At 43.1% G+C, this 118,461-nt stretch overlaps 6 protein-coding genes across 6 annotated transcripts; 3 read left to right on the plus strand and 3 right to left on the minus strand.

Moving 5' to 3' along the window:
- Positions 1-11,293: 11,293 nt before the first annotated feature.
- On the minus strand, positions 11,294-34,600 carry LOC129590735 (uncharacterized). Its single transcript, XM_055486087.1, has 13 exons — positions 34,283-34,600; positions 33,761-34,171; positions 32,503-32,743; positions 31,586-32,425; positions 31,306-31,455; positions 30,621-30,929; positions 29,524-30,241; positions 29,304-29,466; positions 28,476-29,214; positions 28,157-28,414; positions 26,076-26,300; positions 11,508-13,054; positions 11,294-11,443 (listed from the first exon to the last, which is right to left on the minus strand). Exons 1-4 carry the CDS (start codon positions 34,448-34,450, stop codon positions 31,944-31,946), a joined length of 1,302 nt encoding a protein of 433 aa, XP_055342062.1. The 5' UTR covers positions 34,451-34,600; the 3' UTR covers positions 11,294-11,443; positions 11,508-13,054; positions 26,076-26,300; positions 28,157-28,414; positions 28,476-29,214; positions 29,304-29,466; positions 29,524-30,241; positions 30,621-30,929; positions 31,306-31,455; positions 31,586-31,943.
- A 266-nt stretch (positions 34,601-34,866) lies between these two features.
- On the plus strand, positions 34,867-37,148 carry LOC129590736 (required for meiotic nuclear division protein 1 homolog). The gene is given in 6 exon segments (XM_055486088.1): positions 34,867-35,247; positions 35,631-35,851; positions 36,077-36,292; positions 36,441-36,505; positions 36,699-36,719; positions 36,721-37,148. Coding segments are annotated over 6 exon segments (939 nt in total). The 5' UTR covers positions 34,867-35,194; the 3' UTR covers positions 37,084-37,148.
- Positions 37,149-39,884: 2,736 nt separating this feature from the next.
- On the minus strand, positions 39,885-54,514 carry LOC129590734 (glycogen debranching enzyme-like). The gene is given in 26 exon segments (XM_055486086.1): positions 39,885-40,467; positions 41,403-41,490; positions 41,554-41,651; positions 41,911-42,122; positions 42,188-42,300; positions 42,855-43,102; positions 43,378-43,403; positions 43,406-43,602; positions 43,925-44,179; positions 45,353-45,516; positions 45,572-45,705; positions 45,910-46,127; positions 46,724-47,115; positions 47,786-47,935; positions 48,233-48,334; positions 48,398-48,561; positions 49,261-49,384; positions 49,764-50,091; positions 50,542-50,763; positions 50,826-50,943; positions 51,065-51,182; positions 51,544-51,814; positions 52,573-52,836; positions 53,261-53,492; positions 53,929-54,064; positions 54,179-54,514. Coding segments are annotated over 25 exon segments (4,581 nt in total). The 5' UTR covers positions 54,005-54,064; positions 54,179-54,514; the 3' UTR covers positions 39,885-40,200.
- A 1,253-nt stretch (positions 54,515-55,767) lies between these two features.
- LOC129590855 (transcription activator BRG1-like) lies at positions 55,768-69,654 on the plus strand. The gene is made up of 12 exons (XM_055486283.1): positions 55,768-56,581; positions 59,164-59,662; positions 60,526-60,859; positions 60,928-61,069; positions 61,360-61,524; positions 61,598-61,771; positions 62,182-62,892; positions 64,021-64,507; positions 65,265-65,799; positions 66,563-66,947; positions 67,474-67,874; positions 68,826-69,654. The coding sequence occupies exons 1-12, from the start codon at positions 56,387-56,389 to the stop codon at positions 69,376-69,378; spliced, it is 4,581 nt and encodes a 1,526-aa protein (XP_055342258.1). The 5' UTR covers positions 55,768-56,386; the 3' UTR covers positions 69,379-69,654.
- Positions 69,655-78,694: 9,040 nt separating this feature from the next.
- LOC129590847 (uncharacterized) lies at positions 78,695-81,209 on the minus strand. The gene is made up of 3 exons (XM_055486274.1): positions 80,134-81,209; positions 79,346-79,436; positions 78,695-79,144 (listed from the first exon to the last, which is right to left on the minus strand). Exons 1-3 carry the CDS (start codon positions 80,960-80,962, stop codon positions 78,820-78,822), a joined length of 1,245 nt encoding a protein of 414 aa, XP_055342249.1. The 5' UTR covers positions 80,963-81,209; the 3' UTR covers positions 78,695-78,819.
- A 2,572-nt stretch (positions 81,210-83,781) lies between these two features.
- LOC129590845 (protein mono-ADP-ribosyltransferase PARP3-like) lies at positions 83,782-85,069 on the plus strand. Its single transcript, XM_055486272.1, has 4 exons — positions 83,782-84,148; positions 84,210-84,380; positions 84,503-84,618; positions 84,777-85,069. The coding sequence occupies exons 1-4, from the start codon at positions 83,963-83,965 to the stop codon at positions 84,913-84,915; spliced, it is 612 nt and encodes a 203-aa protein (XP_055342247.1). The 5' UTR covers positions 83,782-83,962; the 3' UTR covers positions 84,916-85,069.
- The last annotated feature ends 33,392 nt before the right edge of the window (positions 85,070-118,461 follow it).

Here is a 118,461-nt window from a genome sequence, read left to right on the forward strand (position 1 = left end):
CACTCCACGCTTCCTTCGATGCTCCGGGGTCGGAGAGAAGGAGCGGGGTGGAAAGCGTCCATTTGTGCCGACCGGAAGGCGATTTGAAGTATGGCCACGTAGGCCGAGTGATCCGCGGGGTTGTGCCGGGTGATGGGCATCGTGTCGCTATCCATTTGATCCGCGAAGACCTTTATAATGCACCAACTGTCGGGCAATACGATAGAACATTAATGCAAAATTCAGTATAATTATCTGTATTAACTGGAAAAATTTCTAGTTACATTCAGTACTGCAAGTGAGAAAATAAAATAAAATAACGATCTCAATCATCCACTATTTTTATCGTCATTACTTCAGTATTCTCGTTGCATGCCTATTCTGGTGAAACACTCGCAGCCACTTAACTACAGTACTTTCATGTAATAAAACTGCCAAAAGCATATGAAGCACAGTCAATCGTCTTTAAAAAGTGTAGCTTACGCGTTAGATAATCGACGTCGGGTACAGAAAAATTTAAGGTAAATTATTTTAGGTGACTGCTATGCGCCCCGACAAACCGGGCGCATATAGAATTTAGCTATGCGCCCCGGTGTACAGAGTACGGGCGCACAGAATTTGGCTTTGCGCCCCGAATTTCCGGGCGCAAAGCTGTCTGATGATGTAATATACCAGAATGCATCCAGACTTTAGGTAACATGCGCTTTCCAAAAAATTTTGGAGAAGCAGTGGGAAAGTTGCTTACTTTATTGTGCGCAGGAGAAGAGGGCAGCTTGTGCCTCAATCTGTGAATTTATTTGCGATTACTATGGTTTTGTGGCTAGTAATGGAGTAGACTTCCGTGTCGTCCTAGATGGCCGATAACCGTTGTTACGCACAAAACTGGTAAACCAGTGTTGCTTTTTTGTTTACTGTAAAACTGCTGAAAATCAAGATCTGTCAGACTGATTGTGTAATGTTTTGGATATCTATCCAATAAAGCAGCCGATGAAAAGAGATTAACCAAACGTAAATGTACCTATCAAGTGTCCTCAATTTCTGAAGTCCTCTCTTAACTTCTTCTCTTATGCAACCTTAGTGGTTAATCGAACAAAAAGAAGTTAAGGACAAAAACAATAAACTGCCGGGGAAACATGAAAATTTTGATATTTTTCTGTGCCGGGCATTCGGGGCGTAAAGCCAAATTCTGTGCGCCCGAACATCCGGGGCGCATAGCTTAATTCTATGCGCCCGGTTTGTCGGGGCGTAAGCCATTTCGATTATTTTAAGGTAAAACGCGAAGACAGAAACCAAGATCATCACAAGGTAAAGTTAAGAACGTCCAAAAGAAATATGATGAAAATATTTCAACATTTTCTGGTTTCCATTTCGTATTCTTATAAAAACTGCCAGAAACTTTACCCTAAACGGCACCAGCTCATCAGATCCCCGCTTACTTCCGGCCATACTGACCGCGGCCGTCGACGGCAGCGCATCGGCCAGTTGTGCTACTGGATGTTAAACTCCAAAATGGCCAACCCCTTTATTTTGATTGTGTACAAGCAAAACAAACAGACAAAGAACAGCAGATGCGCGGCGGGAAGAGCGCCTATTTCACATGGCCTCCTGCCCAGTTCTTATTCTTCCTTTGGTTTTGTTGTGAGAATTTGACTTATAAGCTGATGCTTCGAAATTCATGAGCGAATTTTTTCAAAGCTATCCATTTCTGGTACTTTTGGTTGTCAGGAAATTCAACACCCGGTGACCAAAATATGAAACCGTATACTTAAAGTAACCGAAATATGAGACAAATCCAAGTACTTGTAATTACTGTAGTTGCCTGCGAAGGTAAAAATAAACGATAATAATAGTGTCTGACTAATTATTCAGGCAGTACAAGCAGTACAAGATCAACAGCGATCGAAATACGGCGCAGATGCTATGTTTTACAGTACACTTTGGCAAAACAAAGCAGTATTGACCGGCATTCCTCGCCAACATTAAGCGGTGGTGAGTTAACTTCAGTTTTAGTAAAACTAACGTTCATAAAATCTTTCTAACCGTGCAAGACATTGCAAGATTACATATGATTAAATCTGAAGCGTCAAAAAAGTACTTCCAGTACCGCAGTAAAAAGTTAAAAGCTGTCCTGTTGTTAATAGTTGTTTTCGAGATTTTGCATAATCAGGATTTATTCAGTTTGAGCCTTGAGGCGCGAATACCGCACCGAAATCGCAGCTCAACAGAAATGTGACCTTTCCATCCGCAAACTAGAACCCAGCCGAATTTATTAATCACTTGACTAAAGCGACGATAACAAAACTGTGAAAATTGCAAACTTTGAAATGACAAGATGCACACAACAGTAACAGATAAATGACCGACAATATAATTTAATCCCAGCACAGTAAATCGAAGAAATCTCCAGTTTATCGAGAAAGCATGCGAGTATCGCATGAACATGGAGCAGCAACACGGGGGATGAATCACACAGAAAAGCATTTTATTTCTCATTTTGCAGCGCATACAACGCTTGCAGGATGCTGGCCACTCCAGGCCTGGGTGCGGCAGCTGTGGGAACAATACACTCCTCCGGCGTTTGTTAACTCCGGCAGACCGCGCCAGTCGGAGCTCCGCACATGTAACCAATGCCGGCCCAGCACCGACGTCTCCACAAACGACTGAGTTTCGCTGGAAATCTCTGCGTTCTGCTGTTTGCCGGCGAAAATTCATTTAGCGGGCAGGAAGTATCCCATCAGCCACACCCACTCCTGAAAAAGGAACGCTGATCATCGGAAATTTAAGAAATAAAAAGTTGCAGTTGATTTCAGAACAGCATTAAAAACAAATTAATATGCAAGCATGTTACTCATGCAGAGTGCCAATTTTAGGTTTTGGAGATCCACTGAATATCGCCCATACACTACACCGACTGTACTTCTACGGATTATACTGCGTTGTCATTATTTTGGGTTTACTGTTTTCACGATTTCGCGATTAACCAGTAACTAAAATTTATTCCAGTAAGATTCAAACATGACGTAGTTTCGATAAATATATACTTAACTCGTAATAATGATGTACATTAATTTTTACATTAATTTTTGCTTTAACAGACGTTATCTTTCACATTCGTGTTCACTGCCGTACCTACAATAATTCTCGTTAACTAAACAGAAAAGCAATTTATTAAAATACTTAACACAGTTACAAAAGTTTTTTGAGGCAAGTTGCCTGGTACATGGTACCAAATTCGTGTTCTTGCACAAAAACTTTCATTTTCGCGCATTCCCAAACACTTCTTTCCTTTGCTTTATGATAAGCGTATGAGTTGCACCATTTTTCTGCAAGTTTTAAAATGATTTTTAAAAATGTTAAAATTTATGTTAAAATTTGAAAGAAGTGATAGAACCGTGCCGTAGTTCGACGGGTTAAAACGATCTTAATATGCGATATGTGCGTTTATGTTCAAAATTTGGAGGTGATCGTTTTTCTTACAGCCATAGGTCCGAACTGGATGTTGCGCGCATAAACGGGTTTTCACGCCTGTGTATGCATAGTAGCGCTTTTCCGTTACGATATCCAGCTGAAATACTACAAAACATTTTATAATTAAATATACGAGCGTAATAAAAACATGCCAAAATCCTATAACACGATAAAAAAGTTTACGATCAAAATCCTTTACGTCTGTTTTTGGTTAGTACTTATTGTTTCAGCGGTACAAGACTACTACAAATAGCCAAAATCAGGATGTGGCAGCTTTTTTTTGAAACTCCATTTTACTACGAATACTCGCATTCTGTTTTAGGATAATAGGTACAGTATAATCTTCGCTGTTCGCATACGCATCACGGCTTTACAATATCTCAAATACGTTAATCACACACAGTTTTTATTAAACAGAAAATATTAAACTAAGAAAAGTAATTTTTAAAAAACGATAAATTAGAAGAACTAATCAAAAACAGTAACTCGTAGTTGTACTACAGTTCCTCACCGGTATGAACTCAAGCCATCACACTAACGTTAACGTTTTTGTTCTTACTTACTTACAAGTGCAGTTGCATGTACTGGTGTGGTGTCTGGCGCATTGGACACAAACAAGTGGAGAAAACAAATGTTAACAGCACGGCAGCCGACAAATTCTTACCTCGGATTAACGAGAACAAACCCAGCCGGTTGACGAAAACATTGTCTCGTCCTTGACTTCCGGTAAACAAGTTCCGCGATGACGTAGAGATTAGTTTTGGCCGCTCGGGCCGCGTCTAACATGAACTGCCAAGAAACAACCACGTAAAACTAACGTATTTCGACGAACAAAAATATAACAATCAAAAAATGAATCCTGATTAAGCAAAACCACGTAAAAAAATACAGAACCAATTTATCGGAATCAATAAACCATGATTTCAAGGTCACGTAAACAATTTTCATTGTTTTAGACATCGTTATAAAATTGATGAGATGATTGTGAATAACTTTGCTCGGCGACACTTCGCGATAGATAAAATGGAAGTTTCATACAGCGGAGAAATGATAAAACCTTGCTGTCAGCGAAATCAATGAAAAATTTTTAAGATGCAAAAATACCCTATAAAAAAAAAGAAAAATTCGAAGAAACAGCGCCGCATGGATTTACAAACCTCGGCCACATGGAGCGGTGTTGAGTGCGCATTATCCAGCCGGACACCATGGAAGGTGGAGGCCATCTCCACGGCGTAATCGCGCATGCGCTGCCACAAATACGGACAGTCGTCCGGTTTATCGCCGGTTTATCGCCGGTTTATCGCCGTACAGTGAGCAGCGATCTGGACCTTGCCAGTGTAAAAGCAAACATAAAAAATCGAATGGTAAAATTCAAAAAAATACATATTACTGATATTAGTGCCTATTGCTTACATTGTTACTTATCAAGGTTTGCCTTTAGAACACTCTTAGTCTTGGGCAGACGGCGACAAAACAGCCACTACACTACGTCATTAGGCAGAAACACGTGCCTTTATAATTCGCGGATACCGAGCGGAACTCGTTCACCAGCTTATCCACATCCGCCAAGTAATACTCGTGTAGTTTTCCTCGTGGAAAGATATCATGCCACAACGCATGTTTGATTTTCTACAGAATTAAAATGATTAAGAGTTACCTTTTTCCATACAATAAAATTTTTGCAATTAACAAATACATTTCTATGCAACCAGGAGATTCAATTTCTGTACAATTTAAATATCGATGACACGTTCAACGGTCTGTGTACTGGAAACCGAATATATAAAATTCATACAACACTGCAAAAAACAAAATAAGCGCAATCATGAATGCAGTTAATCCAAAATTAATGCTACAACAAATTAGCGTAATCTTCAGTCATGATACATACAGAGTACATCAATATGGTGGCCTTCCGTAATCGTCGCCGGGATGCCGCGATCCGCCCACTGTCCAGCGGCCAGTTCGGAGAACAGTTTCAAGAGTTGATCGAGAAGGAACGCCGGCTCCAGGTTATATGTCACTTCGGGATGATCTTTCAGCCAGGGACTGGAGTTGGCGGTGTGGTACAGCACGATATCCACGATGGACAAGACGATGGCTTCTCATACAGGGTAGCGATCACTTTGGCAACATCCTCCAGTTTCCTGTAAATTTTCACGCAAACTGATATTCAGCAAAAAGCTGAAGAGTTGATGTTATTGTCTGGCGAGAAATCAATTACCATTTTCTACCAACAGCATCAAAGCGCACCAAAATTATTTTCCAAAGTGAACCAAAACTGCATTTTAAAAAAGCAATAGCCGGGAAACCGACAACGTAAAAGATGAGCAAATATTCAGTACAAGAGATAAAATGTGCAACCTTTCTCTGAACGGCATAATTACACATCTTAACTAACAAAAACAAATTTTGAAACCGCGATATACATTATCTTAATTTTTTTTTTCACACAACCTGATATTTTATTGGGTACATTTAGCTTATACACAACAGTTAACATCACAACGCAGTACACTCAATCAGCAGAAAACAGCCTCGGGAGGTCTAAGAACAGAGAACAACTGATCTAAATTTGCTCCCGGTGGAGCTGTTCCCTGAACGGAGGCCGCGTTCCCGCGCTGGATTTCTATGCTGATACGCTGGCGCAGGTATTCCGGTGCTCTTGCCTCGCCAGTTTCTTGCCGTACCCGTCTACCCACTTCCGTCAGCAGACGGGAAGCTTCCGGTCCGTTTGGTCCTAGCGTTTCAAAGCCCAGAGCGCTGAACAGGTAGTCCGGGGTGATGTTCTGGTACTTGGTTACCTTATCCTGTTCAGCCTTTGCCGCCGCTGCACCAGCTCGCTCGGATGTTGCCACGATATGCGATAATGCCACCGTACAGACGCAGGTGACATCCCACGTCAGCATTCTTCCTCTTTCCCACGGTGCTAACGTAACGCCATCCGGGCGTTGGCCATTCGTTCGACATAAGCCCACTGGTTTAAGCTCTGTTTCAATTCCGGCTGATGCGAATGCTCGTTTACAGACAGCATTCAAGCTGCTGTGTCTGGGCTTTCTGCCTCGACTTTTCTTGCAGCTGAGGCCATGGTAGCCTCGGGCGTCCACCCAGTCCCCGCAGATGCAACGGTGCGGAGTGACGATAGCAGCTCCAAGGCGTAGCCCAACAGCGATTCTCAGGGCAGAATCTGTCAGCAGGTTTCCAAGTGATGCTGCCGGTAACGCCTCTAGCCAAGCCCCATTCTCTTTTGTTCTCACGCCGCGCAGCCGAGCTTGACTGGATAGGTCATCCTGGGCTTCAACCCGCAACATTCCCACAGCTTCCGCGATTAGAGGTTCATCCCACACTTTCTGTAGGTTGCGAATATTGACATCCGGCGCATCCCTTTTTGTAATTGTCTGCCATTGCTCTACTGCCGCGCTGCAGTACTCATCAGGGTGAAAGTCCGCAGTCTCGGATGCCAGCGTCGCGATTGAGTAAGCCGAGACCAAAAAGGCCGGAAGGGCTAGCTTCTCAATGCTGCGAATTCCAAGACCGCCCTCGGAGATCGGCAGGGATGCCTGCGTCCACATTTGGTCCGTGATGGCAACGTTTGTAATCGTGCAAAGGCTTTCCCGGATTACCGCGTCGAATGCTTGCAAAAGGCCGCTATGCATGTAGCATCGACCCGTACGTAGTTTATACGTCACCCTGACTGGTCCCATGCTGCATCTTAAGAGGTACAACGCCTGGTGTGCTGGTATCATTTGCAAGCGTTGCGTCATTTTTTCTGCAACCTCTGTTGCATTAACAATAGCTCCCGCCGTAGCATCGTCGTGTAGCGGTGCGCCCAGATAGTGTAGCTCGTGTAATTTGGGACACTGTAGATCAGGAAACACATCAAGTAATGCAGCTGTCACCTTTTCTTTGTCTTCTTCCGAACCTCCCAGAACGATTAGTTCGCATTTACTGATGTTCAGCAGCAGTGCACAGTCCCGCAATGCATCCTTTAGCGAACACAAATCATCAAAAACATCGTCCGGGTCGCCACCGAGTACATCATCATCAAGGAAACTGGATTTCAACTTAGACTTCAGATTCTTGTGTGGTTTTACCGTAGACAGGCAGTACAGTAGCGGGCCGAGCGGGTCTCCTTGCTGGATGCCCGCCCTGGAAAGGATTTGGTGGGATCCGTGCAACAACACTGATGGGGTTCCATAGCACTGCCACACGAAGTGGTAATACGCCGGCATATGTTCTTCCGCAGCTTTTAAAATGCAATTTCGATCGAGGGAGTTAAATGCGTTTTTCACATCCAGCTTTAGAAAGACTTGTGGGGATTCCATTTGAAGAGCGTGCTCGATAAAATACCGTGCACCGTGGACTGCTGCTTCAACGCCGCCTTTTGTCGCAAATCCTAACTGCACGGGCCGTAGCACGTCATTCAAGTGGGTACATCTGTATGACACGATGCGGCACACTATTCGCCGAAGACAAAATCCGACAGCTATAGGCCTGATGCCGCTGTCCTTTTTCTTGAAGGCAAAGAGGCTGGCACCATAGAAGACATCTGCAGTTTCCTGGGGAACTTTTCCCTTTAGCATGATGTTCGCAACGGCAGCTATTAAATCAGCAAGCTTTTTGGATTGTTCGTTGTGCTTCATACCGATTAACTCTTTAAGGTATTTTTTTTATTAGCGAATAACTCAAGGCAGTGGAATGTGCCTCTGCTCTACGACGTCGTATGAATTTCCAACGGTATGAAGAATGAAGAATTTGTGAATTTCCATCGTCTTATTATTACGTAGGATTAACCAAAAACTACAAATCTAATTTATTTACTAAATTTAATTAAATGTCCACTTGTAAAAAAAAACCGAAATATTCATACGAAGCCAACCAAACGATGCTCTGCTAACAAATACCCCGTTACAATCTGAAATCGGCTGCATTCAAACAGTATTAAGTAAATATTGTCCAGTTAAAACTGGGCAGCCAAAATAAAATACAAATGCATTTCAAACACAAATAAATCGTGAGCATCCTTTAATAAGTATAACATGAGAGTACAAACTATGTACTAAAAAACGGACAGGTTTGATGAAGCGTAAATAAATAAATTACAAATAAGTGTCTATCAGCGCTGGCATATTGTTATGCGTTGCGCTTTTGCCGAATAAAGCACAGATGCCCGTATTATTGCAGCGGAAGAAAGGAACAGCTTTTATTATTAAAACAGCTTTTATTTTTAATTACACGTTTCAGCTAATAAAAATGCAATTTTAAAGTGAGACATACTGCTTTTCAATTTTTAATCACTGCAAAAGGTTGTAGAACGCCCAATGTGCCGCTACTCTACGAAATCATACAGTGATCGCCTTTTTCATTCAAGGATAGCTTGCAAAAAAAACGAGCATCGTCATGACTCAAACAAAATTAAACACTGCTTAGCCGGAACAGCATTAAAATGCCGGTATGCTGCAGTGGAAGAAGAAAAGACCGATACTGCTTTGGCTGGAGACGAATACAGACGCCACTCAACCCTGGATGGTGGGCACCATCTTCAGTTGGCCGTTGAGGGCGTAGGCGGGCGGAGTGGCTGTCGCCCAGCTGCTGGATGGGCGTGAAGTGCAGTGAAGGGTTACTGAGTTTTTGGACCCCTTACTTACTTTTACTGTTGCATACTTTTGCGAAATTAAACAACAAAATCAAAAAATGGCTGTTATGGTCCAATCATGAACAACTTCACCTTGATGACGCTGGGATTAGCGTGCTTCTGCATGATCGTATAGCAGCGCATGCGCCACCGATGGGCGCATCTTGGCGGATGTCAGCGGGAGGAAAGCGTCCACCGGCTCCCCGTCATACCGGTGTACTTGCCGGCTCAGATCCTGCGAGTCCACCGCGCTTTCCGCTTCTAAAATCAATAGCCGAAACAAAATGCAAAAAAATGCACTGTCTAACGACATAACTACGAACAACAGTTTTTTTAAGAATCACAGCACTCGGGGCCTGCGGCACAAAAACCAAAAATTTAACGGAAATTTACATAATTATTTGTTGCAAATGCGTAAAGAAAAGCCCGGTCGCCCACGAACCCTCGTCCTCTCAAGCCATCGCACTAATTACAATATTCGGTTCCTACTGTACTGGAAGCGCAGACTGCTTAGGCGGCTGGCACACTAGACACGATTCACATGAAGTCATATGAACCAGTGAGCGAAACAAACAGCACGGCATCTCACAAACTCAAATCGCGGATTAACGAGCTCAAGCACAGCCGATTGACGAAAACTTGATTGTACTGATATATATATACACTTTGCAGTCATATTTAAATCATCGTACTAAAATAAAAAGACCTCGATTTCATTCATGCTAATTGCTACTGATACGAGTACCGTAATTAGGATGGCAACTGGAAGCCATGAAGTTTATAAGTGAACCGCCCATACGCTACGTTAACTGTTGTGAACCGTGTGGAAGCAATGCAGTGCACCTCACTTCACTTTTCAGTAAAATGGATAATCGAATAGGATAACGTTTCAGCTAGGAAAAACTTTTGTACCAGCGTTCAGGATAGTAAGTTGATTAGTAACTCATATGGAAGCTGATTTTACATTTCGTATAATCTTTCTTGCCACGAAAGACACTTTAGGATATAGCAAAATTATCAAAGCGTAAAAAAGCGCAGCAGTGAAAACTGTCCTGTTGATGATCGTTTTTCCGTGATTTAGCATAATCAGGATTTATTCCGCTATCTGTGACGCGAACACCGCGTCGAAATCGCAGCACAACAGACAGTGACCTTTCCATCCGCAAACCTTGAGTTCATAACCCGCCCGGATTCACCCACGCACATTTTGACTAAAGCGCCATAATAAACTTTGAAAATTGCAAAGTGTGAAAAGACAAAAAGCCGAAACCAATAACAGATAAATAACCGACAAATAAATTAAACCCAGGCACCGTTAAATCAAAAGAAATCTCCAGTTTATCGAGAAAGCATGCGAGTATCGCCTGAACAGGTAGCAACACGGGGGATAAATCACACATTAAGCATTTGTTATTTCTCATTCTGCAGCGCATACAACGTCTCAAGGATATTGGCCATGCTCCAGGCCGGGGTGTGGCAGCTGTGGGGGCAATAAGCCCCTCCGGCGTTGGTCTGTTCAGGCAGACCGCGCCAGCCGGAGCTCCGCACTTTCAGCCAGTGCCGGCCCAGCACCCTGTCCACGAACGACTGAGTTTTGCTGATAACCTCCGTATTCTGCTGTTTACCCGCGAAGATTAATTTCGCGCGCAAGAAGTAGCCCATCAGCCACACCCACTCCTGTAAAGGGACGCCGATTACGGGAAATTTCAGAGAAAAATATGTCTTTGAACACAACTAGACCAAATATGGGTATGCTACTCAAGGTGGCGACTTTAGTTTGTTTAGCACCTTGCGCAATACTGCCCAACTAAAACGGATGTTTTATTTGTGCAAAGAAAGGAACTTGTCAATCGCAAAGAAATTTTAATGCGCGCCATGCGTTAAACGAGTATGTACAGAGAGGCGTTATTCGATGAAAAATTTGACGAGAAACTTTCAGCAGAAAGGTGAAGCTTGTGCATTTTATCGTTAGAAATAATAAAACTTGAGAGATTTAAAAAAATATGAATTAAGCGTAAGCGAAAAGCCCAAAGCTAAAACATGGCCGAATGCTCCTTTGAAAAATGCTCCTTCAATAATAAAAAAGCTGTTCTTGTTAAAAATTTCATCGATAGTTTGTTTTGAACTGTTTCATTTACCACTGCCATGGCGACGCATAAGTTAGGCCGCAGCTGATAATCCGCCCAGAAATGAAATGGAGCCATAGGTGTCCAGCCGTGTCCTTGTAGATCGGCGCAATGTTCACCAAATCCCGGCGAATAAATTCGCCCGCTTGATCCACACCGACGAAGAATCGCTCTTCAAAGTGATTGTTAATCATCTGGCGCCAGTCGAGAAAACTCAGTGTTTTCACTTGTCCGACTGCAACGAAAACGCGGAAACTCATTGAGCAATGGTAACACAAGCAAAGCGTTTGGAAGGTCACCTTTGGTTTGCATTTTAACGTCGTCGTATGGCTATTTCCCGCTGGTGCTCATCTCCGCCAACCAATCCACCGTGGAGTAGCATAAAGCCACTAATTCGATAGCAGATCCAGTGATAGAAATCGGCGACATGGGGTGTTTATAAAAAAAACAAATTATTTTTCAAATGCAGAGATAGCACTCAAGTTTCGTACGAGTAAATCAGCCAATCAGTCATCTGTGCCAGACGCGCACCCGGATAATTGGGAGTGTGACATTTCGCCGCACTCCGGTACATAGCATCAAAAATGGGATACATACTCTACAACTTTCGCTTTCGCGCGCTCCGAATCACTTTTTTATAATATTTCATGTTATTCTGAAGCTAACTGATTTGTATACATTGTTCTGAAAACCGTCTGCGCGCGCAACATCCGGTTGCCGAGATATGCTGTACTAAGTGGCTGAAAAGTTAAATGCATCGTTGTGTACCAAAAGTCTGGTTACTACCCGATCTTTTCGAAACTTTACTACTGTATAGGGCCATAAAGTCTAAAGTGAACCAATATCAGATCCATAGCATTTTCCCAAAATTATAGTAAAGTTTCAATAAGACCGGGTAATAACCAGACTTTTGGTACACAAAGATGCATTTAAACTTTTCAGCCATTCGAGTACGGCATATCTCGGCAACCGGATGTTGCGCGCGCAAACATGCAGTTTTCAGAATAATGTATACAAATCGTTTAGCTTTAGAATAACATAAAATATTACAAAAAAGTGATTGGGAGTGCGCGAAAGCGAAAGTTTTAGTGTATATATCAAAACTTTGACACCATGTACCGGGCCATTTCTCTTATAATGATAAAATACAAAAAGCACAACGTCGAAAGAGTACTCGTATTGAAAATTGTTGTGAAGATCATTACAAAATCACAGCTAACTCACTGCCAAGGTTGTTAGACTGAAATGCAGTTTCCGAACTGCCACACCCAGAAATCAGCCACTTTTCTACTATATCAACCTAGCAAACTGAGCAATACAGTACGATCAAACCACCATACAGAATAAAATTCGAAAATAGGGAGAAAAAACTCAGGCCACGTAGGCATGTACATAGAAGGTTACATAGTTATCTTACATGTACTTCTGAAGTATCCCAAATATACAGGAAAAGAGTCAGAATAGCACAAATCAATAACCGAAAACATAAAAAAGCCCCAGAAAACCAGATTAATCAAAAACTTTGGCAAATTGCAAGAATTTCGTGTCAAAAAACGTACGAGTACAACATGTTCCAGTACAACCGAATGGTAAAAAATGCCTCAAATTCTGTACCTGGGCGTTGCAGGTTTGCCGCGCGTCCCGGCCTGTTCGGAACTGCCCATTTTATCCATCCACGTGCCGCAGTTGTGCGGCACGAAGCCCGTCTGCAAGTCCACCCCGATGCCGTTGTTAAAGCCCTCCTAGCACATGTCCCGGTCCAGATTCCACCGCTCCGCTCGCGGAAGCTGAGGCCTTGCATGTACTTGCTCAGAGCTTCCTGCATCACCTCCGCCAAAGGCTGATCCTGCACGTAGAACAGCACCATCATGGCATCGTCCAGTTATTGTTGTACAACGCATCTAAATTTTAATTCAAAAATTTTTAGTTAAGTTGTTTTAATTTAATTTACTTCCTTAATTTAGCTCACTTTGGTTTATATTATTTCCTTAACACCAGTTTAATGCAAATTAATTTCTTAATCCAATGCAATTATTTCGCTGAATTAAATTTGGTGTAATGCAATCTAATTTCTTCGTTACAGTTAGCTTACAGACAAACGACTTCAAGATTATGCGGAAAGAGGCACAATTACCGCCAGCAGCATTGGCGTCCCGCGGCGCGCTCTGCAATTTGTCACGTCCAGATTGCAGCTTATGACGTCACTAATATAACGTAAAATATCACTGCGTTTATCGAAACTAATTGCTTCAGTTTACACACTAATTAGTTACACTAATTAATTAATTAATTAAGGATTTAGTCCAGTTTACAAGTACCTACCAGAAATGAACTTGTTATAGCTAGTTTTGCTCAGAAAAAAATTCTGAGTTTAGTAATATTTGAACCATGTGAATTTGGAGTCACGTGACCAAGTTATGAATTTTTAAGTTACTTTGTTGAACTTCAGCAGTATTACTTTATTTGCTAATAGCGTCAAAATGTGTGGTACATGACTATTTAACCCCATAAATATAAATGTAAAAATTTCATTACAATTATCACATCTAGACACCAGTTCGTATTATAAATTGCATAGATTAGGGAATTGTCGTGATGTACACGTACATACTAAAGTAGCTTGCGTGCACGCAATAAGCCTCAGTACTGGAAACAACTGTCACATTTATAGCACAATAAAAGTACAATTATGAAAGTGAACAGTTCATAGTACAGCCATACCTGTATGGCTATAAATAAGTAAGTATAATCCTCAAATTGTAGAAATTATAATGAAGTTTTTAACTGAATGGAATTCAACGCGCCAGTAGCGTAATTAGGTTCTCCACCATGCCACAAATAATGTAAACACAAGATCATGCCGAACAGCAATAAACAGTACGCTGTGCTTCATGTGCTTTACGTATGCTTAAATGAACAACATTTTTTATAGAAGTTAATGTAATTAGACTGCTTTGCAGCTATGCATATGTATTGTGCATGAGTACCATAGTGCTAAATAGTTTTACCAATCGAGACGAAGTGATCGCTCTAATGTTTGAGGGTTTTTCTCCACGTCGCGAAAGAATGTAAACAACTTGATGTGAAAAAGTGGGCTCATATTAACATGATTTTAATACGATGAGTTATGTATACAGTAATGTACACCATGAACAGTATTTTGCACAAGCAGTATATAATTGTCAGCTTAACATCTACTACACTGCAACTCACAAGCAGTAATTTAATAAGAATATATTCCTTAAATACGTGAAACATACTATTCTATATAGAAAAATTGGTTATACAAAGTACTATTTTTCAAAACGTGGTAAGTACTCGCATTATTATTCTTTTAATGATTAGGTAGACAGTATTGCAAAGCGTTCCGTGACGTGTACACGCGCACATAATACATTCCGCCCATCGATGATTCTAAGATTCGGATCTTTGCTCAATCATGAGTGCTATCCTGCTTTCACCGCAGCTACGTTAGCGACTGGGAAAATTTTGTTTTCTCGTTTTGTATCCAAATAGCGCGCTGAATGATTTTTTTACTTTTATGTGGATTTGAAGTGAAGCATGATGAAGTAATAATTTTGTGAGCTTGTAAAACCAAAACCGAAAATTATGCTGGAGCAAAATGTGTGCACTATACAACCGGTCACAATGAATAAGGCATTGATCTGCCAAACGGATATGATGAGCGCGTATACGTGTAACAGAATGCTTTGTAATAGTAAGTTTACATAATTATTAATACAAAAGAATGATAATACTTACTGTTGAAAAAAAAGTGACTTGCATAGCCGATTTTTTTGTTAGAATAGTATGCTCCAAGTATTTTCAGAAATGCAATGTTATTAGATTACTGCTTTTCAGTTACAAACGAAATGTCAGAATATGAGTTGCGTAAAGGTACAGGTAGATTGCAATGAGCGCGGTGTTGGCGCTTGTCGTCATAGCCACTGCACTATGTACGAGTATAATCGTTGTCAAAATGTCAGATTTACTAATGGAGAAAGCTGCACACACCCTGTTTTATCACCAAAGTCTCCACACACCACCTTTCACCTCCACCAGGCTCCGCATACAACTGTTCGCACCACGTTTTGTCTCCGGCCAGCATTTTTGCGCCACCACTATATATTTCAAAAAAAATCTCGGCAGTTTCTGGACACCGTATTACACTTGTAGTTGCAAAGATATACGGTGGTCGGTCGTACATACGATTTATAATGGCTATCTTGTAAGTTTTGAGTGAGTACAGGAAGTAGCACTTCACTTAAAATACGTTGTATCTATGTTACAATTTTTGGTTTTTGTCAATATAGCGCAAGGGTAAAACCGAAAAAATCGCTGCCTGTAACGGAAGCGCAGGTTAACGAGTGATATCAAAAAAAGAGGAGCCAGACCGCGAGACGAAAGAGCCGTCTTTTTTCCGCCTGTGATAACAATTAATGGAATCTTTCAAAATAATGGTGTGTAGAGGCTATGGTGGTGTGCATTTTTCTCTTGGTAGTGTTAGGAGATGTAGGTGATCTTTTTAAAAAAAATCAAAAATGATAAAAATTGGTATGCGGAGACTTTGGTGGTTAACCATGGTGTGCGGAGCCTTCTCGTTTGTTAATTCCAGTACTACAAATAAATTACAAAATTATGAATCAACAAAATAATGATTAAATGAATATAACTGCAATATTTAGCATGCGCTAGCTTTGTCCAGTGTTAGAAACGCTAAGATAGTGTGGCGTACGCCATCCTAATGAACTCAGTGTAATTTTAATTTGTAACGCTTACTGTTTCGTTAGGCAAACCGTTTCAATCTGGCTTGTCCTTTTTTCAGTTTTTGCCTAAACAAAAAATCAGTTCCGGCAAGGCAACCAAAAATGCCCTTGCAAATTTAACCGCCAAATCAATGTTTCAGTCAGTACTAATTTCACAGTACGTGTTGCCATACAAATGTTAAACGCCTGTCATGCAAAATAGACGTTAATATTTTGTACATAGTGCATGGTGCACTTGAAGCGCATGCGATCACAGTTGACTGAACGATTGTACACAAAAGACTAACTAATACCTGAGTTTGTCCAATAATTAAAAAATTATTAAAATTACAAACAGCTAGCTACTCTAACTGTGGAAAAAACAGAAAAATGAAAGCGTGAATACATTTTTTCTTTGCCGGACCAAGTATTGAGATCCAATTTATTATTGGTGCTAGCTTTCATTTCTGTTCCACAAGACGAACGCTAACGAATGTTGACTACTACAGCAAACCGTTTTTGCGAGTGTTGTTGGCAACAAGCATATGTTTTTTGCAAGCTGAGCCGTTCACAGATTTCTTTGCGAGAACGTACGCATTTTGAACTTAACTTTATAGATACCATCAATAGGTAAAAAACAAGACTTTTCTTTAAATTAAGATTGTAAGACTAAACAACTTTTTACATAAACTTTCGAAAGTTGCCAAAATTAGGGATTACACACATCATGCATAAAAAAAAACGGGTAGTCGCGTGTTCAAAAACATCTCGAGTATAACGCCAACACATTAGCATTTTCCGTACGATAGAAGAGTGCTTTACCGTCGTGCTTTACTGCTAAGGCGACACGAATCACTTCGGAAATTCTATACTGTATGGTGAAGTGTCTGCTCTGGTATAATATTTTAGCAGTATGTTTTTGAGCCTTTGTTAGCAGATAAGTTGGTGCAGTAAAAGATCATTGGTAGTTCACAGTTAAATGAAAGTCATTAAAAACAAATTTCACAAATTCGACAATAAGAAAACATTTTAACATCGCAAGAAAGGGCAGTCTTGCAGCAAAAGCCGAAATGCAAAAGGCTTAGCTGGCACACGATTATACTTCGAAGATTGCTAAAAATTCTGTTATTAGCATATTATAATCAAGATTTTAGTGCACTATTCGGAGCATTGTTTAGTAACATTTGACAATAAACTGCTACCTTTGCGTAAATCACAAATCTGACGGTCGACTCCACTGTAGAAATTGTCAAAAATTCAACACAAATTGTAAATTTCTTAATTTTTTGTAAAATTCGTTAAAATTTGTTTGAAATACTTTTTCCATCCTTTTTATGAAGTGAAACTTTGGAAAACACCAGCCAGGTGTATGGTTAATGGTGATGTGACTCGCTAAAATTTGCTGCATGAAAATTCAGTACTTTTCGGCACGTTTGCGTCGAACGCATCAGGTTGTAATTAAGAGCCTAAACGGCCTACTGCCTCAACCGCTTCGAATGTTTTAAAACGGATTGCACCTTCTCTTGTTAGTTTTTTTATACTCTCCATGCTCGTTACCGATTTGATAAAAAATTTTGATTTTTGTGTACGTCAAATTATGAATATGAGCGAGGCTTAGACAAGTCGTAGCAGCAGTCGGAGTAAGTGCAACTGCAGGGCGCAGACAGACTGTCGCAAACGCACTGCTTGCCTGGCATCTATGTAATCATGCCAGATTCAAGCCACACTTCTACTACTTTACTCGACTTAGATGTTTTTTGGAATCCTGAAAAATAAGTCGCAGATTCACAATCAGCGTAAAATTTTACTATGGCTTTCTGTCTTGGAAAAGTTTGTAGCCTTAAGGGATCGTCCGTAAATCACTGCCATACGTTTACAACTTGATGGCCGTTTCGACCATTGTATTCCTTTTGTTTTTCGAGAAATATTAACGATGTGCGACGGCAAGAAAGTACTGTAGCGGCGGTTTCAAGTTAGACCACAGAGTGTTTACCAGAAAAATGTTCACTGGGTATACCCACGCTGCAGTATGCAAAATTCACGATATTTTACCAGCAAATCAAAACGGAGTTCCTCGAGCTGCTGAGCAACGTTCGTGATCTAACAATTCATTTAACTAATTAATAATATCTTAAAGTGAAAAATAGCTAGAATTTGTATTACAGAATGCTGAAAAGTAATGCATACAAATCAGAGCTTTGGTGACCATGTTGGTTTGTTGTGGTTATTGGGGTGCCCCTGCATGGGATGGATGGTGAATAAGTTTACAGGATGGGCTCGGAAAGGCGATTATTTTCAAAGCTCTGATGATAAAAAAACTTGGGTGAAAAAGTAGTTTTACGTGGGAATTCGCTATCTTAAATAAGAAAATGTGAAATGAGATTAGGGTCGTGAATTTTGCCCGTGCAGCGCGGTAAAATCTAGTGCGCATTTTTCGATAAACACACTTTGTGGTCTAACTTGAAACCACCGCTTCAGTACTAAATTCTTCAACTTTGGTATTCATCACCAGGGTTTATCCCTTATACATCTTGACACCAGTAATACATACGTGCTCTACTCATAGGGTCGTTTAACTGGCTGTAGTATGTGAATGGGTGGCGGTCGTTCAAAGTGATCATACCGTATTGCTGCTCTACAAACCGATTTCCTTCCGCTTTTTCCTTTGCCCAATTTAGCTTAGCGTACTGCATACCCAGTACCTATTTTTTAAAAATCTGGAACTGTTTTCTTGCTATTAAGTCGTTAAAAAACAGTGATGAAATACAAGGCATGCCATCCGATATACTGCATTAGACCAATATTACCACCACATATGCGCGGCTGCGCAAAATAATGCTGATTCACTTAAAGTTATTTGAATCTGTCTATTTATTCATCATAAATTGTTCCGTAAGTTGATTTACTTTCATTGTGAACATTTGACGCTTGCACAGCGACAACGCAGCAGCACCTGTATGGCGGTGACTGCAGCTTTTATGGTGTAGTTTGGCGACTCATGTAGCGTGGCAAAGTGTTACTTTCTCAATGCTTTCTTGACGATGTATTTGAAAAAACGGTTGAAATTGTTTTAATAATTTGAGGGGCTAGCCTTGCGCCCTCGGTTATGTGCTGCATTTAGATCTCACAACCCAGTTGAGCGATAGTATTAACATTATTTATCTATGCCATTGAGCCAGCTGGCAAAATTTTTGTTCTCGAAAAGGTTGTTTGTGCTTGCGTGGTAAGGTCTTTGCACTTAAGACAATTATGTATTTCGAAGTTGATGACTTCAGGGAAATATGCTCCAGAAGCTGCTGCTTTTCCACTCATTTTTGATGTAAAATGTCCGTTTCGCTAAGCGTTCTCCAGACTTTACTAAGAAATTCTGAATTGGTGCAAGAATGTGCACTGTGCCACAGAAGCCCTTAGACCAGTGCCATCCTTAATTATTCACACACTGCCATTTTGTTTAATACACCCTTTTGATCCAGCCATAAACATGTTAATATCCACAACAACCTTGTGCTTGCAATTTATCATTTTTTAGTCTTATTTTTAAAATGGCTGTCCTAGAAAGAAATCATTGGTTTTGCAAGAAGTCGGGTGGCAAAATTGCAAAAGTGAATTGTCGGTCAGTGATTTGTCGAGTAGGAAGTTGTGATAACTACCATACGTTGGTCAGGAAATTGTCAATAAATAAAAAAAAATTAGTAAATTGAAGTGCTTCCATAAAACATGGAAGACGTTCACAATTTTTACGTCTTTAAAAGTTTCAGAACTTTGTTTTTACAACAACTATTGTATGGTAGCTCGCGGACCCTTAATTCGTTGGCACGATAACTACTGCTATATGCGCTCTTCGAGATTACATTTACTTATTGATAATTTTGACCAAACCTTTTGAATAATACAGGATGTAGTGCTCGATGCCACACAAGGCTAGCGTTCACATCTTCGTGGCTTGGCACATAAAAGTTAGCCTTTGGCCTGGGTAAGGTTGGACGAGGTTTAGGGAATGCCACTTGCAGTCATGCCTCTTTCTGCCCGTAATAAACTGCTTTTTATATTTCATCTTTTAATTACAGAAAGAAAAGTGCACAAACACATGTAGACAGGAAAAATGTCATCGAAATAGTCCAACATGGATGTGTGCATAAGTATATATACACCATTCCACAAATGTAACTGCAACAGTTTTCAGTGCAACAATTTTGTTACACCGCATTTTTCTCAGCAGGAAAAAATTTGGCGTCATATTTTCTTGCAAGCTGTAAAAACCAAGATTATTGTTCTGTATGGTCTTGTTTACTACAACCGTTGAACTGTTTCTGTCAAGTTAACATTTGCGTCGTTTGTTTTGTTCCTACTAATTGGCTTTTGACTTCTAGTACTGTACAGTTGTTGATGAATGTTGGAACTTTGTAACTTGTTTGGAAAAGTGTTTTGAACATTTGTTTTGAACATAGAATGAAATTTTATTTTGGCAGAATTTTAAGGGTTGCTTAAACTTCATCTTGAGACTGCTTAAGACGATACTGAATAATGAAGTTGGCTGATGTTTCAATAATAACAATAAACGCTTAACGAAAAACAAGATGCGTTGGCAACTAGCAGACTACAATAAAAACAACGTAAGCAGCATGGTAGCAAAGCTGAGAGCTATTTCTTGTTCACTCTAGTTTTTGATACTGTTAATCATTTAGGGAAACAACACAGACTGGGCAGCATTTATAGAAAAAACAATTACGCAAAATTCTGAATACAAACTGACTAATGCTAAACCTCTAAAAGGATCACTTTTCATTTTCTTGCGATATATACGCTCTAGTCGCTATTTCTTTTTGGTTACTACGAGTAGTCAGCATGCGAGTCTGCCTATCAAGCTACTAAATTAATTGGTAATCTCTTTAAACCTTTTTGTCTGTGCTCTTTTTGAAGGCGTAAGAGGAGATAAACCATAATTAAATACAGCATTTCCGTTGACATTTTGTTGCCCGAAGACAACTGAAAACTGTATTAGCAACCTAGCTCACTCACACACACCAAAGCTGTTAAACGAAACGAGTAAAGTCTTAAGAATTCCTCTGGTGAAAGCTACCATAATAGTGAATGTAGTGATAAAGCACGATAAGGAGTATCCATAACGTACGGTTAATGTAGTCGGTTAATTGAAAGATTCGATTCTAATTCAAGGAGCACGCAGCATATGGTTCGAAATTGGCATTTGTTCTGTTAATGTTACAAATCTTTTTAGCAGGCAGTCGGTTGGCGTAGTAGCACTGGTCTGAAAGTTTTATATCGAAGTCCTTACTGTGCAAAATTAAACTTTCATGATGGATTGTTCTGCTATCGTCTATGAACAGCAATGAAAACAATATAGTTTGACTGGAAAAAGCTTTTGCGCTTGCATCAGTTCGAAAGTGAAATACTAATGTTTCTAGCTTTCTACCAATACAACAACAGCACAGAATAAAAGGGCATAATAAGAGAAATAATCATGACTGACAGCTGCAAAGCGGGGATTGGTTCCATAAATTGATAATAGTTATGGTTCTTGTTGTGGTAGCGGTGCTGGTAGTGATAAATATGTGGTACTACGGATTTTGTAGTTTTCTTGAATTGTCAGCTTTCGTGAATTTATGTATTTTTTCATTTTTCAAACCTTTGATTACGTGCATACTGCATGGTAAACATATAGTAAAGCCATAGTAAAATTTTACGCTGATTGTGAATCTGCGACTTATTTTTCAGGATTCAAAAAAACATCTAAGTCGAGTAAAGTAGTAGAAGTGTGGCTTGAATCTGGCATGATTACATAGATGCCAGGCAAGCAGTGCGTTTGCGACAGTCTGTCTGCGCCCTGCAGTTGCACTTACTCCGACTGCTGCTACGACTTGTCTAAGCCTCGCTCATATTCATAATTTGACGTACACAAAATCAAAATTTTTTAACAAATCGGTAACGAGCATGGAGAGTATAAAAAACTAACAAGAGAAGGTGCAATCCGTTTTAAAACATTCGAAGCGGTTGAGGCAGTAGGCCGTTTAGGCTCTTAATTACAACCTGATGCGTTCGACGCAAACGTGCCGAAAAGTACTGAATTTTCATGCAGCAAATTTTAGCGAGTCACATCACCATTAACCATACACCTGGCTGGTGTTTTCCAAAGTTTCACTTCATAAAAAGGATGGAAAAAGTATTTCAAACAAATTTTAACGAATTTTACAAAAAATTAAGAAATTTACAATTTGTGTTGAATTTTTGACAATTTCTACAGTGGAGTCGACCGTCAGATTTGTGATTTACGCAAAGGTAGCAGTTTATTGTCAAATGTTACTAAACAATGTCTGAATAGTGCACTAAAATCTTGATTATAATATGCTAATAACAGAATTTTTAGCAATCTTCGAAGTATAATCGTGTGCCAGCTAAGCCTTTTGCATTTCGGCTTTTGCTGCAAGACTGCCCTTTCTTGCGATGTTAAAATGTTTTCTTATTGTCGAATTTGTGAAATTTGTTTTTAATGACTTTCATTTAACTGTGAACTACCAATGATCTTTTACTGCACCAACTTATCTGCTAACAAAGGCTCAAAAACATACTGCTAAAATATTATACCAGAGCAGACACTTCACCATACAGTATAGAATTTCCGAAGTGATTCGTGTCGCCTTAGCAGTAAAGCACGACGGTAAAGCACTCTTCATCGTACGGAAAATGCTAATGTGTTGGCGTTATACTCGAGATGTTTTGAACACGCGACTACCCGTTTTTTTTATGCATGATGTGTGTAATCCCTAATTTTGGCAACTTTCGAAAGTTTATGTAAAAGTTGTTTAGTCTTACAATCTTAATTTAAAGAAAAGTCTTGTTTTTTACCTATTGATGGTATCTATAAAGTTAAGTTCAAAATGCGTACGTTCTCGCAAAGAAATCTGTGAACGTCTCAGCTTGCAAAAAACATATGCTTGTTGCCAACAACACTCGCAAAAAACGGTTTGCTGTAGTAGTCAACATTCGTTAGCGTTCGTCTTGTGGAACAGAAATGAAAGCTAGCACCAATAATAAATTGATCTCAATACTTGGTCCGGCAAAGAAAAATGTATTCACGCTTTCATTTTTCTGTTTTTTCCACAGTTAGAGTAGCTAGCTGTTTGTAATTTTAATAATTTTTTAATTATTGACAAACTCAGGTATTAGTTAGTCTTTGTGTACAATCGTTCAGTCAACTGTGATCGCATGCGCTTCAAGTGCACCATGCACTATGTACAAAATATTAACGTCTATTTTGCATGACAGGCGTTTAACATTTGTATGGCAACACGTACTGTGAAATTAGTACTGACTGAAACATTGATTTGGCGGTTAAATTTGCAAGGGCATTTTTGGTTGCCTTGCCGGAACTGATTTTTTGTTTAGGCAAAAACTGAAAAAAGGACAAGCCAGATTGAAACGGTTTGCCTAACGAAACAGTAAGCGTTACAAATTAAAATTACACTGAGTTCATTAGGATGGCGTGCACGCCACACTATCTTAGCGTTTCTAACACTGGACAAAGCTAGCGCATGCTAAATATTGCAGTTATATTCATTTAATCATTATTTTGTTGATTCATAATTTTGTAATTTATTTGTAGTACTGGAATTAACAAACGAGAAGGCTCCGCACACCATGGTTAACCACCAAAGTCTCCGCATACCAATTTTTATCATTTTTGATTTTTTTTAAAAAGATCACCTACATCTCCTAACACTACCAAGAGAAAAATGCACACCACCATAGCCTCTACACACCATTATTTTGAAAGATTCCATTAATTGTTATCACAGGCGGAAAAAAGACGGCTCTTTCGTCTCGCGGTCTGGCTCCTCTTTTTTTGATATCACTCGTTAACCTGCGCTTCCGTTACAGGCAGCGATTTTTTCGGTTTTACCCTTGCGCTATATTGACAAAAACCAAAAATTGTAACATAGATACAACGTATTTTAAGTGAAGTGCTACTTCCTGTACTCACTCAAAACTTACAAGATAGCCATTATAAATCGTATGTAATGACCGACCACCGTATATCTTTGCAACTACAAGTGTAATACGGTGTCCAGAAACTGCCGAGATTTTTTTTGAAATATATAGTGGTGGCGCAAAATGCTGGCCGGAGACAAAACGTGGTGCGAACAGTTGTATGCGGAGCCTGGTGGAGGTGAAAGGTGGTGTGTGGAGACTTTGGTGATAAAACAGGGTGTGCAGCTTTCTCCATTAGTAAATCTGACATTTTGACAACGATTATACTCGTACATAGTGCAGTGGTTATGACGACAAGCGCCAACACCGCGCTCATTGCAATCTACCTGTACCTTTACGCAACTCATATTCTGACATTTCGTTTGTAACTGAAAAGCAGTAATCTAATAACATTGCATTTCTGAAAATACTTGAGCATACTATTCTAACAAAAAATCGGCTATGCAAGTCACTTTTTTTTCAACAGTAAGTATTATCATTCTTTTGTATTAATAATTATGTAAACTTACTATTACAAAGCATTCTGTTACACGTATACGCGCTCATCATATCCGTTTGGCAGATCAATGCCTTATTCATTGTGACCGGTTGTATAGTGCACACATTTTGCTCCAGCATAATTTTCGGTTTTGGTTTTACAAGCTCACAAAATTATTACTTCATCATGCTTCACTTCAAATCCACATAAAAGTAAAAAAAATCATTCAGCGCGCTATTTGGATACAAAACGAGAAAACAAAATTTTCCCAGTCGCTAACGTAGCTGCGGTGAAAGCAGGATAGCACTCATGATTGAGCAAAGATCCGAATCTTAGAATCATCGATGGGCGGAATGTATTATGTGCGCGTGTACACGTCACGGAACGCTTTGCAATACTGTCTACCTAATCATTAAAAGAATAATAATGCGAGTACTTACCACGTTTTGAAAAATAGTACTTTGTATAACCAATTTTTCTATATAGAATAGTATGTTTCACGTATTTAAGGAATATATTCTTATTAAATTACTGCTTGTGAGTTGCAGTGTAGTAGATGTTAAGCTGACAATTATATACTGCTTGTGCAAAATACTGTTCATGGTGTACATTACTGTATACATAACTCATCGTATTAAAATCATGTTAATATGAGCCCACTTTTTCACATCAAGTTGTTTACATTCTTTCGCGACGTGGAGAAAAACCCTCAAACATTAGAGCGATCACTTCGTCAATAATGCCATGTAGCCCCAGCGGCTCGATTGGTAAAACTATTTAGCACTATGGTACTCATGCACAATACATATGCATAGCTGCAAAGCAGTCTAATTACATTAACTTCTATAAAAAATGTTGTTCATTTAAGCATACGTAAAGCACATGAAGCACAGCGTACTGTTTATTGCTGTTCGGCATGATCTTGTGTTTACATTATTTGTGGCATGGTGGAGAACCTAATTACGCTACTGGCGCGTTGAATTCCATTCAGTTAAAAACTTCATTATAATTTCTACAATTTGAGGATTATACTTACTTATTTATAGCCATACAGGTATGGCTGTACTATGAACTGTTCACTTTCATAATTGTACTTTTATTGTGCTATAAATGTGACAGTTGTTTCCAGTACTGAGGCTTATTGCGTGCACGCAAGCTACTTTAGTATGTACGTGTACATCACGACAATTCCCTAATCTATGCAATTTATAATACAAACTGGTGTCTAGATGTGATAATTGTAATGAAATTTTTACATTTGTATTTATGGGGTTAAATAGTCATGTACCACACATTTTTGACGCTATTAGCAAATAAAGTAATACTGCTGAAGTTCAACAAAGTAACTTAAAAATTCATAACTTGGTCACGTGACTCCGAATTCACATGGTTCAAATAATACTAAACTCAGAATTTTTTTCTGAGCAAAACTAGCTATAAGAAGTTCATTTCTGGTAGGTACTTGTAAACTGGACTAAATCCTTAATTAATTAATTAATTAGTGTAACTAATTAGTGTGTACACTAAAGCAATTAGTTTCGATAAACGCAGTGATATTTTACGTTATATTAGTGACGTCATAAGCTGCAATCTGGACGTGACAAATTGCAGAGCGCGCCGCGGGACGCCAATGCTGCTACCGCCTGTCCAGGGTGAGTGGGCTGTCGCCCTGCGGATACATCCGCGAGACGACATCCTTGAGGATGGCCTCGCCGTTGGGCGCCAACCGCACGTACTGCTGGATGGAATACAGCCACCACCAGACGGCATCGCGGGCGTTGTAGCGGGCGCCGGTGCCCTCCGATAAAAGATTGGGGATCAGCCCGTGCCGGAGACAGGCCGCGTAGGCCAAGATGATGTATCTACTGTGACAGGCAAGCACAGAGAGCTCACAGATGCCTTTATTGTACAAATAAAGTGGAGCAAATACCGCGTGATTGCGGGAGAAAACACAACAAGGCCAATAGTCCATTACATCAAGACACCTTCCCAGTTGTTACCGATTCAGTTGTAAAGATCGAAGTCCATCGAAAGCAAGTGACGCATAAAAAAACAGCCATTAGCGTGATAACAGATGAACTGGCAGGAAGACAGCAATGAACGCTACATCAAAACACCGCCATATGTTTTGGCGCGAAGAGAAGTGCAGTGCACTTGTATCTTTTGCATGCATATTTTCCAGAGAAAATCCAGTGTGCATTCTGCACAGTTTGGACTTTTTGCGATAACCGTGTCTGTAATATTATTAATATGGCCCCGCGCAAAAGTAAAAGAAAATTAGCAATAGAACTTGTTGAAAAGCTAATTTTATTAAATTCCTCGCGTACTTATTCATCACTGCGATTTTTATTGGATGAACAAGAGTTACTGCTGCATTTGTCTGCACGTAGACAGGAAGAAGATGAGTCTCTTCTTTTAATGATTCGAGGTTACCTGCACGTTACTCGTTATTTAAATCCCCGTTTAACGGTGCCGAAAAGTACTAATTTTCTTCGACTTATTTTGTCCCGCCTGGACGATGACAGATTCCGACAAGAATGCCTGATGGCATTATAGTTCGCACCGTTGGATTAATTGTTTTGGCCATCAACAGTATTACAGTATATGACAAAATCAAATTTTGTAAAAACGAGGGTCAGTTAATTTCTTTGTCAATAGTATTCCACAGTTTATTAAACTGGTCTATTTTAAAACCAACACACCATGAAGTTAATCTGCTTGCGCTCATTCATGTAAAGCGTGCAGACACTGATGCGAGAGTGCAATGCCGAAATGAAAAGCAGCTCGGGACCTGCTTTTCATTTCGGCATAACGTTTTGGAAGTTGTATGTGTGTCATACTCCATATCGCCAATCCCAGCTGCTGCGCTTATCTCAATGGACTTTGATCTTTACAGCCAATTCGGTAACAAGTGGGAAGGTGTCTTGATGTAATGGACTAATGTCTGGCAGAAATCAGCAAGTCAAGTTGCTGCGAGCGAGTTCTAACGCGTAATGAAATGTAGAGAATAGAATGTGCTGGCGGCAACGGCGTCACGCTGTCCAGACACATGGAATGTGAGTGCGCAGACTGGACTCGTATCCAACGCGAGCGTATAAGCGCCGAGTCATACAGCGAGAGAGGAGCGAGAGAGCAAGTATGCTCAGTGAGTGCGCCCGCGGTGTATCCGCTAGGCGGAGAGTGCAGTGCAGCCACTCACGTACGTACAAGAGAGGGCGAATCAGCATGTGTGCAGTGATGCGCATACGCAAAGTGGCGTATCTATCACGCAGGCTGTCGTGCCTCTAACACTTACGAAGAGTACAGAGTAAGCGCAGCATAAAAAATTCCATTGGCGTCTATGGACGTGTTGCGCCGAGCAGAACGCTGCCAGATCACATTATATTTTTTCGAATACCATAGTGATTTAGATTCAAGACGGACGTGAAGCTACTAAGTTGCAGGAAAAATATTTTTTTTAAATGTTTACGCCGATTTCATTCGACGCAGTAGAGACAACGGTAAATGTAACTGCTTTATGCAGATCCGTCCTTACTGCCACCGTACTACATCTTTCACCTCCACCAATGACTGTGTGCACTGTGCATCACTGATTAAAAATAGTCGAAGGTCGTACTTAAAGGGAAAAACATACATCACAAATAAATACTTTTCAAAACGATTTTTGATGTGTAGCGAAATTCGACATTCCTTTAAGAAGATATGGGGATAGCGGGCTTACCTCGCTTCTTGAAACTGTTCGGTCAATAAGAGTAGTTAGTCCTCGCAACGCGATGAAGGTGTCGCGGCCCCAGTTGCGCGCCCAACCGACGGCGAAATGCGGCAGACCGGCCGCCAGACTCACCGCCCCATCCACATCCAGCCCGTTCGCCGGGTTCTTGATTTTCGCCGGCGCCGGTGGGGACAGTGAAGGAGAAAGGACCGGCAGCTTGCTGGCCATGACGATGCCGCACATCTGGTACGTCCCAATGCCATCAACCTGCAAATAAACATTCGATCACCAGTGCAAATGCGGAAGCGGCGTTGCTGCAGACGGTCACCATGAATAGAGCTGCAAAATTTCCGCGAGAAGACGGCCCAGACACGTACGACTGCATCGATGACATCTTGCGACGGGCTCTAGGTTCAGCAGGCATACACGCAAGAACTGGAACTAGTGGTATTTACCATGAAAACGAAGCACTTCCCGATGGCATCACCACTTGGTCCCAAGGGAACTGTGTTTGGCGGGAGATGTTGCTGGTGTTGATACCAGTATTACCGTCGTATTTGGATCAGACCAGTGTTAAGGCCGGAGCGGCAGCAGACCATGTCGAAGCCGAGAAAGCAAGAAAATACAGCTTTCTGTCGGGGCGATACGAGTTTACGGCTGTCGGCTTTGAAACATTCGGTAGTTTTGGTACATCGGCGAAGCGATTTGTTAACGAGATTGGGAAGAGGATTTCGCTACAAACCGGCGAGATTCGTGGTCCCGAGTTTTTGAAACAGAAAATCTCTTTTGCAGTTCAACGTGGTAAAGCTGCTTCAGTAATCGGTACCGTTGGGCGTTGAAATGTTGTTTTGTTTAGCCGTAAATAGATTCTGATATTGTTATCGTGTTATTGAATTAAATAGAACCATGATTTTTTTTAAGGGATTAAAACGTTTGTTTTTAAACACTTGGTAGAAACTTGTTTGTAAATTTCGTGGCATACTACCAAACTTTGATCCTCAATGGGATTCCTGAAGTTTGTGCCAGTCCACTACCCTTGCTCCGTTAACTTTACAGCGAATGAATATCTACAAAGGAAACTGTTACATTACTGGTGCACTAATAACACTACACGAAAAAAAAACCACTTCAACCATTCCCATTCCGCACTGCTTACCTCGTAAATTCGGATCCACTGGAAACGAGTTTCCCCATCCGATTCAGTGCCACATCGACGATCTGCCGGTACGCTTGAGTGACGACCAGATCGAAGTACTGCGGGACCGAGTAGGCGGCAGTCCTTTGATGTGTTCGAAAACCGCGCCGAACCAGTCGGCCAGCTGGAAACAACGAACTTCAAAATCCACCGACAAACAACATTAGTTTACCATACATACCGGAGTAGTCGACTCGTAACTGCGCAGCCGATCGGTGATGTAATCCATCATCCAATTCCCGGAGCGTAGACTGGAGCAGAACGGATGACCGCAGAACGGTAACGAATGCGGAAACAATTATTGGAAATTATGAAATGAATCGGAATTAAATAAGTACCAGAATTTAAATCCGATTTAATATACTGCGTTTTCATAGAATTTTTTAATTCAGTTGTTTCTGCTATCCTCTTCCGTTCCTAACACAAGTCAGGTCTTCTTCAGCATTTTGCACAAGTAGTGCAGAAGTTTTTTTCAATGTAGAACCACCACCTCCCCGGGCGGGAAATGCATAAAGCGCACATCCCGCTTGGCCTGGTTCTTCCGCATCTCGGGATCCCTCTCCATGCAGATAGTGGCTCTTCTCAAACCCAATACTCTCCTGCATGTACACTTGATAACCTTCCTTCAACCCGGTAATACTTCCTCGAACATCAGCATCATCCTCGAACTTGTTTTCCCCGGTGTATTCCAGTCCGGCTTCCAAGATAATACTCTCCACAACTCCTTCGATGCTCAGGGGTAGGAGAGCCGGAGCGTGGTGGAAAGCGTCCATGTGGGGCGAGCGGAAGGCGTTGCGCAGCACGGCCACGTAGGCCGAGTGATCGGTGTGGTTGAGCCGGGTGATGGCCGTCGTGTCGCTGTCCATTTGATCCACGAAGACCATTATAAATCAGACCAACTGCCGAACGATACGGGAGAAAATCAACGAAAAAAACGTCAACGAAAATAATCTAACCGGGAAAATTAATGATAATACCAATTACCAAATACCAACAATAAGTGAACTGAAATTTATATACGACAGATAAGATACGACCGTACGAGTATAAGAATTCATATGTAGGTGTAAAACGAATGCATATGAGTGATACAAAAATAATGCCATTAAGTAAAATATGTAATTTATAGCACCTATTGTATTAATGTGAATGCATACAAATATTTTAAAAATACTGAAATTAAGCACATAAAATGTATAACATGCAGCATAAGAGTATCAAGATGCAAAACGAATGCATCTAATATTTTCATAATATTGGAATTTCTTTAGTACATACATGATACGACAGGAGACTTTGGTAATGTTGGGCCAGTCGCTATGGCAGCCTACGAGTATGGCAGCCAGCGACAGTCCCGCTTCCGGTGTGCTGACTCACACCGAGTCGCACTCGCTGTCGAGCGCCAGATCGGCCTCGACTCAGGCAGCTTTCCGCCCAGACTTACGTCTCGGCCAATCACCGGCCTCGATGTAGGCGGAGCCACACCACTTCCACATCTCGGCCTATCAGCGTTCGATTCGCTCGTGTTGGATCTGCCCAGTGCCGCATCAGGCTTTTTCCATGCTTTGGCTCGATGTGCCGTACATTCTGTTTCAATAGCATATCATTCACTGTACTTTCACGATACTGCTCGCACCTCGAGCCTTTGTGTTTGGTTCCTCACTTTATTGCTATCACAATAAAGCCTTCTCTAACTATCGTGAGCCTTTGTTCGCCAGCTGTCACAGTAACAAGCAGCTAACAGAGCCTCAATGGAAAGACGTGCCGCTGTTCTACAGCACCGACAATTAACCTACAATGGTACTACACTTTTTGTCGGACTAAGATGAGTAAGATCGCTGACGCTAACAAGAAAGCCAAAGACCATTACTTGCCATACTTTTGAAAACGCTGCGCAACAAAGAGAATTCTACTGCATAATTCTTATGGCGGATGTAGCAACGCGTACCAGCTGCGTAGTTACCTAGTGGTAGCCTTTCTGGGCCATTTCCGGCTGGAGTTGGCTCAATCGGCGCCGGACGGCCAATACACCGTTGGAGAGACTCACTTGACTGTCATCCGTCGCTTTGTCGGTTAATGAGCGATAGTAGCGCTACTCCGTTACAATATCCAGCTAAAATACCGCAACACATTTTATATTAGGTAAATATACGAGCATAACAAAACGATTGCTCTTTTAAACGCCACTTTACTACACATATCCGTACATCTATTTGTATACTAAATACTAATTACTACCGTACCGTCCGTGACGTAGACGTCGATCTTGCCGGCTTCCAGCATACATCTTACAGTGGCGTGCTTATCCGTAGAGCAGTCCGCTACACCACATACCGTCCAGTCGACAGTATACTGTCCTTCACCCGGGTTCGCCAACTGCGTACAGAGCCAAAACACAAACGCCGGCTGCACAAGCCGCACGCGGATGCCTTTAATCGGCTGACCAAATCGCAGACACTCCAACGGGACACGAGCGACAACCGGTTGGAACTGCTCCAGACTGATACCCTCTGGACCAATGGGAATAATATCAGATCCTTCGTAAAATTTTGGGTCAATGTAGTCTGGCCATACAGACGGCATGGTCCCGACTGGCGGAAGTTACCCGCCATGTTCCGCCTCCATCGTTTTCAGGTACGCGATCATCCGGCGACCAGTATAGTGGCTCTCTATTCCATGTGATCGTGCTTTTCGATGTCGTTTGACGTCTTTCTCGGCCTTCCTGGTGTCATCTAAATCATGCGGGCACTGCTCATAAATGCCGGTAAACAACACCATCTTCGGCACCATATGAATATCGGCGAAGTTTATCGCCATGCAAACATTGCCACCCGCTTGGAATACATAATGTACAACATTTGAAGAAACCATCATAATCTCTCCAGGCCCCTGGCTAGCCCAGAGTAACGCAATATCCTGATCTAGTAGTTTATCGGGATCGGTAGGGATAGCCATCCGATGATAATGGCCAGTAATAAGTTGGTTACAAGGTACGTCATCATCTTTCGGCTGATCATCTTTCGATTGTCGACTGTCAGTTTTCGACTTAGAGGCTGAAGAAATTAGCCCCTTAACGTACCAGCCTATTAAATAGAAACAATTTCGAAACATTATTAGTATAATATATAAATCTATAGACGTTGTACGATATGTGCCTCACCGGAAACAACCTTTTCCACTTTGGATTGATCGTGAGCGTACATGGCGATCCACCACTTGGGTTCATCTGCCTGCAATACAATGTTGTAGGATCCAAATCTGAAATCCTCCGTATGGCAACCGGTAGCGCTGCGCGCTGTACTGTGGTACACTCCCCAGGTAGTGATCCCATCCATATCCTCATCATAACCGTCCACTCTACTTGATTCCTTGAAAATACACGGGATAGGAAACGGTTTTACCTGCAATTAATATGTGAAATAAACAGGCATGTACATATTATTCTGATTACGACTGCAGAAATTTCAATAGATTTAACTTAACCAAAATGTGGTCAGACAAAACAGTTACGTGCGACTAGATTGTCATTTGCGTGAGCGTTTACGTTAACAGCGTTGGCTACTGGTAATTGAAGCGCGACCGACAGCCTATTGGACATAGTAAGACAGCACATCTATCGGCAGTTGAATATTAGATTAAATGGTATACCGGTTACAAGATGCACATTCCGTGCGTACGCTGTGTTTATGCACGAATTTGTTCGCATGTCCCGCTAAAATTTGAAATTAAACCTTATAGAAGAACCGGCAATGGTATACTGCTCCAGCGAGGGTGCTATTGTGAATGTTTCACAGATTACCAACAATCCCTGCATCACTTGCAAATGCGAGGTAAGTGAACTGGCATAACTGGCATAATTAATACTGAAGGATTTCACTGTAGATGGTACATATTCCGATTACATATCCCTAGTAAAAACGTAAATTTTTTATTACAGACTGCACATATGTACTTACGCAAATGCTCCCTGCTACCAAAATTTATTTGTATAAGATCTAGCAGAAGAACTTTAAAAATTTTTCATATTCAACGGCAGTTGGCTAACTTGGCTGAAATATTTTCTACTATAAATAAACACGGTTTAATTTAGCTACTGATACGATGAAAGTATTAACGTTAATGCAATAAAGACAAATGAGTGGACTTTGGCCTGCGTAAAACTTGTAAGTAGCTAAACAAACAGGACAAATGCAGTCGGGCGACGCACTGATCCGTAATCAAATTATTGCCGTAATTAAATTATTACGAAACTGTAATAACTCATTTCTAAATAATTGGTAACGATTATGTCGAAATCGAAGGAAGCAAGTAGTGTAATTTCCTCTGTCAGCGATACTAAACAGTCAGCTTGGAGGTTGTCAATTAAACCGTAGAGCAAATGGAGCTTATAAATGTTAAGGGACAACACGTATCCTTACCATGGGAATGGAATCGACGCCGTTGTGCCCGTAAATAAAGGGCAAATCCCCTTTCTCCGCAACACGCATCAGATCCAGACATTGGACCATCTCAGCCGGCGCACTAGCCCGAAAGGCCGAGTTTTCCCTGCTCTCCGCATCAGCCTTCCTCTCCGTATGAGAACCAGTCTTCAGTTTAGCGTACAGATCGTCCTGACTCTTCACAACATCTGCCCAAGGTTTGTTCGGGTCCAGCCTCTTGATCTTGGAATTCAACATTACTCTTAATCCGTTCGGCTCTTTTTTGTCTTTTAGCACACGTTCACTATACACAAATTTGCCACTTTGTTGGTATTTTATAAAGGCAGGATCACTGTAGATCTCCTCGTGGGTGAACCGCAGTTTGGGACCGTCGTCACCCACAATAACAACCTGTTTGGATTGAATACGGTAAAACAACTGAACAGAGTCCGACAGCGTAAACCTTATTCTGTGTTACAGTCACACAAACAGGTAAATCAAATTACTCGTAATTAAACATACCTTGGTGAAAACTGAGTCGATCCCCGCTCTCTGGTGCAGCTGCCACTCATCGTAGAAGATTTGCATGAGTGAGCGCCCGGGGTCCGCAGAATCTAGTTTCCGGTGAATAACACGACATTCCCGAACTCCCGAATGGTACGCTAATCCGTCTGGTTCTCCTGAATCCATAATCGTTATCAATCAAGAACGCAGATAAACCGTCACGGCACGTAACGAACTAACGGCGAAACCAACTGCAAGTACAACTTTTATTAATCATCACGCCGTTGCAGAGAGTAATGGTGATTTCCAATAATTTAAACGAAAATAACAGTACAGTTTACTTAGTCAAACGTCTACGACGGAGAAATCTATAGTATATGAAACTGCGTGTAAAACGGGCAACGGCAACATTCGTGTCGATTTCTAATTCTGTCCACGTAACTGTCCACATGGCGCATGTACCTTGTGTCACACAATTAAAAGCTGCTTTTAAGCGCGGCAGCCACCATATACGGCAGCGACAGCAGTCCATGCCTGTAATTCGCAAGTTACACTTTAGGATATTTGAGTCGCTACGTACTCGTTAGACGTCAGGAGTCGAATCCACTGGATGGATCTCGCTAGAAACTTTTACATTACCGAAGACGATGTGAGGAGCGACTGCGATTGGACGCATGCCTTAGTAAAGTACGGAACTGAAGCCCGGCGTAACGGTGGAGATCTTCAAGCATGATTTGTCGCAGGATACCGTTGAAGACCTACTAAAGCACTTCAGCTGTGTGATCGCCACTGAGACTCCCTTATCGCTGTGGATCGCTATCAATGAATCACTACGTGTGAACGGGAGTAAACACATCCCGTTTATTAGTGTGGGTGCGTGTGGCATTTTCGCCGGAGTGTCCTGTGATTTCGGTGAGGAATTCAAGGTGTATGATCCGCAAACCGAAGAAGGCAGGGACTTACTCATTTCTTCGTTTACACCAGTAAGTCTGGCAGGAAATGCTTAATAAATAGTCTTTACATCTTTTAAGCTGCCAGAATTGTTTATAATTTATCGGTGTTATTTTATCAGTTACTCATAAATTGAGCCGTCAATAAAATATGGGTGCATTTTTTATGGCACTTCTGCATTCATGAAAAAATGCTATTTCCCAGTTAATTTTGCTTTTGGGTAAAGTCGCAGAAATGCCAGTACAGTACAGTAATAATTAACGTGTTTTTCCATTTGACGTGCTGCGATTTTCGCATTCTATGAATAATCAGCATTCTATACTACTTGCTTCTCTAGAGTTTGTACTTCCGGTGCTATCATACGGGCATTGCTTAGCAACAATTGCGGGATATCAATAGGGTCCATTTTTTGCAGGTATCAGCTGGCTGATTCGTTTCTAACCGTAAAGCTATCCGAAGATGCAGTCCACTACAAACTCTACGAGCAGTCGAAGCCGCCTTCCGGACGGACTCCCACTAATGAGGGCGATGTGTTTATCTTCAGCGAAGGATCCGTGGTCTTCTGGAATGTGAAGAAGGACGATGCGGCCTCTTTTTTAAAAGTGCTCCAGCAGTACGCCGTTAAACCGTATTCACGTATGTTAAACAGCGACAGCCGATAAGGCGATTGCTTTATCTTATCGTGTTGAATATTATGCCAACCTTACTATGGAAATTCAAGGGAATTCCGTATTAACGGCTCTCGCTCGCCGTTAATAACGTATTTTATGTTTTTTTTTCGCTTTTGTGAAGTGTTTATCTGTTTTTTTTTATCTGTTTACATTATCTGTTTTTTTATCTTTGTTTTTTATCTGTTTACAGAGTCTATTGTCCAGGATGAAGCGGAATTTCTGGACTACTGTTTTACGGATGGCCCTGGTGACGAGTACCGTGGTCGACCAGGAGTCCCGTCGGCAGCAGACGCTGCCAAACTGTCATCCGACGGCCATATTCTGCTGCGGAAATCCATGGAGGTTGCCCATCCCCAGTTGCTCAGTCTGATCAAATACGCCTTTTCCGACGCCACTGTGCTTTCTGGTGCGTAGCGTAAGTGTTATTTATTGTGTTCGCAGTTATTTGGTAAAGCGTTCACAATTCTTTATGTTTATCGTTCTCACGACTACCATTTTCGATTTCTCAGTTGAAAATGTTTTTAAACTATTAAATTATTTAATTTTTTTTGCAGTTAAGTTGGCTGTTTATGAGGCTATGCTGCAAGAATACGTGGGATCCATCGAAAACGTCGCTGAGGTGAGCACAATAATAGATTCAAAATTATTGTACTTTCTGTATTCCATTCATAATTATCGCGGCTATTACTGCACACTACTGCCACTACTGCTTCAAAATAGAATCGTAATTACTGCTTCGTAATAAATTTGTGCATTGTAGAAATTAGTATGATTCTCATATTGTTGTGACTTGTACGTGGTCACGTCAACAGGACATCAAAACAAACGGACGTGATTAGCTTGTCGAAAGATCAAGTGCTGCGTAAAACAGGGGAGCTGTTCTTCCTCCGGCACTCCATTAATCTGGGCTCGAATATGCTGGATCCACCTGATTTCTACTGGGATCGTGAAGATTTGGAAGCTGAAGATTTGGAAGCACTGTACCGTGCCATGTGCACGTATCTTAACATCGGTCGGCGTACACGCATTTTCAACGAAAAACTTAACCACTGTTATTCTTTGGTAGAGCTGTTGCGTGACCATCTGAACAACCAGCACCATGTTCGATTAGAGCTGATGATTATTGCGCTCATTTGCGTGGAAGTGTTCTTTGAATTCTTGCATTATGCCGAGAAGTACATGAGCACGGCTCCGTGATTTTGTATATTTTTTACGAGTCAGTGTTTTCTTAGTTTTTTATCGTTTTATTGTGATCTTGAATAAAGCAGACTTGACAGATTAAAATCAGGGAATGTATTTACCACATCCAACAGTTGAACTAAGGTCAATAAAAATGGAAAACATTGGGCTGTCACCGAGGTACGCGCAATACAAAGCGGCGTCTGGGCTCCGTTAAGAGAATAATATTATATAAAATCAAGGAGTATCACGACAACACACTGGTTCGCACTGCGCACGGATCGATCGAAAATAATTACATAAAACACAAAAAAACTTCAATATTTAGGTTTCACATTATTCGAATTTCAAAGGTCGCTTAAATATTATCGTCCCGTGAAAGGGTGTGCTGCACTTAACCGCCCTGCTTCAGCTGCAATCGGTCATCTGCCACCGCCGCATACGGTGAGTACAAAGCAGTCCGTCTGCCAAAGCCTCTGAATCCGAAGGACCCCATGGTGGTCATCGCGAAAAAGCTGACCATTCTTTGCGAGCACCTTGTATTGCGGAACCGCTTTGAAGAACTCTTTATCCACCCGTCGATCCGTGATCTACCGCATGCGATCGCCCAGAAATTGATTCAGCTCCAGATCAAGAACGGACTGACCTTCCTGGAAAAGGCCATGACCGCATGGGCGATCATGTACCGTAACACCCACTGTACCTAGGTCATCCACTGTTTTTTCTGTTTTAACTTTACTTCATTGATGTGCACACCGATCTGAACGCACTGTGATGATCCTCTTTAGTTTGTTAATTATATGAATTATGATAGCGCTTCTATTCACGTGTGTATGCATGCGGTATGCATACTTCTATTATTAGTGTCGTTATTGTGCAGTTTGTAATGACCGATAACCGAAACTGAGTGTAACGCTTTTTTTGGATGAAAACCTAGTATTTTGCACAGTAACTCCGAACACTGTTGTGATGTTACTAAAAAGGAAATACACAAGAAACCGAAAGTATACAATTATACAGTGCGACCTGTGTCTTTAAATTATGTGAATACGGAACACACATTTTTATTATTCAACAGGCAGCATTCACGCAATTGCATTATGTCACATGCAACTGGCATCTAGTCGAACACGAACGGCTGAATTTCACATGGCTACAGTACCATACGGACTGGTGCATGGTGCACTCAATTGCGTGTTTTTTTAGTGTCCAACACCAAAAAATTCTGGTGTCCAACACCAAAAAATTAAGAAACAAAAAACCAAAAAAATATGCAATTGAAAACACCAAAAAATTCTGGTGTCCAACACCAAAAAATTAAGAAACACAAGCACCAAAAAATTCTGGTGTCCAACACCAAAAAATTTTGGTGTCCAACACCAAAAAATTCTGGTGTCCGACACCAAAAAATTCTGGTGTCCAACACCAAAAAATTAAGAAACACAAACACCAAAAAAGTCTGGTGTCCAACACCAAAAAATCTGCAATTGAAAACACCAAAAAATTTTGGTGTCCAACACCAAAAAATGTTGGTGTCCGACACCAAAAAATTCTGTTAAGAAACGTAAAACATACAACCAAAGCAATACAAACAATACTTTACGAAACATGAAAATTGAAAAAGGGACACAGTGGGAGAAACAGTGGGAGAAACAATGGGAGAAACAATAAAAGAAACAATGGAAGAAACAATAAAAGAAACAATGGAAGAAACACAGCAGTCATAATCAGTAGAAACATAGGAATAACCGCCACAACGGGACCGTTTGTATAGTCGGCGCCGATCGTCAGCGCTGTCGGATCTCTCGTCCTCGGACAACGATCGTGAATTAGCCAATACTGGCAACTGGTATTTAGACAAACGTTCAGACTTCAATCGGCGCTTCCCAATGAGGGATACTTTCCGTTCCGGACCAAGGAGGCGACCGCAGAGAGTTAAGGCAGCGGAGGAAGAGCAGTTTGAGCCGGGTTATGGACCGGTGTCTCGCTTGAGGCAGTGGCTGTACGAGACCTCCAAATTGGCTGGTAGTTCTCATGGTAGCGGTAATACAACAGTGGCTGGAAGCGATACCGCAGCCAGTAGTGAACACAAACGCGAAAGTATGTCTGCACATACGCGTCGCATATTGGCTTTAGTATTTGCAATCAGGCAATACATTCATATACAATTTTTTAAAGAAAAATGAATAGAAGACAAATGTAATGCCACGTACAGGTCAGAAAAACACAAACCCAGTAAAAAACCATACTGACCGCGGCCGCCGACGGCAACACATCGGCCAGTACGAGTGCTTCTAAATGACTGCAACAAAATTAAATTCAGCTAAAACTGGCCGGTCAGAATAAATTCAAAACTCCTGTAAAGATAGATTTCCGAAAATCTAAATTTCGTTGCTCCAAATCATGAATGGAGCAACGTAAAATACCTCGTACTTCCGTAAAGTGGCTGGCAACATCGTTTAATACGTAATAAGATTATCGCCCTGGTTTCAAATAATAATACAGCACATAAATCCAAAGTTATACGTTAGAAATGTGATAAAACAATTTTTTTTGGCAGTGAGGCACAAATTTAGAAACAATCGGTGTACTAGAACCATTTGGTAAAACGAAGCAACATTGACCGACATGCCTCCCCAACATTAAGCAGCGGTGAGTTAACTTCAGTTTCAGTGAAATGTAACTCATATGGAAGGTGCTTGCAGTTTTCGTAAAATCTTTATACCCAAGACATTGTAAGATTATAATATCTGAAGCGTAAAATAAATACTTCATTTACAGCAGTAAAAACTGTTGTGTTTTTGATAGTTTTTTCGACACTTAGCATAATCAGAATTTATTCCGCAGTTTGTGGCGCGAACACCTCGCCGAAATCGCAGCACAACAAACAAGTGACCTTCCCATACGCAAACCAGTATCCACCACAAAGTTATCAATCACTTGATTAAAGCGACGATAACAAACTTTGAAAATTGCAAACCTTGAAAAGACAAGAAGCACAAATTCATAACACACGAATAAATTAAACCCAAGCACCGTTAAATCGAAGAAATCTCTAGTTTATCGAGAAAGCATGCGAGTATCGCCTGAACAGGGAGCAGCAACACGGGGGATAAATCACACGAATAAAACATTTTATTTCTCGTTTTGCAGCGCATGCAACGCTTCCAAGATGCTGGCCATGCTCCAGGCCTGGGTGTGGCAGCTGTGGGGACAATAGGCTCCCCCGGCGTTGGTTAACTCCGGCAGACCGCGCCAGTCGGAGGTGCGCACATGTAACCAATGCCGGCCCAGCACCGTCTCCACAAACGCCCTGGTTTTGCTTAAAATCTCCGCGTTCTGCTGTTTGCCGGCGAAGATTAATTTAGCGCGCAGGAAGTATCCCATCAGCCATACCCACTCCTGAAAAAGTAACGGTGATCATTGAAGATTTTGGAGATAAAAAGCTGCAATTGATTTGAGTAACTGCACTGAAAACAAATATGCAAACATGCTGCTCAGAGTGGCAGTTTCAGCCTTTTTGATGATGCGGTAATACATACTGCCCATACACTACACCGACTTACATACTGCCCATACACTACACCGACTACAGTTTAAGACGAAACGGTCGCATACCCAACATCTCCAGATTTTCAGTACGCATGCAGCGCAGTGCACTGTACGACTGAGTTCAAAATATCCGTTTCGTACAAGTGCACTGCACCGCTTGCGTACAGAATGCTGGGTATGGGGCTATGCGACCATTTAGTCCTACATATACAATATTGTATATGTTCTTCTAAGGGTTCTACTGCCTTGTCATCATTTCGGGTGTTACTGATTTACGACTTCGCGATTAACCAATAACTGAAATTCATACCAGGAAGATTTTAACAATGTCATGTCGTGGTTTCAACAAAATATATACTGTACTACTTAACAAAATTACGAAAATTTTATTAAGGGAAGTGGCCCGGTACATGGTACCAAATTCGTGTACATGCACGAAACACTTCTGCTTTTTTGTGACATTCTGCAGCCTACACAGGCGTGACAACCCGTTTGTGCGCGCAACATCTGGTTCGAGAGTTATGGCTGTACGAATATTCCAAAAAGTTTTCACGCCTGTGTATACAATTAACCTGCGTACAGCATGTCATAAAACAAAGCATAAAGGTGTCTGGAAGTGCACGAAAGTGAAGATTTTCGTACATGTACTCTGTACACAAACTTGGTACCATATACCGGTCCACTACAAAAAGTTTAATTATTCGTGAAACATGAGGGCGTATAACAGAGATCCTGATAAAAACATTAGTTTAAATCGGCGAAAGTCGATGAGCAAGGAAACTTACCGGTCCTTGGTGGTAGTTGAAGCCGTGCGCCCGTTTCGCATTACTGCTGTGATCGTCATTGTCATAATCGCCATCGTACGCCCAATCCCTGAGTGCGATAGAAAGTAACCGTGTAAAATCGCTCTAAACAACTCAAAATCCGCGCGCTTACTTCGGTGTGAGAGTTTTCAAACCTAGCGGACCCAGAAGATGCTCTTCCACGATGTCTAACACTTGCCACGCGTGACCCGCATCGAACATCTCCGGCGCCTACAAATAACAATATCCCAACTAAACCAAAGATTTGGATTTTGCAAAAAAAAGGAATTTGTGATTCCCAAAACAAACCAAAAATTTCAGTGAGAGCCGCGGGTTAAACGAGTACACAGTAAGTAACAACAAATTTGTTTTAAGTAACAACAAGCAAAAACGCGGTCAACTTTTGCAGGCTATTATGTTTTAAATACTGAAAAAGTTCCTTCTTAATTAAATTTTAAAACCGTAATTTATTTTTAATATTTTTACTTACCACCGCCATGGCGACGCATAAATTGGGCCGCAGCTGATAGTCCGCCCAGAAATGGAAGGATCCATACGTGTCCTTATAAATCGGCGCGATATTCACCAAATCCCGGCGAATAAATTCTCCCGCTCGATCCGCACCGACGAAAAATCTCTCTTCAAAATGATTCTTAATCATTTGGCGCCAGTCGAGGAAACTCAACGTCTTCGCTTGTCCGCCTGCAACAGAGTCATTAAAAATTCACTGAGCACTGGTAAAAACAAGCAAAGCATCGAAAAGTCACCTTTGGTTTGCATTTTCACGCCGTCGTGCGGATATTTCCCGTTGGTGCTCATCTCCGCCAACCAATCCACCGTGGAGTAACATAAAGCCACCAATTCAATCGCCGATCCATCTCTGCGAAGAATGCAACAGTGTTATTTAGTTACTGAATGTAGTCAAAATTGAATGTACCTATTAGGCACTGAACGTAGTATTTAGTTATTGAATGTTTACAAAGAGATTACAGAAAGTTTTTTCAAATCGAACCAATTGCCACTCGAGTTCACTAAACCATCCACTTACGAATAGTGAATTGTTTAAAAAGGATTTTTACAATATTTTACAGTGAATTACCACGCAGAGTTTAATTGTCGCGTTTGACAGGCTGCCTGTATTTTGCTAGGAGGATAAGAAGGAGGAGGAGCTAGCCAATACTCTACGATATGAAACTAATAAACTAATCAAGAAAAGGCCCTGCAGTCATACCACCCTACGAAGACAATTCGAATTAAAGGACGACAAATTCAGGCCACGTAAAGAAGATTATAAAATATCTTATATTCTGAATATTCAAGTAAATTTAAAAAAAAACAAAAACCACTGAAACTATGCGAAACTCACTCGTGCTAGAAAACCTACAACACGATATTTGACAAACCGAATGGTAAAAAAAGCCTGAAGTTCTGTACCTGGGCGTGGCCGGTTTGCCGCGCGTGCCGGCCTGTTCGGAACTGCCCATTTTATCCATCCACGTGCCGCAGTTGTGGGGATTACCCCCGTGGACGAAGCCCGTCTGCAGGTCCACCCCGATGCCGTTGTTGAAGCCCTCCGAGCACATGTCCCGGTCCAGATTCCACCCGGCGTTCCGCTCGCGGAAATTCACGCCTTGCACATGTTTCGTCAAAGCTTCCTGCATCACCTCCGCTAACGGCTGATCCTGCACATAACCATACAGCCGTCATCCATTTATTTTTAGTACAATGTATGTTGATTTGGTTTTATTTCAGTCAAGTTATTTTTTTTTTGAAATTTATTCTCTTATTGTTTAGTTCAATTTATTGTGATTTGATGTATATCATTTCTTAATTTAGTGCAGATATTTTGATTTACATTCTTAATTTATTTCAATTGTTAAGTTTAATTACAACTTTATTCAAGAGCAGACAAAACAGGCTGCAGTGGCACAGGTGATATCAAAAGAGGCACGATTACCGCCTGTCCAGGTTGGGTGGGAGGCTGTCGTCCTGCGGGTACATCCGGGAGACTACATCCTTCAGAATCGCCTCGCCGTTGGGCGCCAACCGCACGTATTGCTGGATGGAGTACAGCCACCACCAGACGGCATCGCGGGCGTTGTAGCGGGCCCCGGTGCCTTCCGACAGGAGATTGGGGATCAGACCGTGCCGGAGACAGGCCGCGTAGGCCAAGATGATGTATCTATGAAGAAGTCGGAGGTTTAGTCGCAGGAAAAATATATTTTAAATTTTTCAAATGTCTACGCGGATTTCATTCGACACAGTTTTAGACAACCGTAAATGTACAGTAACTGCTTTATACAGACCGTTCCTACCGCCACCGTACTACGTAATTCGCCTCACATACTTGGCTGTGTGCATCTGATTAAAACTTGTCGAAGGTCGCACTTAAGGGACAAACATCAAACATGCACCACAGACAAAAAACTTTTCAACGCGAAAATGGTTCAGTGTTTAGGGGAATTCGGCATTCCTTTAAGGAGACAAGAGGATGGAGAGCTTACCTCGCTTCCTGAAACTGTTCCGTCAGCATGAGTAATCCTCGCAGCGCGATAAACGTGTCGCGGCCCCAGTTGCGCGCCCATCCGACGGCGAAATGCGGCAGACCGGCCGCCAGGCTCACCGCCCCATCCACATCCTGACCGTTCGCCGGATTCTTGATTTTCTTAGGCGCCGGTGGGGACAGTGATGGCGAGAGGGCCGGCAGCTTGCTGGCCATAACAATTCCGCACATCTGGTACGTTCCCAGCGCCATTAATCTGAAAATAAATAACCGGATACACAGATTAGGTTTAGTTGAAATTTTAACGTCCGCACACATTCAGGGCAGAGCCCAATTCGAAGTAGCAGACACTCTCACATTCACAATAATAACAACAATTCTACAATATAGTGAGCGTACAAAGCATTTCAGATCAAGCTTTAAACAAGAATACAGCAGTGTATACAAATACAAACACCAGATATATACTAGTATTATCCAGCATTACTGTTCCTTACAAATGCATGACTTATGCACTACTCAAATTACTGATGCATGACTTATGCACTACTCAAATTACTGAGCATTAGTCAAATTACTGAGCGCAAAAACCTGGAGAAATTATAACGCAGTTTACTGCCGTTGTCATTTACTAAATTCTGCACGGAGATGATAAATATTAATGGAACGGTAAAATCTGAAAGCAGTACTTTGCGTTCATAGTGAGAAAATGCGCGATAAACACTTCAATCAGAGCCCAATGTGATTGAAGTAATACTTTTAATAAGTATCACGGAACAAGTACCCAACTTAAGTAGTAAAAAAAATTTATAACAGAAGCACTTCCACAACGCTATCCTGACCGGGAATTGTACCCAGTACACAAATCGCATTCCCTCCTTGTATCTAGATTGAGAGTCGCTTTTTAAAACAAAACTGTTGCGCACGTTTCTGGCCTGTAGTGTTGGCGATACCGCTTCCAATCTATTATTCTCTGCAGATTCAGTAATCATTCTCTGCAGGTTCCACTAACAAAAAAAAACATTAACTAGATCATTTCCCAATAACAGAGAAATTTTGATGCAGCTAACATCTACTGAAAAAATTCAGCAGATCATTACCGAAATGTAATCCATCATGGATTCGCATTTCGCACCACTACGTACTTTTACGGTTAGGGATCGTTAAAAGCAAGAAAATTCGCGTTATTTAACCGCCAGCACGCCAGTCTTCTACGTCGATCTGCGGCAACGGAGCAACGCTGCTAATTAGCCTGCCCACCTTGAACAATTCCTTTAAAAGCTGAAACTTTTCATAACAACTCAAATTATTCTGATTGACTGACACGGTAACATTACACGATAATCGACAGGTTATAATTCCCAATACGCACAACAGTTTAGCGTAAATTAGGACAAAAACCGCTTAAAACATCCGCATTATCTTGTACCTCGTGAATTCGGATCCGTTGGAGACGAATTTTCCCATCCGATTCAGTGCCACATCGACGATCTGTCGGTACGCTTTGGTGACGACCAGGTCGAAGTACTGCGGGACCAAATAGCGCGGGAGTCCTTTGACGTGCTCGAAAACGGCGCCAAACCAATCGGCCAGCTGGAAACAACCAACTTCAAAATTCATATACACAACATTAGTTTACCAAACATACCGGAATAGTCGACTCATAATTGCGCAGCCGATCGGTGATGTAATCCATCATCCAATTCCCGGCGCGCAGATTGGAGCAGAAGGGATGACCGAGGTCTTGGTGCGCGCGTAGACGCTCCAGAACGGTGACGAATGCTGAAACATAATTTAAATTACGAAATAAATAAAAATGAAATTTCAAATTTCGATCCGATCGAATTTAGCGCGGTTTAACTGGAGATTCGTTGCTTCTACCATTCTCTGTTCCCTTTTACGAGCAAGTCACAAACAGAAATGTCCTTCCGGCGTTTAGCAGAAGTAGTATAGAAGGTTTTATTTTCAAAGGAAAAGGTTTTACACCTTGAAGTCCGCAGTATGGGAGCGCTCCAAACTGTGCGATATAATACGCTCCGCCGTTTTTCCCATCGTCCGCCTCTTCGTCGTTCGTGCGGAAGAGGACGCGGTTAAAATCTGCCACGGTAAGGTTCTGACAAATCTCTTGCAATTTCACAGAGTGTGCGTCAGACACCGCGTTTTTAATTTGTGTGATGGCTTCGGTCGGAGATCCCACGGATAACCTACGACGAGAATTTTAACCAAGCACGAACATGGACCTACAGAGTCTACTATGTACAAACGCTGAGTCCACGCCTTGTGGGCACTACCGCGTAAAAATAAGACATAACGCTGTAAAAATTTCGCTCAGTTTTATTCTACAATATCTTGCTAGAAGCAGTAACAGCCTAAAGGTAATAATCGTTGCCTTGTAAAATTGTTCATGTCGTCAATAAGCTAACAATTTTAACAGACTCCGTTTATCCTTCAAATAAAAATCAAATTAAGAAAAAGATCGTAAAAGCAAAGAATAAAACAAAAATAAATTGTAAGTATTACAGAAAATCTATAATCTGTTACATAAATATAAGAAACGAGCAAATAATTCCAACTTCGTCCACTCCCGCCGCTTTTCTACAAAACTTCCAAACTAACGGATACGAAAATGCCAACAAGAAGTAAATATTTAGCGTTATATCTCACAAATGTCGAACGCTGACACGATCAACAAGCAACTACTTGAAAATTAGGTCCATATTCGGTCAATTTACTTCATAAGGTCTTCAGTCTCTTCACTATCCACTCACACGATACTGACATAATATCGGAGCGCACTCACTTGAAAACCACCACCGCGCCCGGCGGGAAATGCACAAAGCGCACATCCCGCTTGGCCTGGCTCTTCTGCATTTCGGGATCTCTCTCCAGATAGCGGCTCTTCTCAAACCCAATGTTTTCCTGCATATACACTTGATAACCTTCCTTCAGCCCGGTGATGTATTTGGCATCATCCTCGAACTTGTTTTCCCCGGTGTATTCCAGTCCGGCCTCCAGGATGATACTTTCCACGCTTCCTTCGATGCTCAGGGGTCGCAGTGCCGGAGCGTGGTGGAAAGCGTCCATGTGGGGTGAGCGAAAGGCGTTGCGCAGCACGGCCACGTAGGCCGAGTGATCGGTAGGGTTGTGCCGTGTGATGGCCATCGTGTCGCCGTCCATTTGATCCACGAAGACCTTTGTAATCAACCAAAACTCTCCAGCCATACCGCAGAATATAAAGAAAAAATCAAATTATAAATTATATAACCTGGAAAATTAATAATAATAATTATCAAGAGATTATATTGAAAAGAATGATCTACCCTGAAAAAATTACAGGAATAATTAGTAAATAATTATTGACATCAAATTAATACAAGTACAAAATAAGCACCAAAACGGATAAAGGATCACAGGCAGAAGATTATGGACATTAATTATCCACTCATTAATTAACTGGAAACGCATAAACTATCCGCCTTGGGAAATTTTAATTAACAGGAATAATTACTACATATTTACTGACACTAAGTGAAGAAAAGTTTTAAAAGATAAGAAAAAGTAATATGTTTTTTATGAATATTGACATTTTTTCGTCCAACGGAAAACCTTAATATTCTGCAACTGACGCGGTCATCAGAGCGAAATTCTGCCACTGCTCTACAACACCTACCATTCTATTACAGTTTTACTTTTGTACTCGTACCGACTGTCTGTATAAATCGCTAACGCTAAACCAGATTGCCAAAAACGCTGCACCAGATTACTACAAGCTGGCCATTTGTGAAAATGATGCGAAATATAGAGAATTCTACTACGATTCTTATGGCCGATTTGGCAGACGGGCGGCCAGCTTCGCACTTACCTGGTGGTAGCCTTTCTGGGCCATTTCCAGATGGAGATGATTCAATCGGCGCCGGACGGCCAACAAACCGCTGGAGAGATCCACTTGGCTGTGATCAGTGGCTTTGTCGGTCAAGGAGCGATAGTAGCGCTTCTCCGTAACAATGTCCAGCTAAAATACCGCAGAACATTTTGTAATAAAATATACGAGCATACAGAAATAGTGTTGGAATCCTATAACCGGTTCAAAAAAATATTACGATCAGAATCGTTTAAGTCTGTGTGTGTACGTACTTTTGCACTTGTATTGTTTTCAATGGTAAAACTACTCTGTACACAGGTACATAGCCAGAATTTTTACGGCTTCCTTAAGCGCCACTGAACTACAGATATTTTATAATTTTCAAAGACAAATGGACACAAACCTAGTAAGAAACCTATAGGACGTAAAAAACAACCGACACTTTACCGCAAACGGCACCAGCTCGTCGTATCCGCGCGTACTCCCGGCAGCGGCATCGGCCATGCTGACCGCCGCCGCCGACGGCAGCACATCGGCCAGCGAGTGTTTCTGCAAATAAAACACCAAAAATAAAACGGTGCTAATGATAATTGTGTAAAAAAACTGGACTACCTTGATCATGCTGGGATTATCGTGCGTCTGATCGTACAGGAGCGCGTGCGCCACCGATGGGCTCATTTTGGCCGAGGTCAGCGGGAGGAAGGCGCCCACCGGCTCCCCACCGTACCGGTGCACCTGCCGGCCCAGATCGTGCGAGTCCACCGCGCTCTCCGCTTCTAAATAGCAAACAAAACTGAAAGAAATGGGGAAAAAGGCACTGTTTAACGAAATAACCAGGAAAATCGCGGCGTCTGACTGAAGCGTTACGCTTTTGTTACATGGGTAGGGGGTGGAAGGCCGGCATGTTACGTTACATATTTGAGCACCATATAAATTATAAGATAAAGCCAAAACATTTCATTCCATTATTTCAGGAGCGCACAAATCACGCAAATTTAGCAAATGTTTTCTCCCTGACGTTTTCTCCACATTATAGCAATATTCACCTATTGTATAAGTAGCGGGCTGCGGGCCTACTGAACTGTATTAGAAGGGAAAACCGGGCCTTGAGAAGTAGAAACCGGGCAATATAATATGGCTTGCTACGACGATGAATTTTTGCAGCGTGATTGGTTTTATAAAAATTTTTAAATAAAATTAATAGAAAATCTTTTTGTGATCTAAGGGGGGGGGGCGGTACCGATGCCGTTACGTACGGCTGCAGGGGATGCAAAAATTTGTTACGCGTTGTTACAAGGGGTAGGGGGTGGTGAAAAAAACGGGAAATTTGCGTTACGTAATATTTGAACGGCGCCTAAACGCCCCAGTAAAGCCAGCACACTACGAAAACCAGCTAAAACGACAGAAGTCGTCGTCTGATGCTGCCAATTTGAGCAAAACAAGCATCAACAACTCTCAAGCCGACAAATTCTTACCTCGGATTAACGAGCTCAAACCCAGCCGATTGACGAAAACATTATCCCGCCCCTCACTCCCGGTAAACAGTTCCGCGATGACGTAGAGATTGGGGTTGACCGCTCGCGCCGCGTCTAACATGAACTGTCAAAACACAGTCACATTGAAAACTAAATAAAACAAAAGAAAAAATAACAGGTAAAAATAACCGAACTATGACACAGTTCATTAAACAACTGAAAGATCGCCGTAAAATCATAAGAAATTCCGTTAATCTGCCTTTCCAAACCACCGCGGCTGTTTTTTTCAGTGCACAGTATCCTTCAAGCGGACTTTGAGCAGCGTAAAATAGGCCTTTAAAATTGCTAACAAAATCATTAATGAGATTATTATGAATGCTTTCGAATAATAATATTGTACATAATCCCGAACTCATACAGAAAACATAATGCCAAAGATTTGACAATCAGAAACAAATAGAAAAAATCGGTGACTGGAAAAATCTGGAAACAAAGCAGCATACCTCGGCGACGTTGAGCGGTGTCGAATGCGCATTGTCCAGCCGAACACCGTGGAAGGTGGAGGCCATCTCCACGGCGTAATCGCGCATGCGCTGCCACAAGTACGGACAGTCGTCCGGTTTATCGCCGTAGCGCAGTTTGCAGTTATCCGTCCACGGGATCAGTTCCCGGCGCAGGTACACGTTACAGTCTTCCGCCGCGAAATTCTTCAAGGGGTCAAAGGTCATCACCCAACCGTTGTGGGCCATAATGAACCTGCAGCGGCTGGGATCGACAGACGCGGCTTCTGCGTCTTCGAAACTCTTAAAATCCTCAAAAACGTGGAAATACCTGCCAGTGGCAAATCACAACGCTAGATAACACTGTAAAAGCGGTAACTGTTGTATAAAATCATACCGAAAACAAATTAAGCAAAAGAATAATGGATATATTACAAATAAAATAAACCTAATCAAACAAAATACAAGAGAAAAGTGAACAACAAGCTATTAGTCTATTACCCGAATTATACAGATAAAAAATAACATATGACTTGTATTTCAAAATATTGCCGAGCTTTGCTAACGTACAAAAGTACTCAACCCTAATTCATAATAAAAATGAGCGTTGCGTGCTACGACAATTTAAGGAAAAAAATAGTGAGTATGTTAAAAATATGAACTCCAAGAAATAAAAAATAAAAATGCAACAAAAATATTACTGAAGAAAAAAGCAAACTATTTCAATTATATAGAAAACAAAATACATATTTCACAATTATGCCGAATTCAATCGACCTACTTGGGCACCAGTGGCCATTGTTTTGTAAACGCTCCCAAATGCGGTCCATCGCCCTGCAGGCGCTCGTAAGAAAGAGTTCCGGAAATCCCGTTGATAGCGGCCGCGAGATGACTCTGGAAGGTCTCGTAACGCCGGCCGTTCTCGTGGTTCAACCAATTGCGGAAGAAATCTGCGGCGCCGTTGATGCGCCAGTCATTGTTCGGATCACCGCCTTCAGAACTCCTGTAATTACGTGATCATGCAATCAACGGGTTGTCAACAAGAAAAATGAGGAAGGATCATACGTGGGCGCTTTGAAATAGACGCGGGCTTCCTCCAGATTGACAGCGGCGCCAAATCGACGGTACGCTGGTCCGGAATGCATTCGCAGCTCGCGAACACCCGCCGCTTGATCATCGTAGGCTACAAAAAATTTTAACGTTATTATGGCAACTGTAGCTTTTTTCAAAGCAGTGCTTAGCATTACTGTTCCGTTGTCCGAGCTGCAGTCCACTGCGCTACGACAATACTCTGTACCACATACCTTTATAATTCGCCGATACGGAACGAAACTCGTTCACCAGCTTATCCACATCCGCCAAGTAATATTCGTGCAGTTTTCCTCGTGGGAAAATATCGTGCCACAACGCGTGTTTGATTTTCTAGAAAATCAACGAATTAAAAGATGAGATTCTTATATTTAAATTTTTAGACAATTAAACTTAAACATGCAGATAATTCAAATACATGCTACTTATATCACATACAAGTTTTATTTAGCACGGTCATGTAGTTATACATTTTAAATTATCCATATAATTTTTAAATTAAATTTTTTTGTTTAATGAGAAAATTTAATTTCTATGCCTTCGAATCGTAATAATACGCGCAACACAATGCAGCACGTCTAAAATGTGCTCAAGTGGAAGCGGAAGACATAATACGAGTAATTAATGCAATAACTGACGCATCGAAAATCAATGCCACGATAAATTAATGTAACTTTTTATTCCTGATACATACATCAATATGATGGCCTTCGGTGATAGTCGCCGGGATACCGCGATCCGCCCACTGTCCGGCGGCCAGCTCGTCGGAGAAGAGTTTTAGGAGTTGATCGAGAAGGAACGCCGGTCGCAGATGCGGACTGTTCTCCAGGTTATATGTCACTTCCGGATGGTCCTTCAGCCAGGGACTGGAGTGGGCGGTGTGGTTCAGGACGATATCCACGATGGACAGGACATTGTGCTTCTCGTACAGTGTGGCGATCACTTTCGCAACGTACTCCAACTTCCTGCAAATATTTACGAATATATATCAGCGCGGACATACGTATTCTTCTGAACTGCATTCAAAACGTATTTTACACCGATGTTCCTAACCCACAAACGTTATCAAGCAAAGGCTAAAGCGTAAATTATTTATCTGACAACAGAACGAATTGCCGTCAACAGCATCAAACCGCACCAGAATTGAATTCTTCACGCCGTGGACCAAAATTGTATTTGAAAAATCAATGGACGCGAAACCAACAAAGTATAAGAAGGGGCAATTTTAATTAGAAAAACGTAAATATGCAACTCTGCACAATATCACATACAACTCATTGTACATGTGATGTTATTCGCTGCCCTGATCGGTAAAATTACGCATGTTATTTGAACAAAAACAAATACTCAAAACCGCGATAAACCCTATCTTCGTTTTTTCGCTTATCGTATGGTCGTATCGATTATCGTTTTGTGCACGACGATGACGTTGTCGTTTTGTGCCTCTGCTCTACGACTTTGTATGCTGCTCATCATGTAGGCACAGATTAAACTTATGAGCAATGCCTTTTTATATCAAGGAATAACCAAAAAATTTAATTTGAAGTACAAACTTAACTTAATAAATTAATTTAACTGAATGCTCATCTTCCGACATTAATTCTTGATATTTAGCCAGGTTGAAAATCCCATGCTAGACTGTCAACCTAGCCGGAAATGGGCTACCGGCTTTGATTGCAATTAAATTAAATAAGCTAAATTAAAGAAGACAGTCGGCACTGACCCCTGGATGGTGGGCGCCATCTTCAGCTGGTCGTTGAGGGCGTAGGCGGAGTGGCTGTCGCCCAGTTCCTGGATGGGCGTGAAGTGCAGCATATTGTAGCCGGTCGCCACAGCCACCTGCAGACGCGGCAGCCATTCGCTGAGCGGCCCCAGCTGCTTGACAACCACCGTCTGCAGCACCACGCCGTCCAACGACAGCGGTTCACCGTTGTGGAATTGCAAATCAGGATCCACGTGAAAGTATCCGCTGCCCAACACCGCATGCCTAAACAACGCACAAACTGCTGAGCAAAAAAATTAAGCAAACCCTTATACGATCATGAATAAAAACAACAGTCGATTGTATTGAATTCTACAACAGTCGAACTGAATAAAAAAACAGTCGAATTGAATATGGGACTCTATGTGCTAAACGAAACCACGTTTATGCACTTATAGCTCAAAACCCGAAGCCGAAAGCATGGAAAGACGTAGAATAATGAGTATTTTGTTTTGGCAAACCCAACTGTACTCATATCAAATGCACTCACAACGTGAATTCAAAATTTTAATTTTTATCATTAACCGAATTATCTGAATATTACGATAATATTAACAGATTATTAACCTATTCGCTGTTAAAAAAAACACGCTATTTGTCGGAAAATTTCGCGTAAATTACGGAGCTGTACTGTGCTCCACAATCTTACGTTTCAGCGTCTTCATAGCGATACTGGAACGCCCCGGCGATTTTTAAAGATAATCGCGCGATGTAGCCGGTAGGATCGGACGACGACTGGTCGTTTTTATCGCAACGCTCCCATGGTACCAACTGGAACTCCGTGCGCCGGTACCCGGTTCCCTCGTTCAAGGGATGGTTGGTTAACACGTTCAGACGCACCCCGAACAGCGACGCACCGCTGCGGAATTCCAGGGTCCACCCTGAAAACCACGTCGCTTAATTTAATAGCTTTAATACCGTTTTTATTTCATTAATTTCACGCTAATTTCTTGATTCTAGTCAGCAACCGTTCAGTCCGTTCCCGAAAAGAGCAGCAAAAATTATAAAACATACATACCTATTTTTGCATTTTAAAAAAACACTTTGTGAAGAAATAGTTTGAAATAATAGTTCTTAAATAGTTAAAATTACTATAATTTCAATTTTTTAAACAGAATTCCTTGGGTTCGGTTTTTCATCGTTAAAAATTTTGTTGCGAAACTTTGAAAACAATTAGTAATTGCATTTAAAAGTAAGTAATAGTATGTCAAATAAATTTCCATCATGTGAATTAGTAGCTCCAGCATCAAGCCACAACACTACGAAACATAGTACACTCATGATCTGGCGCATAATCGGATAATCACACATTTTTACCTTTTCGTAGCCTGTACAAAATCTCTGTCTGGTGATCATCCTTCTCCAATTCCAAATACCGAGAGATGTTAGCCATAATTTACTTCGATGGGCGATTACGATATTGCAAAAACTCAGGGAAATAATCCGTCAAATACTATAAAAAAATTTAAATCAAAATTCGTTTATTTATTTAGTAACTTTAGTTCAATAATATTCCAACAGACAACACTAAAACATTTCCACTAAACACGCAAAACTACGAACTTACCACCGATAACGGAAATTTCTACAAACGCCGGAAGATTCACAAACAATGCGCCGTTTATGTTGTAATTCCCGCAGGCAGGAAAACAAGTCCCTTTAGGCGTACGTTGGATCTCGAGATGAGCGATCGAAGCCAGATGACAAATCTTCCAAATCGCTTTCGTGGTTTTGGCAAGACGGTCCTGTAGGACAGCTCACAACAGGCTTGCAACCTTATTGATTAATCTTTCGGTTAGTAAAGGTACCTAGCTCTTACCGTCGGCAAAAACTAGGTAAACAATAAACAACACGTAAACAACGACGACGAGAAAAACACAATTATGAAAAAACGAAAACTGCGCTCGAAGGCTCGCCTTTCATGAAGAGGCAAAATGTGACCACCTGGCTGCCGTCCTGGTAGCGGGCGCTGTTTGAACACCGCCGGTGTGTCGCCATTGCAACCTTCCAATACTCCGTTGCTAAATTTTTAATTTAATGGTTTTGCATTAATCGAAAAGTGTCTGATTGCGTCTCTAAAAGCGTCCAGAAGTATTTCAAACGGTAAAAATTTTTTAATCAATATTTTTTATCTTCCTAAAACTTGGCTTTTACTTTGTAATTAATAAACGTCCGTGATTCGCAATAAACATTTCAGTAATTAATATCGGCTTGACGCTTGTTGAATTGTCGAAACTGGAAAATGAAAATTTTCTCAGAAAAATGATCAGTTTCCGTTGCTTCCGATAAATACTGTGTCTTTGCATTTCCTGGGAATTTTTTCAGTTTTCTAAAACTGGATTAACGAATCTCTACTTTTTGCATAAAGGTGGACTGCAATATTGGCCCTATATGTTTTGATTATTTTCCACAATTTCCACGTCGATGTTGTCCTGTGTCAAATATTTGAATTCAGCCGGCTGTGTGTACTCACTGTACTGGATGGATGTGTAATGGATTTTCGTGTGCAGCACATAACGGCGATGACGCCCGCGCCGTTCCCTGCAGGAAGAGATCCGCTCGCTCACGCCGACCTCGCTGGCGTCGGCACTTTGCCGTACAAGTAGTGCAGAAAGCACTCTACGGCCGATATAAACCAGCAAGGAAATATTTCCACCAAGCTGGTTTGGCTCTGCTCTGCTGCCGAATAAATGAGCCCGTGAGCTTGAGCTGCTGCGACTATTGCCCACACACCGAAGTGACAGCTGGAGAAATATTTTACCGTGCAGCGGTTAAAAATAAGCCCATTCATGCTAAAGTGGGTGCGGCCTACCGGTCCGACCACGGACCGACCGATTTAGCAACACTTTCGGCAGCTGTTATTACGACTTCTCGTGACTCTTCTGTTCTTCATTCCACGAAAAAAAATTAAACACGATTTTATTGAAATTCTACATGGTCAGATTAAAGCAAGTGCAGTGCGGTGTTGATGGTGGCATAAAATAGATGAACTGGACGCCCGTACACACGTACACGGACCGAAGACCGCTTGAATATCGATAAGCACGTACGCGCTGCGCTGCTCGGCGCTTTATCGTGTGTGCTCGTTGAGGCGATATCGGGTCGCGTTTGGCACTGGCCACAATGAAGAAAATTTCAGAGTCTAGCAGCGCAGTTCATCCGCTACGTGCCAGTAATATAGAGGTTGTTTTGTCTGCCTGATATACCACCAGCCAACCGTTTGTGTATATGTGCTATATGCTGCGACTGGTTTTGTCGACCAGTGTTTTCTCATGGAATTGACCGAATGAATCACACGGTAGATCGGTGTGTGTCTGTGTTGCGTTTTTCTACACACGAGTCAGCCGCGGCCGCATAATCATTCCATCTCCACTTGAATGGGCCTTCGCTTTGATTAAAGCCCCAGCGAACAACGTGCGCTGATTGCAACGATTGCACCGCGTGGCGTGGCGTCACGAAGCCCCTGCATCCGGACCCTTGCCGCGTGTACACACACCGCACCCCCCTAAACGCCAACCTCACTACACCACGCCACAATTTTTTGCTGATTTTGTCGCGGTGGATATATTTGGCAGCCTAGTTCGATTTACCCGTGTATGTGGGCTGCTTTGCCGCTCATTTCTTTAGTTCATTAGCCAACCGGCTGTAGGAATGATTCAGCGATAATTAGATATCGAGTTGGTGTTGCTGATTGTTGCGTCACCGTTGCGGCGCCGTGCGGGCGCCATGGGAAGCCGTGGCTGCTGGTGTTGTTGATTCTGTGCGCTGGTTTACCATGTTCGCGTCCAATCCTAGTCCCTCCAGTCAAGTTCCTTCGCCGATGCACCAGTCCCACTATGCGCCCCACCAAGGGGCCCCTCCGCGCTACGCACCCCCGCCCTCTCCCGGTTATTATCAGCAGAATCCCGGCGGGAATGGTCCGGAGGCGACGGGACAGTATGCAATGCAGGTGCAGCAGAATTCTCCCAAGGTTTGTCGATTCTTTTTTCTCTGTCTTGCGTCTGTATGAATTATGTGGCCTAGACTCCAACTCTGACTCTGACTCTGATTCTGACCACTCAAACTCTGACTCTGACTACTCAAAGTCTGACTCTGACCGCTCAAAGTCTGACTCTGACTCTGAAGGTTTCTTAGGTTTCATAGGTTTCTTAGGTTTCTTAGGTTTCTTAGGTTTCTTAGGTTTCATAGGTTTCATAGGTTTCTTAGGTTTCTTAGGTTTCTTAGGTTTCTTAGGTTTCATAGGTTTCTTAGGTTTCATAGGTTTCTTAGGTTTCTTAGGTTTCTTAGGTTTCTTAGGTTTCTTAGGTTTCATAGGTTTCTTAGGTTTCTTAGGTTTCTTAAGTTTTTTAAGTTATTCTTAGGTTATTCAGTCAGAGTCAGAGTTTGGACAGTCAGAGTCAGACTTTGAGTAGTCAGAGTCAGAGTTTGAGCGGTCAGAGTCAGAGTCTGAGTCAGAGCTTGAGCGCGGGCCGAATTATGTTGCTCCGTCCGATTTCATCGCAGAATAGACGCACAAATTTATAAATATTTTTTCAAAGAAAAAGTTAAAATCGTTTGATTTTATTTTTATATACGCGAACTGGTCCTGGTTTTCGAAGATTATTTTGTACTGTCTTTTCGATTTTGCAATAATATTTATCGATCGGGTTAAGCATTTTCGCAGGCATTTTGTTTTCTCGTAATTTTTTTAATAATTTGCTTAAGAAAAATTAAAATTGTTTAACGTTTGTTTTTATTACTTTTATTCGCAAACAGGTTCTGGTTCATCAGAGATTATTTTTATATTTTTGAAATTTGTTAGAATTTATCGATCGGATTAGCCAGTTCCACAAGCATTTAACCTCCACCACGCTTTTCCGGATTTTTGAGAAAATTTATGTAGATCAGGGTTTCGGGGACGGGAAGACCAGGAAGACCGGCTGTATGTCGTGTTTGCGCTGTGTGTATCGTTTCTTTTGTAGCTCTTGAAAAATAGCGGCTGTATCTTTATATTCATCCCCCTTGTAATAAGTTTAAGCGGGGATGAATAGAGTAACACGATGGCGGCGGTGTGGGCAGCACACTGGCAGCCAGCATCTCCCGCGAGTACATCCGGTGCAGTCCTGTTGATTAGCAGCCGCCGCAGCAATTGTGCGCGTCCCGCCAATCGATGCGGGATGCGGAGCTGCAGTTGCACACACTCGTGATGGAATGCGCCGGGCGCCATTGGGTTCGGTTCTATGTGCGTGTGGTGGAGTGTATCGATTTTCGCTGTTCTGAAATCCCGCGTTTCTAGGGCGGTATGCTATACGGGAAACGGTGGGAATCGTGGGCGAAATAGTCAGGAAAATTTGTCACATTTTATGGGATTTATTTTTCAAAAATTCCAGTTCCACACCGGAAATAATTTAAAAAATAAGCCGCATTTGTTTTAAAATGCCGAGTTTGCGTGCGTTAGGATGTTTTACGAAGCACGAAACTAAAGTATTTAATTTGTCATATTTTTGTGGGATTTTCTTTTTTTAAATTACAGTTGCACACCGGAAATAATTTAAAAAAATCATCAACCGAGTTTGTTGTAAAATGCTGAAATATGGTGTAATTTGCGTATCAACACGGTACGTTAGAAAATTTTAACGGATATCGAATTAATAAGTTTAAATTTATGGGATTTGATTTTTTATAGTATTTCAATCCCACACCGGAAATAATTAAAATTTATCAACTGAGTTTTTTATGAAAATGTTTGGTATATTGCATATCAGCGCGATGCGTTCGGAAAATTTCACGAATGTCGAACCAAAAAATTTGTTATAATTTGAGGTTAGCGGCAATTAATTTTTAAAATAATTAGCGGAAATGGACGTGGTTAGAGTAGTTCCCGGCATAAAACCGTTTTCTGTATAAGAGCCACAAGTGTATATTTTCCCAAAATGACTGTCAATTACGGAACGAGATATGACGTTTTCCGCGCCGGTCTTTCGAGCAAATAACAAAATATGTGCGCCATAAAAATGGGCTTGATTATTATCATCACGGATACAGGTTGCTGGCAGCGTATGACGAAAGCCGTCTCTGTACAGTAGTCCGTACGGCACTGCGCCGCGCACAGCGGCACAGCGAAAACCAACCATTCCGGTTCGCTTTTCGCCGATTGCCACGAACGGCTGCAGTCGTGATATACGGCTGCACCGCTGTGACTAATCCCCACACATATACAGCTATACACAGCAGCCGTACCGAAAAACATGCGCTACGGTGAATGGCACAATTTTCTCCGTTCTGCACAACACACACACAGCACACAGTCGCTGCAACAGCCCAGTGTTTTTCATGCCAACACACAGCGCATAACAGGCTTAACGCGAAATCTTATGACTGGCACGAACGTGTGCATTCGAAGGCTTTTTGCGACACAGTGCTCTTGTATTGGATAATAACAGCGAGACCATGTAATGTAGCGTGTTGGCGACGTTAGCGTTGTGTTGACCAATGGAGCAGCAGGAGAATCCCGCGCCCCCGCGGGACTACAACACCATGTCCCCGAATGAACTCTTGCCGATCTTATTGCAGGCCATCGGACAGATGGAGGAGAAGGGGATGCACGCCGATCCGCGCTACTCCTCCCTGGTCAATATGGCCAACCGGGTCAAAGCCCAGATCCAGCCCCCGGCCGCCCCCTACCCCTCCGCCCCCGCGGGCGGGTACTATCAGCCCCCGGAGCAGGCGCCGCGGGGGGCGGGGTACCCGGATGGCCAGCCGGAGCGTCCGCCGTCCAATCAGAGCGGGGGAGGGGGGTACCAGGCTTACGGGCAGAATTTCAACGGGATGGAGTACCCCACGCCGCCGCCCCCGCCGGGGGGTAGTCAGAATAGCCCGCCGTTGTGGGGTAATGGACCCGTGAAGCCGGCGGGGATGGGGCTGACGCCGCTGCAGAGGCAGATTCTCCAGACGCAGATCGCGGCGTTTAAGCATTTCTCTAAGCGGGAGATCCTCCCGGAGGCGGTGTACTTTGCCGTGCTGAATCGGCGGCCGCTGGTGGCCAGCAATCAGGGGAATGCCGGAGGAAATTGTAAGTAATTTTTGCGGGTAAAAATAGAATAATGGCGGTGATTGGTATGAATTTTGCTGAATTATTCCAGTAAAATGAACGAAAAATTACCGGTATGAATTTTTCTGTGAATTTGAAGGTACTGATGGCTATAATCTGCTACGAATTTTGCTGCTGAATCTGATAAATACAGAGGTAGCTGCCAACAAAATGAACGATAAATAACCGATACAGATTTTTCTATGGATTTTGCAGACTGAGATGGCTTTAATTTCCTGCGAATTTTGCTACTGAATTTGATGAATAGTTTTAACAAAATGAGCGAAAAATAACCGGTACACAGTTTTTCGTGAATTTGGAGATTTGGATAGGCTCTGATTTCTCCGAATTTTGCTAAATAATTTTCATAAAATGAACGAAAAAATAACCGGTATGGAAGTTTTCTGCTAAATTTTGCTGCTAAATTTGTTGTTAAAACTGCGTGAAATGAACGAAAAATAACCGTACGAATTTTTCTGAAGCTTTGAAGATTCTCAGGGCAGTGAATTATGATGGCTACGGCTTCCGCTGCTATATCTGTAAATAATTTTAACAAAAGCGAAAAATAACCGATAGTACAGATTTTGCCGAGATTTCGGATATTCAGATGGTTGCGTTCTAGTTTTAAAAAACTTTTCATTGGAAGTAAGGAAAGCACTGATGAAAAAGCAGAATACATGTATGAAACTTGAAAATGCAGTCTGTAAATCAGGCCGCTGATCTACTTTACGGACAACCTCAGCAGATATTATTAAATTTTAATAAATAATTAAATTAATATTAAAAGCGGCAACACATGACTGCACCGTATACGCTATTGAAATATGCATGATTTACGTATACAGCCTCGCGCACCGCGTCGCCCGTCTCCAGCCAGGAATCCACCGGCTCCGGCGGCTCCCTCAACCAGTCACCCGCCTCGCAGACGCCGACACCGGTGCCGATGGCGCTACAGAACGGCGACAGCGGGATGCTGCAGCCGGCGCCCAACGGTCTGCCGTTTCCGCTGCAGCCGCCGCCCGCCCTCGTCCCCCAGCCGCTGCCGCCACCGCCGGATTACACGGCACAGCTGCGCCCGGAAGCGCTGGCTCTGCTGCATCAGGAGCGCCAGTGCCGCTCCACCGGGATTAAGACCAGCGGGATTGATCTGGAGGCGCTGGCGGAGGAGCGCGAACGACGGTACGGTTGATGTGGTATATATTGCGGCAGAGGATAGGGTTTAATTGGGCGGTGATGGATTGTGGTAGGATTATCCATGGCATGAATTGTCGGAAAAATCAGCTGGAGAAGATGCTGCAGCAGGAGTTGCCGGAGGAGGAGAGGAGGAAGGCCACGATCGAGCTGAAGTCGTTGAGTTTGATCCAGATGCAGCGACAAATCCGACAAGAGGTAATTTTAATTTCAATTGATTTTGGTTTAAATTAGAATTATTTTTGATATAAATTAAAATTAATTTTGATTTAATTTAGAATTAATTTAGATTTAAATTGAAGACAGTAATTGGTAAACTGTGTTAACGATTCACACAGTATCATTTCTTTTTTGGTTATTTATGGCTGATGCATTCTGCTGTTGACTTTTACGTAAAAAATTACGCGGATTTTTGAGGCCTTCATTTGTTTTTGCGATATTTCTGATATATCTGCAGTTGGTTTCGTTAACGGTAGTTTTGTTGACAGATTAACGAAATCTTCACGAAAGACACGTTTCTCGAATCGGGATTTTGTCCGAATTTATACAAACGGTTAAAAACGCAAACTATGCACCGCGACTCGCGCGCCACGGAGCGTCTCGAAAAACAGAAGCGGACCGAACTGGAAAAGAAGCGGAAGAAGGAGCGACAGGTAGGGATTTTTTCATCTGAAATTTTAATTATGTAATCGTTTGCATTTGATATGTTGGTCCATTTTTTTGCAGCAATTCTTAGCTGCCGTTCTGCAGCATGCCAAGGACTTTCGTGATGGACACAAAGCCGATCAGGCGAAGGTGATCCGACTGAATAAAGCCGTCATGACGTACCATGCCAATACCGAACGGGAGCAGAAGAAGGAGCAGGAGCGGATTGAACGCGAGCGTATGCGCCGGCTCATGGTACGAACATTTGTTTTTCGTTCTGTTTTCTTTCAAAATGTAGCTGGTTAACCAGTTATTTTTTTAAATAAAAAACATGTCGATACTGCACTTTTATTACATTGAATACACTCCTTTGTAGTAGCTTTGACAAGTGTCAGATAAGTCGGTTGTTTAAAGCCGGTACACTACAATTCACTTGGCTTCCTTACAAGTTATGAACGTTTTGCTGTGTTTAAAACGCCTGTTTATTATTATGCGTAGACACTCCAGTTTCTTGTTCTGTTGTTGATTTATACGTATAATCCGATATTCTTAATTTATTCTTGTTTGAGAATTGCTATTTGTTGTATAATAATTGTATTGAGTCAAAAATGGGTTATTTTAAAATATGTAATAAAAATTCCTGCGTTAAAATGGGACATGTTTAGGCTGAAGACGAAGAAGGCTACCGGAAGTTGATTGACCAGAAGAAAGACCGCCGCCTCGCCCACCTCCTCAAACAAACCGACGAGTACGTCGCCAACCTCACCGACATGGTCAAGGAGCACAAGAAAGCCGTCCGCAAGAAACTGCAGAAGGAGCTGCGCGAGAAGCGCAAAGAACAGGAAGCCAAACGCCGCGCCATCCTCGGCGTGGACGAATCCTCCCAAAACAGCGCCGACGAGTCGTCCCAGTCCAGCGACCAGGCCGTCCACGTCATCGAGGTGGCCACCGGGAAGATTTTGCGCGGCGACGACGCCCCGCGCGCCTCCCACCTCGAGCAGTGGCTGGAGCAGCATCCCGAGTACGAGGTGGCCCCGCGGGATGAGAGTGAGGACGAGGAGGGCTCGGAGAACGAGGAGGAGGCCAAGCGGAAGAACGTGGAGACCGGGAAGGCCGATGAGGAGGTGCAGGAGCTGTTGAGGACGGCCAAGGCGGAGGACGATGAGTATGGGCAGTCGGAGGTGGATGCGGCCAATCAGAATTATTATCAGATGGCGCACGCCATCCGGGAGGTGGTGACGGTGCAGCCGAGTATTATGGTCGGGGGACAGTTGAAGGCGTACCAGCTGAAGGGGCTGGAGTGGCTGGTGTCGCTGTATAATAATAGTTTGAACGGGATCCTGGCCGATGAAATGGGTCTGGGCAAAACCATACAGGTGCGGTACGAATAACGGTATTTTAACTATTTTTCCAATCCAAAGTTGATTTATAGATTGATCGATTCCACAGTCGATTTATAGTTTTCTTATTAATTTAATTACATGATTTAATTTCTTATTAATTTAATTAATTTCTTATTTTTTTGCGTTTCCTAGTTTTCGGTTTCGTTAGCAGTTTTCAGCCGAAAAGATGAGTTTTGTTTGCATAAAACGGAGTACAAATCACTAATTTGACTTAATTTACGTTGTAAATTTGCCCTGGACTCGGCCACTGCGTTTGATTCTTTCTTACTGTTGAACTGTTCGTGTACAGTTATATGAATAAGAAAGAGTTTTACGCTAAATAAAAAAAGAAACAACTAATTAGGTTAAAAAGTTATAGTGAGAAAATTGTCTGCGCAATATTACAATTCGAACTGCAAAACTGGGACTGCTAACAGTAACAGAGCCTTTAGTCTACGTTTTATTATGCTTTGACACCATCTGTCTGATATCGCCGTTTTTTCAGATGTCCGGCGGTTTATGGAATGTTTTATTTTTTAATTCTGACTTACGGATTCTTAGTGCTTTTCGGTGTTTAACGTGTTTTTCTTTAGTTAAAATTTTTAGACAGAAATCCGGATTTTGTTTGCAGGGAACCGGATCACTATTCACTTACACAAATCACTTGTTTGCCCTGTAAATCTGGTCTACCATATTCAGTTGTAATTTTTTAATTAATTTATTTGATAATTATTTTTTATTGAATTTGGTCATTCAGCGTCGTGAACTTTTCTCAAATTTTGATTAGTGATATTGACTGGCTGAGCTCGTAGCCAGAATGCCAGATCAATGCAATTTCCAGTTGAAAGTGTTGTTTTTATTTTTGTGCATACTTCAAGTATAGAACTTGGTCGGTAGGCTACAGCAGCGACAGTTTCTTCTACCAACCCGTTTCCGATAGTATTTTCTCATCCTGAAAAAATGTGCTGCTCATAAAAATAAAAAGGTAACAGAAATCATTTTCTGAATTTGTTTTAAGTCGGTGATAGAATATTGAAATTTGGACTATAGCTCTATTGGAATGTGCGTTGAGGCTGTCAGAGCCGATGTTCTACAATTTCTAACAGTTGTACCGGTTTGCAGACCATCAGTCTGGTGACGTACCTGATCGAAGCGAAGAAGAACCCCGGTCCCTACCTGATCATCGTCCCGCTGTCCACCCTGTCCAACTGGCAGCTGGAATTCCAGAAATGGGCGCCCTCCGTCATCACCATCGCCTACAAGGGCACACCCACCGTCCGCCGTGCCTACAACACGCAGATCCGCCACGGGAAGCTCAACGTCCTGCTGACGACGTACGAGTACATCATGAAGGACAAGGCCAGTCTCAGTAAGGTCCGCTGGAAGTACATGATTATTGACGAGGGCCACCGCATGAAGAACCACCACTGCAAGCTGACGCAGATCCTGAATACGTACTACACGGCGCCGCACCGGCTGCTGCTGACCGGCACACCGCTGCAGAATAAACTGCCGGAGTTGTGGGCGCTCCTGAATTTCCTGCTGCCCAGTATCTTCAAGTCGGTGACCACGTTCGAGCAGTGGTTTAATGCGCCTTTTGCTACAACTGGTAAGCACTATGCAGATTTAAAAGTGAAATTTAAAATGATGAAAATATACTTAATTGGCCTTTCGCTTCGACAACGGCAAAAATACGTTGTACGTACATTAATGAAGTCTTCGGACTGCGATTTTGGTTTAAGTTGATGTATTTAATTGTTCTGTAGCTTTACTTCACTTTTGTAATGGTTCCTACTAGACAATGTTACATGCATTCAAAATTTAAATAAGTTTATTTCAAGTTATTTAATTTCTGCCGTTGAGCATTGGATTGGCAGTTATGATTATTTTTACGGGACATATTTTTGGCTGCGGCCGAGTAATTTATTTAAAGCGCAGATTATAATATTTCAGTAACAGTTTGAACTGAATTAAAATTCAACACACAGTTTGGTATAGAATAATGATATTTTAAGTTTCTAACATAGCAAAACTGGGCGTCATTTCTGCTTCGTACTAAGTTTTCATACAGATATGTTGCGTAGTTCCGTTTTGTTAGCCGATATGGTAGAACGGTGGCGCCAATTCACCTAACATTCACCGTCGATCTCCCGCCAAATAAGTAATTGGCCTTGAAATTGACATACCGTAAATGTACTGTAATTATGAAACTTCCCCACGATATTTTGACTTAACCGATTTTTTAAAATTTATATAAAGTAATTAATGAATTGATTTGAAGTAGATTAGCTGTTGGTTTTTGTCTGCGGTATCTCTGCAGAAGTAAAATCTCACCAAGTTTTTGAGTAACTTTTATCTGGCTGCAGGTGAAAAAGTGGAGCTGAACGAAGAAGAAACCATCCTGATCATCCGGCGTCTGCACAAAGTACTCCGGCCGTTTTTACTGCGCCGTCTGAAGAAGGAAGTGGAATCTCAGCTGCCGGACAAAGTGGAGTACCTGATCAAATGCGACATGTCGGCGCTGCAGAAACTCCTGTACCGGCACATGCAGCACAAGGGCGTGCTGCTGACCGACGGCTCCGAGTCGAACAAGAAGGGCCGCGGCGGCGCCAAGACGCTGATGAACACAATCATGCAGCTGCGCAAGATCTGCAACCATCCCTTCGTCTTCGAGCACATCGAGGAGGCCTTCGCCGAGAAGCACGCCGGCGAGAAGCACGACAAGCAGCCGGCCGTCACCGGGCCGGTGCTCTTCCGGGCGTCGGGGAAGTTTGAGCTGCTGGATCGGATATTGCCCAAGCTGAAGGCGACCAATCATCGGGTACTGATTTTCTGCCAGATGACGGCGCTGATGACCATTATGGAGGATTATCTCAACTGGCGACATCTGAAATATCTAAGGTGGGATCACTGACATTCCAATGGCGGTATTACTTTGATTATAATATAATTCTTAATAATAAAAGTAATTTTTAATAATAAGATTTAGTACTAACAATAATAATAAATAACAAAATAAAATGATAATTTTATGAAATAATTCTAATAATAATTGTTATGGAAACTCAGTTATTGTACTGCAGGGATACGAAACAACCCTAAAACAGTGAAGATTTTCTTATCAATTTTGCCTCTCTCTTTTTGAAGTGTTGTTTGCGGAATTGTTTGCGGAATTGATTCTTTTGTTGTTTGCGGTTGTTGTTTGCGGAATTGTTGTTTGCTGTTTGTTTGCGGAATTGATTCTTTTAGATTAGGCGGTTGTCGCAGTCCAGGGAATAAACTAGCTTAATATTAAAATTGTAAAAAAACGTTGTGAAGGCTCGAAGTTATTCGGTGTCAAACTTTAGCACGGATTTTATTTTGGCGGTGACTTTTCCCGACCGTAACCACCAAGCACGGCCATTGTTCTACACTCAGGGTGTTGAAACTTGACAATTTGTCATACATCACTCTTTGTGAACGCAATTAAATAAATATGTCTTAACAGAAGGATGGAATGCTATAAGGCTGCTGTATTACCCACAGTAATAAACTTGTTTCGATCAGATTTTTTTTACTTTGATATTACGGTATCCAGATAGGATTTTACGTAAGAAAAATTCGCTTTATAGACGAATGTACGAGATTGTTCGTATGCCGCGTGTGCATGTGTGCCGTTTTGCAGACTGGATGGCACGACCAAGTCGGAAGACCGCGGGAAACTCCTGCAGGATTTCAACCGGAAAGACTCGGAGTACTTCATCTTCCTGCTGAGCACGCGCGCCGGCGGGCTGGGGCTGAATCTGCAGACGGCGGACACGGTGATCATCTTCGACTCGGACTGGAACCCGCACCAGGACATGCAGGCGCAGGACCGCGCCCACCGCATCGGCCAGCAGAACGAGGTGCGCGTGCTGCGCCTGATGACCGTCAACTCCGTGGAGGAGCGCATCCAGGCCGCCGCCAAGTACAAGCTCAACCTCGACGAGAAGGTCATCCAGGCCGGCATGTTCGATCAGAAGTCTACGCTCACCGAGCGGCAGCAGTTTTTGCAGGCTGTACTCACACAGGTTGGTTATTAATTTTAACAGAATAATGTATATAATTCTTTGGGGAAGATGATACAGTTAATTTGTTAATATTGGTATTGTTTTTGTTAAATTTTTGGCGTTATTATATTGGTTAATTTTTTTCGTGTGAATAAGTCAGTGTTAATTTGTCGGCAGTCTTTTGCGTGGTTGACACTTTACAGCATGTTTTCCGGCTGCGTTTGTAGCCTTTGAGAATATTCAGCGCATCTATAATTAGCAGATTGATATTCGTACATATTGCGGTGTTTATGTGGCTCTATGCTGCTTGGGATGTGTGTTAGCAATATGTCGCGCGATACAACAATTACCTACGCTGCATAACTCTTCATTATGCCGGTATCGTAGATTGGTGGCTTACTGTGGAGGGGTAATTACGCGAACAGTTGCTTATTGTCAGTCAGTCTTTAATGAAAATTGTGAAAACTTAAACTTTTTCGAGAAGAACATGTAAATTAAAGTGGAAGTGTTTTTTTTTTATTTTTTAAATCGATGTTTTTGCTGTCAGGAGGATGAAGGGGAGGAAGATGAGAAGGAAATCCCCGACGACGAGACCATCAACCAGATGCTGGCGCGCAGCGAGGACGAATTCGAGACCCTGCAGAAGATCGACAACGCCCGCATCCTGGAGGAAGCTCGGACGCCCGGCGGTCCCAAACCGCGGCTGATGGAGGAAGACGAACTGCCCAGTTGGCTGTGTAAGGACGAGAAGGAGATCGAGCGATTGACGGCGGATTCCGATGAGGATCGCATCTTCGGCCGGGGATCGCGGCAGCGCAAGGAGGTGGACTACTCGGAGGATCTGCTGGAGAAACAGTTTCTGGAGAGTCTGGAGGTGGTCGAGGAGGACGAGGAAGATTCCCCGGAACCGGCCAAACCGCCGCCCGGGCGCAAACGGGGCCGTGCACGGTGAGAAAAGGAATTGGTTAGACGCGGAGATCAATTATTTTAAAGCGAAAAACTTGTGCTGTGTAGGATCGGTGCTGAAAACTAATTTAAAATATTGCGGTTTACTTATATTGCTGATTTTTATATTGCTGATTTAGATTAATGGTATAAGTTGTTGTAAAGCAATCAAAAGGTAATAATTGTAAGTACATTAGACTGCTTCACACTGTAAAATGGTTTCGGTTTTTTGGGAAATTAATAACGATGTATTGAATTCGAATGAATTTCATTGAAGGTGAATTTTTACTGTTTGGTATTACGGCAGTGTGTTTACGGAGTATAAGGTAAAGAAAAGGGACGAATTACAACGTCGGGAATACGCTAATTACCGTAATTGCCGAAGTCGTAGAATAGTGGTCGCGAGCAGTCCACTGATAATGGGGCTCTTTGTGAACTCCTGGTTACACGTGTTGGTTGTGGATTCGGTAATTATAATTCCATGTTTACTTTTTTCCCTTTCAACAAATAGGAGGAAGAAATCATACGAGAATGCAAATTGAAATTAATAGCTGTCACAATATATAATGCGGTTTATGGAACGCTGAATTAAAGAATGACGAAACCGTTATGTAGCCAATATAGCACGTGTTCTGTGCGCTTTTTTGGGGAATTGTTAGGACTTTATCGGTGTAACACAGTTAAAATTGACTGATGGTGATTTTTATTTTTGCCCTGTTTGTCTAATTTTATAGTGAAAAATAGTGTTCTGTTTATTGTGCCTGTCTATATGCAACCACGGAATATGGACAAAGTGAGAGAAGAGTAACACGTCGACAATACCGTGCTGTCTTATGGCCGAAGTTGTAGAGCAGTGGTCATGGAAAACCGTGCTAAACGGTCCTATCACCAGTTGGCAATTCGCTATAGTATATAAGATTCGGATTATAAGTAGATGCTTTTTTCCATCAACAGGTACGAGGAAGAATCGGACGAAAGCGAGGAAGTCGGGCCGACGACGAGCAGTCGCAGCCGGCGGAAGATCGTGGCCAAACCGGACCTGGCGGCCAAGACCCGCGACGACATCCAGAAGATGTTCGACATCCTGGTCAGCTACCAGGACACGGACGGACGCGTCCTCTCCGGGCCCTTCATGAAACTGCCCACCCGCCGCGAACTCCCCGACTACTACCAGGTCATCCGCAAACCCCTGGACCTCAACAAGATCGAGCGCGGCATGCAGGAAGGGAAGTACAAGACCGTCGAATCCTTCGAGCACGACATCCTCCTCATGTGCAAGAACGCGCAGGAGTATAATGTGGAAGGGAGTTTGATTTATCAGGATAGTGAGGTGCTGGAGATGGTGCTGAAGGAGTGCAAGAAGCAGCTGGTGGCCGGCGAGAAGGAGATCTGCATTGAGCCGGGCAGTTTCAGTATGGGCCCGCCCACGTACCTGCCGCCCGCGGAGTACGACGAGGAGGAGGACGGGAAGAGCGGCGGCAGTCAGAGTGAGGAGGAGTCGGCGTAGTTGGAGGGGGTCACGTGATGCATGTGCATGCGGTGGGCGGGGGATCTTTTGGTGGTGTTTAGACGATGATGGGCGCGTCTTTTTTGGGGGTGGGTGGGGGTGGTGCGGCTTAGATTAGCGTTTGTTTAAGAAGAAGGTTAGAAATATTTTATAGTTGTTGGTTTTCTTTTACTGATGCATGTGGTAGAGCGCGACTTCTATTTATATTTGGCCATTAATTTGGAACCCGAAATTGCAAAACATATCCGTTCTAATGTATTTCAAATAAAACGATGGATTTTGGTCAGGATTTTGCGGTATTTATCGGTTATTGACTGCCACACATGCGGTAAACATGCGATGCGTGTAACAGAACGTGGCCCGGTACACAGTAGTACCAATTTCGCATACGTGATACGGTATCCGTACATCCACTAAACCTATCGCTATAAAATCAAATGGATAAAATTGGATTTTTGGTGTATTAAATGAAATTAAAATGGACAAAAAGGGTTTTAATGCATTGTAGTGAGCAAAAGTCAGGATATTATCCGATCTTCTTAAAACTTTACTGCAAATTAATCACTCAGGACTGACAGGAGCACATGACTATAAAGTTCAAAATTTTCAACTCATTCGAAATTTCAAGAAGCAACATGAACTTGATATTGGTTCAGATTTAGATATTAATGTAGAGTCCATGAATATATCGTAGTATGATGGCTGAGACCCGGATGCAACTGGAAAAAGAAACAAAGGTCATGGATGACCACGTTTACAAAATTAGGAAATGAATTCATAAATGGAAATGGCTATTGTCACCCCCTTGCACCCCCTTTCGACTATTGTCACCCCCTTTTTTTAAATAAATTAAACACCCCCTTTGACTATTGTCACTCCCTATAACACGGCCTTTAGGCTATTGCCACCACCATTAAATTTATTTTATAATTTCGCCACCAGCGGGTCTTTTTCAATTCTGTTTCTGCCACCACCGGCAGGGAAAGGCGCCAAGCGAAGCTTATTAACACTTAATGCATCGCTTAGATGCGGTCTCATTTTTTTGACATTAAATTTCGCATCTTCAGGATTTTTTTTACTAATGAGTTCCGCAGCAAAAGCGATAGCAAAAAGCCCGCAGTTATGTCCGTCTCTCTGCTGCTGCGCGCGTGGAAAAAAAATTTCGGCGTCTCGGTTAAGTTTGTACAATAGCCAAAAAGGGGGTGACAATAGCCAAAAGGGGGGTGACAATAGCCAAAAGGGGGGTGACAATAGCCAAAAGGGGGTGCAGGGGGGTGACAATAGCCAAAAGGGGGTGCAGGGGGGTGACAATAGTCAAAAGGGGGTGAGGGGGGGTGACAATAGTCGCACCCTTCATAAATTGCACATTTTTTTATTTTTTGCTTGTGTATCATTATCGATGGATCTCCACGGCAGAACGGTCTCAATTATTTAGACATCCTTCTCAATTTGTATGGGTTTTCTAACTCTCCATGATAAGGTTCGATCCCGCAAAGAGCCATTATAACACGACGTAATCACATAACGTAGAAGATTAACTTCAGCTACGCAGTGCTTAATGTTTTAATTGCAGCCGGTGTTGTGTTCACTTTACCAGCTAGCCGATCGCACGATTTGTAATTACTACGAGTAGTACTTGTAAAACGATGCCAAGCCGTACGTACCAGATTGCAGTGATGTGTACTTGTTAACTGTATTGCAGTACTTCCGGTGCCGATAAGATATCGCCATTCCACGAGTTTAAGTTACGAGAACGGACGATAAGCAAATAATGTGACGATGGTTTACCGTTTATGGACGACTGGTTTATGTAGGTTCACCAATTACCCATATTATCGCACCCATGCTGTTTGAATACGAGAAATACTTGTCAATAGGGAACACAGTGTACTTGCAACTGTTTCTGTTCACCGCAAGTACTTGCTCACGATGCGTATCGCGCTTTACTTGCGAGCAGGCTTGCGATTTACCGTATTGTAGCTTGATAATATTTCGAGGAACTGAGCAGTCGAAAATTTGCATAATTTTGTTTGGTGTGCGACATGCAGCATTTCAAAACGGGAATGAATCGAGTTCGCAATACGGTCAGCGGCAATACGGCAATACGGTCAGCCCTATTGCTACAGACTGGCGTTTTATCCTTGATAAAAGATATGACGAACAGCGCTGCTTCCTGTCCGATATCATCCTACGGCTGCTGTATGACAAGTACCATCCCCTAACGGGCGGCCCACCAGTCCCCAATAGACGGAAATCTTTAGTTGGACGAGTGTCCACTGCACAAATTAAGCGCGGTAATCGTACTACGCAAACCGTTGAATCCACGCCATCCGTGCTTTCGCAGTACCGGCTACGCACTGGGTGTACAAGGTATCACATTCGCTGACCATCTTTGGAAAAATTATGGTTGTGGTCTTCCCACCATGCAAAATTTCTGGAGTTTTTTGCACTTGATGTGACACCAAGTCGAGCAGTTTTTTTTTAAAAGGCAAATAACGCTGCTTCCATGCCCTTTATTTCCTGCCACACAGAAAACTATCGCCCTGGCATGGAGGTTTCACTTTGCATTAATGCATGAACTGGGAGTGCGGCATCCCGGTTTAGTTGTCTTTCAGTTGTACAATAACGATCTCCTGCAAAACGCATTCGAATCCTGGAGCAATAGCAACATCAGCTGTATGATTCGACCGCGCTTTATGGATGTAAGACGCCCGGGATCGAAGCACGTTGCGCGGTTCAATAATGCTAGCGAAGTTGAAGGTTACGTCATTGAGACACTAATTGCATTTAGCCGGTTCAGAAGAAGTATCGGAGCTATGCGGTTGGAATGCCGAGAAACAGAAGATAGGCTAAAGTTGCCTGTGTCTCTCACATTTGCCAATCTCGAGACGTTTGATGCCGAAAAACTTCTGCTGGCTGTGTTGGAGCGCACGACATTGCGACAAATCGAGCAGATTACGACAGTCGCACCGACCTATGTGCGATTCTTGAGGGTTTTCTAGACTTTTTCAACGCTGCGTGCCTTCAGTTTAAAAAGGTCACAATTGCTTGGTGGTCGCTTGGGTGTTGTGTCACTTGTGTGTGACAATGTACATTGGCGGCTCGATGGCAAATCATCTTCAAACTGTGTTTAATTTACAGTTGAATTAATTTTGCGTTTGCGGACTTGTGTCACTGGGTTAGCCATTTATTATTAGCAAGCCATTTATTTTTTATGACTTCAGTAATGTAAAATAGATCTGCGCACTGTCTTGAACAACTTGCCTAGGGGTCAGGTGGACGCGGCCTTGAAGGCGGGTAGAATGATGATGTTATCAATCGGTTAGATATTTATTCTCTATCCCACTTAATTACTAAACCAGTGTCTTGTTCAGGCAACTTTTCAAGGAAAGTCAGAACTGCAGTTGATGACTACGAAATACATCGTCGAGACGGTCAAACACGACGCATTTCGTGGGAAACATTTTTATCGTCGATGCAACTTAAAATACACTCGTACCGCAAGCGAGCAAGACTAAGAACATAATCTTCTTTTTATGGATGCAAGCGATTAAGAATTCAAAGGAGCGCAAAGCCTGAGAAGAGAGAATTTTGGCATCTTATAAAATAAAAAACTAACCGCACTCTCTGAACTCAGTAGGATTTTACTGTATTGCCAAGACAATAATATTAAGGTCAGCATTTGTTTGTAGTATTTTGAAGTTATCGCTGAAAAGCTGCATTTTTTGCCAGGGCGAAATAGTAACAGTTTAAAAACCATTAACGTCAATTTTCCAACACTTCCTTGTTCCAAACTATACTTTCCACAACGGACCATGAAACAGCTCTAGTAACTCAACCTACACAATTAGTAACTCAACCTACACACTGCTTAATTACTGTAGCGGCTCCACCAAGTTATACCACAGAGTTTGTGTACGGGAAGACACTACCCAGAGTGTGTGTATTATTTGTGCACGCGATGCATGGGCATACACACGCTGCGCGGGTGCAATTTTCCCGTATACAAACTCTGTGGTATAACTTGGTCGAGCCGCTACAGTATATAATTCAGTTTGTGTTGCGTTCACGTTTCTTTGCCTATCGCATAATTCTTTGCGAACTGTTACTGCGCGATTTTATACGACTTAATACGACAAATCTTTCAAAAGATGGTCTACCAGAAGATTCACAGAAACTTCTCCACGAGATTGCGAGGCTGTGTTAGCCGGGAAGTGCTCATAACCGTACATCACCCGGCAGTCACATTCTGCACTTGTATACCGCCGAATTGACCTTTACGGACAGGATGGAATGTCGGCCAGAGACAGCACCTCACCGCTGTCCAAGAACCACAATTTGGTATATAAGTGAACGAAAGTGTATAGCAGAAGTCCGGGTATCCACCGGTCAGTGGTCGGGCTGGATGCCAGGACCACGGTTCGCTAGTTCGACGAGTATACGGTTGCTACCTTGCTGTTATTACTAACCATGGTGAATCACTCACTTTCTTAACACTTGCCGTATGCTGATATACGTATTTGTATTTGTATTTTATGGTAAAATACGTCTACTAGGTACAGAGTAGAAGTGCTGATTAGATATCGGCATTCCGCGAGCATATAAGCATTACTTGCACGTGGACATAACCATGAACGGACGATAATCAAATAATCTAACGATGGTCAACGGACACAGAGCTGATGTAACGTTTACGATTACCGCATCGATGGTGTTAAGTGCCTCCTACCTATTATTACGGAATAGGTTTACAGCCAGAGTATATTTACAGCTAGGGCCGTTTACAGCTATTTTGTTTAACTTATAGCCAGGTTCACGGTGCGTATCATGCTTAACGTGTGACCAGGCTGGTGCTTTACTTTAATGAAAGAAAAAAGAATATTAGAATTCGAATGTTATTATCATTTTATTCGGTGTGTACTATGGCGCAGCATTTCACAAAGGAATGGATCCAATCCGTAATTAGCCGTATCGATACAGACTGGCGTTTTATCCTTGAATTAAAATATGACGAACAGCACCACTATCTGTCCGATATCATCTTACCTCTGCTCTACGACAAATACTATCCCCTCAGTGACGGCAACTGGACCGTTCCCACCAGTCCCAAATGGACGGAAATGTTTAACTGGACGAACTGTCCACTGGACAAACTGAGCGCAGTGGTCATACTACGCGAACCACTTCAACCACGACATGCGTGTTTTCACAGTACCGGCTACGCATTAGGTGTTCAAGGTATCACGCTCGCTTCTAATATCTGGAGTGACTATGGGTATGGTGTTCCAACGGTTCAAAATTTCTTGAAAATACTACACTTGCTGTGGCACCAAGTGGAGCATTTTATGAACGAAACACACCACGATCCTTCCATGCCACTGGTTTCCTGCAGCGCTGAATATCATCGCACGGGCATGGAGATGTTCTGGAGCAATGGTTTCGATCCGGGAGATCTTTCGCAGCACGGAATCCTGTGTCTGAATATGGCGTTAACAAAACCGACAGTTACGAATTAGTGTGGGATGGCTTCACGCTTCAGCTGCTTCGCGAATTAAGAATTCGGTATCCGGGTTTGGTTGTCTTTCAACTATACAATAACGAGCCCTTGCAGACACTGTTCGAATTCTGGAATAACAGCAATATGTACTGTGTTATTCGACCGCGCTTTATGGATTTGGGATGCCCAGGATCGAAGCACGTTTCTTGGTTTAAGGAGGTTGAGATTAGAGATTATGTGATGGAGATTCTAAATAAATTTAGGGGACTCAGTAGGAGGATTGAAGCTATGCGGCAAGAACATCGAGAAAGAGAAGACCGGCTCCAGATGCCGGTGCCTTTCACATTGTCAAATCTTGAAGCGTTTCATGCCGAAAAAATGCAGTTGGCTATATCCGAACGCATGACAACACAACACATCGAGTGGATAACAAAAGCCGAGCTTAATTATGTGCGATCCTTAATGGTTTTATTAGCTTTCTTTCAGCGTTGTATGCCTGTAGCCTGAAAAGGTCACAGTTCCTTGATTGCTTCATTGGTGGTTTTAATTCTGGTTGTGGGTTACCGATATCATGCGATATGCAAACAAGTTCTAACTTTACTGGAAACTATTTGCAGAAATCCGCATCGGGGTAATTCGTAACCTGGAAATAAAAATAGCAAACAAAAGCGGTAAACGCTATACACAGATTGACTATTAAGCGATGCTCAAGCGACACTCATTGAGCTTAAACATGTGATAAATCAGGAAAAGCTTCGTTAGCATAAAAGGTTTCGGTGCAAGTGGTGGCTGCATAGATATTGACAGTCTAGATTTGCTGGTAAATATGTAGCTACTGTAATTAACTAATTGGCCACAACCGATAATCAGACTAAAAGGGAAATTCAAATTAAATTGTACAAGGTTTTAAAATGTTCTTACGCAATTGTTCAGTGTGAACACTGTATATTCTAGGCACCACAACGGCAAATAACATAGATTATTAGGATATTCAACTTCTCTTAAAGTTGAATTAATTTTGCGGCTGACTGGAGTCGTTGGGTTGAGAGGCAATTTAAGGAAGCGACCCGGTACATGGTACCAAACTGGTGTACATGCACGAACGCCCACTCCCTTACACTTTTTTGCACTGCTATAAGACATTCTCTAGCCAAAGAGTTGCGTGAAACCGTTTGTGCGCGCATCAGTTATCGTTGCGGTTTTCGCGACAGAAGTGAAAGTCTCACCACGAATTCTTTTTTGTCTTCTGGCTGCAGATGAAAAGTTACAAGCTAATCAGGTACAAACTCAATCGCGGCAAAAGTTCATCTGGCCGGCTCTTCGATCTGCCGATTATCAAAACATACAGTTATGAAATTACATTGGCAAATGTCGCGAACAGTTTCTCGTCTGGATCTTTTGCGTGGTTTCATCGTGCCATGTATGTGCTGAAATGATGTAATGCGTGATGTTGTGCTCCATCAACGTTCATGTGAATATAATTAAGGAAAAGACGTTTTTGTGACCTTTGATATTAATTAGTAGCTTCTACACTTCCGCTAAGTTATAATATACGGTACATGTGATATATTATAAATATTATAAATAAAATAAAATTTTTTAAGTGCCAGTGAGCCAAAAACCGTTCAGATGGCGTTTTTTCTGTCTGATTTTCAAAGAATCCGTTTCCCCGCAGTTTTTTACATCGGAAAACGGTTTTTGCGTAATTTTAAAAATTATGCTTCATAGTGATAAAATTGGCGGGTTTGGAAAAATTGGCGGGTTCGAAATGATACATACATACTTCAAGTACATGTTCTGACAGATTATGCCGTAAATAAGTAGAGCCATAACATTCGTCTTAAAATTAACAAACTTATTAATGAAATTATAAAATAAGCTCATTGTATAATTTTTAATTTACTTCGAAAAACATCCGCGCCGCATCAAAATTGACACTGCACGTAATTAAGTAAAACGGTTACACGTACTTAAGACAAAATGCGCAACAAGTAGTTGTATCGAAAAATTCTTAAAGATATCGGAACTGCGCACCCACCGCATTGAAAGTAATGGCTTTCTCGCCACTAAACTTAACCAGAACACTAATGCCCAGTGAATGCTGAAGCTCCTTATTAACCGTCCAGGTGTTGGTGCTGCCGGCGGGAGTGGTCTGCGAATGGTACTGCTTCAGATTCAGGTAATCGTGCGAAGCTATCTTCGTGCGCCCATCCCAGACATGGACGCTCATTATAGTGCCCCCGTGCAGCTGGTACAAGAGGGTGATTTTATCTATGAAGGCATCTTTGCCATCGCGTTGCAGCGGCACAGGAATCGGCGCGTGGAACCAGCGTTCTTGCAGATTCGAACTGGTCAAGCGAAAGCGTGTACCCCATCCGTACACGACGGTTTCGAAGAAGCTGGCAATGTCTGGTACAAAACTGGTGCCGTGTAGATAATGGGCATTGGTGGCCTACAAAGCGTGACAGTCGAATTAGCAATATTTGGGCACTGCTGCAAGGTGGAATAGTGTGCTGTACCAACACAAATATAAAATCTGAGAGTAAATATGTGACCTTTCCCTCTACAGTAAAATATGTGACCTTTCCGTTTACATGACCGTACTGTGACTAACGCACGAACGTAATTAATAGCATACGTATAATACAGTCCTACCGCTTCTCCGTTCCCTGCACAAGCTAAAACAGTTAGCGCTAACAGAATCGGGTATATTATTGAAATGTATCCAACACAGTTTAATATGGAGGAAGTAACTACAAAGCAGCGAGGCTAAGTACAGAAGTACAAAAATAAATTCCAGAGGCTAAATTGCAATGGAAAACAGAAATACAGCTTCCTTAAATACTTGCCTTGCGCGTACGAGGTATTTCCCATGGCGTATTGCAGTTATTGCTTTTTCTCTTCCATATCTGTCAACGATATCTATCTATCCGGTTGCGATAAGGTGCTTTCAAGCTGGGAAAGAGTGGAATGATTGTAACAGACTGCACTGCTGAAAGTTGATTACGATTTTGCCAAAACCTAGCTATCGTTTTTTGTAATCATATTACCCAGTTTTTGGCTGATTACATGGTGGCGTGATGGCGCACCATGTTTCGCCGATCATTCGGGCTAGCAGATACATATCACTTATCACTGTAGGCCTGCAGCAAACCCATGCAGAAAAACAGGAAGTTTGCCATTTATCCTTGATAGGAAGTCTCTGTCGATAACAACGCACGCGTCTTATCATGATCATGACGCTAATTGTCGAAAATGCCGTTATGTGTACGTTATAACTGCATTTTATAAGCACGTTTAACCAGGTTTGGAACTCGTAAAAGTATTAGGTATACTTACTCTGCAGTAGATTTGCAAACTGATATTTATTTGATCCAAGGAATGCGGTACACTGTCAAATTACTTCACTATTATCCGAACAAAAAATCGAAGCTCACGGACAACACGCACAATATAATAGAAATTTCACGGAACCGCGGAAGAGTACCCAAATACTGTAACTTCATGCCAGGACCGCGTTAACTACAATGCCGGCCTGTTGCAACCCGGTTTAAAATAATTTGAATTTTGCTGTTGACGATGCATACGTTGGTATTTCTAGATTGAATTTCAAATTACGCACCATTCGATTCTACCAACAGAAAGCCCTGCTCAAACCGTTCGAAGATATGATCCATGAATGTCTGACTACCATCATTAATGTCAACGTCACCGAAAACATTTGGATAGACTTTTGTTCGGTGCGCTTTTGACTTCCAGCTACCCGGACATTAGAAAAGCCCCCGTCAGTAAAACGGGGGCTTTTCATATGACTGGTAATATCGTGGACCATATAATTCCTCAGAACCAGACGCCGACAAATGGGAATGAGTCGGGTTAAACTGTCACACTTCCAAGCGCGATCCACAGCATAATATGGATGCGGTTCCGGCAAGTCGTGCACGTCAGGGCAGTTGGTACTTGGTAATACCACCGTATGAGCGACCATCTCCGATCAGGATATAGTCCAGCTGAATCCCTTTGACCGACAGAACCGTTGCTAATACTTTTGTGACGGCAGGCACGTTTGAGGACAGCAGACAATCGATCAGAGTAAGGCTTCTGGTGTCGGTGGTTACGGCCTGATATACGGCCCAGCTGAAGTCATAAACGTTGTGGCAGGAAAGCCAGGAGTTGGATAAATTCGTCGGCTTCAATATCGAGCTATCGATGGCAATGTGTCGGCTGGTGTGGTGATCGGATAAAATCTGATGCCACAATGCACAGACCCTAAAGAGGACACCATGCGATGTTGCCCGTGTGAGTATGAGTTTGAAAATGCAACTGAATTTTAAATCTTATTGAGCATATTAAGAAAATTTCAGGGAAATCCGTTTTGTACTATGGCCTGCCATTTGTTTTACAGCCGTCAAGTACTCGTACACATACGAGGGTTGGTAGTTATGTTCTGTCGTTCGTATATTACCTTACCTTTTTGCTTTAGCTTGAGTGTGTAGGTCCAGGCAGAAGAGAACATCAACCATAACCGAAGACACCACATCACCGATCCATCCGTCATGATCTACAATTCAACAGAGCACTTATCTAACAGAAAGTTGTACAGATATTAGCAGCATGGCTGTGACTTGTGGACCGTGGATTTTTCTCATTCTACGAATTCGATAGCGAGCCATTTGGAGTGACCCACAAGCAGACTACAGCCGTAAAACATGGATGGTGGTGATTCGCTAACGGTATGGTGTCCCAGCGTATCTAGCCTTGCGCTATTTTGCAGCCGCGTGGGTGGCAGAATAGCCATGGTTTATATTTTACCGCACCATTCATTCATTCATTCATTCATTCATTCATTCATGTATCAGGAGCAGACAACCCGGTAAACGGGACTTCAAAGTCCGGTCGGTAAAGAAAACAGCTAACTATTACCAAGGAGATTATTAAAACAGATCAACAGTTTTCCAGTACCATACGTTACCAGACCTAAGAACTTTAGAAATATTCGTAATCTCTGTTTTTCTCATTTCAATAAGAAAATGAAGAGAAGTTAAGAATAACCTAAGAATAATCTAGAAAACCTAAAATAAATTAGAAAAGTTAAAGAGTTGAGAAAAAAATTAAGCTAAGAAAACTAAAATCCTCGAAAATCAGACTGCGGCAAATAAGGCTATTTTGGCGCGCAGTGTGTGGCTAAATAGTAAAAGGCTGTTTTGCCGACCATAGTGCGGTAAAATAGCTACTCGATTAAATTAATGTCAGCTTACCGAGAACTAGTCCTTGCTGTGCGAAATTCCTCATAAAATCATAAAACTGTGGCGCATCCGAAGGAGGGTAGAACCTGGCAAAGGCCTGTGTAAGAGCATGGACATCCCATTCGGCCCGCATGGTATCTTGACGGTCATGGAGCTGGGCGCAAATAAAACTGAGGCAATCCCCAGTAACATTAACGTAGATTCGGTATGCGACACACATGTTACAACAGACAGATCCTCCGGGTTTACTCGCCGACGGGGCTTGTCCGGCTTTATATAAGCAGTCACGCAAGGCCAACGCATCCAGCTTCCTAATCTTGCTAGCATTCCCATACGGCACGGTGAATTTGCGAAAGTACAGTCCGGTGGTTTGGTTGTGCAGCGGTGGCGCATCGAAGGCGGGAGCAACAGCGACGGCAATCTGAAACAGGTGGACCGGAAAAGGCTGTCGCGCATTACCGTCATCGAGCTGAACGAAGAACAAACCCATTTGATTCGTAGATGTAACGAGTCGAGCCGGACGAAAAACGTGTGGTCCATTCTGTGAATTGCGTAGTGCCACTTGCACGGCAAAACTGCCTTTTGTTGCGACGTATTTGTCCAATGAGTCCCGCAGATTATCACTTAAAAATCGTTGAGCGCGGACGTAGCGTGATTGTATCCAGTCGGCGGGAGCCGTTGTGGAAGCGAAATTCACAAGCATGAGGTCCTCATCGATATCCTGCACGTATCCGAGCCACCGTTCCCCGTTCTCGCGTTGAACCATCACCGTATTCCCGAAATTTATTTCGCGCAGCCCGCATGCAAGACTCCGAAAATGATACGGTGTAACGGTGTCCATGGCGGCGAAAGTTTTCAAGTCAATAAGAAACCCGACAGGCAGCAGTGATGAGGTGTTGATCAGGCGCGTTGGTCTTTCACTCTTTCTTTCGGCTTGAAATTCAAGCCTCAGGGCGCAGATATCTTGTAAATGAATCAAATATTGCCTTACTTAAAAGTTAAAATGGACTCGAAAGAGCTACTTCCTATCCCCATATGCCGCGATACGAAAGACAAGGATCTAAATGGGACGACATAAATCACTTGTGCGAAAGATTTCCAGACCAACAATATGCATTTCGTACTGAGTGCTATCCATACAAGTAATCCAGATGATTCTGCACTTTCACTTGCTAGTGGCTAGTGGCTACACAAAACACAGGTAACTTTCATCACAGAGCGCATGCCTTCACGAACACGAACGAACCTAAACGACGAGTAAACGTAAGCTCTTGTGTGACGCATAGTCATGTATAGACTATAGAGTGTTGCTCGTTGGGCCGTTGGCGTAAATAGGTGTTTATGCAGTGTAGAATTTTAATCTCTCAATATGTATACAGCGAGCTTCGCTCAATGATACGTACCAATCAAATGAAGAATTTGTCCCATTTTACATGAGAAGGGACTGTGCACAACACACTCATAGCATTACCACGCATAATCTCTAAGCTTAAACCATGAAACAAAAAACAAGTGGAGCGACTCTCGCCCGTCCTCATGAACAATTTTTTCCCAATCTCCTTTAACGAAACAATGCCGGCCTCACACCAAGTGCCAAATGCAGTTGTTGTGAGCTATCTTCACGCAGCTATCTGTGTCTAAAGACGTCCGTTTCTCTGCTTATTTCTCAGTGGTATTCTGAACGAAGTTGTGATTGAGCGATTTCATTAAGCATCGTGTGCGGCTGTAGTAAAGATCACTGATGGGATCATGGGATCCGACGGCTTTCTCTGTTGTGTATGGGATACATGTTATAAGTACTGTATTGTACGTCATACAATACACATGTCTTGCGGTATTTACAAGTAAACCAATAAAGCGGTATCAATTATTACTTATTAGGATCCAGACATCACAGAAATAATGTCTACCGTAGGGTTCGCATTGTTTCCGTTTTCTTTCCTTTCCATTATGATGCTTAAAACATAAGAAAACCGTTCCTGATCGGCAGACAAACCAGCTTGTTGTAGTGGTCTAAGCGCGAGGGTACGTTTTTCAGCTGCAGTACTGGATTGCCGATTGCGATTATTGTGCTTCATTCGGCAAATCTCGTGCTTTTAAAAGCTAATGTTTGAAGCTAATGTTTGCTAACTTGCTTACTTACTAGAATTCGTACTACGGAGACCGCATTCGAGGGCTGAGTGGTGAGCCTACTTATTAGGTTTCGTGACCTTAGTGACCTCACTTAATTTGGTTTCATCAGACTGGTAGCTCTTTCAAAGCGCACCAATTTACATTATCCTGAAACCGTTAGTAAATTCAAGATCGTAAATAATTTTGACTATGGCCATGGCTAACGAACACAGACGTTGCAAAAGTTCAATATTACCTGGTATTTACTGTTGACAACCCGAATACCGATGGTTGTGGAATATATTGTGGTGCACACTACACAAACCTTAGCACTATTAAATCGTCGGGTATCAAACCTTGTGGTTACGAAATTAAATTTATAAATGTCGCGAACAATCTGTTGTCTGGATCTTTAGCATGGTTTCATCGTGCCGTGTACGGGCTGAAGTAATGCAATGCATACTGATTCTGTGCTTCGCCAACATTCATACGAATATAATTAAAGGATACGACGTTCTGTGACCTTTGATATTAATTAATATCAAGATCAAGATCGAATCCAGACGCTGGTAATTAATGACGCCTGAATTTGTTCCTGATCTTGGCGCAATGCCGCACCGTGTTTCGCACCATCATTCGGGCTAGCATATATATAAGTACTGTACATGTACCCACTTACCACTATATCAAATCCATGCAGAAAAGCAGGAAGTCCGCTATTTGTCCTTGTCGAAAAATCTTCATCGAAATCAGCAGACGTATATTTATCATGATCGTGACGTAGCTGCCGAACTCCAGATACGAGTACGGTATATCTGAAACATGTTACAAATGCATTTTGGAAGCAGGTGTATTGTACACATACTCGCATGTAGGTTGTAAACTGACTTTTAATCAATTAGAAGAGAAATGGTACAACGTCTGATTACTTTATTATCTTGCAAGAACTATGTGAATCGCAAAGGAATATACAAATGGCAGCTCACTTCGGGAACAGTGAAAATAAAACAGCCGGCTTATCTAGCTGTAAAGCCATGGTTTCAAATAACGGATATTTTTCATATATACGAGTACGTTATACGCACATCGCTGATTTTTCCAAAGATTTTCTTCCGTAAGTTTTACAAAGGCTTTATTTTCATAAAATTATGGAAAAGAACGAGCACGTGTCAGTCATGTTTGCAGTATGCTAATACAGATGCGAAAATATCTATCGAAGCGAATTCTCATTATTTGCATGACTAGATAGATGTGGTGGTTTTAAAACTGAGCATAACCTTTAATTGTAATCTCTGGACTGCGGCTGTAATGATAAGACCGTAGGACGGACATGGACATAATTTGATTGTAAAGCGGCAATCTTCGGAAATTCGGCATAATGGTACTGAGCTTAAACTAGGGATGAGTCATTCTACGCTTCGTCAGTAGTTTTGGCAAAAGTGGTGGTTGCCTAGATTTCTGCAATCTTGATTGCTGGTAAGCGGCTTATGACTCAAAAACGTAACAACTACAGTAGCAACCGATTCTCTCCGCGGTCTGTACTGTGCCTGTCCGCTCCCGAAATGACTCACGTCAAGTTCTACGTTCAACCAACATTGCGATACTATTAAAACAGCGTCCGCAAGGTTCAAGTTTCCACAAATAGTCTCACGTAAATAGCAGTCGGCCGAAGAGTATAAAGGTACCGCACATCAATAGCAAGTTTGTTTATAATTCTCAGTGTCTCACTATGCCGCCACGGATTGATGCCACAGCAATCAATGAGAAACCTGGAGTGTACACCGCGGTCTACAAAGATTACGCTTTCGTCTTGAACCAGACCAACATTACCGACAACAACAACAAGTTTTATATCGGACAGATTCTCCGCCGCAACGACAAGAGCTACGATGTCTTTACAAAATGGGGCCGCGTGGTAGGTTGACTACTTGACTAACAGAAAGCAGTGATCTTTAATTCAAACGATCTGGCTGCAGGGCGAAGAAGGGCGGTCACAGTTAGTATGCGACGGAGTGGATGCTGACACCGCGGTGGCCGAGTTCAAAGAGAAATTTCGTGATAAATCAGGAACCACCTGGGAAAAACGCGATTATGAACCAAAGTCGGGGAAACTGTACACGCTGTTAGAGATGGCCAGTGCCGGCGATGTGAGTTTGTTTTTGTTATTCCGCGTAGTCTAGTTGCTTGGTGTATTGTGACCTATAGAAACTACAAAGGACACTAGATATTTACAAAATAATTAGAACTGAAAACAGATGATTTTTGTTAGCATCTGGACAAAGCGTTGCAAAATCTGAATCTGGATGCCACAAATTTACCGCTAGGCGCAATCTGCGCTAATCAGATTGTACGAGGACGCGAAATTCTGGACAAAGTCGAAGAAGCGTAAGTACTTGATACGAAGTTAATGTCACTCCACAGAACACCTTTTTTGAATGGGAACGATATTGTGATAGTTTCAAGAGAATTTTGCTCTTTGTCAAGCCCAACTTTTCAGTTACTCACGGCCTGCTTAACCTAAGTAGTGATCATATGCGTTGCAGATTGGATACACTGATTGACTTATCAGATCAGTATTACTCACTCATTCCCCATGCTTTCAACCGATCAACAACTCCTCCCGTAATCAACACGATCCAATCTGTCCGCACCGAGCGCGACATGTTGCATAAGCTAAACTAAGTTTCACGGTATTTTTATTTGGCGTTGTATGGATTGGTCAACCCTCTTGAACTTGTAAAAAAATAAAAAAGCAGTGTCATGGGACACTGCACTGACCGTGTCCAGATAACGAACTATTTAACTGCTGACTCGATGAACCTCGTTGGAAAAACAAAAAGACAAGAACATATTTTATCTGTGATACAGTTCCCTGTCTAGTTCTTGTTTTTTTTTCGAGAAATGAGGCTAGAAAGGTCGGTTATGTAACCTGCAGTCTATGACCGTAATTGTCTAAAGTGCATTTGGCATTGAAGAGAGAAGAGCTGCCGATTTAAGCGGCTCCCGCGTCCGCTGCGCTTAGTCGTTCGAAAAGCGAGGAAAACACTTGTTTTCGCACGTGTTGCATTGCACCTGACGGACTTCCTGCAAAGCAATTTAATCGACTTGCCCTAGTTGACAGTTTGGCGGTGACCGGTACGGTTGGCAATAGCAGACGATGCAAAAATCGGGGATCGGCGTGCACATTGAATAACAGACAGTATGCGGAAGTGTTTTGCTCAATAATTTCTAGTACAGTAAGCAGCAGCAGCTTCCTGCCAGATCTAGACCTTGCGGAAGTAAATCATGTGGCAACAAAATAAGGGGAACGGAAAACGGGAACGGAAACGCATATGGGTATGTCGAGCTTTTCGCGTCATACCACTGGAATTGATCATCTATGAAAGGCCTATGAATTGATTATCTATGAATTGATTATCTATCTATGATTATCTATGAAGTTATCGAACCACTATTACTTCGACATTTCAAGCGCTTCGACCTTTAGAGCTTGAAGACACATAATCTTAATATTTTAATGTCTACCGTTATAAAATAAGGTATGTACGGGTCAAAACTGCGTACAACATTTGGTCTGCAATAAAAAATTGACATTGTAATATAATGTGTGGAAAGAAATTACGTACTTAACTGTAAAAATGATTTTTATGAAAGTGCTGTTTAAGGTAGTGCGTGGACGGATTTGACACAGCATCGTGGCTTTCTCAAAGTACAACTCGCCGTAATGAGGAAGTATGTTGAATACAATTGCACTCATCCATTAATTGGTACAAGGAAGAACAGGGATGTCCGGTGGGGACTTTTGTCCCCAACGGAAATAAAGTATTCCAAAAAATAAAAGACGGAAAGTGTTTCACGGGATACGCATATTGAGGCCAAATCGCATTGGACCAATGGTACTTCTAACAAATTTTGCTCTTCAAAGCGTATTTTACAAGTGCGAAATTTATTACAGCAAAAATAATTATTTATTGTCAATTATCGAAATACAGATATTCCTTGAACTGTAATTACGGTCATTATTATATTTTCTGTCATTTCGGATCGGGAATTGCAACCTATTCTAAAACTTTGGGAGGTTGGTTGCAAAGCAAGAACGACTGCTTTTCTAACTTGCTCAAATTGGAATAATACATACATACATACATTAAATGTACCTGTACAATTAATGTATGGTGAAGTGTTACGTTTTTGATGCTGCAGTATAACATCATACCAACGTTAAAGACAATTAATGTGATGCCAATAATTCTTGTTGTGCGAAGCTGGGAATCAGTACAGATATACTGTTCATTGTAATAAGATGTAAATTGTTTTCACTTATGCGCACTACATACAGTATTTGCGATTATATTTAGGGTGCAGCTACTGCCACTGCGGCTTGACCTCACTACCTCGCGGCTTGACCTCGCGGCTTGACCTCACTACGTTTTCAAAATGAATTTTATCACCGCTTTTTGACTGTTGTCCATCGCCTTCGCATACGATCTGTTGGCTGTTCTGGACGTTGCTGGCGAGGAGAACGATCATGTAGATGTCGAATGGTGTGGGTCGTCCTTTCAACAGTAGGCACAACACAAAACCGTTCAGCAGCACTACAGCGACAATGGTAGCTATCGCATCGTGGGATGGACCTTCCACGGAGGTTGTATTGGTTGACTGCTGGAATCGCAGTGTTCCGTTTGCCGTAGCGTTCAAGATATGAATTTGCTGACACCATGGCGAGCGCATCGGACGACTGAAGCCGAGATTTCAAGCCAACTAAAGCTGCATCTGAACGTGTAACGCTGTGTTTTTTATACAAACAGCATTCGCTGCATGGCAGTTTGGCAAAGAATATGGAGCATCTGGGATCGACGCTGTATCCTGAACAGCTGACACGGAAGCGCGTATCATTTCTAGTCAATAGCAAGAACAGCATCCTGCAAGATCTTGACCTTGCGGAAGTTTAAGTCCCGGCAGCGAATTATGAAAAGGAGGAACGGAAGCAAACTGTACGATAAAGTTTCGCGAAATACCACTCGATTTAAATTATGTACATCGGGTTATCTGGTACTGTAAGTATGTGTACGAGTATAGACAGCCAGTCGAAAAATCCCCCGTATTAAGCACGATCCACTACAAAGCGCCAGGCGCGACATGTTTGATAAATATTGAAATTGGAATAAATGCAAGATCTAATATTAATTAACTCGAGTGGTATGTCGCGAAAAGTTTATCGTACCAGTTTGTTTTCGTTCCTGCTTTTTCCATATCCCGCTGGCAAGACATATACTTCCGCAAAGCGTAGATCCCGCAGGAAACGACTGTTGTTACTGATAAAAACGATTGGACAACCTACTTCCGGAAAGTATCAGCTATCCAATGTTCATCTCCATTCCGTGCAGGCAAGACAATAATCGCGGCTTTTGCTACAGCGCAGGGGATCTACCTGCGAACAGCCGTTTGGAGATACTAATTGTATTCGCACGTGTTGTACTGTACCTGTAGCCTTCCTGAAAAACAATTTACTCGTAATAGGCCTGTTCTTGTTTGCAGCTTGGCATGCGGTTTCGATTATGAACTGAGGACACCAACAAAGCTGTTGTGACGACAATTATTGGAACTGCAGTAGCAGTCTAGCATAAGAATCAACGAGATATGACTTGTTGCAATGAACGTGTGAACTTTGACATCCTGACTTAAGGAACAACTGCCTAGCTTCGTGTTTTTATCAGTTTACTGTCTGCCATAACCAGGACAACCCTGCACGAGGTGATAGACTACCACAGAAGAATGTGTTTTCAAACCAACGAAACACCACGTTTACGTTATGATATGTGTACTAAATTAAACCCTTCTTCCATAAGGCGCAAATGAGAATGGCTTTGTACCTGTACGTACAGATACTGTACTGCAGATATTCCCATCCTACCATTTGCTGCATTAAAACTCCAAAACAGCGAGCAATAATGTATCTATAATTTTTTATCCAAAGGGTTTTTAAAACGCATTAAGGGAAGTGGGCCGGTGCATGGTACCAAATTCGTGTACTTGCACGAGAACTTTCACTATCGCGCACTCCCAAACACATTTTTGTTTCGGTTTATCACGTTCCGTACCCAGAAGATTCAAATACACAAGTGTTCGCAAATCCAAAAGTTTAAATGCATTCAGGTGTACCAAAAGTCTGATTATGGACCGATCTCTCTCAAATTTTGCATGTAAATGCACATGGCCATGAAGATTGTTTTTACACCGATCCAGACTTCCACGATTGTTTTCAGATTTTAAAATGAATTTAAAAATTTTTGAAATTCATTTTAAAATTTGAAAAACATGCTCGAACAGTGGATCGGTGTACAAACGTTCTTCGTGGTTGTATGCATTTATATGCAAAATTCGAGATCGCTCCATAATCAGACTTTTGGTACACCTGAATGCATTTAAACTTTTTGGAATTTTCTAACAGCCATAACTCCCGAACCGGATGTTGCGCGCACAAACGGTTTTCGCGCCAGTGTATACAACTCTTCTGGCTACAGAATGTCATAAACCGAAACAAAACTGTATTTGGGAGTGCGCGAAAGTTAAAGTTTTCGTGCATGCACACGAATTTGGTACCATTTACCGGCCCACTTCCCTTAAGAAACCAGAATATGTCAATAGTGATAATAATTATGTGGCAGCGCTTGTTACGAGATGACCTTCATGTGATTACGGGGACGCTTTCTCTTTTTTTCCGGTCTGGATTATTTTCTGTTGCCCTTACAAAACATGCATGTTTAGTATGGAAAACGATGCATGTCACACGTTTTTCCTGAGTATCCAAGGTGAACTCAGGTTAAAGAAATCGGCTACCGTTAGGAAATTTTTTAGAGCAAGTTTGACATCTGTACACACGTTCGTTCAATGGTCAGTCGGAGGAGGCGTAGAATTAAACAGATGTGAAACGAGGAAGCTAATCATGGTCTATTTTCCGCAGCTGACGCGCACTCGATTCCACTGCGACACAATATAATCTGGCAGTTTCCTCAGGCTGGCCAGTACATACAGCGGATCTAGTAAAACTTGCAGCGAAAATAACAGCGTCACCCACGGACCAAAAATTCTCCTCTGGGCTATTGGGATGGTCATCACCATCTCGATGTTGTGGAAAATCAAGCCCGGAAACCAACATACCAGGGAGGATAGGGCAAATAAACTGACGATGAGGAAAGGTCGCGTTCTGCCGCGGTGTGAATGTGCCGAAACCGGACCGGGGTGTCCGGTACGTTGAGTTAACGAAAGATGATTTGAGTCCGCAGAATCCTCCACCACTCGTCTCCGGCGCAACAGCTTCCACACCACGAACAGATACGACAGGGGGACCAAGATTTTCGGCAGGTCAAACGCGATGATCCGGGCGACTTCGCCGTAAATCGGCCGTACGGAGGGATTCAACCAGCACCCGCTCTGCAGCGGTAGACGGTGATAAAGGTCATCGAGGATAACCAATGGCACGAATAGAATGTGCACATACACCGCAATCATCAAGCACAGCAGCCATGCGACCCGCGTCGTATGACGTTCCCGGTAGGAGACCGGCCATAGAATGGCCCAAGCACGGTTGACCACAATGAGCAGATGGATGTGCAGGATGATCGGGGTACCGGTTCGTGCTACATAGATTGCAAAAGTGCAGTTGGGACGCGCAGTGTTTTGGCGCAGGCTGTACCATAAGCCCAGCAGGATGCGCGGGTGGAGCGCCGTGAAGATGATGTTGCTACCGAGGAGTGCGATGATGTAGACGTCGAAGGCTGCCGGTCGTCCTTTCCACAGTATGCACAACACAAAACCGTTAAGCAGCAGTGCAGCAGCGGTTATAGCTATCGCATCGGGGGATGGAACGTCTGCACTGGTTGTATTTGTTGATAGTGGAAATCTGCGTGTTGCGTTTGCCGAAGCGTTCAAAATGTGTTGTAGTGCCATGGCGGTTAGTATTGTGGGTCTTTGACAACTGATGCCAAGATTTAAGCCAACCAATACTGCATCTGAGAATGTACATATATATGTTGTGTCCAACTGCATTTCCCGTAAACAGCATTCGCTGCATCATCAAAATCAATCACGATCCTCATCGAAGCGTAATAATTACGACTAACGTGTATTACAAAAGTGTGCCAGCTAAAATAATTATGCTACGCTTAGTTGTGCAGCTCGTTATGCCGCTAAATGCATCCACATGGAAACCTTGAGACACTCAAGCTGACACTTTAGTGGTGACATTTTAGCTGCTCAGATTTAATGCGGTGGTTGTAAAAGGATATTTTGATGAATTTTCTTCGCTTCAGTTACAGTTTCTAATCATTTTTCCGCGGAATGGTTAGCAAAAGGTATGAATTATGGAGCAACTGGGATCGGCACTGTATACAGTACGGAATAGCTGGCACTTTACGGAAGAGCGTTGCTTGTTCGTTCCTAGTCAGTAACAACAGCAGCTTCCTTCAGGATCTTGACCTTACAGAGATGCAATCCTGGCAGCAAGGTAATAAAAGCAGGAACGGACACATATAACCCATATCACTCGAATTGTTGACATCTGGCGAACGGTTTGCAGAGACAGTCATCTGCAACGATGATAGGATGAATTATTGGATCAGTATTACTAACTTGTTTCACATACTTTCGGCCTCTCAATGGCTCCTTCGGTAATCAACACGATCCAGACCCTACGCGCTGAGCGCGACATGTTGATGAACTGAATTACACCTGAATTTTACCGACGACAGCTAATCGCAGGACGATGGGTTGCAGACGCTTTGCCGCAAATATAACTCGAAGCGAGAAGCGCTATGGTACGGTTGCTCAACCGCACGAGGTGGCTGTATGCAGTGGCCACGCCTACAGATACGGTACGCGAAGCCACCTCGCGAGGTGGAGTTGCTGTATCGCAACGAGATTCGCTTTGAATTCGGGACGAGGCCGAACCTTAGTCGAACCTTTAAACCTTAGTCGACATCTATGCGGCATGAGGTAGTCTCAATGTCGTATCGATGTGGAGCTCGTCGAAGAAAACTGCTCTTCGAAAAAACTAATGATTCCTTAATCCTTGTGGGACCAAAAGAATTACGCAGACAAGAAAAACTTCAGCTCTTGAAATCCGTTGTAAATAAATTCTTTTGTCCTTTTGTGGAAAAACAGCGCTTTTGTAATGTTAACTCGCAACTGGCGCTCTGTGTCCCAAAGCGCTAAAAGCGTATTTCGATTTAACAGGACGGAATAATAGCTTGTTCTGTCTGAAAGCGGCTTTTGTATTAGTTGCAGCTCGAATGCGTACAGCCAGTTAATTGGAACACCCAGTGCTTCATTCGCACGTGCTGGGCTGCACCTACAGCTTTTCCTGCACAACAGTTTTAATAAGCTAATTACTTCTTGTAGGACGATGCAGTTTACATTGTGAGTTGAAGAGACATTCACAAAATTAATTAGAGCAACGATTGCCGGAACTCGAATGAGAAAGGAAATGATAATATCATAGTGACGTCTGTTGGCTTTTTATTGCGCTTTAAACCTTAGAGCACAGATAACTATGTACTGTGGATTAGCGTAGTTCCAGAATTTTAATGGGATAATGGTACGATGGCAGCATGCGTAGGTACTGTATCTGCAATTTTTATTCCGTCTGTTTGAAATGAATTCCGGACATCCAGTTTACGTGGCAATTACTCAAATGATAAAGCACGATACAGTGTTCTGAATCACACTTCATACATGCTGTTCAACGTGAAAAACAGTGCAAATCAAATAATTCTCTTGAGAAAAGGTGCAACGTTATTGTGGAGTATGTAGTGGCTATAGTAGTGACGTTGCGCAAACACGCTTCTCGTCGCAGTTGGGCAGCGTTCAAATATTACGTAACGGCAATGGGTGGGGGGGGGGGTGGTCTAACAAAAGTGTTACACTTTGTTACATGGGGCAGGGGGTCCAAAAATTTTTGTTACGTGCGGGCCGAATCCCCATAAAAAAACTAAAAAAACTAATATATTTTAATTGCATTTTTATAGGGGATGGTTGGACTCTTCGTTACGTATGCAGCTGGGGGGTTGAAAATTTTGTTATGTGGTGTTACAAGGGGTGGGGGTGGTCAAAAATCACGAAAACTCGCGTTACGTAATATTTGAACGCTGCCTTGCTGGTAGCTCGTAGCTTTTATGAGTTTTATCCTGTCAGTGCTCTATCTACAGTAGATGATAAACACAGCACAGACAGGATAAAACTCATACATGCTACGAGCTACCAGCAACTGCGACGAGGGGCGTGTCTGCGCAACGTCACCAGTGAAAATACACCATACTTATGCTCAAGATGAAATCATTTTAGGGAAATGGCCTGTGACATGGAACCAGTTTCGTATACGTCCACTAAAACTTTTGCTTTCACCCACTACGAAATACGTTTCATTGAAATTTACGCCATTTTTTAGTCGGATGGTTGGGGCAGGCCAGACCGTTGGGTGCAGCATCCAGCGACCGAGACATAGTGATTTAAAATGGATAAAACGTTTATTTACATTGTCGTGCGCCAAAAACGTCGTTATTTTCCAATCTTCTTGAATTTTAGCTGTAAAAGACACATGACAATGAAGTTAAATTTAAACCAAAATTAAAAGTTTACACTTATACGTAGCGTCTGTTTGGAATTTCACAAAGAATTCAAAAATTTTCCCTCAAACTGAATGGGTTGCCCATCTTCTACAGCTTCTCTCAGTACCAGTTTCCAAGCTCTGGCTCGACGAAATGCGTAGACATAGGGAGATGTGTAATACTCTATTTTTGGCAGCTGCTGCGCAGTCGATTCCACAACTTCGCAACGTACACGGTCAGTTTTGTCAGACTGGCCAGCACAAACAGCGGATCCAGTATGACTTGGAACGAAAACAGTTGGGTCACCAATGGGCCGTAAATTCTCATCTGCATTGGTGAAATGCCGATCGATTTTTGAATATCGTAGAGAACCAATCCTGGAAGCCAACAAATAAGAGCGGAGAGCGCAAACAGACTCATGATGAGGAAGGGTCGCATTCTGCGGCGCTGGGAGTGTGCGGATACCGTGCCAGAAGGCCCAGTGGGCAGAGAGGCCGTAGGATGCCCTGACACATTCTGCGCCAGTGCTCTCCGTCTTCGCACCAGCTTCCAAACCACGAACAGGTACGCCGAGGGGACCAGAATTTTTGGCGCGTCGAACGCGATTGTACCGGCGACTACGTAGTAAATCGACTGGGCCAAAGGATTCAACCCGCATCCCTTTTCCAGCGGTAGACGGTAGTATAGGTCATCCAAGATAATCATTGGCACATACAAGACATGCGCGTACACCGCGATAATCAGGCACAACAGCCATGCGACCTGTGTCGTATGACGTTCTCGGTAGGAGACAGGCCACAGAATGGCCCAACTACGATTGAGCACAATCAGCAGATGGATGTGCAGGATGATCGGGCCGCCGATCCATTGCAGATAGATCACAAGGGTGCAGCTTGGACGATAAATGAACTGGCTATACCATAAGCCCAGCAGACGGCGTGGCTCCAGCGCCGTGAATGTGATATTGCTGCCGAGGAGAGCGACGATGTAAATGTCAAAAGGCGCCGGTCGTCCTTTCAACAGTATGCACAGCACAAAACCGTTAAGTAAAAGGGCAGCGACGGTTGAAGCTATTATTCCGGGAGTTGGAACCGCCACGCTGGACGTGTTGGCTGACCGTTGGACTTCCAGCGTGGCATTTGCCGAAGCGTTGAAGAAATCTAGGAATGTCATGACTGTAATCACGTTTTTGGAAGCTGCTGTCGAAATAAATTGTGACTGCGTCTAGGAGCCTCTATTCGCAAGCATGAAATACGATTATAGCCCCATGACTGGTTTGCGGCTGTAATGCGGTTTTGGTAAGTACAAACCGCTGATAAATGCGTCGTTAATCGTTATCGTATGTTGCATTCTCGGCAGGGTGTAAAAGGTGGCGGTGGCACCTGCCACTGGCATTTGCCACCGGCAATGGCATATGCCATTTCGCGACTGGCAAGCGGTAAAAGATGGCAGATGGCAATTGGCAAATGCCAGTCTACAGAATGTGCATATACATGCTTTCTTATGCAGTAAAGAAGCCTATTAGACTGCCCACGCAAGGATACCGAAAGCGCCGTTTTTTTCTTTAACGTCGATTAACAACTCATACACTGGGTACATGGGCCGCGCCAAACCAGTCAATCGGAAAATTACAAAAAACACAATAATTACAAAGGAAAAGCTTATTGTGAGAATATATTGGAAACAAATACCAAAAAAGGTTGGAAATTTAAAAGTGTGGGAACTTACCAAATCAGCCTCAGCCACAAATGCTTTTCGTGATCAGTTTATAAATTTTCACACCAAACAGTTACTCAGCGACTATGAATGTCAGCTACTCAAAACGTGAGGAAGTCTACGTGATTATGCTACTTCGAAATGGAAACATTTCATCAGGTGCTGTCGATGGACTGGCTCAAGCTGACTTCTAATATCCGGAAGAAAAAATATGTCTTTGGCGTCGAACTCCGGCAGCTCTTTCGTAACGTATCGGCTGGAAATGTGGAAGTAGGCGGTGCCTATATTGCCGGTAACCAGCTCGCCGCTTGTTCTGGTTCTGAATGTGCGTGGAATGCGCGACACCTGGAAAACGAACAAGGCCCAACTGCGTTTTATTTACGGAAGAGTCTTAATCTTGCAGAAGAAAGAAAGCAATGCTCGTATTTTAAACGCTCCCAGTTGTAGTTGTCATACGCATCACTAACAAGTTCGATACTCTTAATTTGCAATTATCAGTTGGGCGTTACTCTTGAACCTGAAATTGACACATGCGTATCTTGCGTTTACAAGAGATAAGTTTAAACAATGGAGACTAATATTTCTGGGAGAATGTACCAGTTTTACTTTAACGCTAATGAAGTTTTTTTGGAGGATAAATATTAGGCACGAAATTATTAGTATGATACTGTTAGCAACATAAGACATTAACATTAACGCATGAAGCGGCTGCATCAAGCTACTTCTAAACGCACCTGTCGTGTATAAGCGTTCACACCGGTTAAGGTTCCATGAACAATCAGTCTACTCCGGAAGCTGGCATCTGGTTGAATGCCCTACCCTCGGCACACATCGGCAACCTTCTGGACGACGATACGGTCAAGATATCAGTAGGTCTAAGACTGGGCGTAACCATCTGTGAGCCTCATCCATGTGCTAAGTGCAATAAACCTGTTGACGTGTATGGCCACCACGGCTTATCATGTTCTTTTTCTGCTGGGAGACACGCACGCCACGGCGGCCTGAATAGCATTGTGTGCAGATCGTTAGTTTCGGCAGGGATCCCAGCAAGGCTGGAGCCCCGTGGAACGTCACACACTTCGGCTCGCCGCCCCGATGGATGCACCACATTTGCCTGGAAACGCGGGATGTGCCTTGCATGGGATGTGACCTGCGTGGACATTGTTGCTTTGTCCCACCGGAAATCCACGTCGGTCACCGCAGGTTCCGCTGCCGCGCAAGCCGAGGACAAGAAAGTGCGTCTGTATGTGTATCTGAATGGCAGATACATTTTCGTACCGCTAGCGTTCGAAACACTTGGCCCATGGGGAAAGTCAGCTACCATATTGGTAAAAGAAATCGGCAAGCGACTACAACTTCACACAGGTGAACCTCGCTCCCATGAATTCCTTCGTCAACGGCTGTCGCTGGAGATTCAGCGAGGTAACGCCGCTTCCGTACTCGGAACAATGGAGGGAGCGATATCGTTAAATGAGATTTTGTTACTGTGATTAACTGTTTTTGATCTGTGTTCAGTGTATCGTACCGGTATTTTATGAAATAAAGCGCAATGATCTTTACTCTTCCACGCCTGTATATGTCAGTCGGTAGGTAACTCTTATCTCAAACTGTAACAGCTAAATCGTGGTGGAATCAGGAAACACTCAGGAACACAGGAACTCAGGAATCCCTAAGCAGGAAAACTCTAACTACAACTTCCGGTCGTGGATACTATGAGGATCTGTAAAGAGCTAGGACGATTGTGTCACGAGCAAACCTGTATTCTATGCAATAATCCGGGAACGATCATGTACATCAGAAGGAACAAGTATTGCTGTCTCTTTATCTAATGCACAACATAGCCCGCAACGCAAAGAAATTATCGTTCGAAACAGTCTCAAGAAGTGAATCGTAAGACTGCCGATATCGATATTAGTGACAACAAGAACTTATATAGACTCTGTGTTATGACATCACATACACCGCTAGTAAAAGAGAACAGCAAATCACAGCATTGATTGACTAGATTATCCGTTATGTTGCAGGTGGAAGGCGGACAGTCATCATCCGTACGTACATCCAGGGCGTGTGATGATCCTACTCCCACACGTCACACCGGCAAACTGCTGCACGCGCTGGATAAGTCAGTTTTCGACCGCTTTATTCACAACTTTTGCACTATCTTTCGTTTCATTTACGATCTTATCCTTGCACTATCTTTTACCACATTCCGACTTTTACCGGCCAGTCAAAAACGTAGTTTAATATCGTTTAACTCAACTTCCGCTTGACCTACTTGTCTAAAAAACCCGGCTGGACCCGCCTAACTGGGGCTCGCTAGAAGAGCTTTGGTTACGCGGGAAACTTGGGCAGACTGTATTTCTACTGCAGAGAATTTCGTATCGGATAATAACCGTAAACTATATTGCAGATGCTAGATAGGTACTGACTACTGTCATGTTGAGATGCTATACCTAGAACAACGTTAACGACGTCTGGAGGACAACAACATATATGGCCGTAGCATCCCACTTGCCTGCAGCGGTGCGTAGAAACACTCATCAAAGTTAAACTGCACTGGTGCATTATGGAACTACCGACCACAAAGCAGTATCATGAGCATCGCTGTCTTTTACATTGTAGCTTCCTAAAGCTACAAGAAAATATGAAAACCACCATCCGATGATATGTTGGAACGGTTATAACCCCGATTATTTAGTGAACAATTTGCACGCATTAGTTGCATGTGTGCGTTGGAACCGTAATTATTTTTATATAACAAAATTAACCGCTAACGATTATTACAAATTATTCTATTGATTACTAACGCCGGCGTTCAAAACTACGGCGTTAAAACTCTCATCGACACCTTTAGAGGTTATCAGGTAAGTACACTATAGGTATACCAGCAAAGACGTCCATATAAAAACAATAAATTTTTCCAATTTCCAATCATGCTAACAACTGTAAGCGCTAAGCGGCACTATTATACGCTAAGTGGCAAGTACTACTGTATCTGATAAGCAACGAATTAGTTCCGGTAGCTGATGATAGCATTGATGATACCTTACAGTTTACATGTACAGATATCTGGTGCACCAGGGAAACTGCAAGCCTACGACAAGTACGGGCTTTACCACCGCATAGTTATCGGAAATCAAAGGATAATCGTTCAGACTTTCAAAGCCTACGCAAAATATAATACGTAGGTATTATGCAAAACAATCGAACGCATTGCGGCAGCGAGAATATTTAAATAAGGTCAAAATCGGGATCATCTGTTCTTAAGAGCCATGTTAGTTTTCGACGGCCAGAGTGCCGGAGCCTGACGCTTGGGTCCTACTAGCCTAATAATTAGATTTATTGCAATCACAATCGCAAAATTCAGTTCAAGATTACAACGGTAGTAGTTGTAGCTCTTATTTTACTGTACATATTGCCATCGGAGTTGTTGCAGATTGCAAAGTACAACCTGGTATTGCAACTTGCAAATTACAATTTAGCAATTAACAAAAGTGCACCGACCGACGCCACCGCGCGCAACTTTAAATTTTGAGCTGCAGCAAGTATCTGTACAACCTGCTATTGATTAGGTTGCTTAGGTGTACAAACTGCCAACTGCATTTCTGAAATCTGCCATGTTTTACCGCTTGCCAGTCGCGAAATGGCATATGCCATTGCCGGTGGCAAATGCCAGTGGCAGGTGCCACTGCCACCTTTTACACCCTGCCTGCATTCTCCACAAATTTAATTCGCATGATCCTACTTGTAGTGGTGACACGATGCATCCACATGGAAAACTTTCAGACCAGAAAGCGCATTGAATATCCGGCGTCTTTATTCAGGTGGAAGAATTTTTAATTGCTCGCGATTGTTGCAGTATACCGGTATCATAAGAACTGGTTACACAGATCATCGCTAAATCATCCTGCTGCGGAATGGTAAGCAAAAGATGTCGAGCAATCATGAATCGGCTGCTCGACCAGCAAAGGATGACAGCACATTATTTTTTAGACCAACCCGCAAAAGAGTAGCCGAATCGTTTGAGGGGGAGAACTTTGGGTACAGACTATAGAGTGTACCATTCCTAGGATTACCATTTGATTGTCATCGGCTCTGATCAACAGCATCCATGTTCTGGCAACTTGAAGTGATTCAGACCAAATAAAGAGAATCTGTCAGAGTCTTAGAGACGACATACAGAAATGACAGACTCGCAAATAATCGCAACCACTGTGGTAGCGGGGGATGTAATTATTAGGACCTGGTCACCTATTGCGTTTACCATATTGGGACCTGTGTCCTGGCTAAGTAAACACCCATTTGTTGAGAACGGGCGGAATAAAAATTACTCGACTGCATGCAAACCTGCCAATCTCCATCGTGCCATTTAATATCGCATTAAACGTTCCAAGTCGGGGCAATTTATATAATTTTTATCTATAGGGTGGTACGTTATATCTGCGCTCGTACTTTGACGAAAAAACATGTTGTAACGGGATTCGGAAGATAAGCGCTGTCACGGTTACAAAATTTTCTTGTCTTAGAGACTCAGAAACATGAACGCACCTGTCACTTTAGTTCAGCTTATTCCACATATCACGCTCTCAGAACTACTTTAGGATCGTGATGATTGCGGGACGAGTTGCCGATTAGTGCCGAGGTGCTTCAGCTTTCCATTAAATGGTTGTCGGTGCGAATACTTATCCGACGCATGCACGTAATTAATTTCAGCGGCATCGCGCGAAAAGATTACCTTAATACCAGCTGATGTTTTCATTTCTGCTTAAATGTGTCTAACCTCCTCCTACCAGGAAAGGCGCTTCCGCAAGAACTAGATCTACTGACAAGAAACGCTCAAGCAACGTACGAGTACTTCCGCAAAGTGTCAGATATTCATCGTAGAGCGCCGCCGATCCCAGTTGCTCCACATCTTTTGCTAAATATTCCGTGGCAACTCGTATATGTAATCAGCTGCAGTAAATATAGAAGCGCAGGAGACTGCCGCACTAATTTCCAGCAGCTAAAATTCCGTACCGGTACAGACGTGTATCAAAATTATTATGTTCTTAATGTTACAATAAAGCTGTATGATGTCCGGCTGTTGCTGTAAAAATTTGTGCTGCGTGATGCCAAACAGGATTTCTAAAATTATAAGGTACGACGAGAATAGGTAGATGCTTAACACACGTAAGTAAAGTGCAAGTAGTAATGCAAATGTGCGCTACTATTTTATTTGTGACCCACTGAATTTCTTTCAGTTTGTACCGGAAAACATCGGTCAATGAATTTCTTCGTCAGCGACTTTCGCTGGAGATACAGCAAGGAAACGCGGCATCATTGGCTGGTACAGTGGAAGGATGTTGCAATGTTAGCTTTGGTTTGTTTTGTCTCAGACTGCATCGTTTTAAAATGGATAAAGCACAAACAACTACAGTTTGTAAGACTGTCGTGTGACGCAGGTGTATTTATTGCACGCCTTCTATTCATTTAATTATAAATTTCATTTCTGAACTGTGGACCGACTGGCCAATTTCTACATGTTTTTGTCATACATTGTTCATAAAAAAATCTTCGCAACCGCTTCTTTAATTAATGCATACCGATACACAAATTTAAATTTACTACAAGAAAGAGCACAAAAAAATTGTACATTCTGGAGATGGCAAAGTACGAGTAACAGCAGAGTCACCCATGGGCCAATAATTCTCCTCTGCGCCAATGGACCCACATTTGGATGTCGTGGTAAATCATACCGGGAAACCAACACACGAGGGCGGATAGCGCAAACAAACTCATGATAAGGAAAGGTCGCGTTTTGGCGCGCTGATAATGCGACGGACCAGATGTTCCGCTACGTTGTCCTGATGTAGGATGCCCTGAGGAACCATGCGCCAGTGTTTTCCGTCCGCGCACGAGTTTCCACACCACAAACACATACGACACAGGGACCAAAATTTTCGGCACGTCAAACCCTATAATACCGGCGATGGTGTAGTGCTGCGTCATTTAATCAGCAACCATATTCTAGCGGTAGGCGGTAGAAAAGGTCATCCAGGATAATCATGGGCATATACAGAATATGCGCATACACCGCAATAATCGGGCACATTGACGCCGCTACTCACACCGTATGCCGATCCCGGTAGGAAATGGGTCACATAATGGCCCAACCATGATTGACCACAATCATCAGATGAATGTGCAGGATGATGGGGGTGCCGATCCAGGTTGAGTAGTTTAGCAGAATACAGCTGAACGATAAATATACTGACTATACCATGCGCTCAACAGACTGCGTGGGTCCAGTGCCGTGAAGATGATGTTGCCGCCGAGGAGAGCGACGATATAAATACCAAAAGGCGCAAAGCGCATGGGATCTACTGGCGGCACCCGTTTGGAAATCTAATTGGTCTCGCACGTGTTGTACTGCACCTGAAGAATCTAACAATTTAACAGGCTTGTTCTTGTTTACAGTTTGGCGTACGGCTTACGTTGTAAATTAAGGACACCAACAAAATTATTATGACGACAGTTGTTAAGAGCTACAGTTCCTGTCTGGCACAAGAATCGAGGAATTATCACTACTGACGTCTCCGGGTTTCTGTATGCGTTTTAAAAACATTATCGCTTGCTGGTTGGGGGGTTTGGTACAGCAGATGGTAGGATGGCAGGATGTCTGTAAAATCCGCTTGATCTTGGATATAACATCCTTTTTTTGCATGAAAATTTGTGTGTGTTTTCCATCTTCTCTGTCTTAGCTTAATGGGGGCAATGCTCCGTAGCGAAGGACAATAAATTCCGTTATGTTACTCGTATTATTAAGTACAAGATCTATACTACGCGCGGCGCCCCATAGTTTTGAGATCTCTATAACCATAAAACTTCTGGAAAAACGGACAACGCCATTAGATCCGGGATAGTTCAGAAGTGGCCGGCATGTGTTTTTTTTATGAAAATATCGAGCCGGCATCAAGCTGGCATCAAGACCAGATACAATACAAAATACCAATTGACATAATTATCACACTAATTAAACCGAAAAATAAATAAATTATTGTACTTATTCAAACACTCGCGTTATTCAAACATTGCTGCCGGTGTTGCCGAGCTCGAAACACGTTTAAAATCAACCGATATAAAATGTAAAAATATCAAATATAAAATCAATACGAAAAATCACTGGACGAGTGAGTGACCGAAACACTATCATCGACCACTGAGCGGAATCTCTAGATGAATGGGTGACCGAGCTACCACCACTGACCAGTAAGAAAAATCACTAGCCAAGTAAGTGACCGAAACACCATAACTGCCCACTAAGCGGAATTTCTAGGTGAGTGAGTCATCGAGCGGGCTTTGCTCTTGCTCACTTAACGGGCTCTGTGCACTGGATAGTAGTTGTAGCAGGGTCACATCCTCACCTAGCGATTTTTCTCCTTACCTAGCGATATTTCTTACTGGACAGGTTGAGCTCGGTCAGTCACTCACCTAGTGATTGAGTGCGTCAAAAAATCGCTAGGTGAGTACGTGACCGAGCTACCACCACTGTCCAGTGCCCAGAACCCGTTAGGTGAAAGAGTACCGAGATACCACTACTGTCCAGTGCACAAACTCCGTTAAGTGATCTAGTGACCGAGCTACCACTACTGTCCAGTGCATAGATCCCGTTAGGAAGATGGGTGACCGAGCTACCAATACTGCCCAGCGCACAGAGCCCGTTAGGTGAACGCGTGACCGAGCTACCACCACTGTCCAGTGCCCAGAACCCGTTAGGTGAAAGAGTACCGAGATACCACTACTGTCCAGTGCACAAACTCCGTTAAGTGATCTAGTGACCGAGCTACCACTACTGTCTAGTGCATAGATCCCGTTAGGTAGATGGGTGACCGAGCTACCAATACTGTCCAGTGCACAGAGCCCGTTAGGTAGATGGGTGACCGAGCTGCCGATACTGTCCAGTGCATGGATCCCGTTAGGTAGATGGGTGACCGAGCTACCAATACTGTCCAGTACACAGAGCCCGTTAGGTGAACGCGTGACCGAGCTACCACTACTGTCCAGTGCACGAACTCCGTTAAGTGATCTAGTGACCGAGCTACCACTACTGTCCAGTGCATAGATCCCGTTAGGTAGATGGGTAACCAAGCTACCAAAACTGTCCAGTGCACAGAGCCCGTTTGGTGAACGCGTGACCGAGCTACCACTACTGTTCAGTGCACAGATCCCGTTAGGTGAAGGTATGACCAAACTGCAATATTACTGAGCAAAATAGAGCAGGGCCTGCTAAGTTCTTAATGGGTGACCTATCTAGCACCACTGTCCAGTCTTAGCGTCCTTTTAGTTTGTAATGTGATACTCTCGTGGGTGATTAGATTCGGATGGTTTTTCGCTAAGAAAATTTAACAAAAAATGTTCTGTAAAGTCAAAGTAATTGCGTTCGACAGCACAAAACCAAAACATCCATTTTGTTATAAAATTTTTGTTATCGGGCTCTTCAGATTTATCCGTTCTAAGTTACAATCCGTAAACCGGCCAAGGAGTTTAGAACCCAAGAAACGCGGAGGCGAAGCCGAGGCTGTTTCTTGTTATTATATAATATTGGTATTACACTACACTTAAAGTCACAGCCTCACAGGTACAACGCCATCGTTGTGCATTATGGGAAACGTGTTTACGGTCAGTGACTCAGTGGTTAGTGTGGTACATGCAACTAATTACTTGGGCTTGTGCATAATTAAATATGGCACAATTTACATGTTCATTGCAACGAGTAATTATGTAACAGCGATTGTTGCATATGTACTATTAATATTACCGCACAAGCGCACACAGCCATCATGAAATCACTAATCACTGGACTTTTTCTCTTTCTTTGGTGCGGACTCACAAAACTAAACAAAAATGAGCTGTATTTACAAAGCATGCATGTTCAATCTTGCAAACAATGCAAATTAAACGCTTTTCGTGAGTAAAGGTCACTTTGTATCTAAGACGAGCCGAGGTTAAGGATACTGTTAGGAAATTTCTCAAAGTAAGTTGCAAAACTCTATCCGCAGACACGTTCGTTCAGTTGTCTGCCGGCACGAGGTGTAGGTTAACTAGATGTGTAACAGGGAAACTAATCATGGTCCATTTCCCGAAACTGACGCTCACTCGATTCCACAGTGACGCAATGTATGTAGTTGACAAGTTTGCAGGTCCTGGCACAGGTTTGTGGAAATATCTCTTGCCAGCATGCGTAAGCACAATTAGATGCTTAACAACCTATCTTGGACAGCTGAAGCGCAATCGGTTCCACAGCGACACAACGTACTCGGTCAGTTTCGTCAGACTGGCCAGCACAAAGAGCGGATCCAGTAAGATTTGCAAAGCAAACAATTGGGTTAACCATGGGCCGAAAAGTTTCATCTGCAATGTTGGAATCCCGATCATCATATGAATATCGTAGAAAATCATGCCCGGAAGCCAACAAACGGTGGCGGATAGCGCAAACAAACTTATGATGAGGAAGGGTCGCGTTCTAACGCGCTGGGAGTGTGTGTGCACCGGGCCAATAGGTCCGCTGGGCAGAGAAGTCGAAGGGTGCCCTGAAGTTACTGGCGCCCTTGCTCTCCGTCTTTGCATCAGCTTCCAAACCACGAACAGGTACGATACCGGGACCAGGATTTTTGGCAGATCGAAAGCGACAATACCGGCGACCTCGATGTAAACCGACTGGACCAAAGGATTCACCGAACATCCCTTTTCAAGCGGTAAACGGTAGTAAAGATCATCCAGTACAATCAGTGGCACAAACAAGACATGCGCGTACACCACAATAACCAGGCACAGCAGCCAAGCGACCCATGTCGTGTGACGATCCCGGTAGGATACGGGCCGCAGAATGGCCCAACCACGACTGATTACAATGAGCAGATGGATGTGCAGAATGATCGGGACGCCGATCCACGTCAAATAGATTGTAAGAGTGCATATTGGGCGATAAACGAACTGGCTGAACCAAAAGCCCAGCAGATGGCGTGGGTCCAGCGCCGTGTATATGAAGTTGCTGCCGAGGAGAACGATGATATAAATATCGAAAGGTGTGCGTCGTCCTCTCAACAGTATGCCTAACACAAAGCCGTTAAGTAAAAGGGCAGCGACGGTTGAAGCTATTATTCCGGGAGTTGGAACCGCCACGCTGGACGTGTTGGCTGACCGTTGGACTTCCAGCGTGGCATTTGCCGAAGCGTTGAAAAAATTTGGAAATACCATGACCGTAATCACGCTTTTGGCAACTGCAGCCGATATGGGGAGCTAACGAAAGTCGAAATAACTTTCGTTCTATGTGACTGGTATGAGCCTCTACTCGCAAGCATGAAGTCGAATTAAAGCTCATTGACTTGTTTTCGGCTGCAGTGCTACGCTTTTTGTTAGTACAAACCGCAAATAACTGCCTTAATAATTGCTATCCACATGCTGCATTCGTTACATATACGCGTACAATAGTTGAAGTTCGCATAATCCTGCTTGTAATGGTGAGTGGCGACGCGAGTCACGCGATGTATCCAAATGGAAAACTTCCAGTCGAGAAAGCGTAATGGATATCCGGCCTTGCTATTGAGGTGTACGCAATTTTAATTGCTCAGAATTATTTGCCGGAGTGTAAAAGAACTGGGTAAACAGATCTTCGCTCCGATTATTAAACTGCTAAACTATCCTGCCGCGGAATGTTTAACAAAAGATGAGGATTGTGGAGCAATCAGGTATCGGCTACTACACCGGCCAAGACAAAGGACGACAAAGGCATACTGTAGGTCTACCCATATAAGAGTACTGATCCGATCATAATTGATCCTTCCTAATGACTGTCTGTGCAAGTGAGTACTTGCCGGATGTTATTTATTTGATTTGATTTATTTTCTTGTGCAACGGGGCAGCGTCACTGCGCGCTCGGCAACCAAGTGTTAAAATCCGTGGTGAGCGAGTGCCGGTAATGGGATGGGAAACCGAGAAGGAGGCCAGAGCGGACAGATGTCGCCGTTTCGATTAGGAGGTCGAAGACGCGCGCCCATTGCTCCCCCTAGCCTTCCTTCTGGCCACTTGCCCCCAAACAAGACGTTCCGTACAGGTTTACTTGACTGGGATTGGTCTTTCGGATGTAGCGACGCACACAGGTGCTCTTCCACCGTCCGGCTCGCATGATATCCGGCTCAGGAATGTTTCCTTCGGCTGCGGTAGTGGCTGCTCCAATGCGAAGGCTGTGCGTGTTTAGGCGGTCGCGTTCGGGGTGGACCCAGAGCAGCTTCCGGATGTGGTGCAGCACGGATGCTCGTGTGAGGTGTTGACCCGAGCGAAAGGAGAAGAATGGACTGTCCGCTCGGGCTCTGGTGGTGCGGCTATGGATGTAGCGTTCGTATGCTCGCACCGGACAAACCGAGCGGTTAGTCGCAGTCAAGCGAAGTACAACGCCACTTCCGAGTTGGTCGGTTTTTGAACGTTTGATGTGCACTGTAATGGCGTCGTCTTCCGTCTCCACGTCGCGCGACAGCAGAGTGCGGTGGCGGTCATGAGACGTCGGTGATGGTGAGACGAGCTCGCTTATGCGCATGAAACCGAAGAATGCCATGGTGAAGGCACACCACAGCATACTGATATCAGAGACGTCCAGTGCGCTGAGACGCAGGCGGTCCTTCAGTTTGCGCATCAGTGGCATGGTGATCGGAAGTCGTTTCTCTGATTTGGACGCTGACAGTCGGACGAAGCCACTGATCGTGCGCTTGACGATGTCAGCGTTGGCTGGGCTATCAGCATCGGCTTCGCGATGCAGGTTGTGGATGGCGGCCACGTAGACTTTGGCGGTGCTTACGCTGGCGCCTCCATCGTGTAGGCTGGCGATAAACCGGGCCACGGTAGTTGGCTCCGCTGGCAGTGGTGTAAGACGGCGAGCAGTGCAGAAGTTGATGAAGCGCGTTGCTCCTACCCGGTATGTGGACCGTGTGGATGTTGCGATGTGGGCTTCCAGGAGACGGCTCAGCGATGGGGATGCTCGTAGGTTAGGCGGAGATCGTTGAAGATATTCGGGCACGGCGTTGGAAGTGCATCCGCTAGCGGTGCGAGACGTCGAAAACGCAATACCTGGAAACGAGATAGTGCATCAGCTATGCCGTTGTCCACGCCTCTAACATGTTTGAGCGTAAAGGTCATGTTGTTATCCGCGGCTGCAGCCGTCATGCGACGCATGAGATCTAACACGTCTGGATTCTTTGACCGAAGACTCTCCCACGCTCGTGTTGCGCCTTCGTTGTCGGTGTGGAAGATGATCTTCCAGCACCACAACCGCTTCCCCCAAACAAGCATTGCTAATAGAATCGGAACCATTTCGAGGTATTCAATGGGAACCGATAGCTCGTGAATCCAAGACGGCCAACGCTGATGGAACCATTCACCATTGAAGTACGCTCCCAGACCGATTGTGCCGGAAGCATCCGTGTACAGGTGGAGGATGTCGGAGGTGCTCCACGATGGCTTTATGAAGGAGGCGGTCCCGTTCCACTTCGGGAGGAAGGTGCGCCACCAGTCAATGTCGCGGTGAAAGTCCGTATTGAGGTATATCGTGCGTTGGCCATGTTGTTCTGACAAAAGTCGGATGAGCCGGCGGGTGAAAAGCCGGCTGGTGGGGACACATTTTGATGCAAATTGCAGTGTGCCGATCAAGCTTTGGAGCTCTGATGCACTGCATTGTGTGCGGTTTGACCAAGACTGAAGGGCGTCTAGGATCTCTTGGTGCTTACCGGGAGGTAAACTTACTGTGTGGGCAACAGTGTCTAGGACAATGCCGAGGAATGTCAACCGAGTTGCGGGTCCTTCGGTTTTGTCTTCAGCGAGAGGGACCCCAAGCTCGTTGCACGTCTCGCGCATTGAATGCATTAGCGTTGCACACTGTCCCGTTCTCGGGCGGCCGAGGAACAAGAAGTCGTCAACGTAATGCAAGATTGATGACAAGCCGCAGCTTCTGGAGACCGCCCAGTAGACGGCCTCCGCGAACTGTTCGAAAAGGTAGGGAGCTGAGCGATACCCAAATGGCAAAACTATGTCGAAATAGTAATTACCGTCATGGCAGTATCCAAGGAGGTTCCAATCTTCTCGGCGGACGGGAATGTGGCGGAAGGCGGATTTGATGTCCATCTTTGCCATTTCTGTAGACGGTCCGAGGTCAAGGATGATCCGAATGGCATCGTCGACGGAGCAGTACTGCAGTGGCATGTTGTCCGTTGAGATGGAATCATTGACGCTTTGACCCACTGGTTGTGATAGATCCACGATGGTTCGGATCTCCCCGTTTTCTTTTCGCGGACGCCCAAGGCGTTTACGACAAAGTTTTCCAGAGGCGGTTGCGTGAATGGGCCGGCAGTGTGTCCCCGGGCGACCTCTTTCTGGATGCTGGTTCCCAGAGCGCGGTGGTGTTTCCGGGCTGTGTGTGAGTTTGTGAGTTGGGAGTGTGGCGGGAAAACTGTGGTCCGCGGTAGCCAAGATCGACGCCGGTTATTAAGGAAGAAACAATAAAAGAAACAAAACGTGGGTTAGGATGGTCAGCCAGCAGTCTCGCAAAGGCCTCTGGTCGCAGGGGTGTCGTGACCTTTGCTGGCACTGTGGCAATGTCAGTTGGCGTTGCGACACTGCGGAGCCTTGTGGCCGGCCCCTCCACAGGTGAGGCAGACGTGCTTGAACTGCCGCTTACATGGCTCGGTGCAGTTGGTGAAGTTGTAGTTCTTGCAGATATTGTTGCCGTCTGCGGCGGTGCTTGTCCGAAAGGGCTGCTGTTGGTGACCCGGGAATCCTTTGCGTGGTACCGGGCACTGCGCGATGAAATGACCACTGGATCCGCAGTTTCTGCAGGTGTCGCGCTCGTTGGGGGCCCTCTGGTTCCGGTCGCGCACGTGGAGTTCCGACGTCGCTTCCCGGTGACCGTTTTGGATGGTGTCGGCGTAGGTGTCGTCGTGCTGGTGTCCCCATAGATCAAAGTTGTATGGGTGAGCCGTCATGTACGTTCGGAACTGCTTGTCGTAATCAAGCCATTGATCTACTGGGATACCACGGTCGGCGTATCCAGCCATCAAGTCTTGATACTTCAGAAGAGGAATGGTCAGTTCAGGAATGACAGACGTCCGATATGCAGCGAATACGGTAAAAGCGCGGATCCATGCCGGAAATGAGTCTACTGTGACGTGTCCATCATGCGGTTTCAAAATGACATGACCTTTGCTGATCACCATTTTCGATGCTCCGTCCCTGGGCTTCTCCACCCGATTCTTTGGCAGGAGGCTGTCAAAGTCGACATATCGGGTCGGATCCAGCAGTTTGGAGCGGACTTTCTCGGGTACAGCCGGCAGATGGCGTGATTGACGATAGTGGGTATCTGCCAAGTCACCCAGTCTGCTGAATACGTCACGGCGGCCAAGTCTGTCTTTGAGAGTGCGGCGAGGGGGAGAGTCTTCGGAACGTGAGCTGGATTGCGACGTGCTCTTACCTCGATCGTTGCGGTGTCTTCCATGGCTTCTGGAGCGTTTCCGGTGTGGTCGCGGGTTGCTCTCGCTCGTAATATGACGCTGGTCATTGTCGCCGATGCGGACCCGGAGATGTGGACCCGTGTCCGATGACGGGGACATACGAGCGTCCGGGTGGGGATTCAGCATTTGCAGTATGCTGTCGATCTGCTGCTGCTGCTTTGCCTGCTGCTGAATCAGGGTTCTGATGTCTGACTGCTGTGATGCCGGCAGTACAACCTGAACCTCCGAGTTGACGGCAGGCGGTGGCGGTGTTCCGGGTCCTACGCGCTTTGTCGTGGCAGCGCCTGCGGCGGGGGTTGGGTTGAGGATGTGCAGGATACTGTCCAATTGTTGCTGCTGCTTGGCCTGCTGCTCAATCAGAGTTCTCAAGTCTGGCTGCTGAGATGCCGGTTGCACAACGTGAACTACTGAGTTGACGGCAGGTGGCGGTGGTGTCGCAGGCCTCCCGCGTTTTCTCGGTGGCCGGCTGGCTGGTGGTGCGGGATTGTTCTTGGGATCCTTCTTCGGTGGCATTGTGGGGTAGTTGGATGCGGGGAGATAATTTTTGAAGAGGAGATTATGGAAAGGTCACTCGTATCAGTTGTCAGTTTAGCACACGCACGCACCGCTGTTCAAGCACGTAACAGAAAAACTGCACACGTTAACAGTCGTCAGTTTAGCAAAATATTCAAGCTTAGCTAGTGGCAATAATCGAGAATGAGTTCTGCATTCAGTCAGCTTAGCATGATAAGAACATCGTATCCGGGAAAGTAATATAATAGGTCAGCAAGACAAAGACAGCCAGAGAGCAAAAACAGGTCACCCGGATTTTAACTCTAGTTAATGAATTAACTAACACTTAAACAAACCGGCAAGCAGTTATTGCATTAAGGCATAGTAATGTCCAAGAGAAGCATGGCCAGATCAAAGGAGCAAATATAACAAGGAAACGATAGAAATTCAACAACAGTAAATTGAATTGTTATGAACATTATCAGAGGAGGTGCTGACATTATCACGAGTACAGATATATACTGTACCAGTGTACCTAGTTTAAACCATTTTGTTAGTGACTAACACTACTCTGGCGCACTCAGACCGGAAACGTTCTAACCGATGATTCAGATTGACCCCTGTTGCAAAAACAAAAAATTTACAACTTTCTTTATTTTTGGCATGTAGCTGCTAAATTATGTTTTGTTGTTTTGATATAGTGTTCCGTTGCCCGTAGCGTTCCAAATAGGTGGTAATACCATGACAATAACTACTGGCGACCTCTGACAACTGGAGCCATGATTTTAAGCCAAGAAATCTGCATTTGAACCTGTAAGGCGTTTTGTGCAAACAACATTCGCTGCATCATAAAAATCGATCACGAGGCCTATCGAAGCGGAATATTGTAATTATCCCACGCATTCAGTAAACATTACAGTACTTATTCTACCTGTAGTGGTGTATTTCGTTACGCCTCATACAAGTTCATGCAACCATGTAGAAAACGTGCAAGTAAATGAAGCATATTAAAATGAAATTTTGTTCGCTGGGATTGATTTCAGCTGCTAGTCACCCGATCCAGCTGCAGAGTGGGTAGCAAAAGAATTGGAGCGGCTGGGTATTCTGGGTTCGGCGCTATTTGTACACTGAATGGCTGATACTTTGCAGCCGTATGGTCACAATCCAGTTTTATGACCGGAGCAGTGCATGGAAGATGTGACGTGCGAAATCGAGTTCCCCTTCTACAGTATATATCCCGGGCTTGCACCCCCTAGGGAATCAGATTTCGTAACGATTTATGTCGTCGTATATATAGCCATATGGTTTGTATACATTGCTTTGAAAACCGCTTGTGGGCGCACATCATTTTGCCCGTTGCCGAAATATAACGATTTAAATGGGACAAAAAGTTGAAACGCACTTTCGTGTACATTACAAAAGTGTCGTTAGTATCCAATCTTCTGGGAACTTTGCTGTAAACGACACATGACTATGAAATCAAATCTGAACCAAAGATGAACATTGTAGCGTTTGTCTGGAATTTAAGGGCAGTGGGCCGGTACATGGTGCCAAATTCGTGTACATGCACGAAAAGTTACACTTTTGCGCAATCGGAAACACATTTTTGTTGCGGTTTATGACATTCTGTAGCCAGAAGATTTGTATACACTGGTGTGAAAACCGTTTGTGCGCGCAACATCCGGTTCGGGAGTTAAGGTGTTAGAAAATTCCAAAAAGTTTAAATGCATACAAGTGTACCAAAAGTCTCATTATGGACCGATCTCCTTCAAATTTTGCAAGTAAATGCACATGGCCATGAAGATCGTTTTTACACCGATCCGGACTTCCATGATTTTTTTCAAATTTTGAAATGAATTTTTAAATTTTTGAAATTCATTTTAAAATTCGAAAAACAGGCTAAAACAGTGCATCGGTGTAAAAACGTCCTTCGTGGTTATGTGCATTTACGTGAAAAATTTGAAGGAGATCAGCCCATAATGAGACTTTTGGTACACCTGAATGCATTTAAACTTTTCGGAATTTTCTAACAGCCATAACTCCCGAACCGGGTGTTGCGCGAACAAACGGTTTTCACACCAGTGTATACAAATCTTCTGGTTACAGAATGTCATAAACCGAAACAACAATGTGTTTGGAAGTGCGCGAAAGTTTAAGTTTTTGTGTATGTACACGAATTTGGTACCATGTGCCGGTCCACTTCCCTTAAATGATTTCCTAAAATTTCCCCCTTACATAGACTCGATTGAATTCCTTCTATAAGTTCCTTCAAAAGCACTGTGGGACGGTTTAACGAAATGTTTCTTGTCCGGATGCGTAGATAAAGGTATGTAATTTTTTATTTTTGGCAGCAGATGCGCAACCGATTCCACAGACACAACGTACTCGGCCAGTTTCGTCAGACTGGCCAGCACAAAGAGCGGATTTAGTAGGACTTGCAACGAAAACAGTTGGGTCATCACAGGGCCGTAAATTTTATTTGCTTGGCTGGAATGCCGGTGACCTTTTGAATGTCGGAAAGAATCATACCTGGCAGCCAAAAAACCAGGGCGGACAACGCAAACAAAATCATAACCACGATTGACCACAATCAGCAGATGGATATGCAGGATGATCGGGACGGCGATCCATGGCAAATAAATGACAAGAGTGAGCTGGAATGTTAAACGGAATGGCTGTACCAAAAGCCCAGCAGATGGCGTGGATCCAGCGCCGTATAGAGGAAGTTGCTGCCCTGGAGAACGACCATGTAGATGTCAAATGGTGGAGACTGTCCTTTCAACAGTATGCAGAACACAAAACCGTTAAGAAGCAGAGCTGCGACGGTTGTGGCTATCATACCGGGAGTTGGAATCTTTATATGGGTGGTGTTAGGCTGTTAGCAGACTGTGGGAATTTCAGTGTGGCATTTGTTGAAGCATTGGAAACGTTTGGAAATGTCATGACGGTTATCACTCGGGGACTCGTTTTTGGCATCTGCAGCCGACTTGTGGAGCGAACTGAAATCTAAATAAATTTAAACCCGTTCTATGTGATTGTGATATGTGCGTCTACTCATAAGCATGATATGAAATTTCAGCTGCGGAGTATTTGATTGATCTGCGGATGCGATGCTACGTTTTCCGAAGTGAAAACCGCAACAACGGCGCTGCACACACTGCATTCGCGACATATACAATAATGTTCTGCATAATCCACCTTGCGATGCATTCACCTGGAAAACTTCCAGATGGACAAGCGTACCGAGTATCCGGCGTCTTCATTCAGGAGGATGAAATTTTAATTTCTCGGGATTGCTGCGGTATTGTACAAGCAACTGGTTTAACATATCATAGGAAAAGAAGGTTCTTATCATCGGTTTTCACAATGCATTTAGCAGCATGCATGTTTGCGCCAACTTAAAGTGATCCAGACCAAATAAAGAGAAACTCCGGTGAAAGGGCTGGACTAGGCTCGCACAGCCACTCGCAAAAAACCTGCCGATTGAGGGAATCGAACCCACAACCTCCATACTCTAAGGCCGAGAGAGGCACCACTAGGCTATCGGCAAAGCATACAAAATGTATTGAAATATTCTATCGAACGATCCTATAGAGAGCGGATGCCGCTCTGACACCGGCCTATGTAAACACCCATTTTTTCTAATGAGTGGAGAAGATTACTCGTACAAGAGCAGGGATTACGAGTGCACCCAACTCGTTTGGTCAAGACCGAGTTAATCTTTGGCGTTAGTGTATGATACGGTGAAATTATTAATAAAGGTTTAATTCATTAACGTCCGCACACAATCTGGGTTCAAACCCAATTCGGGGTAGCAGACACGCCATAAGTAAAAAAAGAGAAGCATAGAACAACATAGAACAACAACAGGTCAGCATTTCCGCAAGTATTTACATTTCCAGTAAAATCACATGTTCAGAGTGGTAAAACCTTTTCAAGGACACGACAGATTTCCAGTTAACTCGATTCAAAACTGCAGAAAATCTACCAAAACTTTGATAAGCTTCTGCCGGAATCTCCAAATCATTCCATATTCTCGCCATCCGGTAAGCAAACGATCTGTCCGATGGGGGCAGTTGGTGGCCGCCGAAATTTGATCCAGTGGCACGAATCGGGCAGGGGTGTTTGACCATCCGTTGTTGAAGACGCGTTTCACCTGCAACACCAGAACGCACGGCAGTATCTTTACAAAATAACTTGTTACCATAAGGAATTAAGTTGTACATGAACTTGTAAGTGAGCTGTAGGCTGCGCTTTAGATTTCGCAGTATGATCGGCTCCCATTCTAGTTCTTTTAGTCTTCCAATATAGTTGTTACTTTCGCTTTTAAGATTCAACGACTTCACGAATCTTTTTTGAACGTTTTCAATATTATCGATTAGACCCTTCTGAGTGGAGAATGTTACGGAAGCACAATAATCAGAGACAGAAAGAACAAGACTGGTATACAATACACAGCGTGCCGACAAATCACGAGCAGGAAACAATGTGTTTAAGTATCTTAAGCGCTTCAGCATTCTGCTAGACACATTTTCGGACTGCAACTTCCACTTGTGGCTACGGTCTAAATAGATGCCCAAATACTTGGCCGACTCTACTACAGGCACACTCTTCCCGTTAACCTGATAGGACTGAGGAACTTTCACGCGAGATGAGAGCTTAATACACACCGACTTTGTCGCATTGAAAATCAAGTTATGATTACGTGCCCATTCAGTGATTGCATCAAGATCTTTCTGAAATGCCACCTCATCAACATCTGACTCAATAATCTTACATGCCATTACATCGTCAGCAAATATCATCATATCAGTGCCATGGACACAAACGTTAGGTAAGTCATAAAGCATACAATTGAACGCAGTTGGTCCGACACGGGAACCCTGGGGCACCCCACTTGTGGCCGGTAAGAACGTAGATTTTACGTTATTCACAACAACTGACTGAATCCGATTTGACAAGTAATCACTCACAAGATTCACAACATCTGACGTGACATTTAGCCTGGATAACTTTTCAAGCAAAATTGAGTGGTCAACTTTGTCAAATGCTTTACTGCAATCTAGCAAGACAACATCAACACGCTTATTACGAGCTCTTGCATCTGCTAATTTTTGACAAAATAAAGTTAAAAGCAGCTCGGTTGAGTGCTTCTCGCGATAAGCAAACTGTTTATCCGTGAGGTCACCAACTTGTGCGAACAAAATTTTACAAATACATTTCTCCAACAGTTTTGACAGGGGATGCAACATCGCTATTGGTCGCCAGTTCGCAGGGTTAGTTTGGTCAGCAGCTTGCTTAGCAACAGGGGTCACGAAAAACGTTTTCCACAGAGCAGGGAATTTACTAGTTTTTAAGCAAGTATTAAATAAAATTTTTAGAGGAACAACAAGTGCGGCTCCACAAGCTTTAATTAGGTCTAATGTAAGGTCATATGGTCCACTAGATTTTCTGCAGTTTATGGTACGCAAGACATCCCAAACGTCACTTTCATTAATAAATGCATTGCATGTGGTTAAACGCTTTGGTTCACAACTAGAAGCTGCACAGTGTGCGGGGCACTTGTTGTACACGTTCGCATACTGTTCATTTAAACACTGAGCTTTTTCAGCATCACTTACCGCATACAGACCATTCGACAATTTTAGGGAAGGCATATTAGGGCGGTCAACAGCAGATTTTACAAACCGCCAGAATTTCTTGCTGTCATACCGAGACACTGATGCAATTTTCATTGTCTGGGTGCGGTAATACGCCTTGAGTATCTTCTCAGCGACTCTAGATTTTCTTAGCCATATCTGACGCAATCTATCTTTCTTTACTTCATCTTTTTCACGCTTAAAACGCTCAAACGCAATGTTCCGTCTTCTCACTTCATTACGGATGTTAAGAGGGTACTCAGATTCGGACAACCTGCACCTAGTTACCTTTAACTGAAAGAACTTGTTAGCTATAGCAAGGATCGTTTTTTCAATCAGTAACGCTTGCTCATCCGGACCTTCATTGTGCAACATACTAAGCCAGTCAGTTTCGTATAAAGCATTACGAAACTGCAAGCATTTTTCTTCGTTAATAATCCAACGCTTTCTCTGTACTTTAGGATCAGCACGTTTTTGCCTAGAAAATTTAACAATAACTCCATTGTGGTCATTTGTAGCCGCTGGCGGACATACACTCTCCGGTACAGTTGTCAACCATACGGTTGGAACAATACACAAGTCTAAAATATTATCTTTGCGCGTTGGACAACGAACGGTTTGCTTTAAATTAAATTCTTTCAGACATCTTACAAATTCACGACCAGTTTTACTTATTGCACAGTTTCTCACCCAATCAATATCAGGAAGGTTAAAATCACCAACAAGTAACAGTCTTGAGAAATTCACATGCGGAATAGTTCTCAGATGTTCGATTAACAGAGGGATATCTGTTGTGACACGTGATGGTGCAGAATAGAATGCCGCTGCTAAAACATTTATCTTCGGTATTTCAACTATTATTAATTCGAGATCAATATTTTCAAAATCTGTTCGCCTTACTGCATTCAAACTTTTTCGTATAACAAAAGTCACACCGCCATGAGGATCAGTACTTCTTGGTCGTCTAAAAACATTAAAATTTCTTAAATCAGCAAACACTGAATCAGGATATTCTGGTCGATCCCAGGTTTCAAATAGACCAACAATGTCAGTGTCTTTACAGAACTGTTTTACCGAAGCAGATTTAGAGAGTATTCCATTTATGTTACAAAATTTTAATGTTATATTAGTATGCGCTGAAAATTTAGTTTTAACGATAAACTGTTTCGACCCTGATTTGTCACAATCGTGCGAGTTTTTCAGAGCTGACTGCGATGAAAAACTCGCGGTTTCACGTTTCCCGTCTGCGTGGCAGGAGATTTATACTCCCAGCGCCGTAATGATACATTAGTAGGCCACATATCAGCAGCCATTAATGCTGCTTCACATTCAACGAAAGTACCAATTCGTGCGCATGTCGTGCTACGCCTATCGCCTTCCCTTCGCTCAAAAACTTTGACAAATCGCACGTTTACACCAAGATCAGTTAGGCTAGACTTCAGATCGTTTGCATATTCTTCTGTATTCGCGTAACCCGCATTGTTTGTAAGCGGAATTCCCATTACACACACATCTACATGGGCCTTGCGTTGCAGACTTAGCTTTTTTGCCAGGTTGTGCCGCGGATCTGGGTCATCTGATCCTCCAGGCTGGTGTTTTCCCTTGACAATATTTCGACGAGTGACGGTGGTCCATTCGGGAGTTACAACATTAACAATTTCAGGATCATCATCAGAGGACTTGTCGTTTGACTTTACGGGCTTGTTCGGTTTGGTAATGGTTGGTTGCTGGCGCACCACAGGATTAGTCAATACGATTTGCTTAGTCGCCATCTTGGATTCCACTTGATCGACTCGTGCTGTCAACTCCGGCAGTTCTTCTTCCACAATTCGTTGCATAGTCGTTCCTAATCCATTAACGTCGGTCTCCAGTTGTTCCATGCCACGTTGCAGCTGTTGTCCTTCAAGTGTGTCCACTCTTTTCCGTAGCTGTTGATTCTCTTCCAGCAGTTTGTACAGTATAGGCGCAATGAGGTTCATGCCTTTCGTCGTCGTCTTCTTGGCTTCCACTTCCAGTTCCGCCAAGAGCTTTCGGAGTTCATCCATTCCGATGGAGAACCAGGTAATCCAACAGTAATTCCACGGGAGTAAAAGATAAAAATGCCAGGAGATCACGAAAGGTCACAGTTTTTGCTGTTACAGACAATAACCCGGATACATGTAATCGCACTAGTAAAAAATATTCAAAAATAAGGTCCGTCTCTGAAGTGATATTGCAGCATTAATTGCATAGCTGCAGCGCTCGGTAACTTGTCTATTTATATTGCTTGAAGTTAGATTCTTGTTTTATCATGTTTACAAATTTGTGGTATTAAACTGTCAAAGATTTATAAACTCAATTTTATCCAAAATAACTCTATTTTATCCAAAATAGCGTGGTTGTGCTCGTTATCCCCGCCCTTGTACTGCATGCCCCCTGCCTGCCTGCCATTGTGCCATTATCGCATCACATCTTTTCGCGTAACAAAGAATAAACACATAACAAAATAAATAAAAGTTTACTTCATTTTACCTGTAGGTTTTTATCTAATGGGGGTACAGTACATGTGCGCTATTTCGACCAAAGAACATATTATAACGGAATACAAAACATATCAGTTGAACAAACATATCACGCTCACAACGACGGACTCATTCGTGCTGATTGCGGGAGCAGTTGTCGAAAGGTTGAAGACCTGTGAATGAGATACCGGTATAGTAATCCGATAGTCTTACTTTCCAAATGACTGTCTCCAAATGACTTTGCAAATGAGTGCTTGCCAGGTATAGATACTCATTAATCCCAGTGATATGGCTGGAATCGTGCAGAAAAGACTGCATTATCAGTACGAGTATACTTTTTCATTTCTGCGTAAATGGTTTTATTCTCCTGCTGCCAGGAAAGACACTTCCGCAAGGTCCAGATCTTGCAGGAAGCAGCTGTTGATAACTTGGCACTGACAAGAAACGATCAAGCAACGCGCGTTCGCAATGTGTCAGCTGTTTATTGTATCTACGGTGTACAATACAATGCCACCGGTCCCAGTTGCTGCTACATCCTCTGCTAACCATTCTGCGGCAAGTATGATTAGCTGCTGTAAATGACGCGCAGGTGATCTGCCGAACCAATCCACATCGCAATAATTTTCACCTACTAAAATTCCATCACAGCGCTTTAATCTGACAGTATTCCAAATGATGCATTTAGCGGTACCATGAAATGCGCCACTGCAGGACTTGGATCGTTGACGGTAATTCAATTCATTTT

The sequence above is a fragment of the Paramacrobiotus metropolitanus genome, unplaced genomic scaffold (assembly GCF_019649055.1).
Source record: "Paramacrobiotus metropolitanus isolate TYO unplaced genomic scaffold, Prichtersi_v1.0 Parri_scaffold0000042, whole genome shotgun sequence".
Lineage (NCBI taxonomy): Eukaryota > Metazoa > Tardigrada > Eutardigrada > Parachela > Macrobiotidae > Paramacrobiotus > Paramacrobiotus metropolitanus.

Coding starts and splice junctions, on each gene's coding strand:
- LOC129590735 (XM_055486087.1), bottom strand. CDS start 34,450: ATGGATTCAGGAGAACCAGACGGATTAGCGTACCATTCGGGAGTTCGG. Junction 32,744..33,760: donor GCGTCGATTCCATTCCCATG/GTAAGGATACGT, acceptor TATTAATTGCAG/GTAAAACCGTTTCCTATCCC. Junction 32,426..32,502: donor AGTGGAAAAGGTTGTTTCCG/GTGAGGCACATA, acceptor TCTATTTAATAG/GCTGGTACGTTAAGGGGCTA.
- LOC129590845 (XM_055486272.1), top strand. CDS start 83,963: ATGCCGCCACGGATTGATGCCACAGCAATCAATGAGAAACCTGGAGTG. Junction 84,149..84,209: donor TTACAAAATGGGGCCGCGTG/GTAGGTTGACTA, acceptor ATCTGGCTGCAG/GGCGAAGAAGGGCGGTCACA. Junction 84,619..84,776: donor CTGGACAAAGTCGAAGAAGC/GTAAGTACTTGA, acceptor TATGCGTTGCAG/ATTGGATACACTGATTGACT.
- LOC129590847 (XM_055486274.1), bottom strand. CDS start 80,962: ATGGACACCGTTACACCGTATCATTTTCGGAGTCTTGCATGCGGGCTG. Junction 79,437..80,133: donor ACAGCAAGGACTAGTTCTCG/GTAAGCTGACAT, acceptor GTTGAATTGTAG/ATCATGACGGATGGATCGGT. Junction 79,145..79,345: donor ACTCAAGCTAAAGCAAAAAG/GTAAGGTAATAT, acceptor TGTCCTCTTTAG/GGTCTGTGCATTGTGGCATC.
- LOC129590855 (XM_055486283.1), top strand. CDS start 56,387: ATGTTCGCGTCCAATCCTAGTCCCTCCAGTCAAGTTCCTTCGCCGATG. Junction 59,663..60,525: donor GGGGAATGCCGGAGGAAATT/GTAAGTAATTTT, acceptor TTACGTATACAG/CCTCGCGCACCGCGTCGCCC. Junction 61,070..61,359: donor AGCGACAAATCCGACAAGAG/GTAATTTTAATT, acceptor TTTTGTTGACAG/ATTAACGAAATCTTCACGAA.